This window comes from Emys orbicularis, chromosome 7 (assembly GCF_028017835.1).
Source record: "Emys orbicularis isolate rEmyOrb1 chromosome 7, rEmyOrb1.hap1, whole genome shotgun sequence".
Lineage (NCBI taxonomy): Eukaryota > Metazoa > Chordata > Testudines > Emydidae > Emys > Emys orbicularis.
In genome coordinates, this window is record NC_088689.1 from 102,703,892 (window position 1) to 102,848,070 (window position 144,179).

The following is a 144,179-nucleotide window of genomic DNA, read 5'->3' on the forward strand; positions in this document are numbered from 1 at the left end:
CTCAGATTTTAATAAAGGCAAAATGATATCTTTGCACTTTGGTGCTGATGTGGAGGGCTGATAATTGCCTGCTCATTTAATTGTTATTCTCATTTATCTTTCTTTGAACCAGCATGTAAATAAAGGAAAGATTTGAATTACTATTAGTATGTAATGCAGACAGTTTCTTACTGGTATCATATCCATACCACACAATGTAAAAAAAAAAGTCGTTTTCCTAGTTTATCACTGAACATTAAAAAAAATATGCTCGCCTCATTACCATTATACTAGCAAGTTTTAGCACACCGTTGACATATGTCATACAACCAAATAGAGGAAGCTGATTCTGAGAATTAGTGAACTCTGCTTGACTTAGCTGATTGCAATCTTGGTATATCTATCATCATGCAAAACTAGATACTGTAGTGATTTGTTTTTAATAAAGTCCTCATTTGCACAAGTGTATAAGAGAGAAGACATGGTTTCCTGACACAGCAGGGTATGTGGACTAACCAAGCTGAAAGGAAATATGGAGTAATGTGCGTCTACAAATCTTAATGAAGTACACATTATTAGAGTCAAACCTTTCCCAGTCTCAATCTTTTTAATCACTGGACACTTCCCATATCATGCAGCTTGCATCTCAGTCATGACCTGAGAAGAGGAAAGAAGGACCCAAGGCCTGCATAACACTGGATTTAGGATGAAGATAACTCACCAAATGTGTGTCTACACTTCAGTGTAAGCTCAGGCTTAGTGGGACTCGAGTCAGCTGACTCGCGTTAGGGAACCCTGGGCTTGAGCATCTATATTGTATTTTAACCCTAAGTTAGGAATTTTCTGACCTGTTCTCAAACCTAGGGCTCAGTGCCCAGACCTGAGTCAAAGTAACCATGCCACAAAGTCCCTAGCACACCCCCCCCCCCCCGAAATGTGGCCACTCTAGTTCTAGGATCACAGTACACTGTGGGAAAACTTTTACTGCCTCTTCTGCACGTTACCAGGAAGCAGCTTGCTTTGCAAAAGGCTTGATCAGTTTGCTCTCTATTTCAAACCCAGGAGGCTCTCTGACAGCGTGCTTGCAGATTGGTGATCAGAACAGAATGGGTTAATGCTGACCTGAGCTGCTGCTGTTTGCCAAGCGGGTAGGGGGCTTCCGTTTTCAATAGAGTGCACGGCACACTGTTGGGAGAAAGAGGAATAAGAAAGTTGTTCCATGGAATTGTGAGATACTTCCGAATGATTCCCGGGACCGGAGTCAAGTGGGGTTGCGGCTAGACTGCAAAACAGTAGAGCTTGGATCCTGGGTCCCAGCTTGACTCGAGGTCGGACCTCCAGCCCTGCATGTCCTGGGTCACAGCCTTCGGTTAGCACCATTGCAGTGTAGATGCCAGGGGTCTAACATTAAGCACAGGCTTACATTGTAGTGTAGACATACCTTAAGGGTCTTGGGCAACCCTCCCTGTGGTCAGTGGAGAGAGTCCCATTGACTCCAGTGGGAGCGGGATCAGGCTCTAACATTCAGTCCAGACAAGATCAGGAATCCTGTAGACCGAGGAAAGGAACTGCGGGTACATCTACACTGGGGTGGGGGTGGGGAATAAACCCGTGGCAATGAGTCTCAGAGCTTGGCTCAGCTGACTTGGGCATGTGCTACAGGGCTACTATAGCAGTTTAAACATTGCCACTTGGGCTGCAGCCCAGGCTCTAAGACTCTCCCCGCTCGCCGGGTTCAGAGCCCAGACTCCAACCTGAGCAGGAACACCTACGTGGCTCTTTTTAGCCTCCTAGCATGAGCCAGTTGACCCAGGCTCTGAGACTTGCTGCTGCAGTGGCTTTGTTGTTGTTGTTCTTGCATTGTAGACCTACCCTGGCAGACTTATGACAGGTTACTATGGCAGCCCTGACTGATGGAATGAGGCCCCAGTGTAACACAAGTCTGTGATTTCAGGGTCTTGTTAGATTCTAGGCTGTTTCTGGAGGGAAAGGATTTTTATGCGGAGGTCAAATAATACCAGAGCTCTGGAATCTGCACTGGCCTCCTGTTGATTTTCAGGTGGAATTTAAGTTTTTGGCTTCAATCTATAAAGCCCTACATTGTTTGGGGCCTGGTTACATGAAACACCACCTCTCTCGGCAGAGAGTCATGATCGGCAGAGATGCTCCAGGCAAAAACCTGCCCAATCCCATTTTAAATGGGAATAGTTGCTGGTAGGGCATTCTCTGCGAGGGATCCTTGACTCTGGCCACATTTCCCCTTTGGGTCTGCCAGTACCTTCATATGCTGACCTCCCAGATACACTAGAAAATGCTTTCAAAGCATTTGAGGAGGTGCTGAGCTGAGGAATTTAGGATGATTAGATGTGGATTTTGTCACACTTGGACCAGCTCTAAAAAAAAAATTTTTCTATGAGGGGGTTGGGTTTTTTCTTTTTTTTTTAAGATTGTTTTCTTGATAAAACTGGAAAAATTTCACCTTTTCTCTCTTTTGGTTTGTCACCCATCTTTTTCTCCTCCCTCCCTTTTTCAGTGGCAAAAAGAAGGGTGAGCAATGAGCAATATTGCAAAACAAAAAAATGTTCATTAAAAAAATTAAATAAATAAATAATAATTTCTTTTCAAAACCTGCACAACAAAAATAACTTTGAGAACATTTGCAAAAAATGATTTTCCATTTTCTGACCAGCTGTAATCACAGTAATGCTGTGGTGGGCACAACTACATGAAGTTGTATGAGCAGTTCATTACATGTATGTATTTTATTTTTTACTACTGTAGGTCTTGATTACCATTAGAGCTATGGATAGGGATTCATTAATTCAAAGTAAAAAACAACTGAATCCTTTGTCAGCAAAGTGGCTTCTTTTATAAGGGAAATACTCACTGGTGCAGAACCTTAATTTTTGACACTGCTAACAAACTCTGGCATAAGCTTTTGTGGGCTAAAACCCAGTTCATCGGATGCATGCAGTGGAAAATTCAGTAGGAAGATATATATATATATATATATATACACACACACACACACAGAGAACATTCTCTCTCTGTGTGTATATATATATATATATATCTTCCTACTGTAGAAAATACAGTAAGAAGATATATATATATACACACATAGAACATAGAAAATACAGTAGGAAGATATATATATACTCAGAGAACGTTCTCTGTGTATATATATATATCTTCCTACTGTATTTTCCACTGCATGCATCCGATGAAGTGGGTTTTAGCCCACAAAAGCTTATGCTCAAATAAATTTGTTAGTCTCTAAGTTGCCGCAAGTACTCCTGTTCTTTTTGCGGATACAGACTAACACGGGTGCTACTCTGAAACTCTGGCAATGTGGACCAGCTTTCTCCTTTTACAAATGTCAGTTAGAAAATGTAGAAGTCTGAAGAGGAAACAAAAGTTAAATGAAACCATTTAAAATTACAGTAATGTGACACTTTATTTCATTTTTCTCCTTGCATATCAGCACTACACGATTGCTATCACTAGAAATAGACATTACTCTCATACTGTACCTATGTTAAATGTTGATCTAAAGCTTGCAGTATCTTGGAGATCTGGCTCAGGCGTTAACTGCATGGATTTTATTTAAATAGATAAGCACTTAAGTGTGAAAATAAGACAAATACAGGTAAACAGGAAAATTAAATTACAAATTGAATTCATACAAATCTCTTATTCTATTAACTAAATCCGGTTATTACCGCAAAACCTTTAAAATGTTTTAAAATACTTATGTAACATTATTTACAAATTATATAAATAAATCCCAGATTACTTTAAAGGTAACCAATACAACAACAAAAAAGTCACCTTTTTGTACGGTGTGTACTAAAAATGTTCTTGTTTATTGGTCATGTCCCAGTTTGCAGTATAAAATGTTTGTTCACTTACATTAAAATGGATTCATAAAATGAAATAAGGAAGGTGTTTTCAAAAGAGAAAAAAATATACATAAGTGATTAATATTAATCCGGCTTCTCAATGTTCTTTTCTGCATGGTTTGCAGTAGTTATTAGAAGTCTCTTCTACAGTATTCATCTTGTGAACATGTCATCTCAAAATAGCAGAGACAAACACATTTAGCAAAAGAAAAAATTCAGTAAATTGCTTGCATTTCACAAAGACCATTTTATCAGAAGGGAAAGGACAGAGAACGGAATGTCAGTGGCCAGCCACAAGCCTTTACAACATTTACCTTAAAGGCAGCATTTATATAACTAATCACAGACTATACACATCCTGCACGGAACAGCAATCGAAAGGACTGAAAAAATATACATTTAGGAAAACAAGAGACTGATGGTTTTCTGATACCTTTGATCAAATTAATGCTTTTCTCCTTGTCTTTTTACGTAAAACCAGCATAAACACTTTCAACAACTACAACTACTTTTTCCTTTAACATAATATATGACAGACAGCTAGCACTGTACGTGATAAATGTACAATGAAAGCAGAGAAAACACTGAAATTCCTATGCGGACTCATGAAAATATAAAGCCATACAGATTCCAAAGTGCCATGAATACTGAATTCAAGTGATGGTTTATAGCATGTACTAAAGAAACTAAATGGAGCTTGCTCTACAGGTGACCGATTTCTTCAGCTAGATCTTCAGTCTCCCCTTTAGCCGCTTTGGTGAGAATTTCCATCCATTTTGCTTGCTGTTCTTCATCCTCTGCACTGAAATATATAGTTTGCTGGGATTGGCAAAGCTTAAAAACGTGTTTCACTTCAAACTTCTCACCAGAACTTGGTAAACTGACTGCGTATCCAGGCAGAGGTATAGCACGTGGAGCCTGCCCATCCTAAGACATGGGGAGGAAAGGCAAAAGTGAAACCCCACCAGAACATAACATTTGAAATAGAGGGGAAAAAAAGACAATGTACAGAATATAAAGGCTTCCTCTCACCAACATTTAAGAATGATCTGAGGGAACTCATTTTCCAATGGTTTTCCAATTAAGATCTACCTGGAGCAACAGGTAGGGGGACACTTCAGCTCAAAACAGCAAGGAAATACCATCGGTCACAACCTACAGCTAGGGTGCCGTACGGCAATTCAATACACAGTTGTATAAGTGTGTTAGAGTACGTCTGCACGTCGGGGGGGGGGGGGAGAGTTGATTCTCAGCTCGAGGAGACATGCTTGCACCAGCTCTCATTGAGCTGGTGTACTAAAAACAGAATGCAGCTATCGAGGCGGAGGGGCCAGCCACCCCAAGTACACAGCTAGGGTCTTGGATGGAAAGTAGCCCCTCCCAGTGCTGAGGCTGCATTCTATTTTGTGTGCTTGCTCCCTGAGAGCTAGCATGGGCATGTCTCCTCCAGCGGGAATGACACCCTCACTCGAAGTGCAGGCACACCCTTATTGTAGCTAATTAGGTGACAAACCTTTTTTATATTGTGTTTTATAACAAATAATTATATGTATTATACACACACACACGTGTGCACACCGTATATCACCCCAGGCCACGTTCTACGCTGACTTGCGTTGAGCTCCGTGCAATAGCTCAGGGTACAAGCTGACACAGAACTTGACCTGTACAGCAAAAATGGTTTTAAATCTAGATTTCTAGTTTTTTAAACGATTCAATCATTTTTATTTTCATTTAACAGACTCTCCCTCACAGCCATCCACAGCTGGGCTTTGGAGTCCAGAAAAATCAGACCCAGAGATCTTTGGATTTCTGAGAAGACCCTTGAGATGAGTTCGGAGATCTAAGGAATAGCACTGATGTTACCAGGGCTGCCATAAGCTCACTACCAGCCGTGTGCTTGAGGATGAACCAACTCCTCTGCTGAGCCACAAGGGGAGGCACCTCAATAGCATGAGAGGGTTTAGCTAGAGACAGTCCAGTGACATAGGCCAAGAGTGGGATCCTAAAGCCAGATGACTAAATCCACAGATGCTTAGCAACCCCGGGGGCTCAATCTCCAGGAGTTCAGCAGGAGCTATAGCTCAGTGGTTTGAGCATTGGCCTGCTAAACCCAGGGTTGTGAGTTCAATCCTTGAGGGGGCCACTTGGGGATCTGGGGCAAAATCAGTACTTGGTCCTGCTAGTGAAGGCAGGGGGCTGGACTCGATGACCTTTCAAGGTCCCTTCCAGTTCTAGGAGATGGGATACCTCCAAAAAATTTCTATATTCAGCACCTCTGAAAATCAGGACATTTTACTTAGCAGCCTCAATGTTACACACCAAAGTTGGGGCTTGAGCTCTCTCTGTGCCATAGCTTCCACATCTGTGAAATGAGGAGAACGCTAGAGCACGTTATCCTGCCATAAGCATGTTTATAAGGGAATCTCAGCGCTGGAACCAAGGGATGATCATATGCTTTGGGGTGATCTTAAAAGTTTAACAGGAATTCAAATTCCTGTAGCATCTCATGCAGTCAATGTATGTGAGCAATAAATACAGAGTACAACTCATTTTATTAAATTAGCATGTGAAGCCTGATTTGCATACCAATAGTATTATACTAGCAAGATTTCCTTCAACTTGAGTTTGGTTTTGTAAAGCTGAAGTTAACCTCTTCATTGAACATGCCGGCTCAATCCTCTAGGCCAGCCAAGAGGGGGTGGAGAGAAGAACAAAGTGGCTTTGCAGCTTCCAGTTCTCACATGGCTCAGCACTAGGCTGGTCTTCCAAAGCGGATTAGAACAGTGTGAATGCTACTGTAAACTGCACCAACAGGGGATCATCAGAGAATTGGGACACCCCAGCCATGGTTATAACTGCGGAGTGGCAACGAAAGAGCTGTCACAATGGCTCTACGCCACCTAAGAACTCATCTTCATAGTGAGTATCCTCCAATGGGCAGGTCCATCTGCATTAGGGTAGCATTGTACTGGGAGACAGCTGTGAAATGGCCGTAAAAGACCGAAGTATCTGGTTCTGATTTTAGATACAGTGTTATTGTGAAATATCAATCCAGGGAAAATGTCTAGACACTGACACCTAAGCTGTACCTATACAACAATGCACCCGATGCATTTGCATGCACAAACTGAGCATATACATTGGTGCGTATGGGCCTGGTTGAAGCAAGCAAATGCAAGATTTGTGGGTGTAATATAAGCACATTCATTTCCGCAGGAGTGAAGAAGTGCCAAACTCAAGCCCCAGGTCTGCTTCATTGATCTTGTAGTTAACATTTAAGAAAATAAGGATTAAATATTTATCATGATTAAACTGAAGGTCACTGACAGCACTGGAAAATTCTCTCTTTTGCAGTCTGGAAGTACAGTGTAAGAATAAATTGATGTTTGGGCTGTATCTGCTATTCCTGCACAATACTAACAGACACATTTAACGTTAACAGTGCATATATATTTTTTTCTTAATTTGACCAGTTTGTTTCTTCTCAAAGTAGATTTGTTGTGTGTGTGTGTATTTTTGTATATAAACTTCTGTGTGGCTCAAGGTTGTGGACACTATTGAAACAAAAGGAAGGGAATTTGGGTTACCTTTGTGTAGCTGCAACACTAATCTATAAGGGGCTAGTCCTGCCAGTTGACTGCTGGAATGGAAGTCAGTGGAAATGGAGGGCACTCAGCACCTTGTAGAATCAGGCCCTTACCACATATATTCTTCAGGATTCTTGCACTTAGTATTATCCCATCATTTCTAGGTGTGCACCACTTGCATCCTTCCTGTTTAAGTTTTAAATTGAGCGTTAAGTGGAGCCTAGGCCTTGCCATGCTGGCCATCTGCACAGTGATGCATTTCACATTCCATTTGTAAACATCTCCTGGATTTGGCCTGCTGTGTACTGTGACATTTATGTAAGGAATGCTTTGGATTACATGGTAGCAATAAATTATCAGATCGAACTACCCACATGCAAAAGAGAATTCTCTCTCAAGGCTTTACCCTATCAAAATGATAGATAAAGCTGTGTTAAACTAAAATCAAACGGGTATTGAGCATTGTCACTAATCACACGCAGCATGCGCCCTTTTGGTGTTACTGTCTATCATCTGTAGGATTCTAATAATTTGAACATTAACAGTAGGTTTATTTGTTGTTTTTAACATTATGGCATTGGTGATTACAACATGCAGGACTGGGGATTTCAAGCAAATAGCTCAAGTCCAGTTCCTAGTGGGGGTCTCTCAGTGAGTGAGCACCATTTCAGCTCCTCTGAATACACCTGCATAGCTCCCATTAATGATAATAGGAGTTACATATAAATAGAGGGAAAATAAACCATTGGTTGCAATAATGAACAATAATAGATATAAAGATTCCTAATGAGGAGTTTTCTCTATTGGGTCTCCCCCCCCACACACTTTTGTAGAGTCTCAGAGCCGTGAAGATTTCCCTACTTTTCCCCCTACTAGCTCTCTATGCACTTAGGGACTGATCCCAAACCCACGGAAGTGAATGGAAAGACTCCTGTTGGCCTCAGAGGGTTCTGGATCAGACCCTTACTTAGGGCCTTGCACTGTGGCAGCCATGAACAAGGATTGGACGTAATTCTCTCTGGAGCTAGGTAATGGTGCTCCCAACATGACCAGAAAAGTCAGTGATGAGCAGCAAAAGCTGTTTCCCCCCTGAGGGCTCAAGCAACTGCCCCAGCTGCTTCTATCTTATTTTCTAGGTGCAGTCAGTGTTTATTTTCATGCTGGATGAAAGAGTCATGGTAGGAATTTTTGAAAAAAGGTTTATTTCTAGCCCAGGCCTGATGTAAACAGTCACACCAGTTCTCACTATCCTGGAATTATCCTCAGTATCCCAACTTCTTCAGCTGTCAGAGCTGAATCAAGCTCAGTGTCACCTCAACCCTCTCCTTCCCATGTAGTTAAGTTAGAGTACCTCATACTTTGGGGTCAGTTCTGTTGACTACAGTCCAACAGAGCCTGCATGAGCAGCCCCAAGCTCATTCAGCATCTCTCCAGAAGCTTAGAAAGGAGACATACACACTCATAAAACTTGTTTTAGTTCTCTGAAGCTTGAAGTAGTGTCTTTGCTTAAAAGGCTCCCCCAAACTACCCTATGCCTCTTCCAAACCTTACACACTTCCACTCAGATAAAAATGGTTTGTACTACGTGGACTTCAATGCCAGAACAGATACACTTTGCCTGATATTCATGCACCAAACAAACGATGTGATATTCACCCCCATGCAGAGATCCCTACTTTGATAGCTTAAAAGTGGGACTTAAATGGTGCACAGGCCCGCCTTTGGCCTTCCACACAGGTGTGAATTACACCCTCATTGAACAAACAACAGAAGCAAAGGAGCAGTTTTCCTGAATCTCACATTATTCCGGACTAAAAATTTTATTTTTATTTGTATCTGGATTTTCGTCTCAGCTGTATAAGGTGGAGGCCACAAGATAAAAACACTCAGACACCAGAAAGGAGTTTACTTTGTGGATATCTGCCAAGAGTTCCAGACTGTCAGCACTTGGAATTATTCCTCCTTCCCCAAGAGTTAATTTTTCATTGTTTTAAATGATCCTGCAGCTTCCACACAGGCATATCTCGTATGCACTGACCATGGTTTCCCCTGGTCTCTGTTACAGGAGTTTTAATGCCAATGTAGGCAATGTCATCCCAGTAAGGCACCCGCCTCTTTAGATGCTGAAATGCCTCCTTGACATACCTGGAACAAAATTATTTTCAATGGAGATTCTGCTCGTTCTCTTCACTAATGATAAACTCTATATTTAGAATCTCCATAAGAATACTTTGCTGACACAAATTCTAACCAGGACAAGTCTTGCTTTCCTAGATAGCCAAGGTTTCTCTCTGGAGGGCTATATATCTTATTCAGCAGCTAGGGCCAAGGATACTATATATCAGGAATTTGAGGGGGTGCCTCCTATAGTCCTAAATGTTTAAAAGGCACTTACAAACTGTGAAGTCATTTAATTTGGGGGGCACCACTGCTAATCTCATGCCTTGTTATTTCTGTATACTATAAGCAGCAATACCACAAAGGAGATTTATGAGGTATGGGATGGGAGTGTTATACAAAATGGATTGATATCTAAAACTCTAGTGATGCCCAGGAAAATAACATTTAAGAATGGAATCTATTAATCTGAATTGGAGAGCTTTTATTTATTTATTATTATTATTATCAGAAAGTGTAAGTACATGGTATTATATGTCAATTGGAATTATACTGAACATTTGGATTATATGAGGGAATGCGGAATAGATTGCTCTGTAATTGTTTCCCTTCAGTTTGCCATACATGGTGGGAAGCACATGAAGGGGTGGGTGGGGGGGAATGCTATCTTGAAATAAGGGCTCATTTTCATTGTTATGGTTCCAGCCAGCAATTTGATTTCTGATAGTAAATCTGCAGTTCTTGTTACTGAATGTGAGCTGGATTAACCTTGCCCTGTATGGGATTTGCTGGGAGGTGATTTATCCTATATTTGGAATAGTCAGAAGTACTAGCCTTTGGATTTAATGAATGTTCTATAAAGTCATCCAACTAATGCTTAGTGTCAAAGGTACCCCCTCTTCCCCAGAATAGGCTCAAGTTCAAGTGTGGCAGGGCAACGAGGAAAGAATATAATGCCTTTGATTGTGTAGAAATTCCCCCAGTCTCCAGGCATTGGTTTCATTTCCCCAACCCATGTATGTTGAAAAGTTTTGCATGTTACAGCTGTTTCTCTTCTGCTGTGCAGCCAATGGAACTGGTTTGTCTTATGTGAGTTATTAGTGCTGTGCTGAGACACTGGATTGTGTGATCAGAGTTGGGTACGTCTACACTTACCTCCGGGTCCGACGGCAGGCAATCGATGTTCTGGGATCGATTTATCACGTCTTGTCTAGACGCGATAAATCGATCCCAGATCGATCCCGGAAGTGCTCGCCGTCGACGCCGGTACTCCAGCTCGGCGAGAGGAGTACGCGGCATCGACGGGGGAGCCTGCCTGCAGCGTCTGGACCCGCGGTAAGTTCGGACTAAGGTACTTCGAATTCAGCTACGTTATTAACGTAGCTGAATTTGCGTACCTTAGTCCGAAGTGGGGGGGTAGTGTGGACCAGGCAGAGAGAGAAATCCTCTTCCCAAGTCACATTGTGGGAGTGGAGCTGCTCTGCAGCAAATGCTGCAGCCTCCGGTTTGCAGTATGCCCTGGAAATGATGTACCCTGCCTCTGAGCAGAAAAGGTCAATAGATCTGCAGCTCTGCCCCCAAGCCCCTCTGTGCACTGGGGTACATGCAGATACCGAAGACAACAGAGTTATGCAGCACACAGGGACTTTTTGTGGGAGGTCCCTGCATCCCACTCAATCTTGCAGAGGGGAAATACATTCATTCTGCTGCGGTCAGGGCACCCTACACCTGCAAAGGGAAGGGGGCAATACCTGTCCCAAATAGGGGATTTAGTTCATATTGAACACTATATCATATGATGTCCCCTGAGGGTGAAATTCACTCTGTGGAGAGAAATTCATCACATAAGGCCTATGTTCCACTTAAACTGAGTTTAAATGGGACTCAAGTGATGCACAGGAATCGTGCTGGTCTCTGCACTGGATGAATTTCACCTCAATTGTCTCATTTTTATGGAAAACAATATTTTCTACACTATTTTAAAACAAACTTCTACCCGAAACAGACTCCAGGTGAGATCTAAAGATTAGGTTTTGCTGTATTCATTTAAGTCTCATGTCCAAGGTGATTTCTTTTTTCAAACTGATAATTTCAGCCATGCAGGCCCTAGTGCTAGAATGGAAATATGGCAACTGGGTGCCTGTAAAATGGTTTGGAAGGCTACCCTGTTCCATAGTTTGAGTTCCAGCTGAAGCAAAGCCAATATCATATACACATATCCTTCAATTCGTTTCCAGCTTCCTAAATTTTACACATAAAACCACTACAAAAAGTGAGCTTAAAAATCTATTCTAATAGGACCTGAATAGAATGCATGTCTTTGAGGGTGAGGTACACATATTTACACTTGTTACATGGAAGCTTTATTTTCCTATAGTTCTACAACACATGGATAACACAGAGTCACAATAACTAAGGAAAATAAAGCACTCACAGTACATCACCCATAAAAGATACGTTCTCATTTACTGTCTGATAAATTGGTGCCAATCAAAAGTAAATCCACTGACATCTCTGGAGTTGCATGGTGGTAACAAAGAGCTGAATTTGGCCCAAATTCTCCCCCCAAACACAGATTAAAACAAGACCACTGGCACATAACAATAAATGAGATGTGGAGCTGTGGTACTACAGCTAAATCTGAAGGACCTCTACTTTCCACATGGTCATTCTACTTTTCCAGCAATAATGGAGGGTTTGATTTCATCATCTTACATTTAGTCTGAGTACCTTTTCAAACAAATTTTAACTTTTGTTTTAAAAAATGTATATTGTATAAGCAAGCACCTAACTTACCACAGTGTATTCCCCCAATCATTTTCAAAGAAACAATTTAAAAAAAATAACATCAGCCCTAGAGCAGATGCTGTTAAGACGTATGGCTTTCATTTCACAGAGTTCACTTCACCCACCCTTCAGAACATCTGAATTTGTGTAAATCCATCTAACTTTAACCCAGCATTGGAATAGCATTAATCAAAAAAGGATTAAAGCAACACCAACCTATCAGAACCACTTTGCTGTATTTTCTAGGTCCAGATAACAGGTCATTAACTCTTTGAGTATTTATTTTGAAAATATGCCTTTCTGAAACCTTAGGAAAATAAATATTAACTGATATAATTATCATTGATTTATCCTTCTTTTGTGCTACATTTTTTAGAAAGAGATATGAGGCTAGACATTTTGCTTAAAATCTCATAAGCTCCATCTCCAGATAAGAAGGAAATTTGAAATCTCTGAGGCTTTGTGCTAAATTCAGCCTGCCAAGTTAATTTCTGTGGTTGAAAGTAAGCCAAATCCTTTGTCCTATTTCTCAGATTGACATACTTAAACTTATGCTTCTAGCTGCGGATATCACTCAGCAATAATGTCACTTTTACCTGACTTCCTCCATGCAGATACAAGACAAGAGGTTCAGTCTTGGGGATGGTGACACACATTTTGCACCAAGTCTTCCCTTTGTCTAGGAACAGGAGGCGGCTGCTGAAAAGGCTGTTTTCAGCGGCCAAAAAGTTTGGTTTCTGTAAAAAGAAAGTAGGAGTTGCTTAGATGGATGCTTATGTGGTCAGGATACTTACAATTATACATTAAGTACAATATTTAGTCATACACAGCCAAGTGATTCAGACGGGCAAATGCTGAGTAGTTCATACCTGTACAAGAGTTTAATTATCATAATGTATCATCAAGATATAGTATGCTCCTAGGTACTTAGAGGTAGGTGCTGAACTATTGTTCTCAATGACTGGGGAGTTAAAATTCCACCTCCACAGTGTAATTTGAGAAAGGCAATTAAGATGACACAGCTTGTTTCTTGCTTAGCACAAGTAGGCTGGGAGGAGATTTAAAATTAATGAAAAAGATGTCTCGGCACAAGTGAACTCCATCAGAAAGGCACAGAGCAGCTGCAAGGATGTGTAAGAGCTCTGGGTTTACTATCAAGTACACCTCTACCCGGATATAATGCGACCCGATATAACACGAATTCGGATATAACGCGGTAAAGCAGTGCTCCGGGGTGGGGTGGGGTGGGGGAGCGGGGCTGCGCACTCCGGCGGATCAAAGCAAGATCGATATAATGCGGTTTCACCTATAACGCAGTAAGATGTTTTGGCTCCCGAGGACAGCGTTATATCGAGGTAGAGGTGTAGTTCCTTTTACACCAGTGTTAAGACAGTACGATACTATGACTGAGGCATATGTGGACCCAGGGACCTCTTACTGCCAAGTAGCAGAGGGCATAAGGGATACACACTATGGTTTACAGCAATCACCTGGGTCAGGTATCTACATACTGGTTTGCCAAAGGGTGGCACATAAGGTCTCTTCCAAGAGCCAGAAGTTTACTGGTCATCATAATCATAGTGAAATGTATGGATGGATGATATTTATGGAGTTATGTACCTGCACTGAAAACTATGTTCTTAAGGTACAAGAGTTAAGACAGGTCACCAAAAGGTGGTAACCAATTCTGTTCAGGCAGGGGGTAGTAGACACTTCTCTCTCTGGCTGGTCACTGTGTGTCTCACAATGTAAGTCTATTTGCATTACTGAGCAATGAAGAGAATTTAATTCACATGAGAGAAGAACTGCAGAAAAAACCCCAGCAGGGGGTGGCATCCTGTTTATGAGTGAAGAGGATGGATTTGGGGGGTATAACTGGGGGTCCTGAGGTACACCCGGGATCCTTCATCAAGGAGATGAACTGTCAGCATGTTCTGTCTTATGAAAGGAGGGTCACAGCCAACCTGCCTGGAAAATACTGCAGAGACTTTGGGTGAGCTACATTTCATTCAGCAAGACAGTATCTCGTTAATTAAGATTAGGTTATAAAAGGCATGTTACAATTTTATTTTACATGTAACCATTTGTTTCAAATACTTTTACTTGCTATCACTTGAATCTCTATTATCTTGTTCTTCTTTTCACTGTAAACATATCTAAGTGCTGTGTGTTAAGTGGGCCAGTGATCCTGAGGTGAAATTGGTAAGCTGGTGTGTACTGTTCCTTTGGGAGCAACAAGTCTGAATTCTGCGAGTGTTTAGTGGACCAGGGGCTGGACATTCCAGCAGGATGCTAGGAAGGCTTGAGGGTTGGAACACACCTATATCACCAAGCTGTAGAGAGACTGAGGCCTGCACAGGCCTGGAGAGGTGTGCTTATGTTGCCTGTGGAGCTGGGGAGCTGACCCCTGGTAGGAACAGACAGAACTTCCCTCATGTTAAGGGCAAGTGGTAACAAGGTGCCTCACAGCCCTGGGTACCCCCCAAGGAGTGTCACAGCATACTGATCATTAACACGCAAAAATTCTGCTGCCCCCTCCCCCACCCCCAGGCATAATGGCTTTCCAGTACCTGTACTTCAGGATACCATCCTTCCATACCCCTCAAACTCAGAAATCCATCAGCCTTCCCTTCTGCACCAGCCTTGTTCACCACACTATTAGTTGTGGTTCTTTTTCGACTGATGGTCCCTATGTATATTCCACATGTGAATGCACATGCACACCATGCGCCTGAGTCCAGAAGCATTTCTTAGCAGTGTCCGTTGACCCGCACGTGTGTAGTGCATCCCTTCATGCTCCTAGCTGAGGGTATAACAGGTAGTGTGGATCGACGCCTCCCCAGTTCCCTCTTACCGCTGCATGGACTGAGTCAGAACTCCTATTCCTTCGCACTCTTCGTTTTCTAAGAGAGTGATCTACCTTTCATTTGGTGTAGATAGTTGTAGATTGTCTTTCTAGTGTAGGCAGATAAGTTAGTTTAGTTAGTGTAGTTTCTTTCCCTGTTTGGGGACTGTCCAACCTCCCCCAGGGGACTATGCCCGAGATTCTGGGATTTAAAAACTGCGTTTCCTGCCCATGCTCATTCTTGGTGAGTGACAAGCACCAGTGGTGCCTCTGCTGCCTGGACCAGGCACACATCACAGTGCGCTGCTCCATTTGCAAGTCCTTCCTGTCCTGAACCCGGGAAGCTCAAGAGCTCTGCTTCCTGAAGAACTTGATGGAGGAATCTCTGAGAATAAGGGCGCACTCGGATCTGGGACCAGCGGACCCCCCTGTACAGTGACTGTCACTGATGCTGAGTGCCCCTCACAGCACCTTGCACGCCCCAGAACCATCAGTATCGAAAGCCAAGGACAAGTCCCGGCATGAGAGTAAAAAACATTCTCACGGGCACAAAAGCAGATCCCTGCTGTGGACTGCTCCCAAGTGCAGCATTTCCTCCTCAAGCTGGGCCGGGTCAAGTAACATGTCACGAGCGGATCTGGCTGGACCAGTGCCCAAGCTTCCCCGTGAGGAGGGTAAGACCAGACGACCATCGCCAGTTCCAGGACTTGCTCCAGGGGATAGAGGCAGACCTGGTTATCCCATTGGAGGAGGTTCAGGACCCCTAACACCAGCTCCTGGACATCCTCCAACCCCATGGGCCCTCTTGGGGTAGCTCTACCCATTAACATGCCATCCTCCAACCAGTGTGGGCAGGATGGCACAGTTCTGCTTCCTGTGCCCCCAAACCTAAGAGGGCAGAGAAGAGGCATTTCGTACCTGCTAAAGGGCGGATTTTCTTTTTACACATCCACCCCCCAGCTCCCTGGTTGTCCATGTGGCAGCATAGCAGGCATGCCAGCACTCGCAGAAGTCTACTCCTCTGGACAGGGTGGCAACGAGGATGGACCTGCTAGGCAGGAAGGCATATTCTTCGGTGGGAGTACAGTTCCAGATTGCAAACTATCAGGCTCTGCTAGCCAACTACACCAGGCTAGCAGAGTTCAGGGACAAGCTGCTGCCAGAGCAACAGCAACAATTTCAGGCACTGGTAGACGAAGGACGACTGGTCGCCAAGGTGGGCCTCCAGGCCGCTGTGGACGCGGCCGACATGTCCTGTCACTCTCTATCGACTGGTGTTATGCGCTGGGACTTGTGGCTACACAATCATCCCGCTTCCCCAGGGAGATCCAAATCGAGAACCTGCCCTTTGACAAGAACAAATTGTTCCACAAGAAGATGGACGATTCCCTCCACTGAAGGTCTCCAGAGCCATGCTACGGTCCCTCGTTATATATACCCCATCCCCAAGATGTAGGCATCAGAGGCAAACATTCTGCCCGTGCCCCTACACTCCTTATCCGGCTACCTACCAATGTCAGCAGGAACCCCCATGTCAGCGACCTGGATCTCAACGACCACGCTTCCCACCACAACCATATCCTCAACCGTCTCCCAGCAACAGACAAAACCTCAGTTTTGACATGCAGGTTGAGACCCACCAACCTTCCCCGATGCCACCTGAGGCGCTCCATATCGTTTTGGGGGAGCCATCTTGCCCTGTTTGCCCACAATTGAGGCAAGACCACCACGGATACCCCTATGGGACCTTAATCTTGTTCTCTCTGCCTTCACGAAGCCACCCTTTGAATTGCTGGCAACACGCTCCCTCTCCCACCTCTCAATGAAAGTGACATTCTTGGCAGCCATTACCTCATCCAGACTGGGCAACGAATAGAAGCCACAATGGTGGACCACCCTCTCCCCAGATATCACACAAGCACAAAGTATCCTTGTGGCTCCACCCCAAATTCATCCCAAAAGTGGTGTCGGAATTCCAACTAAATTAGAGCATCGACCCGCTGGTTTTCCACCCCAAACCACATGCTTCCCCACTAACAGAGCCTTGCATGCCCCTCGACATCTGCCATGCACTGGCATTCTGCCTACACAGGACTTCACCCTTTTACACATCGCTTTAATTATTTGTGACCGTCGCCGAACAGTCCTTTTGTCCGAACGCATCTCCAAACGGGTATCAGGGTGCAGCTATGAATGCTACACCAATCCAATGCACCACCACCTGATAAAGCCACGGCGCACTCTACGCAAGCAAAAGCTGTCACATTGGCCTAACGGATGCGTCCTGGCAAGACATCTGTCGCGCGGCAACGTAGCTTTCCATCCGCACGTTCACGATGCGCTATGCCATTGCGCAAGTGGCTGCTACAGAAGCCACTGTAGGCCAGGCTGTACTGCAAATTGCACTTCCATTGGCATTCTTGCACCCACCTCCACACTGACCACTGCGTGCGAGTCACCCACCCACGTGTGGAATACACACAGGGGCCCATCACTCAAAGAAGAAGAGGTTACTTACCTGTAACTGGAGATGCTTCGAGATGTATTCAACTACCCGCCCTCCATACCCTCTGCTTCAGACTGGATTCCATGATGGTAAGAGGGAGACTGGAGAGGTATCGACCTGCACTACTTATTATACCCTCAACTGGGATTACAAGGGGATGCACTACACATGTGCGGGTCAACGGACACTGCTAAGAAACACTTCTGGACTCAGAGGCATAGCGCGCATGCGCACCCATATGTGGAATACAGATAGGGATCACACATCTCAGAGAACCTCCAGTTACAGGTAAGTAATGTGGAGGAAAAATAGTCTAAGGCCTAAACTTTGGTCAATGAACTGTATGTAGGGTCAGATGAACTGTATCTGTGGACTGGAGGAAGGAGAAAAGGGTGGGGGGAAGTAAAAGGAGAAGGGTAGACAGAAATCATAAAAGCAGAACTAACTGTAGACATTATAAAAGTAGAATTAACCTTTGTAACAGATTATGATTAATAGATGTCAGGTGACAGAGCAAGAAACTGCAAAGGGCAAAACTAAGAAAAAACAGGAAAACTTGTTTTGCTTTATTCCTTATATGGATGTAAAACTTTAAGGAAGTATATGTAATTTTTGTGGTTTTATCCTATATAATCTCTCGTATTTTATCTGTCGGGGGGGTTCGGCTGCGTTGGCTGACTCCCCCATGCATGCATGTTTGATTGTCAATAAAGGAGCCTCAGGCTGTCTGATCCAAAATCAACAGTGTGGATAATTTTCCACAACAGTAACCTCTTCCTGTTTGGTTTGTTTGTAGGAGGTCATTTGGTAAAGGAGGGCTGGAAAGCTGACACCATTCCATGGTTCACCACTTAGCCTGCTTCACCATAGGTTGGCACCAAGATGCACAATCTTCCCTCTTGTAGGAAGTGCACAAGACATTCTATCCACCGCATACATCCTTTACTCTAGTGTAGACTAGGCAAATGTCTTGATTTGAGTGGGGGAAAAAAATCAACCAACAAGAACATCCAGAAGGATAGAGTTAAGAAAATGCAGTATTTTTACTGCTGCTCTTTGGACTGCATTATAGCCTGTGTTTAGAAACCCATTTTTTTCCAACATTATAATTAGCAGAATAGTATATGAATGGGAGGAAATATGATGAACCATACCCCAAGGCCGTGTGACAAAAGGAAGAAAAAAAGCTTTTTGTGACTGAAAAAATGTCTATACTGTATTGGCCTTTCCAGCGGAAAAAATCTCTAGAGGATTTTTGGCATCTGTAATAGCACTTGTGAAGTGGCAAGCTCTCAAGTTGTTATTAAGCTCATTAACAAAGTTTTATGTAAAAAAGGAAGGGAAGAAACAGACTTGCTCAAATATTTCTCTTTTGTGCACTTACCACCTTTCTTGCATTTTACCTGATCCTTTGAAGACTTAGCACAGAGCTAAAAGTCTGAGCATGTGAATGAAAACTACTCCATTTCTTGGATTTTTACAGGAAGTAATCTGTTCTCTGAAGTAAAGCCTTGGGTCACATTTCACTGGCTTTTAAATAGCTTCCTGACTTTTAGGATTAGCAGAATTCTCTGCTGTTTAGGTGCAGGCTTTAACTTTCTTGGCAGATAGTTCTGCTGAAATGGCGTTGATAGGTTATTGTGACATACTGCATGCAATACTGGGACATACTCAGTTTTATTCTTGGGCTGTAATCACAGGTGCATGGTATAAGAGAGACTTTGCAGCTTGAAGATATCAAGCCACAGGGCCAGATACTTCATTGTGCCTTGCAGAAGACACAGTTCAGGAAGGGAGCGTGCACCTATGACTTTACCCCACTTTGCACCTCTAGGATTTGGGACCAAGCTGGGAGTACAAAGTTGAGGTCAAGCACCTAGACAACAGAGAATTCCATTAATCAGAAAAGTCAAGAAACTGCTCTCACTTCTGGGAGCTGCCCCCAGCAGTCAAAGGGCTGCTTTGCAGCCAGAACAGCCAAAGCTCAAAGCACTGAGATCATGTTTCCTCCCATCCCCACCACACACCTAAGCACACCTCTGTGCTACGGCATATGGTCATTTGCACCAGCTCCAGGTCATCCAATGCAGGCAGTATTCCTTGAGGGACAGTTAAACACAAATGACACCTCCACTCCCAGCACCATGCCTTAAGCACAAGGTCATCCTTATGTCTTGGTGGAGCATGAAGTAGAGCACAGCTCTGGGCAAGTGCTGTGTGCGCGCTCTTCTCACTCAGTCTGCCCCAAAGAGAAAGGTTGCAAAGACAGTGGCCATCCCACTCTACTACTGCTTGATGTGTCACACACAAGATTATTCATTCAAAAATGGCTTGGCGTGCCCTTGCATGAATCACTGTGAAAAATGGTCAGTTGCACTGGCATTTTGTAGGAAAGTGAAATTTCAAGAGCACAAAGCTTTCCAGAATGGGAACAAGAGACGTTACATGGAAACAGATCTGATGTCTGTACAGGTACACCTAGAGAAAGCTGGATAAGGTGCCACTCGTTTGAATGGAATGGAATGTCCCAGCAGGGCAATTATTTAAAACCTGGGGGCTGAAATTTCCCTGCAAAACCGGTGTATCCCTGCATGAAAAGTACAAAACTCATGTTTGAAAATAGGATTCACAGTGTATGTCCATACAGCTCTACAAGCGCCAGTTTGTCAGGTGTATGTTGTGAGTGATAGCCTACTAAAAGGGTATAAGATCATGGAGAAAAGCATGCCACAAGGGATTTAACAACAAATAAAATAACCAGCCTCTTCAGGCATCAAGCATGTTAAAAGCTTATTAGCAAGATAACTGTACCTCGACTGCAGTTTTTTTCTTTTGTTCTCCCATAGATTCAGCTCCTGTATTGCACGGGACTGCTGATGATAGCAGAAAACAGTCTTTACACACTCGATTGTGACGGCTGTTATCTGCAAGTGGCTTAAATTCAGAGCATTTTGCACAAATAACCTGTATCAGAAAGATAATACTTCATTCTTCAGCTACTATTAAAACAAAATCCCTGTTATTTACAACCACTTTGCTGCAGGTAAATTGCTGAAATAAAATCCTGCAAACTAATGCAAGGATGAGACAGATTGACAGACGTCCTGTAACTTACATAGGTCAAGGTCTGAGATGGGACACCTCCCTTCCCTCAGTCAGAAATGAAGGATTTTTTTGTCCTGTATTGTGTTTCCAACCATTCAGAAAGTGACTGACAGGTATCTGCTTTTCTGTTCCCATATAAAAGGTCTGAGTTATAATAGTCTTAAGTTTTCAGTGCCTAATGATCATGAGTGCCCAGCTTGAGATACCTTAAAGAGGCCTGATTTTCACAGTGGGTGGGAGGTGGTGCTTGGTGCTTAGCACTGTCTGAAAAATCAGGCCCCTTTGAGTTGTTTGGAGCTCAGCATCCAAAAATTGAGTCACTTTTGAGAATTTAGGCCAATAAACTGTCCACTACATATAATGATCTGCCTGATGCCACGTTGGGTTGGGAGGCAGTGATTTTATGGCTTTCAATTCTTTTTTCTGGTTTGGCACAAATAAGCAATTAAACTTGACATGAAATCAGCGCTTGCGAAAAGTGCTGGATTTACAGCGCTGGAGACTCAACTCGTCTGTTTATCTGCACCACTCCCCTGTACAACCCCAAGCAACGAACCTAACCATTCAACTCAAGGTACTCTCCTCCTCAAGAGGAAGAGGATAGTTCAGTCTATTGGAACTATGCACAGGAATACGGTGAGCACAGCTGTGTTTATGTGCCCATCCCTCCAGCAGGAGCAAAAAGCACCGACTTATTTCACGTAGCCCACTGAACAGCAAATGGCAGCAACTGTCATTCACTACTAATCTTGGCTGGGTTTGAATTCATGAGCTGTGACCACCACTGTCCCAAGCTCCCAGGGAGGCCAGTTAGGGGTTCTCTCAGTTGCTTGGCCATGGAGGACAGCTTTAATTATGCTGCTGGCATAAGGTCCCTTAGAGACCGAACACCAGTGGTGAATGGAGCATAATGGAGCCTTGCTCCATCGAACCGCCTTTCCTTCTCTTTCCTCCTAACACAACTTCTTCCCTTCCCACCCCTAATATGCCCCCTGCCTCCCCTCACCCCGGGCAGTGGAATTTCCAGCACAGGCGGTGGTGGAGTTGGGCAACAGGGCTGGTAAAGGAGATGGCACAGCCAGCTTTGTGTCAGCAGAGATTCCCCCTGCAGAGTGAGGATACTTGTACAAACCTCTAGCTGCTTTTAGTTTTGGTGCAAGGTGAACCTGGCAAAGTGGAGGATATGGCCCCTTGTCTCCATATCCCATTACAGAGCAGTGAAGTCGGTTTTCAAATTTGCAGTCTCATGGTACTAACTGCAGTAGCAGAGCCACTATGGGGAAGGAGATCCACCCCTTATGTGCATTATAAGAGCAGTCAGCAGGATTTAACTTCAAATCCCATTTTATTACACAACAAGAGTCTGAATGCTCTTCAGTCGCAATAGTACGCTCTCATATGTATGCCCACAAGATATGAATTACTACACAAAGCGTTGCATTGCTCCAGTTCAGTGCACCGTATGCAAAGTATTGCATTGCTCCAGTTCAGTGCACTGAAATGCACAAACAAAAGCAAACTAACATTTTTTTAAATAGTCTTTGCTAGAGGCAAATTAACTCCTTTCATTTGCATTCTACTACCCGCACCAGAAAACACTGCACAACCAACAACTGTTTATTTAACATTAAATTATTAATAACTTAATTCTCATTATTTTTTTTGTCCATGGGGAGTTTTTTGTTTGATTTATTTTAAAACTGAGCTTTGATGTAACAGTTTAAATACCAAAGAAAGTGTATCTATTTTAATAATTATTTTAAAAAACTCCAAAGATTCAAGATAGCTGACTCCAGAATAATAGTCTCTCTTCCACTGTAATAGTATTTGGATTCCTGAGATGAATGTTTTAGAAAGGATGGCTTTTAATATTCTTAGCTACACATTTTACCTGACTGTCTGTTCAGATCCAAATTTATCTCCATTCTACAAAAACTTGATATTATTTCACTAACTATTCTAAACTAGTTACACCAGGAACATGAAACCCTGAAACTGATATCACAGAAGGAAAGTTTCAAGCCACAATAAGGCAGTCAACCTCAAGTAATTTTGGGCTGGGATTTTCAGAAGAGCCTCAGAGAATCAGGTATCCAAAACCCACTGAGATTCAATTGGAGATGGGCACCTAATTCCCTTTGGCTCCTTTAAAATCCAGGCCTTAGGCTTTTAGCACCTGGATTTTTCATGTGCTGGATTCTCCAGGCTTTTCAAGCACAGAAGAACACCCTCTTTGGCCAAAAGCACCCTGATTTAGTTTTGCCACTGGGGGAAATGCAACCCCTCACTTTAGCACTGAATATTGAGGGCCCCTGTAGCCTTCTGGTTGATCAAATCAATCAGGACAGCTGGAACTCATTACCCTAGCTACAAAATGGATGGTTTCCTCTCAGAAAAGGAGGAGGAAGAAGGCACTTGGAAGCCTGCAGCAAGAGGCTGCTGACAAAGATCTAGATGAGCTGTGTTCCAGACTATTTATTCTGCTGTTGGTTAGTGGTAAGGGGTGCTAGTCATGTGAAGGAAACCCTGGTCAATGAGGTTGTTTTTTGGAACACTACATACAGAACAAACCCAGGTACAGAGGCAGCTTTCCTTTCAGCCACAGAAGTGTGACATTTGTCTCCTCAACCACTCACTCATGGCCTTTTACACCGCCATAACTTTGCTTTGTTTTGCCAGATCCCCAATGGACAAGGCAAGTTGAAAGGTCTGTTCTATCACAGCCCTGCTGCGAACTCCAGTGCCTATCCTACTGGAAACTGAAAAGCTCCCTCAGAATGAAACAAACTCAGAATTTGATTTAAAAAGTCATCTGTTGCAGACAGACTAATTAAATGGACAGAAAATGAAACACTGCTACAATTTCATTCTGATACTCACTGCCCCACATTGTTTGCAATGGTGCCGCCTTTTAGTGATGGAGTTAAAGCTTTCGTTGCAGCTTTTGCAAGCTTGCTTTTCCTTGTCTCGCTTGGTTTTAGAAGATGATTTTCTGCAGGAATCAGGCTGAAATGAAACATACAGTTAGGTGACATTATACAACATAATTATTGCAAAACAATTTCCTGCCACTCAATTTCTACCATGCTTACGAAGCTCTTTCCCAGATTTATTCCCCCCACAGACAATTTTAGGGAAAATTTCCTCTTACCAAACCGGTTGGGGTTGAGGCTGCAGTAGGGATGTGCTGATTTTTAATTATAAGGCTCTCAGCTGTTTGGGCCCTACTCCTCAGAGTCCACCTCTTCCATTGTGCATCACCGGAGCCAGAGAGTCACTCCATCTGACATCCTATTGGTTTAAAGGGGATGGGTCTGGAGGAAGGGCATTCTCAGTGAGGGGTCTTCACTCTGGAACTCACTCTTTCTCTGGTTATCCAACAGAGCCTGAATTTGATTATCCTTCAGGGCATGGGTTCAAACTATAGCATAGTGGCTGGATAGCCAAATGTCTTGGACAGTTTAGACACAACAAATCCTTCATCTTGGCAGGTGGTTGGACTAGATGACCTTTGTGGTCCTTTCTAACCCTATGGTTCTATGATTCTATGTTGCAAAACTTATCTATTCTCTGTGGGGTGAGGGAGATTTCTGCAAGGGTGGCTTGGATGGGAAGAGCAGTCTTGTGCTCTGATATGCTGATTAGTTTTGAAGAGGCCATTGTTTGGAACTGCCTTCCAAAGGGAGTAGTGGGAGCTAACTTGTTTTAAGACTGAGTTTGATAAGTTTATGGAGGGGTGGCATGATAAGATTGCATATTACGACATATAGCCCATCTGCAACTGCTATTAGAAAACATCTCCAATGGCCAGAGATGGGACACTAGATGGGGAGGGCTCTGAGTTACTACAGAGAATTTTTCTTGGATGTCTGGATGGTGGGTCTCACCCAGATGCTTAGGGTGTAACTGATCACCATATTTGAGGTTGGCAAGGAATTTTCTCCCAGATCAGACTGGCAGAGACCCTAGGTTTTCCCCCCCTTCCTTTGCAGCATGGGGCATGGATTGTTTGTGGGTTTGAACTAGAGTAAATGATGGATTCGCTGTAACTTGAAGTCTTTAAATCAAGATTTGAGGACTTCAGTAACTCAGACAGAGGTTATGGACCAATTACAGGAGTGGGTGGGTGAGGTTCTGTGGCCTGTGATATGCAGGAGGTCCAACTAGATGATCATGCTTGGTCCCTTCTGGCCTTAAAGTCTATGAGCTTGTAAAACTATGGTCCTGAGCTCAGAGCTCTGGATGGACACATGCATTTCCTTATAAGTTTGAATAAATAAATTCCTGTGCCTTCTCCCTGGTCAGCACTGCTTCCTTTGGGGACTCTCCTGGCTGCCTCTGGAGCCTATAGCAGGAGGGAAGATTGTAGGCACCTTGTACTACTCCCACTATGGCAGACTTTCCACACACTTTCTGTGCAAAAAATTATAACCAAATTACTCTGGCACAGTCCCTGGTGTGAATTTCACTTATGTCTATGCAGAAGAAATACATCACACTACGGTAATGTAAGATGGCTTCACTAGCGAAATAACGTCAAACTGAAACTTGCAAGACAAAAGCCTTAATAATTCACTCCCTATTTCTGTGCTTCAGATAATCCACTCACAATCTATTGAGAGAAAAACCTTTCCCTACTAAATTTTTACCAATGTGCCCATAACTAAAGAAGGAGCAGAGATATTTTACTTTTGTTATGGAGTTTATATTGGCACTCCAGCAATCAATTTAAGGGGAAGGTGTAAGCAGTAATTTCACAATAATGCAGCTATGTTTTCAGCTTTCATTATGCCCGGAGCAGTCTGAAGGAACCTATAGTACCAGATAAAGGATGAACACCCTACAGATTACATTTAGAAAGGGATGTGATTGTACATAGAGAAAAACACACATACCCTTCTTCCTCAAACAGCTGTGCACCACCAGAAGAGGTAAGTCACAAGGCCTATGTGAGAGAGCCATCTACCCAAATAATTCCATCTGCAGAAAGCTGAAGTCGTTCATAAGAGGAGAGGGATTCCAGAGGCTTGGGAATTCAGAGATGGGAGCCAGTATATAAAATCAGAGGTGGCAGCCCACTCATTCCCATGCTGGAGATACTAGCCCTGAGGGAAGCCTGTAGCCTTCTAAAGGACCCCCTCTCCTCAGCACAGTGAAAGCCAACCCAGTGAGTGATGCCTCTCTAGTAAGTCAACATGTTGTGGCTGCCCCTGTGGAAGCCACTTAAGCAACTGTTTCTAAGACTTGATTCTGAGATGTGTTGAATGTTTGTAACTCTCACTGATTTCAATGCAACCCGTGAAAAGGCCATGAGTAGCCAGCAGTTTGAACCCTGGGCACTCAATCTCAGCAAAATGAAGGGGGCGAGGGAGGGAGCTGTGTTCCATTTCTCAGTAGCAATTTCTGGAGAGAGAAAATAGACCATGATTCTGCTTCTGCTACGAACAAAGTCACTTTAGGAAGATGATTTGCTACATTTAATATTTTTATCTCATGGGAAAATCTGCATGTCAGAAAGCAACATGATCACCACATGATATACTTCGTGGCTCTACCAGCTAACCTCTGTATCCTCCTCCTTGTGACCTTGTTTACTATCTGTCCCATCTACCACCACTTTCTTCCATGCTCCAGGCCACAGCCTCCCCTCCCCAACCAGCCAATGTCCCTCTTCCTCTTTCCCTTTGCTCTGGGCTCTCTTGCTTTCTTCTGCTCTTCTTAGCCTTTATCTATCTCTCAGTCTCATATACTGTCTCCAGCACACACACTTGGTTCCCACTTGCCCTAACTGCACCCTTCACCCTGCTCCTCCCAGGCCCTACTCCTTTTCCTGGAGCAGGACAGAGTGATGCAAAGGGGCCAAGATGCTACATTAATGACTCTACTCCTAAGTTTTCTAACGCCTCTAACTGACCCTCTGTTCCGATAGTCTCTGGGAACAGTGGAAAGCAGAATGCTAGTCAACAATGCTACAGGACTACCCTGATTGCAACCTCAGTTTTAAATGAATTTGTTCTCTTTAATTTTGTTTGCTTCCTTCCTGATTCAAGGGCAAAACTGCAAACCTTTACATAGGTACTGATGATGTTTTGCGTTAAACTTTATGGAGTGCAATGATACAGCTTTGCTCATTTAAGGAAAATGACTAGAGCTCTCTTTACATGCACATTTACAGCTGCCCAAAACAGAGAGAGTTCCTATGGATCCATGTCCTCTCACACACACAGCTCAAATGGTGGTGCTGCACTTCACTTGTAAAGAGTTCACTGCAGCTAACCTGACATTATCACAACTAAATCATTTACAGATGTCTTAGACGATGCACTATCACTGAGTTTCATTTCACACTATATCAAACCTTCTCAAAGTAAGGCATACAATTAAGGAGACTTGGAATACTTTCCCTAATCAGCATGAGTCTAAAGAGCATCCATTTTTTCCAGCATTTCTACTGGCTAAAAGAACAGGAGTACTTGTGGCACCTTAGAGACTAACAAATTTATTTGAGCATAAGCTTTCGTGGGCTACAGCCCACTTCATTGGATGCATGTAGTGGAAAATACAGTAGGAAGATATATATATACACAGAGAACATGAAACAATGGGTGTTACCATCAGGGCTGCCCAGAGGATTCGGGGGCCTGGGGCAAAGCGGGGGAGCTGCGGCGCTTGTACTCACCAGGCGGCGGTCTGGGTCTTTGGCGGCATTTCGGCGGCGGGGGGCCCTTCAGTCGCTCCGTGTCTTCGGCAGCACTGAAGGGCCCCCCGCCGCCGAAATGCCACCGAAGACCCGGACTGCTGCCAGGCCAGGGCTTGCGGGGCCCCTGTGGGGCCCGGGGCAAATTGCCCCACTTGCCCCCTCCCTCCCCGGGCGGCCCTGGTTACCATACACACTATAAGGAGAGTGATCAGTTAAGGTGAGCTATTATCAGCAGGAGAGAAAAAGAACTGTTTGTAGTGGTAATGAAAATGGCCCATTTCCAGCAATTGACAAGGAGATGTGAGGAACTGGGGGGGGGGGGGGGGGAGGGCGGGGGGAGGGAATAAGCAGGGGGAAATAGTTTTACTTTGTGTAATGGCCCATCCACTCCCAGTCTTTATTCAAGCCTAATTTAATGGTGTCCAATTTGCAAATTAATTCCAATTCAGCAGTCTCTCGTTGGAGTCTGTTTTTGAAGTTTTTTGTTGTAATATTGTGACTTCATTCATTTCTGATGGATGTCTTTTACAGCTTTAATTCTGGTGTTAATACTAATTAAATGTTTAGGAGACTGCATTTCCTTTCAACTGTAGAGGAATGAACCCTTTTAAATGGTTACAGCAAAGCACTTCATCACCGGCTAATTAAACTTTGAAAAGTTTTATATTGTTACAATTTGCACTAAAACATTTTGGTGCTCATATATACCCACGCGGCTTCATTGCTGTTAATGGGGTTGTATGGGTGTAACTGAGGGGAAAATTTGGCCTTGTGAGTTAAGTTGCTGGAAGGTAATCTTAAAGAATAGTGTAAGACCAATGCCATGTCTACCTGATGCACAATATCCATTACTGTTGATACATACTAACGACTGCTGTGAGGAGAAACAACTGTTTAAAATTCCCCACTATACACTGGCTTACTTTAGCGGGAAGTCAGCTGATTGATTTGGAATGCACTGGGTAGCTCCCTAATAAATGAGATAATAATAATAATATGCATTTCCATAGCATAAAAAAAAGGAAGCTGCCAGTAAGGTATTTTCCATGAGAGACCTCAGCTTTGAAACCTACTTCCCTCTTCATCTAAAATAGCCAGAATCAGTTGACCTTCATGACTGCAAGGCCCATGTATTTACCAAGGCTTTGGGGAAGGGGGATAGTGAGGGACGGAAGAGTAAGATAAAGGCTGGGATTGTGAGTGAGGGAGATATTGACTGGGTTTCGGGTGAGCTGATTTTTATTTATGATTGCATTTTAATGTATGGCAAAGGGACCTAGAGCCCATGACAAGAACTTGACTTTGTATTATTTTTAATAAACCTAAAAAAAAAATTTGAAGAAGTCTTTCATTCAAAGATCTAAACACTTGACAAACATTAATTAAGCTTCATAATGCCCCTCTAATGGTCCATATTTAAAATGAGCTAACTGAGGTACAGAAATGTCAAGTGACTTAATGTCATATAGTTATTCAGTGGCAGTAATGGGGACAGAAGAGATTTTGCTTTCAGATCTCTGTTTTAAGCACTGAATTACATTAAACAAGACAGTCTATCCATTCCACGGAGCACAGGTCACATAGTAAGCAGTGCCATCTACTGCTAATTACACATCGCCTGAAGAGAGTTCCTTGCAAGTCAAAAGAGTGCTTTGAATAACGCATGTGTTCTGGAGGCCAGATCAGATCCTAAGTGTCATAGCTCCATTTACCAGCTGAGCATCTCTCTCTCTTGTTTGGCCAACTGAATTAATTATATATGTTCAAAAAGGACCTACCAAAAAGAGGGCCTGACCTCACCTGAGGCCTTTTGATCTTACTGCGAGTAAACAATAAATACTAATAATAATGCTCAATTTTCCTCATATAACTAATCCTATTGAGGTTAGTGAGACTACTTACAGACAAAGTTAACCGCATGTGAAACTCTTTGCAGGAACGAGGCCTAAAAGTTGCTTTCACAAACAGGGAAGTTTTGACCACTAATCTGCTTTTATTCTACAGTTATCTCCCATTTTCAAAACTTTGATTTCCAGTTAAACTATTCATTGAAGTTTTGAATTTTGATCAAAAAATTGGAAGACCATTTCAATGACTACACTTTGGAACTATTCATGCCTTAAATCTAAGCATGTGCACAAGTATTTGCTAGATCAGTGCTTCAGCCAGTGAAAAATGAGAAAAGCAGGCATCGTTAGTGAACTGTTATAGCCTCCTTCACTTCAGAGGGAGGAAGGAAAGCCAAGAGAGTTCACCGTAACATTAAGGAATGAAAAGGGTTTGGGGGATTGTCTGTTTTGTAATTTCATTGTTTTCTTGTTATTTTTTTCCTCATTTTTCTCTTTCACCTTATGTCTAGTCCAGTATTTAAAATCAGGGCTGTCAAGTGATTAAAAAAATTAATCGTGATTAATTGCACTGTTAAACAATAATAGAATACCATTTATTTAAATATTTTTGGATGTTTTCTACATTTTTCAAATATACTGATTTCAATTACAACACAGAATACAAAGTGTACAGTGCTCACTTGATATTTATTTTTGATTACAAGTGTTTGCACTGTAAAAAGACAAAAGAAATAGTATTTTTCAATTCAGGTGAATTGAACTATAGTGCACTCTTTATCATGTAAGTTGAACTTACAAATATAGAATTATGTACAAAAAAACTGCATTCAAAAATAAAACTATGTACCATTTTAGAGCTTGCAAGTCCACTCAGTCCTACTTCTTGTTCAGCCCATCACTCAGACAAACAAGTTTGTTTACATTTGCAGGAGATAATGCTGCCCGCTTCTTGTTTACTATGTCAGCTGAAAGTGAGAACAGGCATTCTCAGGGCTCTGTTGTAGCCAGCGTCGCAAGATATTTACGTGCCAGATGCGCTAAAGATTCATATGTCCCTTCATGCTTCAACAACCATTCCAGGGGACACGTGTCCATGCTGATGGTGGGTTCTGCTCGATAACAATCCAAAGCAGTGCAGACCAAAGCATGTTCATTTTCATTATCTGAGTCAGATGCCACCAACAGAAGGTTGATTTTCTTTTTTCGTGGTTCAGGTTCTGTAGTTCTGCATGCTCCCTACCTCGTCCCTCTCAGATTTTGGAAGGCACTTCAGATGCTTAAACCTTGGGTCCAGTGCTATAGCTATCTTTAGAAATCTCACATTGGTACCTTCTTCGCATTTTGTCAGATCTGCAGTGAAAGTGTTCTTAAAACGAACAACACGTGCTGGGTCATCATCCGAGACTGCTATAACATGAAATATGTGTCAGAATGCGGGTAAAACAGAGCCGGAGATGTACAATTCTCCCCCAAGACATTCAGTCACAAATTTAATTAATCCATTATTTTTTTAACAAGCGTCATCAGCATGGAAGCATGTCCTCTGGAATGGTGGCTGAAGCATGAAGGGGCATACGAATGTTTAGCATATCTGGCACATAAATACCTTGCAATGCTGGCTACAAAAGTGCCATGCAAATGCCTGTTCTCACTGTCTGGTGACATTATAAATAAGAAGAGGACAGCATTATCTCCCGTAAATGTAAACAAACTTGTTTGTCTTGGCAATTGGCTGAACAAGAAGTAGGACTGAGTAGATTTGTAGGCTCTGAAGTTTTACATTGTTTTGTTTTTGAGTGCAGTTATGTAACAACAACAAAATCTACATCTGTAAGTTGCACTTTCAGGACAAAGATTGCACTACAGTACTTGTATGAGGTGAATTGAAAAATACTATTTCTTCTGTTTATCATTTTTACAGTGCAAATATTTGTAATCAAAATATACACTTTGATTTCAGTTACAACACAGAATATAAGATATATATGAAAATGTAGAAAAACATCCAAAATATTTAATAAATTTAAATTGGTATTCTCTTGTTTAACAGTGAGATTAATATTGTGATTAATCGTGATTAATTTTTTAATTGTGATTAATTTTTTTGAGTTAATTGCATGAGTTAACTTGATTAATCGACAGCCCTATTTAAAATATAAGCCCCTAAATTGCACATGCATGTTATATGCAGGAGTTCAAACTGATAATCAGGTGCTCATATAGACAGGTGCATGAACAACAGAGGTATTTCCAAGCTCACTTCCCATTTTATGGGGTTACATATTTTCCATGTGAAAACTACCTGTTCATCAACACACACACACACACACACACACCCTTTCAGCATGAGTCTTTGAAAATGTGCTGAATTAAGTGAAATGGAGTTAACCCATATTAAAAATAGTATGTTTTACACTTTGTAATACTGCAGGGTTTTTTTTAAGTTATATGGTCAAGAATTCTTGACCATATACCAATTTCTGTATGTGTAAGACATTTATACTGAATATTAGGAACTGTAGGTTGGGTTTGAATTTAAGTATACAAAAGTATAATGAGCACTGTATGTTGGCTGTAAGCAGTTACCATAATGCAGTGTTCGTACGCTTGTTGCATTTCTTCCATTATTTCTTTATTATCTGGCTATGCTAATATGTAATAAACTTCAAATAAGTCTTATTCTTCTTCGTATTTCTTCATTAAACTGAGCCAAACATAGAAGGGAGCTACTAGTTTGCTGACCACCACTACCACCAAGTGGTTTACATGGATAAGATTAAAGTAGAATCAGTGCACTTCCACTTACACGAATACTGAGATGGTTCTTAACAGATGTGACAATTAAAATCAAATCTGACTTAAGGCTGTGACATGCAACACAGTTCAGGCTGATGTTACTCTTCCGTCACACAACTGTGTTAAAATATAGCACAATGAGAAACAATCATTGGTAGGTAGGCAGGGGAACATAACCCTTATTAGCCTGAGGAACAATGAATTATTTTTTAATCAGCTAAAATGTGTTATATAAATTCAGGGTTATTTAAAATTTATTTTTCTTTAAAATATAATTTTATGGAAGATTATTAAATAAACCAAGACATACCATTCAAATCCATTGTTACACAAATATGTATTAAAAGTAATCGGACTCAAATATGTATTGGGACTTTGAACAAAAGTTAGATCTAGTTAAAACATTTTGTTATGAAACACGAGACCAAGAGAAATGTTTCCATTTTTTTAAAATTACAAATGAAACAATTATTTTAAAACAAATATTTTTCTGTAATATTTGCAACCCAAACATTGCAGCACTGAATGTATGACTAACTACAAAGAAAAACAGAAGTGACATGTGATTTTCATTGTTTATCAGGGAAGTGCAAAATATTAATAAACATAAATAACGAGAACTATGCTAGTTTTCAAAAAGTCTTTCATTTTTAATAGATTACATGCTGTTAGTGGTACAGGTAAGGAATTGTACACTTAAATTAATTACTTTTAATTGAATCATAACTGTCTATATCAACTCCCCTTATCTGGTATTATACATCAACACACTGACTTATACAAAACTGTTAACCCTCTGCTTACTGATTTCTGAAGTAGGATGTGTCTCCTGGGCAGAGCTTTAACACTGTGCCAATCCCAACAAAGATACTTGGGGAATCATCCTATTAAATGCATTCCTGGGCTGATTCTGTACATATGTGGTAGCTGGACCACAAAAGGCAACCTACTAGTGAGAGGGAGTAAATGGGGGGAAGGAGGAGGAGAGCTGCCATGCAGCATCGCTCATCTGCTTCCAGAAAGAGACAAGGACACTTAAGGTTCTACTACCAAAACCTATCTACTATTACACAAGTGGATGGAAGGAGACAGGGACAGAATGTGAGGCTGTCTGGAGACTGCAGTCCATGCACTGGGCAAATAATGCTATTAAAGACCACTTCTGACCGTTCCACAATAAACTGGGATAAGTTTTGGCGAGGATCCTTGCTGTTGAAGGCGGTCATGCAGTATCTAAGACCCTTCCTGAAGACCTGGGATTCTGGTAGACTGTCTTAGATGGGAGGGAAGAGTGTACTAAAGATAGAAGATAATGAGCGCACAAACCTATTAGAGTAGGAGTGGTGAAATGACTCAGCAGCTGACATCAAAGGGCTATGAGGACTGTGTTGAAATTGTTATGAAAAATAACTGGCTTGCACAGTAGCCAATCTTCCAGGGTGTTAAAGAACTGACCTTTTCACCACCCGACGCTCTCAGCAGAAATAAATGAGAAACATACTATGGACTAATTATTTCTCAAATTCTACTTCTAAGCTGACGTTCAATTATACAATTGCAAACACATATACCTGAAACCAGTCAATGACTGGATAACAACACTGAATGGGGAAAATAACCAGAGTTCTAAAAAACCTGAGAAAAATAATGTCCTTCAGTTTAGGTTCACACGGCATATGGTGAGTTTAGCCAGAACTAGAGGGTCAAATTCAGAGATGATATAAATGTTGGTGTAAATTCTACATCAGCAAATGAGCGCTTGTGGGTGTAATTTACACACACGTGGTGGAGGAGGGGCAGGGTTGGAGGAGGAAAAGCAACGAGCAGCAGAGCTTGAGAGGGTGCAGAACTCTCTCCTGTTTGTTTTAAAGTCTGCCTAAACAAAAACGTTAATCTCACGATTACTTACCCCTCCAGATCCACTGATGCCATCTGCTCCTGGCATAGATTCTACAGAGCTGGTGCTTACTATCTAAAGGAAAAGAAAATCACAAAGAACATTTCAATATGGAGATTGCTCTTAAATTATGTTAAACATTAAAATCAAAACATGGAATAATGCATTTCTAACCCCTCATTTGTTTTGGTTATGAATATATGTTAATTGCACGTGTATTCAACTACTCTGGAATATTCAGCTGGCAATAAAGTGGGTGACTTTGCAAATGGCATTGAATTACAAAGGTCTGTTTACACATTCAGAAATGTGCATGCACACAATAAATACCTATGACAGACACCTTAAACAGAAGAGAAGTTTTGGGTTACACATATAAAACAAAAAGGGGCAGTTTTTCAATTTCACAGCTACATTGATTCTTATAATACAAACCAAAAAAGCAAAGTAGTTTGTGTAGTCATCAGCGTGACGTTGCACCCCATAAGGCTTTATGGAAATATGCTTAAGAATGTATATATGACATAACTGGAATATGTTTTATGCTACATATGCCATGTAACATATCTCTGTAAAGGTTATGCTCTACTGAATATATTCATTCTATTTGTATGCATGTATCATTTTTGTATTCAAAGTTATGAATATTGGCTGTGTACTTGTTTGATTTTAAGTAGCCTTAGTAAGGCATTTGGTCAGCTTCTTTAGAACGGAATTTGCAAGTTAAGTGCCCAATCAAGAAACACTTAAGCTAACAATGAACGTTGAGACGCCAATCCACATCTGAGCTTTCCTGGGAATGTGGCCTGGTTTGTAAGGACTGAGTCATGCATGGACATGTGACTTGCCCATGTGACTCCAAAACTCCATCTTGGAGCTGGATTTTGCATAGGAGAGAGGAGGGGGTCTCCACCCACAAGAGAAAGTCTATTTAAGCCCCTGGGAGACCCCTCCATTTTGTCTTCAGCTGGCTCAAGAGATAGCCTCTCCGCCCCCAAAGGATACCTGAAAGAAACTGGAACAAAGGACAGTAACCACAGGGGTGTGAGTGTTTGCTGGACCCAGACTAGAAGAAGGCTAGTCTGTAAAAGAAGCTTACTGGAACATCTCTGAGGGTGAGATTTCATCTATAATCATTTTCTTACTGTATTAGGTTTAGATTTGCGTCTTTTATTTGATTTTGCCTGGAAATTCACTTTGTTCTGTCTGTTATTACTTGGAACCACTTAAATCCTACTTTTTGTATTTAATAAAATCACTTTTTACTTATTAATTAACCCAGAGTATATAATAATACCGGGGGGGAGGGGGCAAACAGCTGTGCATATCACTCTATCAGTGTTATAGAGGGCGAACAATTTATGAGTTTATCCTATATACATTTTATACAGGGTAAAACGGATTTATTTGGGGTTTGGACCCCATTGGGAGTTGGGCATCTGAGTGCTGGAGACAAGAACACTTCTTAAGCTGTTTTCAGTTAAGCCTGCAGCTTTTAGGGGACGTGGTTCAGACCTGGGTCTGTGTTTGCAGCAGGCAAGTGTGTCTGGCTCAAACAAGGCAAGGTTCTGGAGTCCCAGGGAAAACAGGCTCAGAGGTAGTCTCGGCACATCAGTTAGCAGCCCCAAGCGGTTTTCTGTGATCCAACCCATCACAATCAGAACCCTAAGATGGAAGTGTAGCTCCTTGGTACAGATTTCACACATTTAAGTAGCTGATTCGTGTTAAGACATTCCAAGAATGTAAACATATGTACACAGTTTATTTAATTAAGCTAAAAATATCAAATCAAAAACACCAAGGACATAACTTGTAGGAACACTCCATAATACTCTAGTTTGTAGCAAAGGAGATTTAGGTTAGATATTAGATGGAAAAAGACAAAAACAAAACAAAAAACCTAACTAAGGTTAGTTAAGCTCTGGAATAGGCTTCCAGGGGAGGCTCTGGAATCCCTATCATGGGAGGCTTAAGAACAGGTTAGACAAATACCTGCCAAGGATTGTTTAGGTATACCTACTCCTACTTCAGGGTGGGTGGATGGACCAGAGATGACCTATTGAGGTCCCTTTCCAGCCCTACATTTCTATAAACACAGGCCTGATGCTGAGAGATGCAGAGTACCTGTATCCGTTGTTACCTTAAACTGCAGTAGAAGATGCTCTGCATCTCGAAGGATTAGGCCCTATTTATCATTAAGTCCCCTACCTATTACACCCATATGCCATCCACATTACTCACTTTAACACATGTAATATAATGCATAGATCTGGGACCAAATCTATAGGCTCAGAGAAATCCATTAGTTACACTACATCTTCCAACTTTAATTAGAAGAAGTACGTTTTTATTTTTGTTGTAAAAACAATTTGTGCTGTAGAATTCTTGACTCAGCTACTGGACTAAAATACTAGCACTGAAAGAGCTGCTAAATTTGAAGTCTAGTTGTAACCCTTTATATGCTAACACAATCGAACAACTGCTCAGAACAAACACTGTAAGGCAAACAGGAGCCAAATTCGTACAAATGTGGTTTAGAACAATGCAAACCCAGAATGGTAGATTGGCACTACCCCAGAAAGAGCTGAGAGAGGGATTACACCTATTTAGGACAATGCAACGTATGCTGACCTCTCTGTACCCAACCAGCTGCACTGTCTTCTGCGGAGAGAGGCAACAGTACTGTCTTTGGAGACAACATACTTACTTAGTACTGCAAGAAGGGAAAGCAGCAAAACTGGGTCTTACAGGAACTCTATCAAATCAGTTAAGGAGCAGCACTGGTGAGTCTCAATTAATCCTTGATGGCAAGGAGGATGAAGCCTGTGACACAAGGCCTCGAGAGAGTATATATACCATGGGGTGGGAGGGAAGTGAGCTTTGACAGAGATGTGGAGAATGCCCTCCAGGTGGGGGGAAATCATCTAAAGCACTTCAACGGTCTCAAGCAAAAATTTGTATATGTAAAACATACACTAAGAAACTGATCACCTCCCATAGGCGCACTCTAGCCTTAAACTACAGAAGATCTCAAAAGAGCTTTACCAACATTAATACACTAAGTCCTAAATCCCCTGGGAGGTAGGTACAGTATCCATGCAGTTTCCAGTACAATGTCATTTGGCAACTGATATTTGCTGGTCACATAGGTTCCCCATCAGTATTTTAACTGCAACTTCTAAGATTCTATCAAGATGTCTCCATCCCAGCATGCATCTCACATTTTCTCTGGAGAGAAAGCCTCTATGGAAAAAATGTTCTCTCTCCAGAGAAAAATATTTTTATCTTCCTTCCTACTGGAAAATGTACATGTACTCCTGCCAATTTGGAATCCCTAGTTATGGCCCTTAAGTTACTTCTAAAATGTTACTTTCAACATTTATAAAATGTGTCCTATGAGGATGATCATTTTTCATTCATTTGTCTAAACAACTCCACCAGAGAATCATTATTTTAATAGGATCCAGAAGGTACTAAGTAATTGCAGTACACAGCCAGTGCTGGAATTCAGCGTCTAGACCTCGGGAGGCCCACACGTACGGAGTTTAGCCTCTCAGCATAAGAGGAACCAAGTCTCTTCCTTAGCTTACTTCCACCATTGTGTTCTGTCACTAGCCTTGTGATTACACACACATTGTGGGTCACTAGCCTTTTGTGAATTAATGGGGAAAAGTCATTTTGCGTGGGAACACTTTTATATTATTTAATAAGAGGAGACATTTACGTAGCCTTAACCATGGCAAATGGGGACTGAAAAAAACCCATGTATGTCCTCTGTCTAAAGGAGTGGTGCTGCAATGGAATCTCAAGTGACTCAAAAGAGACTCCTTCTAAACTGATGCTGCTCTGATCCTGGGGTTGATGGGGAGGAAGAAAAACAACTGGCCAATAACCAGGATCAATCTTCGCCCACTCAACAAATCTTTCCTAAGGTGTGAATTAATGATTACTCTGTTATTTATATTGCAGTGGTGCCCGGGATCACGGCCCCACTGTGCTAGGTGCTATGCAAGCATACTAAGAGACACAACAAGTGGGTGTTAAAACCAATGGCAATACCAGTTAAGAGAGAGGCTCAGGAACTGTTTTTCAGGTTTGGAACCCTTTTTTTAGTTATCAGAAATTGCTGAGTAAGCAATACCTATGTGCATTCATCTATTTCGTGGCAGAAAAGAGGCACTTGGAGCTCCTGGGGGTTGATGCCCACACTGTCTGATTTGAACGTGTAAATGCCTTTTTGCATCTGCAGAACACTAGCATACAGATTCTTGTCAGTGAACAATTACAGACTCAGTGCGACATATTGGCCTGATTTTTAAAATTAGTAAGAGGAATATAAATTTTATAATCAAGTCTTTAAACCTCAGTTTAAAATACTAGTACAGTCAGAGGGGAACTCAATTCACTGCCATGCTGGGATCCAACTTCAGGATTGAACTTGGTCTCTCTCTCCTAAACGTAGAAGGGGCTAAACACTTTACTAGATCTACAGGTTGGGAGCACTTGAGTCACTCCTCAGAAGCCCTCCAAGCTGGCATCGGAAGAGCACTGACAAGCTCTGGTGGAAGCTGCACTCAGTCCTAGTTCAGTTATTCCTCAGCATCCCTACTGCATAACTGAAATGTTCAGACTAATGTATATTATAGTAAGTAAAAACCTACACTTTAGTCGTGTCGTTGACCTTTGATTATGGGAATTCAGTTAACCAAAGTGTTAGGAGTCATCTATGAATTTAAACCAAAGACTGACTCTTGGGCCTTGCAGCAGCCACTAATGACTACCAATTCAGCACAAATACTGGATGCCAAGATCATAGGGTGGGGAGTCCCAACATATTTCAGATCTTCCCCTGAGCTTGCTAGATCCAGGGCCCATTCTGCCCTGACAGATGAGCAAACGACTTGCTCCAATGTACTGCATTGAACATGGATCACAACAGAAGTCAAATCATTTGTAGGAGCCGATATAAACGTAAAATTATAGCCAGTCAGAATGCAGTCATTCTTGTCATACAAGAGAAAATGAGGATAATACATCATCTATTTTTCACTCTAATGTGTCCTGATCTGTCTAATACCTCATGATGATAGCAAACTTACTTGATATACCTACAATGTGATAAAATTGCTGCTCTGAGATTGCTCTTGGTATTTGTCCAGTTTTCCATATTTACAGTATCAATTTCAGCTCTTTTTAACTGATAGTAATTTATTGCACGTTCGGCTTGACATCAAATCTCAAAGTCGATCATACTGATAATTTACTCTTCTGAAAATATAGATGAGCAATCTGGTACAGAGGAAATTAACATGTATATTGCATTCACATCACAGCGGAGAAATAAATAATTTATTTCCTGTTTGTCTTTTTACAAACTACTAGTGTGTGAACACTTGGCTACCTCGTGTTCACAATCTCAAAGTAAACTGGAGGTTAAGACGCAAGATATAATTATGAAGAAATCAGACAGTCAGTCCTATTTGGATAGGGAAAGTCTGCTAGTTAATTTCGCCATTAACAAGAAGATGCTCTATCTGAACACTTCTGCTTTGAAAGCAGCCCATGGAACCTAAATATTAGCTTATGGAGTTCAGGTTTTTCCCCTAGTTAATTCTGATTTTAAATAGGGTATTATTAAGTGATGAATAATTTGGGACTACTTTGTGTCCCTTGATTGGCACGTGAAAGCAGGGCCGGCTCCAGGGTTTTGGCCGCCCCAAGCAGCCAAACAAACAAACAAAAAGCCGCGATCGCGATCTGCGGCGGCAATTCGGCGGGAGGTCCTTCGCTCCGAGCAGGAGTGAGGGACCATCCACCGAATTACCGCCGAACAGCTGGACCTGCCGCCCCTCTCTGAAGTGGCCGCCCCAAGCACCTGCTTGATAAGCTGGTGCCTGGAGCCAGCCCTGCGTGAAAGGAACTCTCTGCAAAAGGATCCTCCCTGTTCATCAAGGAAGGGAGGGCTCACCCATTCCCACTGCATCATCCACCCACCTCTGGACTTTGTGTAGACCTCTCCGTGCAGTCCAGGGGCCATGCTGGGATGAGATGTATACATAACATCCCTCACTCAGGCTCTGGGGAAGTTACTCCCAGAAGTAATGCTGCATGGAGCTGCACTGCCTCTTCTGCAGAGTGCCCCTCAGGGGCATCAGGGCGGCCTAGGAAAGGTGAGTCCCTGAAAAAGGAGGCTCCAACAGATCTGCACTTCAAGGGAATTGGGAGGGACAGACCTAGACTCTCTGATTTGAGATCTGCCAGTCCTAAGGGCAGGTCACATGACCCCAAGGGTCAGTTCTACTTGGAATACACATGGACATTTCCCTCCCTCAGAGGCCCCTTCTATTGTTTTTTTTTTTTTTTTTAAGTGACCCTGGCCTTGGTCTTTATCATCATCCATTTCAAGTGACTGCCTGAAACCAAGTACCAGAGGGACCACCTCCCTTATGGAAAAGACCTACAGAATTTTAAAGTGATGAACCCCTATAAAAATTAATACAGACACTGCTCTTAAAATGTGCAGAATTTAATAAAGGTGGCTCTCTACAGGTGTTTTTGAACAATTGCATAGAAGTCTATTGCTAGGATCTACATATCATTCTCTATTAAATTTTTTAAGATGGTACCTTTAAAAAACTCTCCAAAAGTTACCTTTTTCTATTCAATTCCATAGGTATGCAGCTGGGAAGAAACTCGTAACAAAATGCATCTCTCAAAAAAGGTAGTGTGCAAAACCACTCAGTTGCACAAACTTCATTCCAGACAGCCAACCACTCAGAACACTGAAGAATTACACCTGTTATGCCAGATGAGCTACTAGTCTGGAAAACATGACTGATAAGTCACTGCACTGAATTACCCTGGGTAATTTTATTCTCATAGACTTTAAAGTCAGAAGGGACCATTATGATCATCTAGTCTGACCTCCTGCACAACGCAGGCCACAGAATCTCACCCACACACTCCTGTAACAACCCCCTAACCTATGTCTGAGTTACTGAAGTCCTCAAATCAAGGTTTAAAGACCTCAAGGTGCAAAGAATCCTCCAGCAAGTGACCCGTGCCCCACGCTGCAGAGGAAGGTGAAAAACCTCAAGGGCCTCTGCCAATCTGCCCTGGAGGAAAATTCCTCCCCGACCCCAAATATGGCGATCAGCTAAACCCTGAGCATGTGGGCAAGACTCACCAGCCAGCACCCAGGAAAGAATTCTCTGTGGTAACTCAGATCCCACCCCATATTGGGCATATTTACCGCTAATAATCAAAGATCAATTAATTGCCAAATTAGGCTATCCCATCATACCATCTCCTCCATAAACTTATCAAGCTTAGTCTTGAAGCCAGATATGTCTTTTGACCCCACTACTCCCCTTGGAAGGCTGTTCCAGAACTTCACTCCTCTAATGGACAGAAAGTTTTGTCTAATTTCAAGTCTAAACTTCCTAATGTCGTTTATATCCATTTGTTCTTGTGTCCACATTGGTACTGATCTTAAATAATTCCTCTCCCTCCCTGATATTTATCCCTCTGATATATTTATAAAGAGCAATCATATCTCCCCATAGCCTTCTTTTGGTTAGGCTAAACAAGCCAAGCTCTTTGAGTCTCCTTTCATAAGACAGGTTTTCCATTCCTCGGATCATCCTAGTAGCCCTTCTCTGTATCTGTTCCAGTTTGAATTCATCCTTCTTAAACATGGGAGACCAGAACTGCACACAATATTCCAGATGAGGTCTCACCAGTGCCTTGTATAACGGTACTAACACCTCCTTATCTTTACTGGAAATACCTTGCCTGATGCATCCCAAGACTGCATTAGCTTTTTTAACGGCCATATCACATTGGCGGCTCATAGTCATCTTGTGATCAACCAATACTCCGAGGTCCTTCTCCTTCTCTGTTACTTCCAACTGATGCGTCCCCAATTTATAACAAAAATTCTTGTAATTAATCGATAAATGCATGACCTTGCACTTTTCACTATTAAATTTCATCCTATTACTATTACTCCTGTTTACAAGGTCATCCAGATCTTCCTGTATGATATCCCGGCCCTTCTCTGTATTAGCAATATCTCCCAGCTTCGTGTCATCCGCAAACTTTATTAGCACATTCCCACTTTTTGTGCCAAGGTCAGTAATAAAAAGATTAAACAAGATTGGTCCCAAGACCTTGCATACTACAGATGTCAAACTAACAGGCCTATAGTTACCCGAACCACTTTTTTTTCCTTTCTTAAAAATAGGAACTATGTTAGCAATTTTCCAGTCATACGGTACAACCCCTGAGTTTACAGATTCATTAAAAATTCTTGCTAATGGGCTTGCAATTTCATGTGCCAGTTCCTTTAATATTCTTGGATGAAGATTATCTGGGCCCCCCGATTTAGTCCCACTAGGCTGTTCGAGTTTGGCTTCTACCTCGGATGTGGTAATATCTACCTCCATATCCTCATTCCCATTTGTCATTCTACCATTATCCCTAAGCTCCTCATTAGCCTCATTAAAGACTGAGGCAGGTTTAGATATTGGGCCATGCCTAGATTATCCTTAACCTCCACTCCATCCTCAGTGCTTAGCGATCCCACTTCTTCTTTCTTTGTTTTCTTCTTATATTTATATGGCTATAGAACCTTTTACTATTGGTTTTAATTCCCTTTGCAAGGTCCAACCTGCATGGCTGGATAATCATGACTGACATAAATTTTAGAGTCAGAAAAATGGGTCTGCACTGCATAACAATGTAATATAAAAATCAAGACTAGGACTATAGTGTTAAAAAAGAAAGTTAGTTGTATATGAGTCCAGGAAAAAGTCTGTGGAAAATACTTACAAAAAATAAGGACAGGCAGAATTATCATTCATGCTTACCGAAGAGTCTGGAAGATGCTCATCTTCTTGAGAAAAGGAGCTATTAAAAGCCCTAAATGTTTCACTGTTCTGTTTATGTTTTTCAATTGTTGCTTGAATGACCTGAAAAAAAAAAGCCAGGGGAAGACAGAAGTATGGGTCACAAAGCATGTCCTGGAAAAATTCTGGTTCAGGAAAACTGGCAGAATCTTTGCTCTAGTGGAAAACTGAGAGGCGGATAAACTAACTGTCACAATTCTTTGTTCTTACAAGATTTTTAGTCTTCTATCAGTCTTCCACTTGCAAGGTACGTACTAACTAATCTCAGAAACCAGGGTCTTCTCTTGCAGCTGGTGGAGCTGATCCTAACTGCACTTAGGGATTGCTGTCCTCGTTTTAGAGATGGGGTGACTGTGGCAGAGAGACAAAGTGGATTACACAAAGATAGACAGCAAAGTCAGTGGCAGAGCCATGATTAGAATGCAGGACTTCCTACTCCATACTAAGTCCTCCAGGTCACCCTGCCTTATTTCTTACATACAACTTCCATTTGTTCATAATCCAAATGTGAGAATGTTATCAATGAAATGAGCTGGATACATGGGGATTTCCATCAGTATAATAATGTTTTTTAATTAACCTGAATCCATTCTCTCTTCTCCTCTTCTGTCCTGTAAAAAGAAAAGACAAGACACATTTGCTCTAAATTTAGTATTTTCAGTAAGTCAAAATATTGATATTCTCACAGTTTTATTTCCAGAAACAATTTTAACTTTTACACCAGCTACCTAATAAACATTCATAATGTTGACCTTAAATAATAATTACCAAAATTCATGACATGGTGCTGGAATTCAATCTACCAGCCCATTATAAGCTGTTTGTTTAATAATGAATGCAAATCAATGTTGTATTTTAATATGCTTTTACTTAACAGCAGAAAATTACCTGTAGTGTAATTAATCATGTTTGTTATTGATCTCATGGTCTGAAACGAGGTCATTCTAGCATAGTCATGTCCCTGTCTCAGAAATAAAGTGTGCCTATTCCCAGACTTTGGAAGTCAGAAGAAACATTGTACCTAGCTTGGAGTTCCAAGGATCTCTTTTTTCCTGTGATCGAAAATGTATGAGTCACATTTTGCTTGACAATTTCCTGGACCTGGAAAAAGCAAGTTGATAGTTTATATTCTTCATTATAACTATTCCCAAACACTACATTCAACCCTCTAAATATCCAAGCTGGGGTGACTACCAAAAATAATACAGCAGAAAGCTTAAAATGATGGAGGGATTCTTTTCATTATTATTATGTATTATTTGTATTGTGGTAGTGCCTAGACGAGACGCAATCATGGAACCTGACCCCATTGTGTGAGGCATTGTACAAACACAGGACAGGATCTGGTCCCATACCTCAAAAAGTTTACATTGTAAGTTGGGTGCAGTCAAAATTTCGCCTATTCCCTGCCCCTTCCCATTCATCCCACAGCAATCTGTGCAGGAGGGGAAGCAGCAGCCAGGGACCTTACTTGCCTACCTATGCTCAAAGTCACACATACTCAGTAAGAGCTTCCAATTTAGGTAAGTGTAATGAGCTGCTATATCGTCTCCCAGGTTTGAACGGCAGTGTGGTAAACCTGGGTCTGAAGGAGTCGTATCACGTATTTTACAATGATGTATAATTGAGAGAGATGCCCCTGTTCCCACTTTATACTAGCCACAGTTATTGGCAGTTCTATTGTATGCAATTCTCACACTCAGAACTTTTGACCACTTGATGAAGTGTGTCAAGAGGTCAGCATAGAAAATATGCAGCACAATATTTCTATTTATGAGGTAACAGAGGAAATATACCTGACTGTTAAATTCCACAGTACATCTGACAGGAGTGTAGGAAACTAGTGCATTAGCTCACAGATGTCTGAACCAGCCATGGACACCAGCGTTTATTGGTACATCTCTTGAGGATACTGAACTAATTTTGGTTTCCTGACAACATTCTACCAGCCCTTAGGTCTTGAAGTTTGAGCTCATTTCCAAACCAAACCCCAAGCTGAAGAGTGAAAAAGCTGACTGCTGTGACACCATCAACTTAATCGGAGTGGCACTGTTGCTGACATCCTAGCTACCCAGGGTGACAGAATTAGCTAATGGACTAGCACAGGCAGATAATTCTGTGATGAAGTCTAGCTGCCTTATAGTCAGGAGTATTATCAACTTCCAGCCATGGATTGGCATCAGCCCCAAAGCCAATGCATCACTGCCCTTTTGGCTATAGAGAAGAACTGCGATTAAACACAAAAAGTAGATACCAACCTGCAAGCCCGCAATGTCCATCTTTTCTCGAACACTGAACTTCTGGCCTATCAGCCTCAGTTTTGGCACACAGTATAACACCATGCTGTTAAACTGTAGTGGAGAAAAGATATGTACTAGATCAGGGGTAGGCAACCTGAGCAGGAGCCAGAATTTATCAACGTACATTGCCAAAGAGCCACAGTAATACGTCAGCAGCCCCCTGCCCCTGCTTCCAGTGCATTACACCCACCGGCAGCCCCACCGATCAGCACCTCCCCCTCCCTCCCCGCACCTCCCAATCAGCTGTTTCGTGGCATGCAGGAGGCTCTGTTGGGGGGAGGAAGGAGCAAGGCACGGCAGGTTCAGGGGAGGGGTGGGAAGGGGTGGAGTGGGGGCAGGGCCTGTGGCAAAGCCAGGGGTTGAGCAGTGAGCACCCCCCCGCACATTGGAAAGTTGGCGCCTGTAGCTCTAGCCGCAGAGTCGGTGCCTATACAAGGAGCCGCATATTAACTTCTGAAGAGCCTCTGGAGCCACAGGTTGGCCACCCCTGGGCTAGATGATACAGATAGGAAGGGATCCACATTTTGATTGCAAAGCATCATGACTCAGGGTCAGGGCTCTGGTGTCTCATAACAAAATGCCACTATTATAAATAATCTAACGCAGTTCATTTTTACACAACGTGTTTCAGAGAGTTAACCCCAAATCAAACAGGAAAGAAAAGTGAAAGGAGAAGAGAGGGTGGAGGGGCATCTGGGCAGAGCTGGCCACTGCATTTCGGACTGTGATCAGAGAGAGGAAAGGAGAGAATGTTTCATAGCAGTAACACTGAATACATGAGTGTGAATAAATTGGCAAGAAACTCACCAGATACAAGTACCTATCCTGAGCTGTGCCGTTCTTAGCTGAGAGTTTCTGGATATGGCCTTCTTTAATGAGTTCATTGGCTGGGTTAACGATATCCTCTTCACCCCCAAGTCGCTCATATACTTCTAACAGCTTGTGCATCTTTTCCTGTAAGTGCAGAACGTAATTTCTACCCAAACAGCAATTTTTTTTAAAGTTACTTCACTTCTCTGCTATCCAAAATATCATTTTTTGTGAGTACTATCCAAATAAGCTTGGAAACAAATATATTATGGAGGAGGATGAAAGATCTACCTTCAAAAATATATTGCTGTTCCATACCCTTCAACAGTCTCACTTCTCTACTGTGATCACTTTTGTCTCACTCTTTGCTTGAAATAGAACAACTGCATGTTTTGGTCAGTCTATTTGAAATTATCTGGATGTTTTTGGATCTTTCCTATCCAATATTAAACACGTATCAATGAAAGCAAGGATGTTAAGTCCAGTATAGTCAATGAATGAGCCAGTAGCACACTGTGAGCAGCTGGAGTTCCTACCCTGCTCCAAACAGAGCTCGCACACACTGAGTGTAGTTTACACTTAACTCTTTCTTGGAGTTTGGATTTAATGGTAACCCAACAGTAACACAATATAAATCTCAGCCTATGCTTTCTCCCAAAGTTTGGCGATTCCTGTGTTTCCATGTGTGATCTCTTCTATTCCAGCTCCCAGTCTCAGATCAATACCACAGCCTCTCTTGTATTCTCATCCGTGCTAACGAGATCCACCTGCCAGCACCATACACATAATTACTCTGCATTGGTTGCAAGATTCTAGCACCTGAGCTTATGGTGGCTCAATAGAGGAACTCTGCAGTCCTATGCAGAGTCTGAAGAACTGCCCCCTTAGGGTAAAATTTACCCTATGAGGGCCAGCACAAAGCCTATGCAGCACTTAAGTCCTACATAAGTTCTCAAAATATGGTTTTAGGGTAACTTAACTGTTGCATAAACACTGGCCAGGATCTTTGCACAGGAGTGAATTTCAACTCTACAGCACAACCACCACCATATGCCTGCTTTATATTCAACCCTATAAAAATTCTTAGCTTCCTTGCTCATTGACCAGTCTTGTAAAGTTGTCTAGTTCATCCACCGGCATTTACTACTATCAGTTTTTCAATAGCCGTAACAAATTGAAACAGGAAAGATTCTTAAATCTCCAAACAGTTGCAAAATCAGCCAAACAATTGTGTTTGGGGAGTTTCAGTTCATTTAAACTGCAAGCTGGTAGATATGCTCCATCAAAGTCTTTTACAGATGATTTTTAAAAAAAAGTCACATACGAGCCCCTGTGCACTGAAATCTGAATTTGCTCATGCATATGCAACTGGGGTTTTGGAAGTGCTTAATAAAGTTTGGTACAGTGTTCTCTCATTCAATTAAGGCACTCTGCCATAGATGGCAGACATCCCCCTCCGCACTCCAAAAATAAATCACATTTATAAACAGCAAAGCAAAAACAAAAACAATAAGACCCGAAACAAACAAGTCAACCAAACAAACAAAAGGCCGTAGTCCAAGCAGAGTTTTTAATGTTCCAAAAAGAGAGACGAGCCCCAGACTCCTTGAAATCCACTATTACCACTCCATTTTGTGTAGGAGGAGCTCAGACAATCTTGTGGTAGTTGGCAGTACAAAATCCTAAGAGATATCTGTATGCTAGGTAAGATAGATTATTTTAATCAAATTTTGAAGCAATGGTTATAATTTCTTCCATTGCTACAAAAGTTGTGAACCTATGGAAGGGAAATCGATGGGATTTTTTAAATCCAGGTCTAGGAATTAGAGCATTTTGCTAGAGTTCTTGCCCTCCTTTTGGTTGTATTATGTTTAAGGCCTGATCTTGTCTGCTGATCCATACATTAGCAGCAGGCTTGCATGCTACTTCCAGTGCACATATAGTATACAGCCTTTAGCAGTGGGTATTCCACCATATGCTACACTGCCCTGCATGAACCCTATCTTCCCCCTCTGCATTCCAAAAGCACTTCTTGTGTCTCAATCCCTGCAGAGCAATAAAAGAGGGCATGCTGGAGATAACAAGTTTACGTGTTAGGGGACAAAACAAATTCATGAGCCACTGGGCCAAACCCTGAGCTCCTCATTTAGTTTTTCCTAGGTGTTAGCTCAGGCAAATCCCATTAACTGTAGAGGAACTCACTGCCTGGTTTAAAACTGAGTAAAGACCTCAGGGTCTGGCCAGCTATACTTAGGTGGAATAAAGTAAATGATCTTCACCCCAGATCTCTTTGCAGACCACTCAGAGTTGAGAAGAATATCTTGGAAAGCTCTATTTCCATACATCCCCCTGATAGTTGCATTATTCCTTTATATTTCTATATAGTACCCACCACTGTGGTAATGGGGTGGTTGCTCCACATACGGGATGTAATGAAGATCTATAAAATATGCTACTCCACTATAAGCACAAATACCTGGGTGTTTGTGGCCCTAGAGCTAGTGAAATAATTGCTACCAGCAGTAGAGAAGTTAGACACAAAGTTGAAAACATTTATACCAAAAGCTATAGGAGAGAAAAGCTAGGAAAGAACAGAATTCAAACAGAAATAGATGGTTCCTAAACCCTTTTACATGTGAAAGGATTCGGACATCAGCTGGTTACCAGCAAGAGGAAAAGTGGTCTGATGATGTCTCGGGGATGGAGGAAGTAGAAATTTCATAATGTGTCTGCCAGCCATGCTGACAAGAGGAAGCCACAACTAATTCCTCTAGTTTGGACAGCATGAGGTGCAAGTGTGTTATTCAATACATTGTCTAGAATTATTTTACTCAAAGTAACAAGAGCATGAGAAAAACGCAGAGAATGCCCGATATATAGATGGGGGAAAATAGAAACCATATTATAAGGCAATCTGAAATGAAAAATATAATACAAATTATGTAGGGTGAAAATGTATGGCGGTAATTTTGAGTGTTTTTCCAGACATTTTTGTGCAAAAACAACCTTTAAAAGAGAGGATAGTATGCCCTTTATAGAATAAAGGGTGTTTTCTTGAGATCATCTTACTGTTACGTAGAATACTACAGGCCTGATTTTGAAAACAACAATGATGCTGCATCCACAAATAATCCATGGGCATGAACAGTAGCATTTAGTATTTTAGACCTCTTATACATCCACGTGCACACACACAAGTGATACGATCTGCAAGTACAAACTGCCCCCCTCCCTTATTTTAACTGTGCAGAATTGTAGTGCACAAACAGGTCTGTGGAGGCCAGCTTGAAGTCTCACTGAAAATGTGACCCTATGTTTTAAGAGGTAGATTTTACAAAGTCATCTCTAATTCTGGCTGCCCAACTTTAGATACGAAGGACCAAATTTTCAAAAGTGATGTCTGCAACTTTGAACACGCACACTAGATGTTGTTACGCATATAAAGACTAGGCACAAATAAAGATTCTTTGTATGCCCAAAAAATTACATGTGAAAAATTGCAGGCACACTTTGAGTAGAACTGGTCCAAAAAATTTCTAGTTTCAAAATTTTTCAGTGCAAAACAAAGACCATTTTTTGCAAATATTTCTTCCTCATCTCTCCCACGTTCCTTAACTGCCTCTGTTTTGAGACTGGTGTGAGGTGTATGAAATCTTGGCACACAAAAACTTCAGTGTGTGGTAACAATGGCAGGAGCATTTATGGAACACAGGTATAAGGCTCCTCAATTTCTATTTAAGTCTGATATAACGTATTTGAAAAATTTCCCCAGAACTAAAGCCTTTCTTTAATGGAAGATGTGGCAATAAGAGAATAATTGACTGAACCAAGGATCTTAGTTAATGGGTCACATCATGATCCATTACACAATTTCTACTCACCATCTTTCGGATGGCTGCATTTGAATGGTTTGCTGCTGTAGAAATGAGCTCCAGCGATTCTGCAATAAAGGTAGCAGCAGTTATACATTCTTAAGTCTATCAGTTAATAGCACAATTTTTATTTTCCTCATATGTAAGTTTCCGCTGCAAAAGACCTGCTGAATTCTGCGCTTCCCTGAATTAAATGGAACATTTGTAAGCCTTGATACATAGAATCGCATTTGCATGCTTAGCAGGCATGTAAATGATATTTCATTTTATCCTGTTCTATTTACAAGTCCAGACAAGAAGCAAAACAGCACATAAAGGGGAAAACTGACAATTTAGGAACCATTTCCCTTTCATAAAACTGTAATTTAAGTCCCAATTAAGACGTTTTACACATCTGCTGAAGTGCTTTGCTGAAGCAGGGCCTACATGCGTTGCATTTCTTGAGACAATTCCAAGCTGTTGTAAATCAATAAAGGAATATTCTTCTTCCCTCCCAGTCTTAATGTCATGTGGCCCGAATCCCTAGAAAATACTCACATTTCAGACAATTTCTGTTTTCCTCCACCAAGCCATCATAAAGGTAATTGAATGTCCTGTGTCTCTGGTATAGACTACAGTATTATGTCATTGCTTATTTGGTAAAGTTGTCCTGATTTCTAGAACTGTGATGTCCATCTAGCATAGCTTCTCTGCCACGTTCAAACAGTTAATTCAGTCTATGCATCTACAATTGTCTCATTTACTGTTAACAACATTTGAACTTTGAAGTCAAGGCTACACAAGAACATGATTCCTCCCAACAACATGGTTCACATTCATGATGCAGATCATGGAAACTACACTTACTTTCAGCATCCTTCCTGTCTGGAGACTCTTCTGGAAGTTTCTTTAGATAATCCTTTAGAAGAAGCTCATAGCGAGGAATTCTCTGCACAGGCTCAAGCATGTGATGCTGCAATGTCAGGTTCCCACACACATCCTGTTTCTGTAACTCAGAGAAAACAATTATGCAAGGATTATGTTGTTTCTTTGTATGTTTTTTTTTTCAACTCAAACTGCAATAAAAAAAAAATCACATTTGCACCCACACAAATAAAGGGACACTGTCAATCTAAAATCTAGTCAGTTTTTAAGAAGTGTTTAATGTAGACAGTTGGCCCTTACTTCTCTACCAATTGTTATAAATTTACAGTCATTCTCTTGTTTTTTATTAAAAATTTCTCCTGTGTTGGTGTGTACAAGCCTTTGTGTGAGTCCCTTGTTAGAACTTGGCCCTAGGAGACCAAGTGGCATATGACTAATGCAATAAACACAGGGGCACAAAAATACTACTTCTCCCTCATTAGCATTTATTGTACCAACAGCACAGAGACTGAAAATAAAAGTCATTTGTATAAGCTTCTAAAGCATGACACTGCATCCCTGTTTCACTTGACCAATCTGGGGTTGGTTTAAAGACTGAGCATGCATATTACTTTATTAAATGGTTACCTATCAAGGCACTCATCAGGCCCCAATCATCATGGTACTTATACTATGCCAAGTATTTATATTCACGGTAAGGAAGTAATATGCCTGTTTTACAGGTGGGCAAAGTGAGGCAGAGAAAGATGAAGTAATTTGTTCCACGGCACATGGGAAGTCTCTGGAAGAGCCATGAACTGAACCCACAACTCCTCAATCCCAGTTCAGTGTCATAACTACAAACACATCCTTCCTCTATGGAATTAATACTTCAGCCTATCTAGTAAAATAAATCCTTTGGACCAAGTTTTGGTCAAGTCACATATTTCTGTTTGAATACTAGCATCCCCTCAACCCACCACATTAATTTCTGTATTCTATTCCTCAGCCAAAAGTTGTTTGTGTAAAGTATTTCCAATATTTCCCATAAATATTACAGCTGAAGACATAATGCTGACTTGCCTGATTCTGGGAGATAATGAGACAAATGCCTGACAGAAAAATATTAGCCATCTTTCCAGTAATTCAAAGATGTAAATTTACTTTAAAAATAATCTGTCACCATGTACTGAACACTATTGCTGTTTATAGTGGCTGAGCTAAATTTATTATCTTTCAGAGTTCTACAGCATAACATTTCTCAGATGCCACAATTGGGAGGGAAAGAATTAAAGATTCCAGGAAGAGAGAATTATACTACTCCCTTATTCGCTTTTGTATCGTACTGCATCATGCATTCCCCCACAAGGATGACATCCTCTGTTGCCCTTTTGCCCAATTCCCCAACAAGCATCTTCACACCTTCTTCTATCATGCCTCCAACAGCAGTCTTCAAACTAGCCCTCAAAGCCAATACCCGGTCATCCTTCTAATCCTTCATTAAAATTCACTTCTACTAGGACGCCCACAGAAAACTGCCAGCTGATCATGGCTAAACAGGGGGGTATTTTATATAACTGTTTTATTTGTGCAAGTGTATGTGTGATAGTACATTTACACACACGGTTTGCTAACTCCTGTAAGCTCAGGCACAGCTGATGGAATCTGTAGTCACAAAAACTTAATTGCTTCCATTACATGTAGACTCATTAGTGCACCAAAATGAGCATATACAGGTCTCAGTATATAAGAGGAAGTCAAACTTAGACTCCAGTGAAAATCAGGTGCTTTGTTTTCTCTTAATGCATATACAATTCATTAATCCATACAATCACTTCTTATGTCGTCACTTTTCCTTCTCACTGATACCCACACAGACACACCATTTCTTCTATGTTCATTTCTTTGGGGAGGCTCAGTGGTTTGAGCATTGGCCTGCTAAACCCAGGGTTGTGAGTTCAATCCTTGAGAGGACCACTTAGGGAGCTGGGGCAAAAATCACTACTTGGTCCTGCTAGTGAAGGCAGGGGGCTGGACTCGATGACTTTTCGAGGTCCCTTCCAGCTCTAGGTATATCTCCATATATTATTATTATATTATGTGTTTGTTGCAACAAGAGGGTGAGTTGTATCTTGTTTTAGTTAGATTGTAAACTCTTAAGGGCAGGGATCATTTCTTACAATCTATTTGTATGACCCCTATTCGGGGTCAGTGGGCGTTACTTTTAGACAAATCAATAATTAACGTTGATGTGAAAATTTGAAAAATTCAAAATTTGGACAAAGAATGGGGTGGGGAAGAAATAAGTGAGATTTTACATGGAAGTGTTTTGCCCAGCTCTACTGCTACAATTAAGAATAAAGCACCATGTCTCTCATCTTCAGAATCCATTTAATCTAAAAGGAAGCAACAGGCATTTCAAAGTTTGGCGTTAAACAAGTTCAAGTGAGAGCCGGGCTGCACAATGGTGTGAAACCTGTAAATACTAAAAAACCTCGGCAAGGGTACCAGATGTGCATGAAAAGCGAGTTCTCACAAAGCAAACAGTCTCTCTGTTAAGACAGGAGATTGTACAAATCTCCTATGACTTCAGAAAAATCATTGTATCATTTTGGTCAGCAATGTAAAGTTTGAGCCTGTAATAAGCATTGGGGGCACTCAACACCTAGCAGGTCTGAGCCCCAGAAGTTGGATATAATGGTAACATCAGGATGTATTTATCTTTAAGGTTGCCTAAAGTAAACAATCAATAGCTTGTGATCAGTTATGGCTTTTTGCAGTAAAAAATGTCAGGTGTTTATGAGCTCAATTTAATTATTGCTAATTCCTCAACCTGAAAAATTATGCCATTCAACAATCCCTAGAGTGTTATTAATAACCTGCATGGAATTTCATAATTAAGCAATAAAACATGAGCGACAGTGCATTTCTGACGGATTACAACACATTTCAAGTGATGTTTTGCAAAGCAAGGTCACAGGACGAACCAACAGAAATCACATTAAACCACTGGACATTCTCTATCTGTAATTGAAGTCCCCCCCCCCATCCCACCCCCATGGCCTCCATGGAAAGGTGGAGCTAATTCTCTGTAGCAAGGTTCCTGGGTTCTTTGATGTGCTGGCATCAGAGACAAGAAATCCTATGGCAGCTTCATTTAAAATGAAAATGTCAGGTTTGAAATTAATTAAATATGAAAATAAATACAATCAGTTCGGTAGCTCATATGCTGACATTAAATCCAATTTGTTTTACGCTGTGCTGCATTTTCCATTTGTGAGAGGCTACAGGCTTTTGTATTGTCCATGACAATGCGTGTCACAACAGCTGTGGGGGCAAAGATAAAGGAAAAGCTGGTAAGAGGGCACCAGAAAGGCAGCTGAGATTTGCGGAACACACACGCTGGGTAAATCCTCAGGCAATAGACCAGGGCCTATTGACATACCAGTTGGAGATCTAGCCAGCAAGCTGCACATCTCTGCTAAAATAATCAGCAGTGAAATAGTTAACAGTGTTGCCATTTTAGATTACCACCACTGGGCTTCAGAACTGGAAGCTCTAGATATAACCCCTGTGTTAAACTTACTTGTCAAGAACTCTTTTCATGGGGCAGCAGAGGACACTCATGATCGCAGATAGCTGCAGGCCTTTTTTGGGGGGGGGGCTCTGACAGCTAATGTGAACCATTTGTGTGGTTAGCCTGTTTGGTGATGTGACAGAGGAGACATAGCAGAAAAAACGGTTACTTACCTTCTGTAACTGTTGTTCTTCGAGATGTGTTGTTCACGTCCATTACACATTAGGTGTGCGCGCGCCGCGTGCACGAACGTCGGAAACTTTTTCCCTCAGCGGCTCCCGTCGGGCCTGCAGGTTCTCCCCTCCCGCCAGAGCGGCGCCCCGCTCTAGCGTATATATATCCCTGCCGGCCCGACCCTCCCTCGGTTCCTTCTTGCCGGTGACTCCGACAGAGGGGAAGGAGGGTGGGAAGTGTAATGGACGTGAACAACACATCTCGAAGAACAACAGTTACAGAAGGTAAGTAACCGTTTTTTCTTCTTCGAGTGATTGTTCACGTCCATTACACATTAGGTGACTCACAAGCTTACCATTGGAGGAGGGTAGGAGTCAAGGAATAATCGACTGAAGCACAGCTCTACCGACCGCCGCGTCCTCTCTGGTCTGATGATGGATCGCGTAGTGGGCTGTGAACGTATGCACCGACGACCAGGTGGCCGCTTTACAGATTTCCTGGAGTGGAACCTGCGCCAAGAACGCCGCCGAGGACGCTTGGGCCCTAGTAGAGTGAGCCCTGATCTTCAGGGCTGGTACGTTAGCGAGCCCATAGCACGTGCGTATGCAAAGCACAATCCATGCCGACAAGCGTTGCGTCGAGATAGGTTGGCCTCTCATTCGCTCCACAATGGCAACGAACAGTTGAGTCGACTTGCGGAATGGCCTGGTCCGTTCTAGATAGAAAGCTAATGCCCTGCGGACATCGAGGGTATGCAAGCTGCGTTGGCTTGGGTCCGAGTGTGGCTTAGGGAAGAACACCGGTAAACAAACGTCCTGTCCCGTATGAAACTGCGTGACCACTTTCGGGAGGAATTTCGGGTGCGGTCTGAGCTGCACCTTATCTTTATAGAAAACTGTATAGGGAGGTTCCGAAGTGAGGGCCCTCAACTCCGAGACCCTCCTAGCCGATGTGATGGCCACGAGAAATGCTACCTTCCATGAGAGGTGCATGAGGGAGCGAGAGGCCAGGGGTTTGAAGGGCGGCCCCATGAGCTTAGTGAGGACCAGGTTGAGATTCCACGCAGGGACCGGCGGGCGCGAGTAGGGAAACACCTTGTCCAGCCCCTTGAGGAATCGGGCTACTGTGGGGTTAGAGAACACCGAAGCCCCCAACTCCCCAGGGTGGAACGCCGATATGGCAGCCAGATGCACCTTAATTGAGGCGGGGGCGAGCCCCTGATGCTTGAGGTGCAGCAAGTAGTCCAGAATCGATGGGACTGAGGCCTGCAGAGGCTGGATGTGATGAGGCTCACACCAGTGGGAGAACCGTTTCCATTTGGCGAGGTAGGTCGCTCTTGTGGAGGGCTTCCTACTACCAAGGAGGACCTGCTGGACCTGATGGGAGCACCTGTGCTCCATATCGTTTAGCCAGAGAGAAACCATGCCGCGAGATGTAGCGACGGTAGGTTCGGGTGGAGTAGGCGACCTCGGTCTTGCGTGATGAGGTCGTGATGGAGGGGGAGGGCGATCGGAGTGGTCACGGACAGTTCCAACAGGGTCGTGAACCAGTGTTGGCGTGGCCACGCCGGGGCGATGAGGATGACTGTCGCCTTGTCCCTGCGGGTTTTGAGGAGGACCCTGTGGATGAGCGGGAATGGGGGGAAGGCATACATCAGGCTCCCGCCCCACGGAATTGCGAAGGCATCTGCCAATGAGCCCGGACTGAGGTTCTGGAATGAACAAAATTGAGGGCATTGGCTGTTGTCCTTGGTGGCAAAGAGATCCACCTGGGGAAACCCCCACCTCCGGAAGATTAAATGCAGGACGTCCTGTCTCAACGTCCACTTGTGCATGTGATAGGACCGGCTGAGGCGGTCCGCTAACCCGTTTTGGGCCCCCGGAAGATATGTCGCTAGTAGGTGGACTGAATGGGCTATGCAGAAGTCCCAGAGGAGGAGCGCCTCGTGACAGAGGGGAGAGGACCGGGACCCGCCCTGCTTGTTTATGTAGAACATGGTGGTAGTGTTGTCCGTCAGAACTGACACGCTGTGGCCTTCTATGGTAGCGTGAAAGGTCTGGCAGGCGAGGCGAACCGCCCTCAACTCCTTCAGGTTGATATGAAGCAACTTTTCTTCCCTGGACCATAAGCCCTGAGTCCGCAGGTCCCCCAGGTGCGCCCCCCAACCCAGGTCCGACGCGTCTGTTACTAACGTCAGAATGGGTTGCGGGGTGGCGAAAGGGACCCCTGCGCAAACTTGCTGCCGATCGAGCCACCAACGGAGAGAGTTTGACACCCGAGCCGGGATCGTCACGACCAGGTCTAAGGGGTCTCTGTTGGGGCGATATGTTTGGCCCAGCCACAACTGCAATGGCTTGAGTCTTAGGCGGGCGTGTCCGACTACATGAGTGCAGGCCGCCATGTGCCCCAAAAGCTGCAAGCAGCATCTGGCCGTGGTCGTGGGGAATTGCTGGATGGAGCTCACGACCTTCTGAATGGCCAAGAACCGTGATACGGGAAGACTCGCCCGTGCCTCCACTGAGTCCAGGACTGCCCCTATGAAGTCCAGTCTCTGCGTGGGGACCAGCGATGACTTGGGTACATTGACCAGTAGACCGAGCTTGCGGAACACCTGTAGTGCCAATGTCACATGGGAGCGAACCTCGGCCTCCGACCGGTCCGCAAGGAGCCAGTCGTCCAAGTATGGATAGACGCGCATCTGTCTTTTTCGAAGAAAAGCTGCCACCACGGACATGCATTTTGTGAATACGCGCGGGGCCGTTGCCAGGCCGAAGGGCAAGACCGTAAATTGAAAATGGCGCTGGTTGATAGTGAAGCGCAGGAACCGCCGGTGGGCCGGGCGGATGGCGATGTGAAAGTAGGCATCTTTCATATCGAGGGCAGCGTACCAATCTCCCGGATCCAGGGACGGGATAATAGCCCCAAGGGAGACCATACGGAAATGTGTTTTGAGCAAGTATTTGTTCAGTTTGCGTAGGTCCAAAATAGGACGGAGGCCCCCTTTTGCTTTGGGAATGAGGAAGTATCTGGAATAGAACCCTTTCCCCCTGAGGTCCGGAGGAACCTCTTCCACCGCTCCTACTGTGAGGAGGGTCTGTACCTCCTGCATGAGGAGTTGCTCGTGAGAGGGGTCCCTGAAGAGGGACGGGGATGGGGGGTGGGAGGGAGGGGGTGAGGAGAACTGAAGGGTGTAGCCCGCCTCCACCATGCGCAGGACCCAGCGGTCCGATGTTATATGTGACCAAGCACGGTAAAAATGGGACAGGCGGTCCCTGAAACACAGAGGGGGATCCGGAATAGAGGTTGGTACTCTGTCCTCGATCGCAGCTTCAAAACCCTTGCTTGTTTCCCGGCTGCGGCTTGCTTTGGCCATGATTCTGGCCCTGGTTAGGCGTGTTGTTGCGTCTACGCCTGTTATCCCTGCCCCTCCTGCAGTACGGTTCCTGTCTAGGACGAGGGTGGTACTGCCTCTGCGGAGGTTGGGGCTTAAAGGGCTTCCTCTGCGTCACTGGGGTGTGCATCCCCAACGACTTGAGGGTAGCTCGAGAGTCCTTGAGGCTATGCAGTCTGGCGTCCGTCTGGTCCGAGAACAAGCCTGATCCCTCGAATGGAAGGTCTTGTAGGGTGTTTTGCACCTCTGGGGGAAGGCCGGAAGCCTGTAGCCACGCCGAGCGCCTCATTACCACTCCTGACGCGATTGTCCTGGCGTCTACGTCCGCGGAGTCAAGGGAGGCCTGTAGAGAGGTCTTGGCTACTGCCTTCCCTTCGTCTACTATGGCCGCAAATTCGGGTTGCGAGCCCTGAGGCAAGGCTTCCTTGAACTTGGAGACCGATGCCCAGGAATTGAAGTTGTGTCTGTTCAGAATCACTTGTTGGTTTGCGATCCTCAACTGGAGGCCTCTGGATGAGTAGACCTTTCTCCCAAATAAGTCCAAGCGTTTAGCCTCCTTGGCCTTGGGGGCCGGAGCTTGCTGGCCATGTCGCTCCCGTTCGTTGACCGCAGAGACGACCAGCGAACATGGTGTTGGATGAGAGAATAGGAAATCAAACCCTTTAGATGGGGCGAAGTATTTCCTCTCTACGCCCTTTGCAGTAGGCGCACTGGAGGCTGGTGTTTGCCATACTGTCTTATAATTAGACTGGACCGTTTTTATGAGCGGGAGCGCGATCCTGGAGGGGCCCTCCGGGCTTAGAATGTCGACCATAGGGTCCTCCTGCTCAACAGTCTCCTCTGCCTGCAACCCCAAATTGAGGGCTACTCGGCGGAGCAGGTCCTGGTGCGCCCGATGGTCAATCGGGGGAGGACCGGACACGGTTGTGCCCGCCACGGCTTCGTCTGGCGAGGAGGAGGAGGTCATGGCCTTTTGCGCGTCTTCCTCCTCCTGCAACTCCTCATCGGCTGGGTGCTCCTCCGGAGTGCGTTCCCTGACGTGGGTCTGGGACGGTGCCGGGCTCGGTGCCGAGTCAGCCCTTACCCTCTCTGGCGGCCTGGAGACCGTGGCCTCTTTGCGAGAGGGTGGGCGCCACTGTGGAGAGCGGGACCGGTGTCCTGAGGGGCCAGATCTCGAGGTCCTGGACGGGGGGCCTTGTTGGTGGTAGGCCCAAGGGGTCCAGAATGGCCATTGTCCTGGGTGGCCCCACTGTGGGTGCCAAGTGGCTTCGTGCTCCCTACTGGTCTGTGCTCTGTGGGCATATCTGGTGGAATGGCCCGAGTCTACCTCCGAAACTACGGACGGTGATCTAGAGGGCCACGGCGGTGCCGTGGAACGGTGCCGGTCCGGGGTCGGAGAGCGGTGCTTTCGTGACCGGGACCGGGAGTAGCGCCTTGCTGACCTGGACCTGGATCGGTACCGGTGACCCCGGGACCGGGAACGACTGCGGGAGGACGGTCTCGGGGATCGCGCAACCGATACGTCCCGGTGCCTACTCGAGCAGGGCTGCTGGGCCAGTGCCTTGCGCTTGTTGGGGCCCGACGGTTGTGTGGCCCTCTGCGCGGAGGGAAGCCGGGAGTCCACCGAGGCGGAGCTCGACCAGGACCGGCGCCGTGAACGGTGCCGAGATGGCGACCGTGATGGGCGCATCATCGCCGGCTTGCCTTTGGATGGCAGTCTCGGCGGAATGTCCTTAGCGCGGAGGGTGCCCTCAGCGGACAATTCAATGAGGTCCTTTGCTGCCTCAAATGTGTCCGGGGTGAAGGGCTGTTCCAAAAGTTCCTCCAGCCCTTCCTCCTCACTTGACGCGCCTATCCCGGGGCTCGACGGGCCTTTTGGCGCCGGAGCCACTAGCACCGGGATCTGTGCTGGGGCCGCAACGGCCTTAGGAGCACTTGCGGTCTTCGCAGGCGCTACCCTTCTGTCCGGGGAACGTCCTCGGGCCTTGGGTTGGCCCTTCGATTTAGCCGGTGAAGACGACCGGTGCCGGAGGTGTTCCCGCTGATTCGGTGCCGTGGGCTTAGGTTGCCCCGCCGGCGTCGGATCACGCACCGATGCCGGGGCACTCCGCACCGAGGTTGACGGTGCCGTTGAAGTGGAGGGCTGTAACGCCGTCTCCATGAGCAGCTGCTTCAAGCGAAAGTCTCTCTCTTTTTTAGTCCTAGGCTTGAAAGCCTTGCAGATCTTGCAGCGCTCCTTTTGATGTGCTTCCCCCAGACAACGGAGACACGAGTCATGTGGGTCGCTTACTGGCATGGGCTTGCGGCACGTGGCACAAGCCTTAAAGCCTTGGGCGTGCGGCATGCCCCGCCGCCCAGGGCCGGTGCCGGGGTTGGTCAAACACCCGACACAACAGAAGTTTAAGTCTTTCTAAATAGCCAGGGGCTTAACACTAACTACTGAAGAACTGATAACTGAAGATAACACTGAGTACTATGCTAAGGGACACTCTCAGACGAGAGATAGAGTTGTTCCAACGTCGCCACGGGCGGTAAGAAGGAACTGAGGGAGGGTCGGGCCGGCAGGGATATATATACGCTAGAGCGGGGCGCCGCTCTGGCGGGAGGGGAGACCCTGCAGGCCCGACGGGAGCCGCTGAGGGAAAAAGTTTCCGACGTTCGTGCACGCAGCGCGCGCACACCTAATGTGTAATGGACGTGAACAATCACTCGAAGAAGAATTTTAGGGAAATATACATCTCCTTGCTGCAGGAAGTAAGACAAATAATGAGTTACAGTGGGGCTTCCATATTCTTGAGAAAGAAACCTTCACCAAGGGGCCGGATGCAAACTGAAGTCAGTGGGACTGTGTCTTGGACAACACTGCTCTGTTTTAAAGGGACAACAGATTTTTAGATCAAAATGTAAAGACCAGTTGTGTGTTGTTCTGGAGAACTGGGCTAGGAAGGTTTGGAGCGTTAAGAGCAAAGTGGAAGTGAGCCGAGACAGTCTGCTGGCATAAGCAGAAAGAATCAGGGAGCCCTGCAGGGAGTACACTCCAGACCTCTCAGACAAATCACACAAGCAATGCTCCATTTGGGGCCCATGTTCCAGGGTCTCAAATTTCAACCAAAAGGAGCACTTAGCTTTTCAGACCCCAGTCAGAATAATCAAAACCTCACTTAGTCCAAGATTAGCCAGACGATTGAGGTAAAAAAGGGCATTTGTAGTACAAGTCTGGTAGAAGGACAACTTTCCCAATTAATATTCTCCCCTCTTTTCTTCCTCTCCACCGGCTCCAGGAAGGAGCTTCTGACTCACATTGGTAGCCAGCCCTGGCACATTTCTCCTCTTGCAGGTGGGGGGAGGGGGGAAGAATCATGACAGCTGGCCCAGCCCTACCACCAGGACAATCCCTGCATTTCAGGCATGTCGCTGTGGTCTCTCCTCTGTGCACAGAGAGAAAGCATTAACCCTCTCCCTGCTAATCGCTGTTCTTTGCAAAGAACAGTGGATGCTCTCCCTGCACCTGCAAATATGCTGAGCCTCAACTACATTCCTAACTTGGCTGGCTCCAGACTCATGCAAAGAAAGCAACAGGGAAAAAATTTACAAAGCATATTGATGTGAGCAGAAAGGATTTCATTGTTTATTTTTCATTACAACTGAAAGTTTTAGGTAAGTCATTCTCCTGAAAAATCGTTAGCCCAAACAAGAGATCTGTGCTACAGCATAAACACCAGAAAATTAAATTGACTAGAAATAAAAATGAAACTGAATGCTCTACTTTCATCATCCAAGGAGAATGAGGTGCCCACTGCAAACAAGCAAAGAAAAGCAAGATATGTATTAGGCTTTAAATTTTTCACTTTAAAATTAGCGTTTTATTAGTAAGAAGGGAAAGGAATTTTAAAAAGATTAATTTACAATGTGTATATCGACAGTATCCCTCTCCAATTCCTTTTTTGCCTTAGGGACGAACTCACTGTTAAGTTTTTACAATAATGAAGGAGATACGTTCAGTGTTTTTAAAAACTCTGTAAACAAAGGGAATAAAACTGACCAAAATTAGAGTAACTTGGCATTATTGCTTTGGCTTACAGGGAGTCCCCAAATCCTGTTGGAGAAATACTCCACCTGTGTAGTGATGTATGTCACGTGCAGAAGAAGAAGAAAGGATTTTTACTATATTTATATTTCAGCACTATAGGAACATTATCCGGCAACCCACTGTGGAGTGCTAGAACTGGAAAGGCAAAAAGAATTAAAATCCCATCAATCTGGAGATGCACTAAAAGGAATGACTTTATACCTGTACATTTTGAACAACGTCTTTAAATGGAGATGATCGCTGCATCCATGTGTTCACCATGTCCATTGCTCTGTCAAAGTTCTTTACATATTCTCCATACATCTTCAGAAAGGGAGCCAGTTTTTGAAGGATGTCTCCCAGCCGTGGGGTTGCATTCCTATTGCAAAGAAGGCAGATAAACGTGTCTTGAAACCCACGCTATTGCAGGAGCGCGCGCACACACACACACACACACACACACACACACACACACACACACTCCGACCCAATTGTAGCAAGGGGCAATTCCTTTTTGACATCACTAAGAGCGCACCCAGACTTACATTAAGGCCGAATGCAGCTCTGTGAAATTTTATTAAGAGAATAATCTAGATCTTTGTCTAATAAGAAAAGTAATTTACTGAAAAGAGCCTGTGATGTTTCACAGTGATTTTTTTCCATATAGCCAAAGAACTGAAGATGCAAAGAGGCCATGTAGTTACCTCTAGGCACTCCACCTGGGGGTTACATGTTAGCACATAGGGAGGACACAGAAACTCAGTAATACATGAAGAACTTCCCCACAAATTCACTTTCCTCACAAGTACAATCAACAATATAGGAAACAGAATATCCTGAATAAATGCTCCCTCCATATTTTGGGCCCCTCAGGAGACAGAGCCCAGGAAGTGGGGGCTGGGAGCAAAGTTGGATCTAGACTTTCATATCTCCTAAGTTTAAGGCTTGACGGGGGCCTGCCCAGCCCACAGAAAGAGTCAGAGCAGCCATAGGGTTACTCTAACTTACAGAAGTTTTCCATACTCATTTATGGGCTGCTCTGCAGCCCAGAATAACTTGAGCACAGAGAGCTGCCAACCTGGTCACACTCCCTTCATCCTACTACATGCCCTTTAAACTGGGGTCACAAAGGAGCAAAGCATTTCTCAGGATCCCTCCTGGGCTGGGGAAGTTTTCAGCTACTTTCTATCCCCCTTATGCCACTGGAGCAGCATGAGAGGGCCAGAATTCAGACAAGAATGGAGGCCTAGGAGAGACAAGACCTCAGGATGTACATAGGGCTTGTTAGAAAAGATTTTATTCAGGATCCCGGAGATGGTGTTATCCCTTATCTGTGCATTTGCATTCCTATTTCTGACTGGACACACAAGGGAAGGAATAATTACAATAATGGTTAACTGGCCCGACCATCACAATATTGGAATAAGGCTGGATTGGAAACCAGCAGATTTGGGTTCTATTTCAGTCCTGTGTGACCAGGGCATGTCACACTTCCTGAGCTTTAGTTTTCCTGTCTATGACAACTCTCACCAATCTCATACGGGTATTGTAAGGCTTAAGCACAGTGACATCTTTAGATAGCTATGTGCTAATATTAGCAATCCTAGGTGGCAATCCTAGAACTAATAGATGTAGGCTGGGATTTTCCAAGGAGCCCAAAGGAAGTTCAGTGCACAAGTTTCTATGGAGATGGGTGTCTAACTCTCTTAGCCCTGGTCTACACTGGGGGGAGAGAATCAATCTAAGTTACGCAACTTCAGCTACGTGAATAACGTAGCTGAAGTCGACGTACTTAGATCGACTTACCGTGGTGTCTTCACCGCGGTGAGTCGACTGCTGCCGCTCCCCCATCGACTCTGCCTGTGCCACTCACGGTGCTGGAGTACAGGAGTCGACGGGAGACGGTTCGGAGGTCGATTTATCGCATCTAGACTAGATGCGATAAATCGATCCCCGCTGGATCGATCGCTGCCCGCCAATCCGGCGGGTAGTGTAAACATACCCTGAGACTTTTTGCAAATGCCAGCTCTAAGTTTCTATTCACTCTCAAAGCAGGACCTTTCTCCCAGTGGCTGTCTTGCAGGTCATGGCCATTAGGAGACAATGCCTTCTTGTCGTTTCACCCCAACACTAAGCTCATAACTTTAATTTTAATCTACATTAAACTGTACTAGTCATTTAATCGCCCATGCATGCGTCTGACTTCCCAGCACCCTTCTGGTGTCTAGTCTTCCTCACAGTAATGGCTGCCCCCCTAGTTTCTAGTCATGTTCAAATGTGGCAATCTTTTTGCTTATTCCCTCTGGTCACTGATGTACGAAAAAGTATGAAAAAGAGTGGGCTCAGCAGAGTAAGATGTGAACTCTGATCTTGTCTCCATCATTTCAGAGTAGATAAGCAGGTTAAATTTCAGTTGACTTTATAGTTTAATATAAAAACACTGTGTCAGAACACACTATGCTTTCTACAGGAAGAAAAGTCTTTACAGCCAACTTGTCATCTCAAATTTAATTTTCTAGGTCTATCTTACAAATAGCCTGTCTTTCTTGCATTCCATATCTTCCGTATTTACAACTTGGTGCAATTTTCAGGGTCTAACTAAAGCATAAACATTATAAAACATTCAACAAAAACAACTGCTTATGCTTAAAGAAATACTTACGTGTGTACAATGTGGATGTTAATATAATTATGATTATAGCAGTTTATCTTGCAGGAGACAATGCATTTGAATTTCAGAGTCAAATAGACGGATGTAAGGTGTAAAACACTAATGGAACAGATTTGACAAGAGACTAACAGATTTACAGATCTACGTAACTTGTCTAGATGGCTTCATACATTGTGTGAAACTATTTCTAGTAAAAATTATATTTACAGTTAATCGTAACATAGTCACAACTTAGTTCTTAAAGAAATGGACTGATCAAATCAAGCCTTAGATATAGCACACAAAACTCTATTCCATTATAGGAGCGTGCTAGCATCCTTGTATATGTATATATGTTGATGTTTGCCACTGCCTTTCTGATTGCCTCACAGAACCACTTGTGGGGCCAAAGTAATAAAAAATAGTAAGTGATCTGGCTGTCTTATGGTATTGTAATACTGAAATGGTGGAAATACTGTCCAGGAGGACAGCTCTTAAGAACATAAGAAAGGCCATACTGGGTCAGACCAAAGGTCCATCAATCCCAGTATCCTGTCCTCTGACAGTGGCCAATGGCAGGTGCCCCAAAGGTAATGAACAGATAAGGTTTGATTGGATGCCTTGTCAAGAAACTCCTTGCAATGTTTTGGACCCATAAAGCACTCTGAGACAATATTTTTTTTATTTAGGTTTGCCTTTGTATCTTGGCATGTATTAAAAAAAGGTATGATGGCCTACTGTATTATATGGGAAATAGTATGTTCTTGTGTAATTAAAACCTATGTTGTAAGACTAGGCTTTCTGATCACTAGAACGCCTGCAAACTGAATGTTTATTTGTAATACATTGGTTTACCCACCACTCTTGTGTAATTCTTTTTTGGAGCTCAGGCAGGAGAAATTGTCCATGGAAGCAATAGATGGAGGAAATATTTGAAAAGATGCCAGTTATCACTTCAGCTGGAACACCTGCTTCTGACAATTTAGTGCAAAACACCTGCATGGGAAAAAACAAGATATTACCAATTACTTAATATACATTTAAAACCTGACATTATGTTATGAACCATATTATTTAAAAGATGACTAATGTGCTTTAGTATAGGATCACATGTTCTGTATTTTGGAGTGTGGGGTTTTTTTTGTTTATTTCTTTGAAGCTACATTGTATGTCACACAGAATAATCTGTTAAACAAGACTCATTCTCATTCAGATGGGGAGGTTAAACCCATTTAGGTTTAAAACTAGATTAGTCATTTTTTGATGTGAAAGCAAGTTGAAGAAAAGCAGATTTTTTTTTCCTATCTGTCTTTACTAGGTCCAGGACAAAAGTACTCTGTACATGAATGAAAGTGAAAAGCACTCCCTAGATTTTCCTAAAGTCCCTGGAAATATATCTCTGCTCATCCAAACCCAACCTACCCCAAATTTCCAAAGAAATCTTTAGTCCAGGGGGCAGAGTGGAAAGGGATCTATACAAATAATGGCTTCCCTAACTGCATTCGTAGCAAGAGGACAGATTTCATTGTTAAGAAATCCAGCACATCTGACTTACCAAAGTGATTCGCCATTTTTATTCCTTCTTTCTCCCACATTCATAAATTGCACAATTGCCTGGGTGACAGTCATCGTCCAGACCCCGCAGTGGGAGAAGAGAAGGTTTAAACCCCAAAAATGAGCAGTCGAACCAATTGACTGCATACTGTATTACTGTGGTATTAAAAAAAAGAATCGAGCCTGGTCTTTTATGAAAGTTTGTAGTGTTCAGAAATTGCTGCTCATTACGAGACGTATACAGATTGTGGTGATGAATTTACGTATTTGTGTATATAGGAAACTGTGCACATAATCTGCGGTGCAGTTTCACCTCCACCTCACAATGGGGTGGTGGGCAGCCAGGCAGGGAGGGGCTGCTTCCCCAATCAGATGGGACTCGCTCCATGCACCTAGCAATTGTTCAGCCCAGGAAAAAAACATTGAGGAAAAATCTAAGTAAACGGGAACAACTTGAAACTGAAAAGAAAACCCCAGGCTTTGAAAACTAAGAAAGGAGGGAGTTCCCCCCACTTTGAATATCTATAGTGACTGATGGGGGGAGGGAGGGGAAGTCCCACAAAACCAAACCTGCAAGCCCTTTTAAAATGGAAGGGGGCTAAAGTGCAATCTATTCAGAAACAGAGAGACAGCTTCTAAGTAGGAAGCGGTCTGTGAAATGCTGGATTCCCCCTAGGGTTAGGGGATAGCCTGGGAAACTGTTCAAAGGCAATAGGTCATCTGTATTCAAAAAGGGACTTTATCTAATATAGAAGTTTTACATCTGAGTTGGTGCCTTTATGTTTATTTTCTGTGTAACCTGTGTATGTTGGCTTCCCTTACTATTTCATCTTTAAGTCTGTGGTTTTTCTACTAAACAACCCTTTTGTTTATTTTTACCCCAAGCAGGTCTCTGTTGTGCAAACTGTGTGGAGTGTGTGGGGTGGGACGACTGGTTTCATGCCTTTGGAGGTGACGGACAGGAAGAGAAAAGTCAGTGTGTCTGGGAATTAAGAACTCGTGAAGCATTTGGAGACTCAGAACTGGAAGGACTCCTGAAATCAACCTGCAAGGAGTAACTAGGCTGGTGGAAGCCAGGATGAGACCTTGGACAGGCTACTGGTATCAGGGATCTGAGCTATAACAGCACAGCATTAAAGCACACGTAGGGATCAGCGGGTAGTGATCAATCTATCGCATCAAGTGTAGACACGATAAAATCGATCCCCGATCGCACTCCCCATCGACTCTGGAACTCCAGCTCGCGAGAGGTGGAAGCGGAGTCGATGGGGGAACGACAGCGGTCAACTCGCCGCCGTCCTCACGGCCAGGTAAGTTGACCTAAGATATGCCGACTTCAGCTACACTATTCATGTAGCTGAAGTTGCGTATCGTAGGTCGACCCCCCCGCTAGTGTAGACCTGGGCTAAGGTTACAGGGCTGGAAGTAACAGAACATCTTACTGATATTAGGTTGGATATTAGGAAAAACTTTTTCACTAGGCGGGTGGTGAAGCACTGGAATGGGTTACCTAGGGAGGTGGTGGAATCTCCTTCCTTAGAGGTTTTTAAGGTCAGGCTTGACAAAGCCCTGGCTGGGATGATTTAGTTGGGGATTGGTCCTGCTGTGAGCAGGGGGTTGGACTAGATGACCTCCTGAGGTCCCTTCCAACCCTGATATTCTATGATCTGGGTGATCCCCAAAACATCACAGTACTACAGACACTAGAGTCAACTTTTCTAAACAATTCTAACCTCTGACCATTTTAAACACACAAATGAAGTTAAAAACGGCAGTATGGTTGCACCAGTTTTACTTTTACCCCCAACATGAAGGAGGTAAATTAAAGAGTGTGGCTAGATGAAGAATCCAGAGACATAAAGGGCCTGATTCTGCTGAGCTGATGCAGGCCCAACTCCTACTGACAAAAGCCTGTCAGGGGTCACAAAGCTGTCACAGATTCCATCATATCTCAAAGCATTTTACTGTTCCCACGGTTTCCTTTGAGGATCTGTTCAGGAGAGTAACTGTGTGACAGTGTACCCCATAAGGCTTTATGGGGAGGTGTGCTTATAAATGTATGTATGACATAACTGGAATATGTTTTGTGCTGCCTGTGCCATGTAACATATCTCCGTAAAGGTTATGGTCTACTATATCTATTCATCCTATTTGTACACATATATCATTTTCTACTTGAAGTTAAGAATATGGGCTGTATACTTGCTTGGTTTCTAAGTAAGCTTTGTGAGGCATTTGGTCAGTTTCTCTAGGAAGGAATTCACAAGGTTAAGTACCTGATCAGGAAGCACGTGGGGAACAATGCATCTTGGAATGCTCCAATCCACATAAGAAGTCTTCCTGGAGACATACAAGATATCATGTGGACAATGGCTTCAGCCTGTAAAGACTGAGTCATGCAGGGACATGTGACTTGCCCAGGTGACTCCAAAACTCCATCTTGGAGTTGGACTTTGCATAGGAGTGAGGAGGGGGGTCTCCACCCACAAGAGAAAGTTTATTTAAACCCGTGGGAGACCCCTCCATTTTGTCTTCAGCTGGCTAAAGAAGGAGCCTCTCCACCCCCCAGAATACTGGAAGGAAACTGGAACAAAGGACAGTAACTACAAGGGGTGTGAGTGATTGCTGGACCCAGGCTAAAAGGAGATTAGCCTGTAAAAGGGAGCATTCTGGAACTGGTGAGGATCTTATCTGTATTGTTTGATTAGACATAGATTTGCGCATTTTATTTTATTTTGCTTGGTGACTTACTTTGTTCTGTCTGTTACCACTTGGGACCACTTAAATCCTACTTTCTGTATTTAATAAAATCACTTTCTACTTAGTAATTAACTCAGAGTATGTATTAATACCTGGGGGAGCAAACAACTGTGCATATCTTTCTATCAGTGTTATAGAGGGCGAACAATTTATGAGTTTACCCTGCATAAGCTTTATACAGGGTAAAATGGATTTATTTGGGTTTAGACCCCATTGGGAGTTGGGCATCTGAGTGCTATAGACAAGCAAACTTCTGTGAGCTGTTTTCAGGTAAACTTGCAGCTTTGGGGCAAGCAATTCAGACCCTGGGTCTGTGTTGGAGCAGACGGGAGTGTCTGGCTCAGCAAGACAGGGTGCTGGAGTCCTGAGCTGGCAGGGAAAACAGGAATAGAAGTAGTCTTGGTACATTAGGTGGCAGCTCCCAAGGGGGTTTCTGTGATCCAACCCGTCACAGTGGCGTAGTCGAGCAGGATCTGTGCACAGCTGATTGCTTTGAGATACTGGTAGTGATTTTAAGTGAGTTTTAAGTGTGGTGGCTGGGGAACAGACAAAGTGGTTACTGGTTTGTTATTTTCTGTTTGCTTATTTCGGGCAAGGGAAGTAGAGACAGAAAAGGAAGCAAAATAAGTAAGAAGGAAGATCAGAAGAAACTAAAACTGCACAGGGTGCAAATTGCCCAGAAAAGCTGAACACTGGGCACTGTGAAAGTCTCTGTTAACTAAGGCCTGGTCTACACTAGGAGGTTATGTCGAATTTAGCAGCGTTAAATCGAATTAACCCTGCACCCGTCCACACAACGAAGCTATTTAGTTCGACATAGAGGTCTCTTTAAATCGATTTCTGTACTCCTCCCCGACGAGGGGAGTAGCGCTAAATTCGACATGGCCATGTCGAATTAGGGTAGGTGTGGATGGAATTTGACGCTAATAGCTCCTGGAGCTATCCCACAGTGTACCACTCTGTTGACGCTCTGGACAGCAGTCCGAGCTCGGATGCTCTGACCAGCCACACAGGAAATGCCCCGGGAAAATTTGAATTCCTTTTCCTGTCTGGCCAGTTTGAATCTCATTTCCTGTTTGGACATCATGGCGAGCTCAGCAGCACTGGCAACGATGCAGAGCTCTCCAGCAGAGGTGACCATGCAATCCCAGAATAGAAAGAGGGCCCCAGCATGGACTGATCGGGAAGTCTTGGATCTGATCGCTGTGTGGGGCGATGAGTCCGTGCTTTCGGAGCTGCGATCGAAAAAACGGAATGCGAAGATCTACGAGAAGATCTCAAAAGCCATAACGGAGAGAGGATACAGCCGGGATGCAACGCAGTGCCGCGTGAAAATCAAGGACCTGAGACAAGGCTACCAGAAGACCAAAGCGGCAAACGGACGCTCCGGATCCCAGCCCCAGACATGCCGTTTCTACGAGGCACTGCATTCCATTCTAGGTGCGGCCGCCACCACTACCCCACCACTGACCGTGGATTCTGACGATGGGGTATTGTCGACGGCCGCTTTGTCAGAGATGTTCGCGGATGGGGAAGATGAGGAAGGAGATGAGGAGGACGAGGCAGTCGACAGCGCTTACAATGCTGATTTCCCCGACAGCCAGGATCTCTTCGTCACCCTCACGGAGATCCCCTCCCAACCCTCCCAAGGCGTTAACCGTGACCCTGAATCAGGGGAAGCATCAGTCGGTAAGTGTTTTAAACATGTAAACATTTATTTTGAACAGAACAGGAATGGAATATTAACAATGGGTTTTTCATGATTAGTTTGCCCTAGGCGCTTAACTTTTTAGTCCTTGCCAGTGCAACTACTGCAAAAGTATCTCAAAATGTCCGGTTTTTCATGATTAGTTTGCCCTGGGCGCTCTACTTTTTAGTCCTTGCCAGTGCAGCTACTGGAAAATTATGTCAATATGTCCGAGGATAGAGCAGAAATCCTCCTGGGACATCTCCACGAAGCTCTCCTGGAGGTAATTTGAAAGCCTTTGCATCAGGTTCCTGGGGACAGCGGCCTTATTGCATCCTCCATGGTAGGAAACTTTTCCGCGCCAGGCTATCAGCAAATACTCCGGGATCAGTGCCTCGCACAGCATGGCCGCATACGGCCCTGGTTTTTGCTGGCATTCACGCAGCATGCGGTCTTTCTCAGTGTCCGAAATCCTCATCAGAGTGATATCACTCATGGTGACCTGCTTTAAATTAGGGGAATGTTAGTATTGGGACTGATTGCCTGTTCCTTTACATAACTGTAACCGGCGGTTTACAGCCACGCGGTGGAGGCGGGACAGGGGCAGCATACAGGGATCTTTCCCAGGGACAGCCGCGAGGGGGGTGGGACAGGGGCAGAGTTCATGCTGGCCGGATTGCCGGCAGCAGGAACTGGCCAACGCTAGGGGCATTGCTTTGAATGTGAAAGGAGGGCACTGCTATAAATTAAGCTTTCAGCAGCCAAAAGTCTACGGCTTACCATGTCCGCCTGCTACCCGAATTCCGCTGTCCTGCCCCGCTTGTGTGATCTGTACTCCAAGACCCCAGGCACTGAATGGGAAGGCCGAAAATTCGACCTTGTCCTGAGTGCGCATGTGATAGGTGCTGTGCATGGTCTTGTTCACAGAGAAAGACTATGTTCATTGTTCACAAAAATGTATCTTTGTGAGGAATTCACTCCCTTTTTCCCATCCCACAGCTGCGACTGTCTCCCACCTACCCCGGCATCCCCCTCCCAGAGGCTGGTGCAGATTAGGCGCCGAAAGAGAAGGACACGGGACGAGATGTTCTCCGAACTTATGGGCTGCTCCCGAGCCGAGACGGCACAGCAGACCCAGTGGAGGGAGAACATGTCGCAATACCAGTGATCACACAGCGAACGGGAGGACAGGTGGCGGCAGGAAGACCAGCAGGCGACTCAAACACTGCTTGGACTAATGAGGGAGCAAACGGACACGCTCCGGCGCCTTGTGGATGTTCTGCAGGACCGGAGGCAGGAGGACAGAGCCCCGCTGCAGTCTATCTCTAACCGCCCTCCCCCGCCACAAAGTCCCAACCCCCCTCACCCAAAGTCCCAAGAAGGAGGGGCGGCAGGGGCCGTGAAAACAGTCACTCCACCCCTGCAGACTGCTCAAGTACCAGACGGCTCTCATTCCCAAAGTTTTGATAAGTCCTTTCCTTCACTCCGAAAGCACCTCACCCAAGCCCCCGTCCCAGTGTCATCCCCTAACTGTGTAGTTGTTAATAAAAAATACGTTTCTTTTAATTACTGTTTCTGTCAGGTTCTTTTAGAGGAAAGTGTGTTTGAAGAGGGGAAAGGGGGTTGGTAATTGGAGAAGACAGTCACCTTTACCAGGGTACAGACACGGGGGCAGGTTCAGCAGCAGGCCACACACACATTGCAGTCACTAGGCACCCTGGTCAGTCTGGGAGCTGGTTTTCATGTTCTGTGTGTGGGGGGCTCTGTGAGTTTGTGGTGGGGGAGGGCGGTTACAGATCTTATGCAGCGGTCCTTAGCCTGGATGATAGAGCCACGCAGCAGGGGATCTGTAACCGTCCTCCCCCGCCACAAAGTCACATAGCCCCCACACACACAGTCCCGAAAAGGAGGGGTGGCAGGCTCCGTTGAAACAACCAGTCCACCACTGCGAACCGCTCTAGGAGCAGGAGCCTGTCATTCCTCGAGTTTAGAAGCGTCCTTTCCATCACTACACCCGCTCCCCACCACAGTCTGCGTCCCAGTTTCAACCCTTTACCACGAAACCCTTAATAAAGAAAACGGTGTTAATGAACAAAGTTCCATTTATTTTATTTTTAAAGGTGTGTTGGAAGGGGGGAAACGGGGTGAAGGGGGTATGTAACTGGAGAGGATAGTCAACATTAACTGGGTAAAGAAACGGTGGCCTGTTCAGCTTCTCTTTAAACAAACTTAATAGTCACAGGTTACCCTGCTCACTGTGGAACCTAGCTTTCAAAGCCTCCCGGATGCACAGCGCGTCCCGCTGGGCTCTTCTAATCGCCCGGCTGTCTGGCTGGGCGTAATCAGCAGCCAGGCGATGTGCCTCAACCTCCCACCCCGCCATAAACATCTCTCCCTTGCTCTCACAGAGATTGTGCAGCACACAGCAAGCTGCAATAACAATGGGGATATTGGTTTCGCTGAGATCAGAGCGAGTCAGTAAGCTTCTCCATCTCCCCTTGAGACGTCCAAAAGCACACTCCACTACCATTCTGCACTTGCTCAGCCGGTAGTTGAAGAGTTCTTTTTCACTGTCCAGGGCACCGGTATAGGGCTTCATGAGCCAGGGCATTAGCGGGTAGGCTGGGTCCCCGAGGATCACTATAGGCATCTCCACATCCCCAACAGTTATTTTGTGGTCCGGGAAGTAAATACCTTCCTGCAGCCGTCTAAACAGACCAGAGTTCCTGAAAACACGAGCGTCATGAACCTTGCCCGGCCATCCGACGTTGATGTTGGTAAAACGTCCCCTATGGTCCACCAGTGCTTGCAGCACCATTGAAAAGTAGCCCTGTTAATGTACTGGCTGGCCTGGTGCTCCGGTCCCAGGATAGGGATGTGAGTTCCATCTATAGCCCCACCGCAGTTTGGGAATCCCATCGCGGCGAAGCCATCTATGATGACCTGCATGTTTCCCAGGGTCACTACCTTTGAGAGCAGTAGCTCAACGATTGCGTTGGCTACTTGCATCACAGCAACCCCCACGGTAGATTTGCCCACGCCAAATTGGTTCGCAACTGACCGGTAGCTGTCTGGCGTAGCAAGCTTCCAGAGGGCTATAGCCACTCACTTCTGGACAGTCAGGGCTGCTCGCATCCGGGTGTCCTTGCGCTTCAGGGCAGGGGACAGCAACTCACAAACTTCCAGGAAAATTCCCTTACGCATGCGAAAGTTTCGCAGCCACTGTGATTCATCCCAGACCTGCAGCATTATGCGGTCCCACCAGTCCGTGCTTGTTTCCCGGGCCCAGAATCGCCGTTCCACAGCATCAACATGACCCATTGCCACCATGATATCCACGGCGCGGGGTCCCGTGCTTTGTGAGAGGTCTGTGCCACTCTCAGACTTAATGTCCTCACCGCGCTGCCGTAGCCTCCTTGCCCGATTTCTCAGCATCTGCCTCTGAAAAAGGTGGATGATAAGGTGCGAGGTGTTGACAACGGCCATAACTGCAGCGATGGTCGCAGCGGGCTCCATGCTCGCAGTGCTGTGGCGTCCGCGCTGTCACTCACCAGAAAAGTGCGCGAACTGATTGCCCGCCGGCGCTTTCAGGGAGGGAGGGCGGGAGTGACGGTTGAATGACGGCAGTTACCCAAAACCACGCTCGACACATTTTTTTCCCCAGCAGGCATTGGGGGCTCGACCCAGAATTCCAATGGGCAGCGGGGACTGCGGGAACTGTGGGATAGCTGCCCACAGTGCACCGCTTCCAATGTCGACGATTGCCCCGTTAGTGTGGACTCACAAAGTCGAATTACTGTTCTTAGTGTGGATACACACGTTCGACTTTGTAATATCGGTTCCACTAATTCAATTTAAGTAAAATCGAACTACTCTCGTAGTGTAGACATACCCTAAGAATCCCCTGAGCTGAGTGCATCTCAGTTTCAGTGAACTGCAGAAGGGTTGTGGCCCAGCACAAGAAAGCAGGAAAATGAGTACTAGTGATGCTGCTAATAAACTAAAGCTGGCCAAACTGGAAGCAAAAGAGAAAGAAAATGAACATAAGAGACGGCTAGAACTAAGACAATTAGAAATTAGTGCTGTGGAGGCAGAAAATGTGAGGGAAGAGGCTGCCCACAAGAGGGCTATGGAGGCCCAGAGGGAGGCCCAGAAACACGAACTGGCTGTTATGGAGTTGAGGAGACAAACCCCTCCACCTGCTGGCTCCACTTTCCCAAAAATCCACAAATGGGAGCGACTATGTCCACAGTATGACGAGTCCAGCGATATCGCCGAGTATTTAATCACCTTTGAGAGACTGTAAAAAGCAACAGAGGGTCCTGTGGCACCTTTAAGACTAACAGAAGTATTGGGAGCATAAGCTTTCGTGGGTAAGAACCTCGCTTCTTCAGATGCAAGACTGAAAAAGGTGCCACAGGACCCTCTGTTGCTTTTTACAGATTCAGACTAACACGGCTACCCCTCTGATACTTTGAGAGACTGTGCACCCTCCATGCCATCCCTGAAGATCAGAAGATGACCACACTGATAGCAAAATTAACTGGCAGAGCTCTGGACATATTCAATAAGATGCCTATTCATGATGCTTCAAACTATGGTAAATTTAAGGAACTGGTTTTGAAACAGTTTCAGGTTACGCCTGAAACCTATAGGGTTAAATTCAGGAGTCTTAAGAGGGGATCTGGATTAAGTAATGTGGTTTACGCCAATGAAATGAGAGATTTGGTAGATAAATGGGTGCAGGGGAAAGGCATTACAAGCTTTGAAGGGATGTGTGATCTGGTTACTCAGGAACGCTTCCTGAATATGTGCAGTGATGAGGTAAAACAGTATGTGTGGGACAAAAAGGTAAATGCAGTGGGTGAATTAGCTGGGTATGCAGACTCTTAAGAGCAAGCACAAGCTGCAATCAAACACAAACCACTGGCAGAGGGGTATAAGGTTGGGGGAAAGCAGAATCACCGTTTTACCCCTGGGTCTGGGAAAAAAGAGGCTGGGCGGTCACCTCCCCATTCCCCTGGTACTTGTCCCAAATTTCCTGTGCAAGCAGAGGAGCCCAAGAGGTGCTATCATTGTAAGTCCACTGAGCACCTGAGGAATAAGTGTCCCTTGCTGAGTGGAAACAGGCAACAAGTAACACATGAAGCTGCGGCTTCTCAGAGCCAGGCTGTGGCCTCTTTCCACACAGGATTTGTAAAGCTTGCTTCCACACAACCAAGCAGTGAGCATATGCATGCTGTTAAAATTAATGGTGCAGTGCTTCTGGGATTAAGGGACATGGGTGCTGAGATTTCTGTGGTCAGGAGGGACCTGATCCAGGAGAAGGATTTGTTGCCAGGTAAAATGGCAGAATTAGAGCTGGTAGGGGGTTACAAAGTCCTTGCACCTTTAGCTAAAGTACACATGCAAACTCGGGATTTGCAGGCTGAACTGTTGCAACGGTGGCACACAATTTTGCACCGTTTCTACTGGGGAATGATTTCTTTAATGTGGCAGAATCTGTCCCAGGGTTGGTTAGCAGTGAGAAGGAATCTTGTCCTAAAAGCCCGGGGGGGGGGGGGGGAGTCACATGGATGGCTAGGGGAAATGGGAGGGTGTCTCTTAGATTCCTCTGCAGCAGTAAAGGATGCAGCTTCGGGGGCAGGGCTGGTTGTAGCCAGTTCCTGTAGCCCCAGGGCTCAAGGGAAGTTCCAGAGGGAGGGGCTGGACGAAGCCAGCTCCTGTCCTGTAATCGTCTCCCCAGGGGAGGGGGATGTACCACCTTGTAGCAAGGAGGCCACCACAGCTGCTGACTGCCAGGAAGTTGCAGGTCAGCAGAGGGCAGGGCCTGCCCTGGAGTGCACAGAGACATGTGTCCCGAAGGTGGAAGTTGGAGACCTGGTGACCGCTGTGGTGGGAACAGGCCCCAAGAACTCTGTAGCTGGGTGCCAGCCCAACCCGAGTGAAAGGGGAGGGGGGGGGGGATTTTGCTGGCCAGTGAGAGGTCTGTCATAGCTGGTAGCTGTGAGCCCACAGCTGGAGCAGGGTCACCTTCCCTTTTGGAGGACACAAGAGTGTCGGACCCAGAGGGGAGCCCAGAGAGGGAAGCCCAGATGGAAGGTGAGGGGGGGCCAGAGTGTCCACCCACCTTTTGTAGGGAGGGACTTTCCTAAGAGGAGGGTGAAAAGTCTGCATTTAAAATGCCAGCCCCCTCTCCTGTGGATCAGGTTTTAAGGGAAACCTGGGGGTCAGGTCTCCTGGAGGGGGGGTCCATCCAGCTGACCTGTTGGGAACAGAAAGTGGGGTGCCCAAAGGGGTCCAGCGCACCCCATTGAAAAATTTTGTTCTTGCTACATTTGTAAGAGATAAAACGCTCTCTCCAAGATGGGGGGGGGGGGGGAATCTCTGCATGGGTGGAACTTCACAAGGGAGTGGGGCCCAGCCCAGAGAGGGAGGGGACGAGGGCAGGCATGGTTGCAATACACCCTTTCCTGGCCAAAGACCCAAACACATGCCTGAATTAGAAGCTTTCCCCAAAGAGGCAGAAGAATCTGCATCAGAGTGTCTACCAAAGGGCACAGAGAACTGGGAAAATGCAATAGACGCTAAACAAGTCAAATTGAGTGAACGAAGCCTGTCCACCGTAGATTTGCTGTTAACCTTGTGTCTTTTGGTAATTTTTGTGTCTTTTGCTATGGGATAAAACAAAAGAATTCATACTAGTGGTAAACCCTTTAAAGATGTGGGACATACCTGATTTGTGGAAGAAACTGCTGTACATGCTAGGGATGGTGACAAGACAGCCCCACCAGCATGTTATTTTTCAGCCCATACCTGTAAAAAGCAGCAAAAGCATAACGGGCCCATGCTGCTGTGTAGAAGGGGAAACTGAAGCACACTGCCTCATGGCATTGGTGGCTAAATGCCAAGACACCTACACTTTAACAGATATTACTGTCTGCATTCTGTTAGCAATACTACACCCCAACCTGTTTGCAAGCATCTGGGGACCAGGAACCCCAAAACGGGGTAGAACCCCTAGGAATGACATCATATGGTTTCAAGGTACTGAAAAGGAGTGTGACCAAAGACAAACAGAAATTTTACAGGTACTGCCTCCACCATGGACAGTGTCCAAGTCTCTGGCAGTAAGTTCAGGGGGAGGGTGTGACAGTGTACCCCATAAGGCTTTATGGGGGGGGTGTGCTTATAAATATATGTATGACATAACTGGAATATGTTTTGTGCTGCCTGTGCCATGTAACATATCTCCATAAAGGTTATGGTCTACTATATCTATTCATCCTATCTGTACACATATATCATTTTCTACTTGAGGTTAAGAATATGGGCTGTATACTTGCTTGGTTTCCAAGTAAGCTTTGTGAGGCATTTGGTCAGTTTCTCTAGGAAGGAATTCACAAGGTTAAGTACCTGATCCCTACAGTGCTGGTAGCTGAGTTGATTCTTTCCTACTCCTTATGGCCTGTTTTAATGGTACTCAGCACAGATCATGGGATTTTAAAAAAAAATTAGGTGGTTGCTGTTTAGATCCCTTCTCCACCACCACTTTCTTCAACCATAGAATCATAGAATATCAGGGTTGGAAGGGACCTCAGGAGGTCTTCTAGTCCAACCCCCTGCTTAAAGCAGAACCAATCCCCAGACAGATTTTTACCCCAGTTCCCTAAATGGCCCCCTCAAGGATTGAACTCACAACCCTGGGTTTAGCAGGTCAATGCTCAAACCACTGAGCTATCCCTCCCCCGCCAACATCTACTGTCTTGTCTCTAGTAAGCTGAACTCCTCCTCCCATCAGCAAAACCAGTTTTGGCTTTTGGCAGCCAGCTTCTCTACCATTTGCACTTAACCTACTTTGTGCACAGTCACTCTAATGGGGACCAAAGCATGTGCAATACCTGTAGGCTGAGTTGTAAATGGTACAAGAGCTGTCGATCTGGAGCCTGAGCTGGAAATACCAGTCAGTTTAAGAATACTGGAAGCCAGAGAAAAAGGAAGTAGAAATGGAACTGTGGACTGGAGGATGGAGAGGAAGAAATGTTTTGCAGTGAGTAACCTATTAAGAAATGGCAAGATCATGACTGCATTTTAGTAACACTTTCTATGACTCATCCATGATTTTAAGGGGAAATTACCAAGCCAACTCTCAACCCTACCTATAATGTTTATCTAAATTTTACTTTTTCTTACTAATAATCTGATGTCACAGAAAAAGTCTTAAACTATGTACAAAGTAATCACAACATCCACATTTATCTGAAGAAATCTGTTTTGTGTATTGAATATGAAGCACAAGTTGATCAAAGCAGAATTACCTGGTCCAGTAGATGCAGTCTTTTAACATAAGCCTCTTCTGTATGAAGCAGTTCATTGGCAATGTTGAACAGCTTTTGCGGCTCTGTACACTGAAAAAAATATTACAAATGAAGTTATCCAAGAATTAATAGAAACTCTATTTTCATCAAACATTCTATTTCCCAAGACTCACTAATATTAATTCATCCCTGGTGTAGCTATTGAAATGAATTAAGTCATCCCTTGGGAGAAACTACCCCAGCATTTCTAATCAAAGGCTCTGTTTGCTGTTAGTGTATTTTCAAAGTTATTGTCTAAAACCTAATTAACATGTGATGGCTGGCTGTGATAGCACTTCAGTTCTCTATATTTTGCTACAAATGATAGAATACCCAAAACCAGAAAATCTTTAAATTCTGTTTTCAGGCCTTTACAAATATTAGCACACTAATCTGGTGACTAACATGCTAGACACCACTTTACCTGATGTCCATTTTTAAATTCACGAGCTAGGACTACAAACCAGAGTACACTACAGTATATTTCTAATGCCTGGTGTAGTTTTGAATGCATAAGGATGCAGCTTCCACTACCTCCCTTGAGAGGTTCTTCCACTTGCTATTAGGAAGTTCTCTCTGATATTCAGGCTAAATTCACCTTGTCTTATTTTCATCCCATTATTCCTAGTGCTATTCCTTCTACCAAACTATTTTCCCCCAGTTCTGGTTTTTACATAATTCAATCACTTGACATTGACTATAACGTCCCCACTTCAGTCTTAGTTTAGCCTTAGATGTATATAAATTCAGTCCTTTCAGAACTTAAAGTTCATTGAGTCAGCATGTTGCAGACTGAAATACATTTATCCTCTTGACAAATTCTTTAACATCCATCAACAATTTGTAGTATCCAAGATTTTCAGGGCCGCCCGGGGGAGGGGGGCGGTGCAAGTGGGGCAAGTTGCCCCCGGGCCCCGCAGGGGCCCTGCGAGCCCTGGCCAAGAATCCCTTTCCCTTTACTCAGCTGGCGGCAGTCCGGGATTTCGGCGGCATTTCGGCGGCGGGAGGCCCTTCAGTCGCTCCAGGTCTTCGGCGGTGGGTCCTTCAGTGCTGTCGAAGATGCGGAGCAAGTGCAGGACCCGCCACCGCCACCGCAGACTCGGAGCGCCGCCCGGTGAGTACAAGCGCCGCTTTGCCCCAGGCCCCCTGAATCCTCTGGGCAGCCCTGAAGATTTTAAATGCAAACTATATGCTTATGATCAAACAAATATCTCCTCTCTCTCTAGTGGTCCCATTAGAAAATATACAGGTTTTTAAATTGGCAGACGATTACCCTGTAAAGATAGGGAAACGTGAGAAGTTTCTGTACTAGCATCAATATTTAGTATTAAAATGATTAAACTTTTAATAATCTGGAAAAATGGATGAGCAGAAAAAGGGCAAAATATGTACAGATAAATTATTTAGGTTAGTCAAGGTTAGAAGACTGAGAAACTCCAGAGACCTCAATGATTGGGCAATGGCACAGAGATGAGAAATTCAAGGGAATCTAACATATTTTGAAGGAAAATTCTGAACTGCTTATACAAAGTGCTGGATTCTAAATTAATTGTATCCACTGAAGGGAAAAACATGGATTTCACTGTGGGCAACTCAAGGAAAACATCTGCTCAATGTGCAGTGGTGATCAAAAAAGCAAAATAATGGGGTGATTACAAATGAGAGATAAAATAATACTGAAAATATTAGAATGTCATTAATATAAATGGATGGTATAGCCTTACAGAAAATACTTCATCCACTTCTGATCATCCCATCCCCAAAACACATAAAAAACAGAAGGGACCAGAGACAAGTGACAAAAAATAATTAAAAGTATGAAAAGATTTCCGTTAGAGGAGATATGGAAAAGACTGGACTGTTTAGAGAGGAGATAAATAATAGGGGACATGATAGGGGTACTTCTTGCATAGAGAAGGTAAATCAAGTGTTCCTATTAATCCCTGTTTATAATCAAAACCAGGGAACATTCAGTGAAACTTAAAGCCAACAAATTTAAATTAATAAAAGGAAAACACTTAAATTTATCCTGTGGAACTCACTGTCGCAAAATAGAATTGAGATCAAGAACTTAGCAGAATTCAGAAATTAGATATTTATATGGATAAATGAGAACTCTACAGTTACATTAGCTAGGATAAAACATACATGATTCAGAACTTAAGTCAACCACTAACTGATAGAGGATAGGAATCCATTTCCCGGATTGTTCTATAAAGATGTTTCTTTCATCTTACTCTGACGCAATTCCTCAGCTTGCTGTGGGCAATGGGATAATTTATGATATAGCTGTCCTGTGAAATAAGCTCTTATTCCAACCCTCCCAATATTAAAATCATAGTGTGTAAAGTAAACTGAAATAATGTATCATTTTAAACGTATTGCATTGTGTCCTACCTGACTCTACACAGAATAAGTACTGATCTATGTGCCTACTATTTATAGTAAATGATGGGACACCACTGCTTTCATAACCTTTGAATTTGCAAAGGGGAAATAAAAAAACATATTACTTTATACCAAGGTATCTCTCTGGTCGTTCAAGTTGTTAGGAATGGATGGATCTCTTCATGAGGAGAAAGTTAGTTACTTGCCAATTTTGCTGAAAATGAAGGAGTTTCTAAGTGAAAGGCATGAAGTTTAACCTGCTTTAACTTGACCACCATGCCAGCCGCTAAAGCTATCTTTTCAGTTGTTTGAATTCAGAACTTGAAAAGAATTCATTTCGACCAAATACATTACTTTTCAAAAGTAAAGCTTTATATAGCACACAGTTACTTTTAACGTCCTGGGCCTCACCATCTGTAACTCAGTTTACATTTCTGAAAAACGTGTTGACATCTGTTTAAATACCAAACAATGGCTAAAGATAATTTTAGCTCAAACTGGACCTAATACTTTAAAGTGATATTACTCTACAGCAGCAACTGCTGGTGGTGGCAGAGATATGGGCATTTAAGTTGTAGTAAGATGAGGCCCTGAAACAAACTCTTGTGTCAGAGGCCCAGTCTGAGGCCTGAAGCCTGAACCAAAGTACTTCCAGGCATTGCTAAGCAAAAGCTGGGCTGTGAGCCAGAGGCAGGCCTCACTCACAGAAGTTGGCGAGAAGAGGATTGTTAGAAGCAGGTGCATTCACATATAAGTGTTAATAAGAGGAACTTGTGCCAAGATGGCACCTGGACAGCCCGATACAAGGACACTCCATAGACATAACAAGGAACAGGCAGGTGCATCTTAAAGACAGGGTCAAAAGGACAGCATGATGGATAGATCTGTTTGTCTGAAACAACATGATTAAAGGGGGAGACAGCACCCTAATGAGCCAAGGGGCTGTACCTCAATACGTCAGTAGGGATGAGTAATCTGTCCTGTAACTTTATAAAACTAGGTCCCGGAGTGCGCATCTTTGTCTGGCCTACGGGGCAGTGGAGTGTCCCGCCACTGACTGAGCTGTGTCCATTGCCAGGGGGCACATATTCGTAGTATGTCCTTTAGAGTCTATAGGAAACTATTACTGTGCTTCGTTTGACAATAAACCTGGCTCGGGTTCCTTCCTACCTTACTAGAATCTGTGGTCATTGGGGGTTCTCTTGGGGTTTGCTGTGTCAGCTATCTGCGCGGGGCAGCACACAGAGGGAACACGCACGCAGCCGACTGTTATCATCATCGAACAAGAGCAGAACACCACACCGGTAGCTACTGACAACATAAGTGCCTGTATTTTTCAATCATTTCCCTTTATAGTCACCTTGCATGTTTTAAATGAATGCTTGGTTGGTAATTTTCTCACTGGCATAACCTTTAACAAAGTGAATTAATTGTTATAGCCAGGCCTACTCTTGCAGCCTTCTGTAGTTTGAATACCAAGATTGAGCCATACTTAACTCTGCGATTAGTATTCTTGGAGTAAAGTACTGATCAACGTGAGTAAGGTTACAGAATCTGGCCCTAAAGATACTAGGGCAAAAAAAGCATGAAACTTCCAGGTTCTACATTTTATAAAGGTAAAATTAACACAAAGCAAACTGCCATATGGATGAAGACATTATAGGCTAACTTTTGCTCGGTTTACTCATGTATGTAAATAATCCAACTGAAGTCAGTAAGCCTCTTTATCTGAGTAAAGCAAGCAGGTTTTAACCCAATATGAGTTAGACAACAAATGTTGGTGAAAAAGAGTGAGTCAGAAAACACATGCTTGGGAGGCAGCATGTGTAATGATTAGAACACAGGTCTGTGGATCAGGAAACCTAGGTTCTCTTCCAAACCATACCACTGATTTGCTATACACTGTGGCAGAGCTCCTTCTCCACTTCGGTGGGCTCTGTGCTTCCTCTTAGCAGCGGGCTGGGGGAGTCCTGGAGTCCTCTCCCTGGGAATTTCCCACACCCCTGGGTTTACTGACCCCACATTGTCTGGGCAGGGGTTCCTCCTGGGCTCCCTGACAGGAGAGAGGGAGGGGAGCCTTTTAGTCTCTGGTAACTCCTCTGGTGTAGTGGCAGCAGGCCAGGCGCCCAGTTCAGTCTCTCCCCTCTGGCAGAGTCTCTTCTCCCCAAACCTGTGGGGCCTGGAAGGGCTGTACGCCCTGTTGGGCAGGGTTTCCCCTGCTCTTCACCTCTGTACCTGTGAGGTCTGTCTCCAGCGTTTGTCAGTGTCTGCACCGTCCGGCTCTCCAGCAGCACGCCTGCTCCCCACAGCTCCTTTTGCGTGCACCTATCTGACTGGAGGGGAGGCTTTTAACAGGTTTTGGCAGGCCCTTGATTGGCCCCAGCTGTCCTAATTAACCTCGAATAACCCCTGTTCAACTACCAGGGGAAAAGGGACCTGCTTATCCTGGGGCTAATATACCTGCCTTCTATTGGCTAGATTGGCACATGGGGGTCTCCACCCTTTGGACCTCCCGGCGCGTACTTCAGGAGGTTGAAGCCGCCTTACTGACCACTTCTCGGGTCGACCTCGAGCGGGTCCTGCAAGAGGGCGCTCCCCGCGCACCCCTCACCCCAGGCCCTCCGGACCTTTCCATTCGGCCCCTGCCCCATGAGCCCGCCCAGCCCCCTCCACCTCCTACCACAAGCCAGCTGTGTGCTCTGCAGCCGGTTTGTTTCCGAACCGCGCCGAGAGAACAACTGTATACGCTCGTGCTCCACACGCTTCATTTCCCACCCTCGCGTCCCACCCGGACACCAAGTGGCGGGACCTAGTACCAGCTGTGGAGGGTGGGGAACCCCGGTGGGCCAGCTTGTATTCTACCCTAGTTTTGCGGCCCGCCGGGGACGTCGGCTGGCAGCTCTGTCATGGAGTCGTGAGCATGGGCGCGTACCTGGCGCAGTTCACTCCCAACCCTGAAGCCTGTCCTTTCTGTGGTGTGAGGGAGACCCTGGCGCACATGTATCTTCATGGGAAAGTCACTTAATCTCTCATTGCCTACATATAAAATGTAGAAAGTGATGTTTGCCCATTCTGGAAAGTGCTTTGAGATCTTCTGGATGGAAAGAGCTGTATAAGTGCCACTACTGCGGTGTGGAACGAAATCACTAGCTGATTATAATGTAATCATCCAGCCATATCTTTGAGTTCAGCATTATGTGAAAAATATTAAGGCTCTAAGGCTTAACCAAGCATAAACTCAGCACTGAAACAAACTTTTACTCTTGGGAGTAATGGCCAGACAGATTATTTTATTTATTTAGCATAAATGACTAAAGATACCTGTAAACTTAAACTCCAGACTATGTATAAATAAATTCTTGATAATGTACAATGGGCACCAATGAAGTTAGCTTTACTAATAAGCACATATTGTACAGATAACACGAGTGTAATTTTCAGGAAGTTGTCGAATATGTTCCCCTACTGGCTATACACACGCTCAACTTCTGTTCTTCCTCAAATTCTCGCTGGATGATTAGTCAGTATAACCATGTTGTATATTACAGTTGTTAAAAATATTCTGAAGTAGTTTAAGTATTATGCTGGCTGAATGAACAGAAGGACAAGAAAAAGGGAAGCAGTAGGCATTTATTTTGCAGACACGGGAAGCTTATTACAGCGTGTTGAAAGTAATGATTGCACTATGGTCATTCGTTCCTTTTCAAGCAGTCCAATTACTTCTTCCCAACCACAACGCATACGTGGCCATAGTTATTCTCCAACACTAAAAAATGGGGCAAATTCTACTTTTGCAAAAACACTGGACCAAATGTTCCTAAAGTAGAGGCCCAGGTTCACGCATATGCAGCGGGATCTCTGAAACGGTGTGAGCAGTTATCACAGTCACAAAGGCAACTGGGTAATTACACACACAAAGCCTAGTTGTACAGCTTGCCTGCTGTGAGTGTGCACTGCACTTACTCAGAGTTCAATCAAGTGCCCTGCTATGCACCCACTCAAGAGAGTGAAGTGCTCCCTTATTTCCCGGGATAAGCTATCCACATTGCTCCCACACACACATTAGGAAGAGCAGCCACTGCTACTCCTCCTGCAGAAGTGGGTGGAGTGGGAGAAACAGGAGAGGGTTAGTGGGCATAGCCAAGACTCTGCAAAACCCCACCTTACCTCCAATGCAAGAGACAGTGCAGCTGAGCCAGAGCTGAAAGGGAAGTAAGCTGTACCAACATATGGGAGAGTGCAGATTGCTTCTGCCCTAGACCAAGAGGGAAGCAGGGGAGTGGTGAGTAATTCTTTGCTGCTGGAATGGAGCCAGGAGAGGCTAGACATGGCCCCCACTCCAGGTTAAATCCTGGGAACTGTGGAATGCTGGCCAATCAGCACCTCTCCCTCCCAGCTGGCCAGTGGGTCCCAGAGACTCATGAGGGGAGGGGGGAAGCTACTTGGTGTCCTTCATCGAGTGTCCCCTTTCTCACCGCTGGGACTGTCCCCCTTCAGAGACAGCCCCATCAAGCTCCCCCACCCATAGAGGCAAATGGGGGGCATTCTGCCTCATATGCATATTGTATAGAAGTGGGAGGGGACACAAGAAGAGTTGGGTCAGATGAACAATCACCCATAATTCCACATGGGTTCTCCCCCCTAGAAAGCACACGCACTTGCGGAGATGCTCATTAGAGCAGTGATTATGTTAAGAACATACATCACAGCGAAATAACAGGTCAAATCCAAGCCTTGACTTTAAATCTGGGGGAAATTACTGTTCAAGTGACACATGGCACTAACTCCTCATAGACTATGTAGAGCTGCAGGTTAAGTCAACAGGTATACGCAGCTAGTATCTCCAATTGATTATAAGATGGGTGTGTCTTGAATCTTGCCAAACAGACAGACTAGCCAAATATATCTTATGTGAAAAGTAATCCAAAGTCAAATATGATCATGCTCTTTTTAAAATCACAAAAGTTTCTGGCAAATGATGGTTATGGAAAAACTTCCCACTCAAAAAAAAAAAAAAAAAAAACCATGTTGAAAACAGTAGTGAAAGGTTATCTATTTCCTAGGCTACTAAATCCACTTCCTTGTAGCCTGGATGCCTCGCTATCCCAGGGGTTGCCAATAAATTGATTGTGATCAGATAGCAAATCCATTGTTTCTTAACCACCATTAAGACAAAAAGACTGCGCACTTTAGGGAAAATTAGGTGGATATATCTGTGGCATTTAAATGTCACTGACTCAGGAAACAAAGAGGCAACACTCCATTGCACATAAACCACTAAAGAAATAAATTAAGAAACCTGTTTCAACCTTTAGAATGGTGCGACTTTAAAGATTGAATCAGGAAGCAAACAATGATTTCACATCCTCTTTAAAGCAAAAAAAGTTATTTGGAACACACAGAGATAATCTGACCAATAGTTTGACCCAGAAATCCAGGTCAAGTTTCCCAACAGATAAATTATGCCACAAAATTGGAACTGAAACTCCACTTATATGTAGGCTGTCTAGTTCTTCAACCTTGAGACAGACTGAACTTTTCAATAAACTATATAGACAACAAATATGCAGAGTTCTATTCAGATACTTGTCACAGCCAGCAGCAGAATACTGGACTTGATGGAGCAACGAGATTCAATATGGCCAATTCTCTTGAATAAACCCATTTTGTTGCACCCATAATCCAGGATGATATAGGAGCCAACCTCCACACACAGTTACAGCCTATACTTCTGCACTCCCAAGAGGAGGAGGAGGATGGTGGTGGTCGGGGACTCCCTCCTCAGGGGGACTGAGTCATCTATCTGCCGCCCCGACCGGGAAAACCGAGAGGTCTGCTGCTTGCCAGGAGCTAGGATACACGATGTGACGGAGAGACTGCCGAGACTCATCAAGCCCTCGGATCGCTCCCCCTTCCTGCTTCTCCACGTGGGCACCAATGATACTGCCAAGAATGACCTTGAGCGGATCACTGCAGACTACGTGGCTCTGGGAAGAAGGATAAAGGAGTTTGAGGCGCAAGTGGTGTTCTCGTCCATCCTCCCTGTGCAAGGAAAAGGCCTGGGTAGAGACCGACGAATCGTGGAAGTCAACGAATGGCTACGCAGGTGGTGTCGGAGAGAAGGCTTTGGATTCTTCGACCATGGGATGGTGTTCCAAGAAGGAGGAGTGCTGGGCAGGGACGGGCTCCACCTAACGAAGAGAGGGAAGAGCATCTTCGCCAGCAGGCTGGCTAACCTAGTGAGGAGGGCTTTAAACTAGGTTCACCGGGGGAAGGAGACCAAAGCCCTGAGGTAAGTGGGGAAATGGGATCCTGGGAGGAAGCACAAGCAGGAGAGCGCAAGAGGGGAGGACTCCTGTCTCATACTGAGAAAGAGGGACGATCAATGAGTTATCTTAAGTGCCTACACACAAATGCAAGAAGCCTGGGAAACAAGCAGGGAGAACTGGAAGTCCTGGCACAGTCAGGGAACTATGATGCGATTGGAATAACAGAGACTTGGTGGGATAACTCACATGACTGGAGTACTATCATGGATGGATATAAACTGTTCAGGAAGGACAAGCAGGGCAGAAAAGGTGGGGGAGTTGCGTTGTATGTAAGAGAGAAGTATGACTGCTCAGAGCTCCGGTATGAAACTGCAGAAAAACCTGAGTGTCTCTGGATAAAGTTGAGAAGTGTGAGCAACAAGGGTGATGTCGTGGTCGGAGTCTGCTATAGACCACCAGACCAGGGGGATGAGGTGGACGAGGCTTTCTTCTGGCAACTAGCAGAAGTTGCTAGATCGCAGGCCCTGGTTCTCATGGGAGACTTTAATCACCCTGATATCTGCTGGGAGAGCAATACAGCGGTGCACAGACAATCCAGGAAGTTTTTGGAAAGTGTAGGGGACAATTTCCTGGTGCAAGTGCTGGAGGAACCAACTGGGGCAGAGCTTTTCTTGACCTGCTGCTCACAAACAGGGAAGAATTAGTAGGGGAAGCAAAAGTGGATGGGAACCTGGGAGGCAGTGACCATGAGATGGTCGAGTTCAGGATCCTGACACAAGGAAGAAAGGAGAGCAGCAGAATACGGACCCTGGACTTCAGAAAAGCAGACTTTGACTCCCTCAGGGAACAGATGGGCAGGATCCCCTGGGAGAATAACATGAAGGGTAAAGGGGTCCAGGAGAGCTGGCTGTATTTTAAATAATCCTTATTGCGGTTGCAGGAACAAACCATCCCGATGTGTAGAAAGAATAGTAAATATGGCAGGCGACCAGCTTGGCTAAACAGTGAAATCCTTGCTGATCTTAAACGCAAAAAAGAAGCTTACAAGAAGTGGAAGATTGGACAAATGACCAGGGAGGAGTATAAAAATATTGCTCAGGCATGCAGGAGTGAAATCAGGAAGGCCAAATCACACTTGGAGTTGCAGCTAGCAAGAGATGTTAAGAGTAACAAGAAGGGTTTCTTCAGGTATGTTAGCAACAAGAAGAAAGTCAAGGAAAGTGTGGGACCAGTCTGAGGCCAGTCAGCCTCACCTCAGTCCCTGGAAAAATCATGGAGCAGGTCCTCAAGGAATCAATTATGAAACACTTAGAGGAGAGGAAAGTGATCAGGAACAGTCAGCATGGATTCACCAAGGGGAAGTCGTGCCTGACTAACCTAATTGCCTTCTATGATGAGATAACTGGCTCTGTGGATGAGGGGAAAGCAGTGGATGTGTTATTCCTTCACTTTAGCAAAGCTTTTGATACGGTCTCCCACAGTATTCTTGCTGCCAAGTTAAAGAAGTATGGGCTGGATGAATGGACTGTAAGGTGGATAGAAAGCTGGCTAGATCGTCGGGCTCAACGGGTAGTAATCAATGGCTCCATGTCTAGTTGGCAGCCGGTTTCAAGCGGAGTGCCCCAAGGGTCGGTCCTGGGGCCGGTTTTGTTTAATATCTTTATTAATGATCTGGAGGATGGAGTGGACTGCACTCTCAGCAAGTTTGCCGATGACACTAAACTAGGAGGCGTGGTAGATACGCTAGAGGGTAGGGATCGGATACAGAGGGACCTAGACAAATTAGAGGATTGGGCCAAAAGAAACCTGATGAGGTTCAACAAGGACAAGTGCAGAGTCCTGCACTTAGGACGGAAGAATCCCATGCACAGCTACAGACTAGGGACCGAATGGCTAGGTAGCAGTTCTGCAGAAAAGGACCTAGGGGTCACAGTGGACGAGAAGCTGGATATGAGTCAACAGTGTGCTCTTGTTGCCAAGAAGGCTAACGGCATTTTGGGCTGTATAAGTAGGGGCATTGCCAGCAGATCGAGGGACATGATCGTTCCCCTTTATTCGACATTGGTGAGGCCTCATCTGGAGTACTGTGTCCAGTTTTGGGCCCCACACTACAAGAAGGATGTGGAAAAATTGGAAAGAGTCCAGCGGAGGGCAACAAAAATGATTAGGGGTCTGGAGTGCAAGACTTATGAGGAGAGGCTGAGGGAACTGGGATTGTTTAGTCTCCAGAAGAGAAGAATGAGGGGGGATTTGATAGCAGCCTACAACTACCTGAAGGGGGGTTCCAAAGAGGATGGAACTCGGCTGTTCTCAATGGTGGCAGATGACAGAACAAGGAGCAATTGTCTCAAGTTGCAGTGTGGGAGGTCTAGGTTGGATATTAGGAAACACTATTTCACTAGGAGGGTGGTGAAGCACTGGAATGCGTTACCTAGGGAGGTGGTGGAGTCTCCTTCCTTGGAGGTTTTTAAGGCCCGGCTTGACAAAGCCCTGGCTGGGATGATTTAGTTGGGAATTGGTCCTGCTTTGAGCAGGGGGTTGGACTAGATGACCTCCTGAGGTCCCTTCCAACCCTGATATTCTGTGATTCTATGATCTCTCCTCCCCAAGAGGTATTATTGGCCCTAGGTGGTGTTGGGAATAGAAAATAGCAAGAGAACAGGAAGATCTTTCTTTGAGATTGAGGCGTGGTTTTTTGGCCTCTTTGTAAGAAATAATCTATTGTATAGAAGATACATAGCCACAGCAGGACCTATATCTAAGGTAATACAGTACAGCGTGGGGGGCATATAAGTATCTGAGTACCTCAAATCTTTAATGTATTTATCCTCATAATGCCCTTGTGAGGAAGGGAGATATTATTATCTCCATTTTACAGATACAGAACTGTGGCAGAGAGATGCAAAGTGATGACAAAGGTCACACAGGACATCAGTCACAGAGCAGGGAATTGAACATGGGTCTCCCAAGTTCCTGGTTTGCACCCTAACCTCTGGATCAGCCTTCCTCTCTAATCTTACAATATATTCCTTGTGATGTCCTCCACAGTTTAAGCCATTGTGAGCACATCACGTCCATGGTCAAGCCCAACCACCTTGTCAAGTTCTGATGGCTGTTTATGGTCTTGATTCTAATTTTCAATGAAATAAACAGATCAATCCCCAACTACATTATAGACCTAATTACGATCTATGAACTACCAAGACAGTTGTGTGCCCTGAGACAGTGCAGATCACACAGCCCAGGATGAAGTACATGAGAGCTAGGGACAATGAGGGGATCCAGCTATGGAATGAACTTCCAGAGGAATTTAGATGACTCTAGAGCCTGAGTATCTTTAGGAAACATTGCAAAACCTTCCTAGCTGACGACATATTTCCACCACTGTAACGACGAAGTGGGTGAGGTAATATCTTGTATTAGACCAACTTCTGTTGGTGAAGGAGACAAGCTTGTGTCTCATATTCTAGGAACAACACAGCAACAAAAACACTGCAAATACCATAGTAATAACACAACATCGACACCCCTTTCTATCCAAAGACACCCTCCAACAAAAACTGAAAAACAAATCAATGAAAAAACAAAAAACCTGAAATCACTACACCAGAGTTTTCACCCACAAGAGGAGATAAGCTAGAGACTCCATGGAGTCCCCTATAGGCTTTGCTATTGCTATCGTTTTTATGTGAAAGGCACTCAAATAGTACAGTGATAGACAACGGGGAGGGGGGGGGCAGGAGGAGGGGAGTTTCTCTACTTATTTTTCCTTTTACTGCAAACATTTAAATAAAAAAAGACATGAAAAAATGTTCTCACTTTCAGAAGTATTACTCAGTCCATGCCAAGCAGTAGCTCCACCAAAAATCCTGACATTAACAGTCTATAGAACATGATAGTGGCTCCAATCCCACTTTCATTTCATTCCCTCTCTTGTAAGTATATCAAGGCTAACATGTCTCAGTTTTTGCGCTGCTGACGTTTTCTGAGACATTATCAAAACTGATAAGCTCCCCTTGTCCGTTTTCATTTTGACAAAAGACAGATAAAAATCCTAATTACTTAAAAATAATTGTGTGCTGATAGTGAGATGTGTTAGACTCCAAAGGGAAGCTACATGACATAGAATATTTAAAACTAGTCTAAAGAGAACAATACAAGCGTCACAGTAGGGAATAGTACTTCACCAGCAAAGGTTTATTGATTCAAAAGGGGTGGGGGGGGGGGTTTGGGGGGGGGGGAGAAAGTACAGTGGGGGGAGGGAAAGATCAGCGATTATTCATGAGCTCCACTTAACTTGGTGGACTGGGAATCATCAAGTCATTATTAAACCAACCCGCAGCTGTAATTACTATGCACCCTGTTCTGTCTACAAGATACAAAGCTTTCCAGAGACATGGATGTTACTACAGTTACTAGTTACCCCTGCTGAGTGGCTGCAAAGACTGGGGCACTTGTATGGGTGTGAGAGTGTGTGTAGAGAAAAAGCAGGAAGAAACAGGTCCAACCCCTGGCAGGATTTTTTTCCCTAAAAAGTCCTTTTCAGACAGAGAGGATGCACTCTCTCTGCCCCCAATCTCAAAAGCTGATGGTGATTGATGTTTCCTCGTTCCCTTATAACTGTGCAGGAGCTTTTTAATCTCAAGGCCCTACCTTTCTCCAGATGACAGCTCCAGAATGAGCAGTAATGGAACAGTCAATTGAGACAGGACAGCCTAGGAAACCTTCCCAGCTCTCCTCCCCACAAGGGTGTCAGGTAAGGCAATGAGCATGCTCTGGGCTTTCCCCAGTTCATTCCATAGCACCCAACAACCGTAACAGTCAAAGTGAGCAGAATCAAGGAGGCGGAAGGGAGGACAATGTGGCAATGTAATATGGAAATCCTGGTGATAAGGATAATTCCTTCCCCTCAAAAGTTTCTCATTTAAATTGCAAAGTTAAGTCTCTATTTACAGATTCCCTAACCTACTCAAAGCACCAAGCTAAGTAACAATTAGCTTTACTTCAAATACATGGTTTATGTTATTTAAAACTCACAATTAAAACTTTACATATATATTTAATTACATAAATGATCTAAGAGGAGCAAGGTGTATTATTATAAATGCTGCACCCTGGAACTCAAATATCTTATAAAATGTTGGTGTGTCAGTAAAGCACATCTTTAAAATGAACCAAATCCATCCCATTACAATTACACAAGGGATAAATCTGGTTTGGGCCTGCATTCCTTACAAAAACAAATCTTCCTGGGAGTCCACTTTGACTTGAATACATACGGTAGGACTGAGACTGGGTTATTTATTAGCTTTGTAACATTTTACATCTGGTGAGCCTTCAGTCCACAATAGAAACAGTAAATGCATAGATCTCCCTTTTCTGTTTGGCAACCTGAGGTTCAACTAGCTGAATTTAATCTTCAAAGAAACTTTAAATTGGAAAACAAAATGTGTTGGTGACTGCAGGGCTAGTGAGAAAAGTGCCTGATTCACATCTCCTGGTTTTGTGGGGATTTTGCAAAAGTGACACACATCCACTGGGAGATGGACTGAACAATCATTTCTATCACCAGGATTTCCATATTACATTGCCACATTGTCCTCCCTTCCGCCTCCTTGATTCTGCTCACTTTGACTGTTACGGTTCAACAGACCTGCAGTCCACTGGTTCAAGTCAAATTGGTAGTAACAGAAAGTTGTTACAATCTGAGTGCTGTTCAGTGGTCTTTGGTTTTGTGGGGATTTTGCAAAAGTGACCAGTTGTGGTACAGCTGTGGTACAGGTGGGCCGTGGAGTTGTTATAGCATGTTGGGGAAGGGGGGGGGTGTCTCAGAAAGAAGAAGATTGAGAAACCCTGGTATAGAGCCTGAGGAAGCATGGGAAGGCTGGGCGTGGAGGAGAGAGACTGTGCAAAAGCCAGTTGAGAAGCTGGGGATCTAATGAGAGCTTCAGGAACCACAGGTGAAATTCTATGGGGAATTTGAGCTACGGATGGGTCACTTGGGCTGGGGGAGTTTGTCATACTTCCAGGGAACCAATCTGACTCCCTTGGCACACCACAAAGTCTGCAGAATCCTGGCTGGCCATTTGCTGTTGACTTACTTCAAAAGTATGCCTTTATCTGCCTCATAATTGGTCCTGTGCACTAAATCTCCTGTGGAGTTTCTAGATCAAACTTTTTCTGAGATAAACGATGACTAAAAAAGACTTATTCGTGTTTTCTAAATTACACAGATTTTTTTTTCTAAGTCTCAATCTCAAAAATGGCGGGCCTGAATTGCTATACACTAGGCCAAAAGACCGTGCAAGATCAAATAAGAACAATTGTCTGGGTATGGGAAGGGCCTGGAAATTTCTCCATGTAAAAGCCAGGGCCGGCGTTAAGGGGTGGGAAGCAGGGCAATTGCCTAGGGCCCCACGCCACAAGGGGCCCCACGAAGCTAAGTTGCTCAGGCTACGGCTTCAGCCCTGGGTGCTGGAGCTCAGGGCCCAGGGCTGCAGTCCTAAGCGGCGGGGCTTCAGCTTTCTGCCCTGAGCCCTAGCGAGTCTAACGCCGGCCGTGCTTGGCTGACCCCCTGAAACCTGCTCGTGGCCCCTCAGGGGGCCCCGGACCCCGGGTTGAAAACCACTGCCCCCCATTCCTCTTCCCAGCTTTGCCACAGTGCAGCTCTTCTGAAGTCCCCAAGACTTGCTCTAAATCCTGATCAGAACCTGGGCCTCATGAAGATTTTATAAAGTCTGCATGGACTAGTGTGAACTTTTTATAAATCTTACAGAAGCCCACAGTACTGGCAGACTTGAATGCAGACTTTATAAATGAATGGTTCCTGAAGACCTACTAAAAACTGCAACCAGTTTTATGAGGTTTAGAAGGCCTGCTTGGAAGCAAGCTAGGAAAATGAGTAGAAATCGAGGCCTGGGGGAGCCAGAGAGGAAAGGGGAGCTCACTTCTATAGGTCAGGGGACCCACACACTTGAAGAACTTCACTATGTCCCTTTCTCTGAATTCTCTCCCAGCAGTTTCTGATGAATCCTGCACCACTCCGTTTCAAAGGGCTTTCCCTCTAGCCCTCACTCAGAGTCCTCTGCAGATTTCCTTTGGCCTTAAGCAGATCCTGCAGCCTTCCTGGGTGCCCAGATAGCCCCCTGATTCAGCTTCTCAAGCCCCCATACCCTGATTCCTGCACGACTCCATTTTTACCTTCCTGCAGATGTTTAAGTCCACAGCACCTACATCAGACCATAGCAGGTCCACAGTAGCCCTGGACCTGATATAGACTTTATAAAGTCTTCATTGTCCAGTGCAGATGGTATAAAATCTGTGTCAGGTTCATGGTTCTCATGGTCTCTGCAGTTTTTGTGAACTACAGAAAATGCACAGGGAGGCAAATCCAAATACTGTATATCTCCTCTGCTGCGTTACCCTCATTGACCACTGGTGTAGTTCTGTCAAAAGAGCAATCAGGTTTTTCCAAGTAGCTGTAGTTTATCAAACCCACATTAGTTATTGCTCAGGGTTCCGCTATCTGCCAGACAGTGATTCTTTTCTCTCAGTATTTGTTCTGAAATTGGAGCATTGCTGTGCTGCGTATACTCTTGAATGGTTGCTGGTCTCCAGCTCAGGGTTGGTGGACTTATACAGTTGGTGAAGCCATCTTTTAGACAATTACATTTTAGTGTCAGTTGGTTAAGCCTATAATGCACTTTGGGATCCCCCATATGAAAAATTCTAGCTGCATAAATATAAACTATTACAATTACGCGGGAAAGTTTTGTTTGACATTAGAATGGACTGTGTATTCATTCATCACGCTGCTTGGAAAATGTAAACAACCTTCACTTTGAGAAGCAGCATTTGCCAGAATAAACTTTCAAGTTTTGCCATAATGTCAGCTATTTCTCTGAAGTTAATGGTCTCAGTGACACCAAAATCAATGTTTTTGTCCTTCCTTCTGACATGACTCATACTAGTAACACTGAACTAATAACTAGAACACTGTGTTTGATGCATGTGGATTTACAAATATTATTAACAAGTTCTGAGCCCATCACCACAAGATTCACTTGGGTTGCTACATTTGCCTTTGGAAGTGGAGGCCTGTAAATGTTCCTGGATCCAGGGATCTGATTCTCCTCTCACTCACACTGGTATTACAGCTTTGTCTTCAAGTAAATTGCTCCCAATTTACATTAGGGTACTTTGGAGGAGAATCAGGCCTTATATTCTTGCTATATAACAATGATTTTATAATAAAGTCTACACAATGAGCCAGACTTGCTAATATAAGATGGTGTAAGTTGGTCAAGGAAACAGGCGCAACAGCATTTTATCTTTTGCTGGAAAAATTTCCAACCAATTCTACTACTACGTTTGGTAAATACTAGGGCTGCCAATTAATCACAGTTAACTCACACGATTAACTAAAAGAAATTAATTGCGATTAAAAAATTTAACCACGATTAATCTCAGTTTTAATTGCACTGTTAAACAATAGAATACCAATTGAAATGTATTAAATATTTTGGATGTTTTTCTACATTTTCAAATATATTGATTTTAATTACAACACAGAATACAAAGTGTACAGTGCTCACTTGATATTATTTTTATTACAGATATTTGCACTGTAAAAGTGATAAACCAAAGAAATAGTATTTTTCAATTCACCTCATACAAGTACTGTAGTGCAATCTTTTTATCGTGAAAGCACAACTTACAAATGTAGATTTTTTTTTGTTACATAACTGCACTCAAAAACAAAACAATGTAAAACTTTAGAGCCTACAAGTCCACTCAGTCCAATTTCTTGTTCAGTCAATCACTAAAAGAAACAAGTTTGTTTACATTTACAGGAGATAATGCTGCCCGCTTCTTATTTACAATGTCACCTGAAAGTGAGAACAGACATTCACATGGCAGTTTTGTAGCCAGAATTGCAAGGTATTTACGTGCCGGATATGCTAAACATTTCTATGCCCCTTCATGCTTTTGCCCCCAATCCAGAAGACATGCTTCCATGCTGATGATGCTTGTTAAAAAAATAATGTGTTAATTAAACTTGTGACCGAACTCCTTGGGGGAGAATTGTATGTCTCCTGCTCTGTGTTCTACCCGCATTCTGCCATATATTTCATGTTATAGCAGTCTCGGTTGATGACCCAGAATGTTGTTTGTTTTAAGAACACTTTTACTGCAAATTTGACAAAACACAAAGAAGGTACCAATCTAAAGATAGTTACAGCACTCGACCCAAGGTTTAAGAATCTGAAATGCCTTCCAAAATCTGAGAGGGACGGAGTTTGGAGCATGTTCTCAGAACTCTTAAAAGAACAACACTCCAATGCAGAAACTACAGAATCCGAACCACCAAAAAAGAAAATCAACCTTCTGCTGGTGGCATCTGACTCAGATGATGAAAATGAACATGCATCTGTCTGCACTGCTTTGGATCGTTATTAAGCAGAACCCATCATCAGCATGGACGCATGTCCTCTGGAATGATGTTTGAAGCATGAAGGGACATATGAATCTTTTGCACATCTGGCACGTAAATATCTTGCAATGCCGGCTACAACACTGCCATGTGAATGCCTCTTCTCACTTTCAGGTGACATTGTAAACAAGAAGCAGGCAGCACTATCTCCTGCAAATGTAAACACACTTGTTTGTCTGAGCCAGGGGTCCCCAACGCGGTGCCCGTGGGTGCCACGGCGCCTGCTGGGGCATCCATGTGCGCCCGCCTACTGGCCGCCGGACAAGCAGCCGCCGAAATGCTGCCAAGAAGTGCTACCGCCGAAAAGCCGCCGAATTTCGGCGGCATTTCAGCGTTGCCGCCTCTTGATGACGCTGCTTCACGGCAGCATTTTGGCGGCGACGCCTCTTGACGTTGCCACTTCACGAATTTTGGCGGCATTTTGGCGGCGACACCTCTTGACGTTGCTGCTTCACGGCGGCATTTCGGCGGCTGCTTGTCTGGCTGCCATGGTCCTCGGCGGCTAGTCGTCTGGAGCTCGCCCCACGGAAAAGGTTGGGGACCACTGGTCTGAGCGATTGGCTGAAGAAGAAGTAAGTCTGAGTGGCCTTGTAGGCTCTAAAGTTTTACATTGTTTTATTTTTGAATGCAGTTACTTTTTGTACATAATTCTACATTTGTAAGTTCAACTTTCATGATAAACAGACTGCACTAAAGTACTTGTATTAAGTGAATTGAAAAATACTATTTCTTTTATTTTTACAGTGCAAATATTTATAATAAAAAATAAATATAAAGTAAGCACTGTACACTTTGTACTCTATGTTGTCATTGAAATCAATATATTTGAAAATGTGGAAAACATCCACAAATATTTGTATAAATGGTATTCTATTATTGTTTAACAGCGCGATTAATTGCCGTTAATTTTTTTAATTGCGCAATTAAGCACAATTAAATTTTTCATCGCGTGACAGCCCTAGTAAATACAGTTAATTACACATTCCTTTAATATAAAATTACAGACTGCTGTGTATATTGTTGCAGCTGTGAGCTACAGTACTCTGTATTCCAGGATATTGTCTTCTAGGTGCAAAGAACTGCTTGAACAGTGAACAAGTATTGCTCCTTGCTTCTCATAAGTTACGTAATACTGCTCTGGGACTGGACCCTTTGCACACCGTATTCAAATCTATTACTGACTTGAAACAATGTAATTTACAGAGACCTCAGCCTTAATAAGAAACTTTTCCACCCACAATATATAAAAGAGAAAAAGGCATAAGCGCCTTTATAAAAAATACAACAAAGGCTTCAAATGACATGCAAGTACTTCCATAAGGCTATGATTTCAAATATGAATATGTGAGGCCCCGATCCTGCCTGGAGCTCCACACATGGTAGACTCCTGCACCCAGGGATCCAACAGCTGAAGCTAGACAAATTCAAACCAGAACTAAGGTGCACTTTTTTAGCTTTGAGTGCAATTGGAACAACTTACCAACAGATGTGGTGGATTCTCCATCACTTGAAGTCAAGTGATAATCAAGACTGGAGGTCTTTCTAAAAGAGATATTCTAACTCTGTGTATAATCTGTGGTATACACTGCAACAGACTACATGATCATAATGGTCCTTCTGGCTTTAAATTCCGTGAATATGGATGCAACGGTGTCTCCCCAGCACAAGGCCAGTTGCAGAATCAGGATTTAAGGTTTGAAAGCGATGAACAAATAAGTATCTTACCTTGTTTACATCTAAATCTTCTAACTTTGGCACTTCTGCTGTCTCTTGTTCCTCGCTACTTCCCTCATCTAGGTCACTGTCTTCATCCTGGGTTGAGTCTCTCTTCTGCTCTACAGGTGAAGACTTGTTACCCTTGCTGTCAGTTTCCATCTCTGTTGGATTCCCAGAGGCAGTGGACTTCTTCTGGTCTGTGCCTTCTTCGTTTGGGAAAGTCTCTCCCGCCACACTACAAGAAGGGCTGTCAATTCCACTGTCTCTGTTGGGAATTTTACCATTACCATTCAGCTCTGAGGTTGAGTCCTTACTTTCCAGCTCTCCAGAGGGCTCTTTGCTCACATTCACACCAGTACAGTCCTCATAGCTTTTGTTTTCCCCGATGCTTAGCTCTTTAATTTTCATTATGTCTGGATTAGACAGTTCTGCACTGCACAGGACGTCTGGCTCATTTTCATCTGGCTCACTTTTTTTATTTGTAGAACTGCCACAGGAAGCTACCACTTCACAGTCACTTGAGCTTGGCTGTTTGGAAGAGTCCAATCCAGATTCCATCTTAAAAGTTAAATTTAATTGGTTTCTTTGAAGAACGTGGGTAGGTTGCCTACAAATGAAGAGGAAGCACCTTGATCATTTGAATTGGCGGCTGGGATTTTCCAAGGTGTTTAAGGGAGTTAGGAGCCCAGATTCCATTTATTTGCAATGGCAGCGGGGCCCTAACTCCCTTAAGAACCTTTGAAAATTCCAGTCAGAATGACGGAAACAAATACTCATTCAAAAGTTGCACACACAGCCATGTCACTTGCTATCCCTTTAAAAATTCCTCCTGTCCTACAGGGAGGAAGTGTCTTTTCCCCTCCCTTAAAGACAGGAACTCATTGCTCTTCAATGGATTATCCCGTCAGGGCAGGGGATCTCCTTACAAGAGAGATGAAATTTTAAAGGGATAGCAATGCAGTATTTTCCTATATCAAAGCATGACTTTCAAAATTCATGTGACCAGTTTAAATATCATAACTAGTGGAAAAAACTTTTTTTTTTTTTTTTTTAAACTCCACACCCTGTCCTGCAGGCTTGGCCTTTAATGGGAATTTCCTCTGAATAGGGTTTGCAAGTTCAGCCAATTTTACAGTAAAACTGACCAACCAAATTCAACAAATGCAGTTTCTGTAGAAACTAGCTTGTACATTAGCCTGATCTATAATATGCTGTGATCTGCTGTGATCTGTTTTCCTTCCCCATGAACTGTAAACTGTTTGCCTGACATTTATGGAATGTTATAAAGTTTTTAATCAATAAAATCAGAAGTCTCATTCATTGTAACTACAATAATCAAGATCTTGTAATAGCTAAACAATTCCGACCCAAACTTTGCCTACTAAAAGCAGACATTGGGTTATTTTTAGGCACAACTCTTCACTGATTTTAGTGGAGACTCCTATTTGGAGATTGATGGCATGATATAGACCAATACGTTTTTTGGCAACATTGTTTTTTGTATAAAGTCCCCATATGTACACTGTTAAGTTTAGAGTTTATGATTAGACAAATTGCTCTATATGAATTTGTACACAATAGTTATAATAAATATTTCTTGATTTTTTTCCTCCCATTGAGACGAAGTTTCAAACCGAATGCAAAAAATGACACAGGTAGAAATAGACAAATATAAATATTTACCTAATACTTTCAAACTTTTCAATGAGGATGTTGACTCCTGATGATGTCTGTGTTTCTTCCTCTTCAGGCACTAAGCTTCTTGATGACTTGGGATCAGCTGGTAAAGGCCGAGAAGGTGCTGGAGGAATTCTTTCCTGCCCAGGTTTGAGATGGACAGGTTTAGGAGGTACTAATAAAATTAAGAGGAAAAAGAGAGGATAAAGTTCTGGCTTCTTTATAACAACAAAGACAACAGATCCTCACTCTGAAGAAAGAGCGAGAAGCACCCATTGTTTTACTGCTGTTTATTAATTACATCAGAACCACTGCCGTCACAAGATATTTTCACACAAAAACACTTTGATATGTTCTAAAGAAATAGACTAGCTACTCTTTTGCATTTCTACAGTTTTGTCAGATCTGTCAAAGCACTGAGTAGCTGACAGAACATCACCGCTTCCTTGTTGCCAAACAGGATGCACAACGCACACACCAAGACTTAGTTGTGCAAGCACTCTCTTCATCTCCACCATAGTGCTCAATTTCCCGTATGGTGACTTTTCAAAACTTAGAATTCTTATTGCTCTAATACACTTAACTAGATACCGTAAGAAAAATATGGATTTGGACAGCTCATTCATTCTACTGGAAGCACTGCAAGAAAATGTAAAAAACTGTATTTCCTTCTCCCTCCCCCAGCTTCTCTGTGGTATATTCTTCACAAATTTCCTTCCTCTTTTGGTACCGCATTGAACAAGATACTGTATAAATAAGTGCTTACTTTAAACATGTCTCCAATCTGTTGAAAAAGAAAGTCAACGTTGTACCTTAGCCTCTTAATTAGTCCTTTGCAGTCCCTTCTAATTAATGTAATTTAGCAAAACATATGCAGTCAGTTCTTCATTTTTTTGCAGAGTAAATGGTTTTATAAATACGTAAGCAGTAACCCATGGCAACAGTTTCACATGCTTTTACTATTTTATGCAGTGAAAGCAACTTCACATAAGTGGACCTTAAACTAGAAGCTAAGAAAAACTGACAGTGAAATTAATCCAGAAGTGTGCATTTCTTTGAGCAGTGCTGCCAAATATTCACTCAGCTCTAAATTGTCTAATAGGAAATATACTAAAAGTTCAATACACAAGTGTTTTCCTAAATAACTTTTCAAGAACAGCAGCTGAATTCAAGTTTTTCATGTTAGCCAGAGCAGTTATGTTACAATGGTCCATATGGAACATGTTTGCATAATGCGCTTAATGTTGTAAAATCTCTTTAATTATCAACAGTTCTGAATGACTGATTTTAGGGCTTTGTTTTCTTTTTTAAATTATATGGTAACAAATGTAGAGTGCCAATTCCTGAGGTCTTTACTCAGGCAAAGCTCTGGATGAGAGTTTCAGACGCTAGAGCTGAATGAGCCTAAATGTCCTTTCTTCTTGGAGCAGATCTTTAGCTGCTGTCAGTTGTCACAGCTCCACTGAAGTTGATGACTAAGGATGATTTAATGTGTTTGAGTACAACATGCAGGAGGATTTATAACCATTTAAACTGCACAGCTTGTTTGACCAATACTAGTTAAACACAAAGTACATCTTGTGAAGGATTTGGTCTTTACTGTACATTTAGAGCGGTAGGATTAAACTCCTGGATTGGCCTAGTGTCCAAGGCCACCTTGAATTCCCTATCAAAAATAAGAGGGTTGCTATTGGTTTTTTTTCTAGAAAACCATAAGTGCACAGGAGGAGTGGGGTGATGTAATATAAAGGAAATGTTCTTGCATGTGAAAGGGTGGCTGTGACGCTGGCAGACCAGGTGCCAGCTCTGGCCAAGGCTGTTGGCATCAGCTCACCACTGACAAATTCATAGCTGGAAGCCAGACCAGCTTGCCTATATATTAATATTGTTCAAGATAGGTGTTAGACTGGTAAGAATGTGTTTAGATTCTATAAAATGTTTGTAAATTGCTGCATGCATTAATCCAGGGGTTCTCAAACTGGGGGTCAAAAGGTTATTATCTGGGGGGTCACAAGGCCTCCTCTTACTTTGTGGGAGAGAGAACAGAGGAGCGTGAAACTACATCTTCAGTTCAGCCAATTCTGAACAAACTTGGATTGATTTAGCAATCCGATTTCCACTAATGATATTGGTGGTTGCACATTTAAATCTCCTCAGACTTAGCTGAAGATCGATCACTGTAGGCTTTGTTAAGTAACCTTCAAACAGAACATTTTATACAGTGAGGAAATGTGGATACACACGTGTGCAAAAGAACATGCAGACCTTTTCCCAGGGAAACCAAACCAGCAATGGAAATTTGGAATGATCTAGAGGCTTCATTTGGTTCTTACAGAAGAAGAGTAGATCTGAGTCCAGGAGGGGAAGCAGATGCAAGTCACAGATCATTACTCCAAAGAGTAATGACTCCATGGCTGCATGCACACAGATATGTTTGTCAGCTAATGCACACATGTGGCAATAGGGCTAGAAAACCAGACCTCTACAACTTAAGCTAAAGGATAACCAGAATTAGGTGTAGTAATATTTTTAAAGTATTGTAGGAATTATGAAGTTAACAATTGAACCTCTCCTGAGATTCCCACTGGGTGACTATCAGGAGTGGTGGGACTGTCAGGAAATGGAGATTGATTTGCAGAAGGTGGCTACTTGGCAACAGCTACTTTTGAAAATCTTCGCTTACATTCTTATTTTTCCTATTTGAATATATTTCATCTACTTTTGGGGACTAGTGTCAAATTGGTTTGCAACAGGAGTGTAGGGAGTACTAGCAAGAGAAACTATTCAAACTTATGTCTTCCTTTATGTGTGTCCGTTTTATCTTAATAACTTTTTATTACTCAGGGTGTTAAACTGAATCTCAGCAAGACAGAAAGAGAGTTACTCCTTTTAGTCTAAATTCCTTGCTCTATATGGGGGAGAGAGGGAAGGCTTGGATATATCATTTCAGGAATGTTGATATTTGACTAATGGAGATGAGGCTGACCAATGTTAATGCAATTTGGGGCACTTTTAAACATGATCTGAATCAAATGGAGCAAGCTGATGAAGATACAGATAATGGGCCAGATCAGCTATTATAAATAGGTGCAGTTCCACTAATTCCAGAGCAGTTTCACTGATATACACCAGCTGATGATCTAGTTTTAGCTATTCCTATTTATCATAATACCTTATAAGCATTATTAATAATGTTAATGGACTGTTCAATAATGAAATCTGAAAGAGAAAGAACTCTAGATGAAAACTAAGTGTGTGTGTATACACACACACACACAGAACATCACCTACAGGGAGGGAAGTATTGAATAGTATACCAATATTACACTTTAAGACTGTCCTTTCAGTTTCAAAAGTGTCAACAGTTTTTCTTTATGGATACCAATTGTTAAAGGCAAGGCAGAAAGTTGCTTTTTCTACAGGCATTCAGGACGATAACATAGGAGTCTCATTTTGTACAGTATATTTAAATATTTTTGATAGTGACCAAAATGGTTGTTTCCTGTTGTCACATAATGATGATACCTACCTACTTATGCGACTGCTTTTTATAAGCTTTGTTTAAATCAAGACCTTTGGGATATTCTCACCTGCACTTGTCAAAAAACAAAAAGGCCTTTCAAATTACTTTCAGATAAATGAAGCATGTATCTTAGTTGAGAAGACAAACCTCTAGTACGCACAGTATTCTAAGCAATTTCTAAAGAGCTAGTAAGAAAAACAATAATTGGTACTACAAAGAGACTAACACTTCACTGTACAGACTGCAACATGTGGAAATAATTTCTCCCCATACAAGGGACTGGGCCTTAGTCTCCTCAAGCAGTTAGCACTTCCATGCATATAGGGAAAAAACAGCCTGGGGATTTTAAATGCTCAAACTCTGCACTTCTGGGGCCCACTCCTCAGCTGGTGTCAATCAGAGTAGCTACACTGGCTTCGACAGAACTACATGCATTTACACCAGCTGAGGAGCTGGCTCGTTGTGTCTTGTATCATCCTGTGTCTGGAAGTAAGGTGGAGGCGCTTGTTTCACTGTGATTATTCTTGAATTGATGGGGTTGCACAGTTATTACATCTAATAATGGTATGCTTGGCTGTACACATTGGTTTGGTTACTGTTTCCTTTTTAAAAAATAAATTCGTAATTTTTCAGGCATTTCTTTTTGCTAGGTGTAGTGCAGCTGTTTTCAATACAACACAAAGGAGTTCTAGATTTGAGTGCTAAGCTGTTCTTATAATAAAAATGAATAAAGAATTTAAACAGTATTTTTAAGTAAATCCTAATCTTTACTGTTACATGTGATATGCACACTGAAAATGTATAAGGTCACATTTTTGAAAAGTTAATTAATCTATGTCATTCGTGAGTCCATTTTTTCCCCCAAAGCTTTTTCAACTGAATTTTTAACACTGGAAAAATGAAAACGAAGTCATGCTAATTGTACTTTCCCTGTATCCAATGAGACAACAGCTCTAATTTTCAAATTAAAACAATCTTTTTTAAAACATTATACCTGCAGCACAATAGAAAATTGTATGAATATTGGAGGAACAAAACCACTTGCCTTGGGGTTTCTGCAGAAGATGTGTTTTGGCCAATGGAGATTTGGTTTTGGGCTTCCTTCCAGTTTGATGGATACATTGTACAGGGCCGATGTGCTGCAACTCGCCACATGCTTCCAATGTCGGATTTGAGTCAATATGACATTTGATTTGAAAAGGAGCACAAGGGCAACCTGGAAAAAGAAATGGGTCAATGTTTATTTCCTCTTTTTTTCCCCTTGAAAAGCAGTTTGTCCTGGCTCTGGTAGCTTAGCTTGTATCAGTTATCTGAAGGAAAGAAAAGTCATTAACTTAGAAGTTATCACTTCAGAAACATCCACTTTTTTGACAGTCACTTTAAACTGGATGGTTGAAAGAGGTCATGAACCTCGGTATTCATTTCTCCAAACAACTAGTAATTTCTTCACTAAAAAGCTAAATAGATCGAACAGTGAATGATTATGGGAGTATGTATATATAAAATCCTTTTCGATAGGCTTCCTCTAAGTAGAGATACAGGTGCACAGGCACTGCATTCTACTTGGTAAATCAGCATCTAGATTCAAGAATGGATGAATCACAAATGCCTGTGATAGACCAGACAGATGATAAACATGCCTCAATCCTTTGCAAGAATTAGATTAATAATTTAAATGACATAATATTGCTGTTTATTATTTGTTAAATGCCAATAAATTCAAGACATCGTACAAACACGGTCTTCCCCAGAGGGCTGATAGTCTGAAAGACAGATGAGACATGATGCATTGACAAGTCCAGAGAAGGGAATGACTAAGATGTTTTGTTTCTTTTAAAAAAATTATTATTGATTCATTTCCTAAGGGGTTTGGAGAAATAAAACAACCCACCCAATTTAATATATTGGGGGTAGGTTTGTTTGCTTTTTGTTTTGGCTTTCACTGATACGGTCTCAACAGGTACCAAAGAAAGTTGATACAGTATGTGGTTGTGATGTCATCAAAAATGGCCCAACCAGCCAATCAGAATGTGCTTTTGGACAATCAGTGTACATTGTCCCAGTCTAATACTAATTCTGATTAAAACTGCTGCAGATAAACACATTGGGCCAAGTTCATACCTGATGCATATGCACTGAAGTTAATCGAGTTGCACCTATTCACAATAGGTCTTAATTTGGTCTTTAGTATTACATGGTCATTGTCAACTTAAGTAATACTTTCTGAAATTTTTCAGCCTACTATTGACCCTGATTCAGGAAAGCATCCATCGCTGTTCAGGAAAAGCAATTAAGCATTAAGTTCCACTGGGTGAAATCCTGGCCCCACTGAAGTCAATAGAATTTTTGCGATTGACTTCAAAGGGATCAGAATTTAAACCATGAAACGTGTTTAAGTGCCCTTCCTGAACAAGGGCTGCTTTCCTGAATCAAGCCCATTGTTACAAGTAACATCTCTAACTAGTATAAATGACAGATTAGAGAGAAAAAGTCTCTTTTTTCAGTTTGTTTTGGGAATTTAACAGTATTTGTGGGTATTTCTTCTCTATTGTCAGTCTGTGTGGGTGTTAACATGGTAACTGGAGAGTTTTTTCTTTGAATGAAATACTGTAATGTGAATTTAAATGCAAAAAAATTGGCAGGGGACTCTGGAGCAGAGGTAGCCCCTGAAACTATTATTAATTTCATGTTTTAAAATGGACTATTTTAAATTGCCTCTTCCCCTTTAAAATGATAAGATGATCTCAAACACTTGAGAAGGAGGATCTGTCTAAACATTAAAGTAATCTTCAGCCTTTTTTGTGAATTATTCAGGAACATGAGCTGAACTTCACACATGCAGCCTACTCAGGGCTAGCTTTACACTGAGATCAGACTCTGAAGTCAGTGGAGTTACACTGGATTTACATGTGTTACCGACCTCAGAACACTAACCTGTGGATCTAGATTGAGTTTGAGTGAGTTAAAGGTATACAGTATTGCAAATGTTTCACGGGACTATTCTCAAAAGGTAGACGGTCACACAGGAGCATTAAGGATTTTTTCAAACTGATGTGGAATATTCCAAAGTTATAATTGTTTGCTGACAAAAATCAATTCAAAGCCATCAAATAAATATGAATTAGCACAAGTCTATCCACTTCTGTCACCCTAATGCATAATCTCTGAATTCTTCAACACTGCTTCCTGGTACTGCTGTGTAAAAGTTCATTAGTGCATCTGCTATCAAATCTACATTTCAGGGGATTTATTTGAGCTCAGCTACTCAAAATTGCTTCAGGCTTAAACTCAGAATTTTATAAACACGGAATTTTAATCATTTGAAGATACAAAAGGATCTCGCATAACTGGGTGACTGGGCAACAAAATGGCAATGAAATTCATTGTTGATAAATGCAAAGTAATACACATTGGAAAACATAATCCCAACTATACATATAAAATGATAGGGTCTAAATTAGCTCTTACCACTCAAGAACGAGAACTTGGAGTCATTGTGGATAGTTCTCTGAAAACATCCACTCAATGTGCAGCAGTAGCCAAGAATGTTGGGAATCAGTAGGAAAGGGACAGAAAATAAGACAGAAAGTATTGTATTGCCCACATCTTGAATGCTCCATGCATATGTGGTCGCCCCAAAAAAGATATACTGGAATTGGAAAAGGTACAGAAAAGGGCAACAAAAATGATTAGTGGTATGGAACAGCTTCCATATGAGGAGAGATTAATAAGACTGGGACTTTTCAGCTTGGAAAAGAGACGACTAAGAAGGGATATGATAGAGGTCTATAAAATTATGACTGGTGTAGAGAAAGCAAATTAAATAAGTAAAGTAAATAAAGTAAATAAGTTATTTACTCCTCCTCATAACACAAGAACTGGGGGTCACCCAATTAAATTAATAGGCAGCACATTTAAAACAAGCAAAAGGAAGTATTTCTTCACACAACACACCATCAACCTGTGGAACTCTTTGCCAGATGTTGTTGTGAAGGCAAAGACTATAACGGGGTTCAAAAAAGGGTTCATGAAGGATAGGTCCATCAATGGCTATTAGCCAGGATGGACAGGGATGCAAAACCATGCTCTGAAATGTCCCTAGCGTCTGTTTGCCAGAAGCTGGGAATGGGTGACAACGGATGGATCACTTGATGATTACCAGTTTTGTTCATTCCCTCTGAATTTGGCCGAAAGCGTCTAATGATTTGTTCCCTGATATGTCTGTGCACCAAACACTTAGGTAAGTTTCAAACCACTTCCTTTTAAAAGCCGCTGCCTAGCTCAAAAGAACAAACAAAAAAAGTCACTGCCTTAGAACAAAATTTGACATCTTGTGCCTCGCACACTATATACATGTTATTGTTGACAATATTACTCACCAACTCTCTGCACTTAACATACAAACACTTATTAACATTGTGTCAAAAGAGCAAGCAGGCACAGAAAAGAATTGATAAGCAATTACAACCAATGTTCATCCCTGAAATCCACAAGAGCTTTAAACAGCAAATGCAGACTCTTGGCCATGTAACAAGAAAAATATGCTTATGTGAAACCACACAAGTGGTGGGGTTCTTTTTTTTAATTTTTAATTTAAGCCATTCCCTATGCATTTGTGAATGTGACCCTAAAAGTTACTTCTCACATGTAGTATAACTACAACTTTTTTTAATTTATTTTACTTTCTTACTTATTTTTCCAACACTATAAAATGCCTTGATAAAAAGAGTTACTAATTTCTAGATTATTATCTGCTGAATTCTTCTCAAAGTAAGATACTTATGGGCTGCTATGAGTGCTACACTGTGCTTCTAGGGACAGAACTGAGAAAGAGGTGGTGTAAACTGCACCACCCAGGAAGTTGTCCCAGTAAGGGATAGCCCCTCTGAGACACATCCATGAAGTACAATTCCCTGGCCAAAGCTCCTCCTACTCCAGGCCTTGCCTTATCCCACTGCTCCAGAAGAGGAGCAGACTTCCCCTTACTCCTCTGTGCAGGGGCATCACCCTAATCACAAGCAAGCCCAGAATGGATTGGCCATAACTATTCCTATTAATTGGAAGTCAGTAAAATGTAGAAAGCGAAGTCATTTTGTAGTAACTGCATACAAACTTTTCTAACAACACATTGCCATTTCCAGGGTCTGGTTGTCTCTTGTTATGTGCTTTACACCTAGTCACAGAGTAGCTAGAGGAATATTATGGTGTGAATAAGCTGTGAAATACACAGGCAATGCCAAAAGGAAATCGGAGACAAACGCTTCTCTTTCAGACTCTGAGGTTAATTTGCATGAGCACCGGTTCTATTTGCAAAGACCAGTTCAATTCAAATTTTAAAAAATAATCTGCAAAAAGAGTCAGTGCATTCTACTGTCCAAGCCTGATTACCACATACACGAGTCAACGACAAACGCCACATAACTGAAGCTCAGCTTCATTACGTCCAACTTTGCAGTCACTGATTCACTCCTATAGGCCATGCACATGAGTAAAATTACTTACAAGAGTAGTTTCAATGACTTCCCTGGAACTAACATATTCACATGAGTAAAGTTACTCATAAGCATAAAAGTTTGCATGACCAGCCCACAGCGAGCACAGGACACTGCTGTCCATAACTTTTCACATATGAGTTACATAGTACAATTGATATTTAAGGTTTCCTGTAATATTTATTTAACTTCAACTGAATACAGGATAAACTAGACTCCTAAAGAAACCTAAAACCTGCAACAACTTTTGCAAAAATACCCACTTTAATCTTTGCTGAAGACTTCAGAACTTCATCAGGAAGACTATTTTTCACAGAACAGAGCAATTTCTCAAGGGTGTTGTTCATCCTCTGAATCATACCCATGTCAGACAGTTTCCTCACTGAGCTGGCTAAGCTTAAGATAAAACCAACATTTTTGTAGAAGCTGTTTCAGGTTTGAGATTCTTGAAGCCTATAATGTATTTCTATTAAATTAAGATAAACAGAATATAAAGGGCCAAAAATTACAGGTATTGTAAATCATAGTAGCACCAGCTGAGGCTCTAGACCAGTAACCCAGCGGCAGTTCTGTCACTGATCCATATTAAATTCCCAAGCCCAGTCTCTCATTCACCTGGCTACCAGGGTCTGGGAACACTGCTGGGCTGACATGCTGAGCACCTAAGAGGAGTCTCTCACACCATAGCACACTACCAGGAATATTAGGGCCAAATGATTTTCCCCAGCTTCTGATTTTGTAGGCCCATATTTGCAGACCCCCTTGTTTGTGCCACCACAAAACTGGGGTTTTGCACCTGTTTTGCATGCATAAGCCACCACCTATGCACGCAGATTGGTCAATTGGGCTCCTAGACCTGCATGTTCAAATGTGGATGTGTAACTTTTTTTTTTATGAGAACCATCAATCATGTATGCAAAAGTGGGTGTACAAAAAAAAAAAAAACCCAAAAAACACAAATCAGAAGATGGCTGAAAACGTACTCCTAATAGGCACTGACTGCTCTGAAGGATTTTCATCCAATCCTTTTGACTAGAAGGATGGTGTTTGCGAAGTGTGTCCTGAAAGCTGGGGTGGGGTAAAGTGGATGAAAATGAAGCTAGCCTCTGGATTGGCAGCAGAGATATGGGTTTCAAAGGGGTGGCAAACACCGAACTGGTGGGAAGGGGACATACAGATAAAGCATACCCGTCCAATGAGAGGTGCTGATAAATAGTATACCATTTTAAAAGTTTGCTTTAGCAGATTTAATACCACTGGGAGATTTTTACAAACTAAAATATTCTACACTTAACGGTGTAACAAATACCTGTTAGAGATAGCATCTCCTAGTGGCAACTATTGGTCCCTATCCAAAGCCAAAGTACAGAAGCTTGGGGAAGGAGGTCCTATGGGTGACAGCAGGAAAGGAATCCTACCCCAAATGCTACAGGGCTGGCAAATGGAGCCATTCTAAAGCTGCTATTGATTGACCAATAACCACCCCCTGTTGCTCCATCAGGGATTGGGCTGGTGGATCTGTACACAAAATCTTCCTGCTCGTGAGCGTGCTGGGCACCTCTGTAGAGTTGCGTTCCCTGGCATGAAGGTGTGGTCCCCCTCCACAATTCCCCATTGTATCTCTTCAAGGGCTCCCCAAGCAGCATGACCTTAGCAGTAAAGCTGGATTCAGAACCTTCTAAGCACATGATTGGAGAGAAGATGGGAGAGGACATGTCCACCATGAGTAAAGAAAAACAAGGATGCCAAGTGGAGAAAATGGTCCTTAACAAGCTTTTAAGGAGTACTCTCTCTCCTCTGTTCTCAGTTAGCAGCATCATATGCGTAGCCAGAAGAGATCACTTGCAAGATTGGTGTTTTGAGCTTAAAATGCCAGTGTCCAAATTTTGTGCTGATTTACACCCTGTGCAACCTCAGCGTAATCAATGGGACTGAACAGCATGTCCATTCGCATGGAATAGGTCACTGTGAATGTCTGCCAGGACAGAGAGAGATCATGATTCTCACTCCTTATATTAGTCTTCTAAAAAATAAAATAACATAACACACAGCTGGCTTTTAACATCAAAAGATGGACCTTGTTGTGGCTTCTCTATTCCTGGCCTCATTTTAGTACAACATACAGCATGTGCCCTGTTCCCTAAACACAGGCAATACATCAAAGCATAAGCAGAGGAAAACACTCCCTGTTTCTGATCAGCAGACCAACATATCAACACAGCAAAGTACTTTTATTGTGGTTGCTTGACTCTGCCTTTTGATTTCTATTGTGCACTGAAAGTGGATACACAGTGACGGATACATGTTTTGTGCACTTATCTAGGGGTGGGCACGAAACACTGAAAACATAAGATAAGATGCTTGGTTGAAACCTATAAACAGATTTGTGGTGCTGACAGATATTAAGACTCTTCATGTGTGGGTTTTTAAAAGTTGTTTGTAAGCAGACAACACTTGCAGCTGCTGAACTGGACATTTTGTAGCTAGTTTGGAGCTAGAGAAGTACAATATAGGGCAGCTCTCTGTATGCACATTATTAGACAGCTTTTCTAGAGAGTTCCACCTCTAACATGTCGAGCTATTTTGAAAAGCTGGTCCCTATTTAGGTGCCTGAATGGAAGCTGAGGTCTTGAAAATCTGCCTCCAAATTTTTTGATGATACACGTCCAATAGGTTGTAAGAAGTAACTGACTGCACATTTTCAGCTAAAACATCCATTTGATGCATTATGTAACGGTACTGTCCAACAAATATCATATATCCAAGAGCTAGGATTAGTCCTTCATTGAGATATACACAACTTTACTCAGCCCTTGGTTACAACTTCCATGTCACTCAAGCCTGCAGGTCCCCATAGACAGGAAATCATCCAGGAAGAGCAAATTGTGCTAGTGTTACCCTCAAGCACTAGTCCACAGGGTGCCCACAGCTGAACAGTACAGCACCAAGAAGCGCAGAGCTGGGTAAGGGGAAGGACGTAGCCAGGACATTGGAAGATGTGCCGATTCAGTATGTCCACAGGCAAAAAACTCTTGCGAGAGACCCAGTCACAAAGTAAAGGTGCTGCCCCTTGGTAGAACCTCCTCTCCTGAAACTGACTCCTCTTTGGGAGAACAATTCACACCCCCTGTGCCAGCAGGGGTGAAACAAATGCACAATGTGGCACAGTATCGTGAGAAATGCCTGTGCTCTATACAATTGCACAAAAACCTCCGTGCGTAGCTAAAAGCATTCAGTAGGCAGAAAATCCTAGTGTCACAAGGGTTAAGGACCAAGCACAATGTACTCTGATTAAATTAATCCTGATGCCTTTCATTTACTTGCAAATTTTATAACTGCATATCATCATCCTGCCCGTTACCGAACCTTCTACAATATAACCCTATACTAGCTTCACATGTTTCATGGACTTGTGATTCCCTGAATCTCCCATTCTCTTCTGTTCTCTCCCATTCCATGTGCTCCTCACTCACCAGAATTTTTTTGTCTCTCCCCTTTCTTGTCCAGACAGAGTGAGCAATAGATCTCCAGGGCCATCTGGAACCTCCTTCTCACTCTACTTCTGGTGCCTAATTGACTCCAGGAGTGTTTTAAAACTCCATTTAAAAACACCTCTTCTTTCTGACCTATGACCCCTAAACATCTCTAATAAAACAATCAAGTCCTACTTTCTATGTTTCCCTGTGCTCAAATCATTCCCCCTAAAACTTGACCACAGCAAGCTCCTCTTACCTTGCTTTAACGTAGCTGCAGATGGTGCTGGTATGCAACAGACTTTGAATCTACCCACATGTCAAGCAGCATGTGAGTGCCTTTTTACTAAGCTGAATTACATTAGTAACAGATATTTAAAACTGCATCCTCTCTTTTGGCATTGCAGCAATTACAGAAGACAATTTCAGTAACAATAGCATTCTCTTTAGAAAGTAAGCTAGAATCCAGCATTGATTGCATTTGCAGTTTTATATCAAAAGTATTACTTACTTGTGCTTTGGCTGACAGACCCACATTTTTCTTATTTCTTCTAACAATAAGATATCCAAAAATAAAAAGCACAAGTTCCGGCTTCAGACTCTCAGAGCATTGGTCCTAAAATGACAGTGCATTTACATTTCTGGCTTATTACGTGTAAAGCCTCACATTCACAGGAACTGAATTTTTTTTAAAAAACAATGTGGTTGTTTGAGCAGCAGATGATAAAACCTACCAAACTTGATCTCTGAAGAATGTTGCTAGATAGCCATTAGTGGATGTTGCTTCAAGTTAGCAAAAAAGGTTGTTTGGTTTTACAAAGATCAAGTTTAATGGTCCTTTGAGATGTGCTAAATAGGAAGGAGAGGTTTCTGTAAGGCAATTATTGCAAGTTTCAAAAGTAGCAAGAGGATGATAAAAACAGATCTCTACGTCTGTAAAAACCAAAAAAGCAGATTTCTCTTTAGATACAATTCCATACTGCAGAACAAATGCTTTCCCATAATGATAGTGCATGGTTGAAAAATGACCACCAGCAGCAGAGGCACAAAACTGACAATCTCAATTTTGGCCACCTTGAAACTTCATGGGGATACCACTTCACAACAGGAGTGGCACCGGGTCATGGCCCATGTGCTAATGTGCCTATCACATGATTCCCAGCTGTGTGTGGAGATCCCTTTTGATCTCAGCAGAAGGAAACGGAGTGAGGGGACTGTACAGGGAGCTCCCGAAAGCTAGAATAAGGACACACATAAATGCTGCTGTGATACTGTCTCTCACAAGGGGCTATTTGGTAAATTAAGTCATTGTGTGGTACAGCTTGTCAGAAAAATTTCCAGCAAGACAAAATTTCTACAAAAAAACAGGAAGTGATTTTTCACAGAGAGTTTTCCTCATTTACAGGGCAGGTCTAGTCAATCATGAATTAGGAACTGGTAAAAGCATAAAACTTAGGAACTGGTAAAAGCGTAAAACTAAACGGACAATTTTCAGCACAAGATCTGAATAGTGGGGGTCGCCAACATCCCATAAGAGAACCATTATTTTCAATAGTGGGGGGGTTTCACAGAGCTCTGTCCCTCTTCTCCCTCTATACTTTATCCCTACTAACCCTCATCAGCAACCACACATTCAACTACCCTCTCTATGCTGCTGACTCTCAGATATCTCTCTCTGCTCCAGACCAGTCTCCTCCTGTCCAAACTAAAATCTCGTCCTGTCTCTTTAACATCTCCTTGTGGATGTCTAGCCATCAGCTCAACTATGCATGGTCAAAACAGAGCTCCTTCTATTCCACCCCCACCCTGCCACATCCTTCCCGCTATCTCCTTTCTCAATCACCATGGTCAGGACCACCATCCATCCTGTCACTCAGGCATCATCTTCAACTTGGACCATCCTAGGTCCTTACATCCAGAATACATCTAAATCCCATATATTCCTTCTGCATAACATCTCTAACATGCAGCCTTTCATACCCAGCCACTCAGCTAAAATTCTCATCCAGGCCTCATCATCTCGTGTCTGGATTACTGAAACAACCTTTTCTCTGACTTTGTGTGACACTCAAAACCCCTCAATGCCAGCTAGCAAAGAGTTCACTGTTCTGGAACAGCAACTCCTATCAGGCCTGACAAACTCACTGCACCTAACAAACCACTTTCATGGTATTTATCCACAAACTTTGCCATGTAAAGTATCAAATGAAAGCCAGTAACAAACTGGTCATAGGCATTGCAAAATGTTTGTACGAATGGCATGAAAGGAGTTATGCGTACCTACTAAAAATATATTTGAAACTATGTAACCAGGCAGAGTTAACAAACAGGCTTTCTGCCAGACAAGGCATGTCTAATCGGAAAGCATCCCCTGCAGTGTTGAGCCCTTGTCACTGGACACTCACGGAAATAACTAGGCTTGCTGTCCCCAAAGAGCACAATATACACATTCGCCTGTTTGATTCAACTGGGGAAAACAACACAGCACTGAGATGTATTTATAACGTAAATGAGAATAAGTTTATTAACGAACAACAGAGATTCAAAGATTCAAATGAATAGCAAGTAAGAATATTGGAAACAGAATGTTTACATATGAAACAAAAATATAACACTTCTTAGAGTCTAAAAACTTAACTTTAACAGGCTAACCGTTGTCTAAAATTTACAATGGCTCTGTTCTGTGCTTTCCTTGTTCTTGGATCCACAGTTCTAAAACACCATGACCACTACCTAGATTCAGAAAATTAGTGCAATCAAATATTGATTGCTCAATGTTTCAGGTATGGACTCAGCCCACATGCCCCTTTTGCGGCGGTGGTGGTGGCTGGCTGCAGCAGCATGGTTGAGAGGAAGATAAATGAGTTAGCGGCAGCAACGAACTTAACATTAGCAGCACACATGATATAAAGCTCCTTTGGGACATTTGGTAGACTTGTATATCTTACCATAGAGTGGAGGTAATTAATTACTTTTTGTCAAGATCCAAATGTCTTGGTCAAGGTATAGTCAAGGTCCAGACCCCAGAGAAAATAATAAAAAATAATAATGATGATGATAATGAATAAATAAAAAGATTTCACGGTCTGTTCAAAAGCATCTGGTGGTCTGAATTTGGTCCGTGGTCCACCTATTGACTACGCCTGCCCGAGATCTTGAGGAACACACAGAGCCTTGGGCTGCACAGATGGGGCAATGTGATCTTCAAAATTTCTCGTCTGCCAACAGAGTCCCTACTGCAGCTCAGGAGGGACCTGTGGCCTGTGCTATCATAAGTAACTGTACCCTATGTAAGCTGTTCTCCTTCCAGTGTTTATTCTGAGTGAGTGTTTAGTACAGCAGGCACACTTGTGTCTGATGTGTAAACTCACCTTCTGACAGGGACTAGAGAAGTAACTCACCTATATAAAATGAAAAAGTACCTGCTGCCACAAGGTGATTGTGTGGGATAGCGTGTCCTGTGAAGGACAGGGAGGATGAGGCATCTTCACTCAAGTCACTGTCCATGGTGCCCCTCAAACTATACACAAGGCCCTTACTGTATACTGCTACGCCTGTTATGGTGTACGCTGCCCTTTTGTGTTCTTTGCTCATTATTGCAACTGTTAGTTATCAAGTCAGAGGCTACAGAGAGAGGAAGAGTAACTTCGGTCTTCAGCTGACAGCACATTTACTAGTTATAGTGCAAATTACTACACCAGGTTTGTCTGGCTGTCGAACATATCTGTTTTATTACCCTCTGGCACTTGCAACATGGACTTGGGCAGCTAGGCACAGGGCACTCCTGTGAAGGCTTCTGGGGCTCCAACCACAAAATCCAGAGCTCCTCAGGCCTTGTTTACATGGAGATTATACTCAGCTGACCTAACCAGTTTCCCCCATTCCTCAACAACAGCCAGTGCATCCACAGCTGCTTCTTCCCCATCACCTCTTTCTCTTTCATGCTTCTTCACCATGATAAAGAAAGCACCTGTGTAGAGACTTAAATTCTCTCTCTCCCCCTTGCCTATCAATCCTAAAAAAATCCCCTCTATCCTGTTATGCTTTTTTTTAAGTCATGATCCCATAGCCACTAAAAAAACAAATAGCACATCTCCCAAGTTGACTTGAAAACCAAGGGACCCCAAACACACACTCAATGTTTCTAGTGATAAATTTTGTGGAAGTCTCACAGCAAGAAGTTGGAAGTTTTCATGCAGCCCCTGTTCTTTGTTTCCTTTTCCCCCCCCCTTGAAGTGTCATCATGCACTACTATTGTGCTGTATAAATAGCAAATAATGCTAATAGTACACCTCTCAGGACTGGTATTTCAGCCATGTCTATCAGAGGAGGGGGGAAAGACTTACTTTATTGGACTCTGGAGCCTTAGGTTTACATCTATATTAAACAGAAACAACTCATGCTATATATCATCTTCTGTAAGGGGTTATAAATTATTAATAGAAAACCCACAGAGCAGTTGTAACTCATGAAAAGTGTATAGCATTCTTACTGCTTTCATCATTTTTGTGAAACAGTTGAGATACATATTAGTGGAGTGGTGCTACCTTTTCTTTGTATGCAACTTTATCATCGGAATAGCTTTCCCCTTTTAAAAAATACATGTTATGATAAAGTGATAAAGTTTAAAATGATAAAGTTGTGTTTGCTACCTTCCATGGTGTGGAGTAGTGGCATGTGTTCATAAAACAGAAAAGCTGGATCTCCACTGAAGATGTAGCTGCATCTGGAGAGCCAGATTCTCCAGTCCATTTTGTGCCACCTAGGCAGCACAAAGAGGATGGATACCAGCTGGAGCTGGTTAGTGGAAAATGTCTCTTGTGTAAGGGAAATCACCATTGGTGTAAGGCTAGCAGTGTTGGCTCTTATCCCAGTCTCCCTACTCCCCTTTTCCTCCCACCTCTGGTATAGTTATTCTGTTGGGGGGGGGGGTGTCAGAGCAGAATTATACTTTGCCTGCCCTCCACTGGCAAGGGTCCCTTAGGGCACAGGCTCCAGCTGCTCTAACATCTTCTGGGTCACAGGGTCAGGTAGCTGCAACCCCACATCTCCACTGCAACCCTGGAGAGCCTGGTTGCAGAGGAGAAGTGAACTCAGAGCCTGTATTTTATGTAGTATTTAAAGATGTTATTTAACAGGCAGTGGCTAATATATTGGTGTAATAAAACTAAATTAACATTTTGAGCTTTTAAAACATCCTGCTAATTGGGCAAGCCTCATAAGATACAACACTGCATTTTCATTAAATCTTAAGCAATGGATAATTTATACTATGTACATTTGCTAAATGAGAGTTTACAAATGCTAATACACGTAATTAAAAGCTTCAGATGTAGATCACCTATACAATGTGAAGGATTAATTGAGGGCTGCATGTTGTTTGAAACTCACTTATCTCATTAGCAAAAACGGATAAAGCAATAGTAAAATGGTAAATTATGAAGTTACCAAAGTATTTGAAACATTTTTGGTGTCCCTTAGTTTGTGGTGTTTCTAGTCATATTCATTAGTATGACTATTAGTCACTTTCTAACCTTCACATTAATCTTGTAAATAACTAGAGGGTGGTCAACATGATGCTCATGTTAAGAAAGAACGAACGGTAATCCTGGGAATTACAGATTTATGAGTCTCGTCACAGTTCCAGGAACAGCAGCCCAGCATGCAATAAATCATCCAGATAGATATAATCTGATGGGCCAATTCAGAATAGCTTTGATAAACTTTGTGTGTTTCTAACCTGTATATAATTTGTGACTTGAAGCTAATGGACTGGTCTGGTATTGCAATTCTTATGTTGTTAAAACAGTACAGACACATAGTCTCGAGGGAATTGTTAACTTGAAATATGTTCCTTGGTTAGCATAATCAGTGTAATATAAATCAGGACTCATTCATCATAATAAAAGCCTGCTATCTGTTAAGAAAATATATTCTGTGTTCATCTGTGAAAGGACTTACAAAAGAGTGCTCTGTGGCTATTTTGCCCATTCTCCTGGAGTTTAGTCAATTATCTTCCTGGGAAAGGAAGGGCTCATGTTTTGGATGTTGAGGTGCAGAGACTGAAGGCTCAAATGGTCAGACAGACTAAATTATAGCTTTAAATAAAACTCAAAACCCAGCAATTCTCCCACTGAAAGAAGTTTACAGTTATAAACTCACATACTGCCATGCCTCCTTGGTGGAGTTTCAGCTGACAGAGGAAGTTGTGGTCATGAATCCAGGGCATCTGATGAGGTACAGGGAAACCCCGCTATAACGCGCCCCGCGATAGCGTGAATTTGGATATAACGCGATCAGAAGATGGCTCCGGCCGCCCCAAGCGGGGGGGGAAAAAAAAAAGGGGGCCGGAGCGCCACGGAAACGCAAAAAAGAAAAAAAAACAAAGAAAAAACGGCCAGAGCGCAAAAAAGCGGCCAGAGCGCCGCGGAAGAAAAAAAAACAAAAAATGGAATGTGCCTTCCCCACTGCCTCTTCCCCCCACCCCTGCTTCTCCTTTTGGCGAGAAGAGCCATTCTCCTCCCCAGCTGCTCCTCGCTCTTCCTCTGCCCCGTGCACGTCTCCCCTGCTCTCCCCAAGCAGGGCCGGCTCTAACTTTTTTGCCGCCCCAAGCAGCAAAAAAAAGCGCCGCCCTGCCGTAACACCCCCCCCCCAGTGCCGCCCCGCCGAAACACGCCCCCACTGAGTGTCGCGCCGCCGAAACCCCCCCCCGCCGAGCGCCGTGCCGCCGAACAGCCTCCACCCCCCGCCTCTGCCAAGCTGCTGAACCCCCCGCGTGGAGCGCCGCCAAACACCCCCCGCCGAGTGCTGCGCTGCCGAAGCCCCCCGCCCCCCACGGAGCCCCGCGCCGCCGACCCCCCCCCCGAGCGCCGCGCTGCCAAACACCCCCGCCCGTCGCGGAGCGCCGCACTGCTGAAGCCCCCCCCTCGCGGAACGCCCCCTAGACCCCCGCCTAGCGCCGCGCCGTCGAACACCCCTCTGCCCCCCATGGAGCGCCGCGCTACCGAAACCACCCCCGCGCGGAGCACCGCCAAACACCCCCCGCCGAGTGCCGCACTGCCGAACCCCTCCCCGCAGAGCGCCGCCGAACACTCCCTGCCGAGCGCTGCGCCGCCAGAAACCCCCCCGCCGAGTGCCACGCCACGCTGCCCCCCACCACCCCAAGATTGGCCGCCCCTTACCAGGGGCCGCCCCAAGCACATGCTTGGTTGGCTGGTGCCTGGAGCCGGCCCTGTCCCCAAGTGTTTCCCTTTCTCGCTGCATGGCTGAGAGCCCCCGCTGCAGGAGCTGCACCCTTTCAGTTACTGTTATGGGCAGTTCGCAAACGCAAGTCGTTTTCTGCCCAAGAGAAATTGACCAGCTTGAAACTGACCGGCTTGAAATGGTAAACCTCGCTGTATCGCGACCCTGCATTTATCGCGATCGAATTTTTTGGACCCCAATCATCGCGTTATAGCGGGGTTTCACTGTATATTACCTGGGGCTTCCAGAAAGAGATCTTAGGTTGCCCCGCGGTTCCATGTTAGGTTAATTTCACGTAGGTGAATTAGTGTTGATGGGAGGGGATCAAAAGAAATGGAACCCATTAGCTTCCGAGGAAACCAATGTGGAACTTAGAAGAGGAGGAAGAAGGGGAAGCCAAAGATCCTGGCTGGAGATGACAAAGCAGCTACTTTGGGGAAAGATAACCCTAGGAAAAACCTGTCACTGACTCGTAATAAGGTTAATGACTGGAAAAAGGTTATATCCTAATACCGCTACAGGAGACCCTGGTAATGGGACAGTTAACATACAGTATTCTAGACTACAGAAACTAGAGAAATATGGCTCCTATTTATCATAATTTTTTTTTAAATAATCTCAGATCGTAAAACTGCAAACCAGAAACTCCGGTCTATAGGCAGTGAAACATCCACCTCAAGAATTACCGCTGTTCAATACCACGTACCTAAGGTATATGGAAGGAAGGGAATGATGAGTCCAAAGATCCATAAACAGGTGCTAAACCTTTTATTTTTCATTCGTAAGAGACCAAAAATAAATGTAAAATGTAAACAAAATGCCAACAACTCCTACCCCCAAACACACTGGGAATGATGCATTTTATTTTATTCATTTGAACATCATAAAATAGTATTGCCAAAAAGTCAATTACTTTCTCTCGAGTTAAGCACTGTTTATAATATTTGAGTTAGTTTGTTTACTATCTGGAGATGGGCCCTTCTGACTGGTATCTGGAATTGAAGTAGAACTTATTGCTTTGCAACTTCAGTAGATAATAAATAAATAAACTTTGTAGACTGCAGAGAGGATACTGGCTGATCTAATATTACAGTCTACCTTTCTTTTGTAGAAGAATGTTATTCTAGTTCCCTGTTCGGCTGCTTTTTATGATGCACGTTGTGAGCAGCATTGCTCGTTCTGCTACTCGGCTATTTCTGTCACATATGATGTCAACCTAGCTCAGGGGTTCACACAACAGATTTTTTGGTGGCCTCAGAGTGCGGCCACCAACTCTTGCTGGTGGCCGCACTGACACTTTTTCCTAAAATTATTTATTTTTTCCTAAAGTTAATGAAGTAATATGCACATATATACATCCAAATCATTGTAATTTATTTATGTCAGGTTTTGGGGTTTTTTTTTGCAGACTCAATAAAAAAAATCATGCACAGTTATCTCTATTCTTTACTGGACCTAACAGAATAGAAACACAAATAAGTTGCTTTGCACGTTCTTGTCTTTTTTATTATTGTTTCTTTTGCTTTTTTGGTAAAAGTGGTTGTCTGTATAACAATTCTGAAGTAAATTTAAAAATGCTTTGACATAACAGAAGTCCAAATAATAATGAAAAACATATCTGGTTGGCTTGGGTTTGGGGAGGGAAGGGGAAGGGAGGCATAGCTGCAGCTGGCCTGGGGCTCCTCTGGGCAGGTGGGGGGGGAGGGGTCAGGGTTTTGGCCAGACTGGAGCTCCTCTAGACGGGGCGGGGGGGGCACGCTCCAGGCTTTGGCCAGCCCGGGACTCCTCCAGCTGCGGCAGGGGGGGGAGGGAAGCACTCGGGGCTTTTCCCAGTGGGGGGAGTCTTGGGGTTCCAGCTGCAAGGGGGGAGCGCGGGCAGAAGGGGGCTCCACCTGCTGTCCATGTGCCCGCCGCTCACCTCCCCCTCGCCTCCTGTGTCCCTCCTCACTCCCCCACCTGCCACTCGCCTCCTCACTCCCTTGCTACAGACACCCCCCGTTCCCACTGTGAGAACTCCTACTCGCTGGTGGCTCACCACTCACCTCCTCACTCCCCCGCTCGCAGCCAGACCCCCCTCCCCGCTTTAACCCCTGCTCGCCGCCTCACCCCCCTGCTCGCCACTCACCTCCCCACTCCCCAAGTCGCAGCCAGACACCCTCCCCGCCTCATCACCCTGCTGCTGGCTCGGCGCTCGCCTCCTTTCTCCCCCACCACTCACCTCTTGCCTCCTCACCCCCCCATCTGCCCGTCTGCCGCTCGCATCCTCACCCCCCCACCCCACCGTCTGCCCACCCGCCGCTCGCCTCCTCACCCCACCGTCTGCCCACCCGCCGCTCGCCTCCTCACCCCACCTTCTGCCCACCCGCCGCTCGCCTCCTCACCCCACCGTCTGCCCACCCGCCGCTCGCCTCCTCACCCCACCGTCTGCCCACCCGCCGCTCACCTCCTCACCTCCCTGCTCGCCTCCTCACCCCCACACTCGCAGCCAGACCCCCACCCGCCCTCCTCACCCTGCTGCTGGATTGCCACTCACCTCCTTACTCCCTGCCCGCGGCTCACCTCACCGCTTGCCTCCTCACCCCCTGTCCGCCTACTGCTCGCCGCCTCACCCCGCCGCCTGCCGCCTCACCCCGCCACCCGCCGCTCATCTCACCACTCACCTCCTCCTTGCTGCCTCACCTTGCTCCTTAAGCGTTGCAGGAGCAACGGGGGGAAAGGGAGGGGCTGATGCTCCCCCCGCCACTGCCCATGGTGGCCACATTTGAGAAACAGTGATCTAGCGGACATGTATCCCAGGGCCCCTTCCTCCTCCCCCCCGCCCCTCCCTTTTCTCACTGTCTTTTTATTGTTTATCATTGTTTATCATACTTCACTCGGTACATGGAGAAATGTGTTTTCTTCTCTATCTCTTGTCTTGAAGTCATGAAGATTATTATGCATGGTTTTTTATCCAGAGAAACATAATTACTCTTCCCATGGAAAAAGTCAACTAAATGTTTTGAACAGAAGCATGAATTTGTCTTGCTCTATCTGCCTCTCTCTCTTTCCTTTGGTAAATCTAAAATTATTGTTGATTTCCAGTTATGGGAAATGAATATGCAATACCCAACAGTGTTTACTTCAGATACGGTTGGATTTCTCTCTCTACAAACTGAGTGTACATTTTGAAAAACTTGAGAACTACCCTTGTTAAGAAAAATATCTCATAGCTGGCTAATTATATCCCGTGATAGGTTTCCAGCACCATGTTGCAGGAATTTTAAATAATCTTATTGTAAACCTATTTTCCATGTCCGTATGTATATTTCATTCCAGCCTTGAAGAGTGCTTAATATTATTGTGTACGTTTTATTTCTACAGTCAAAATAGCAGGTATGTTAAGGTATTACACAAATTCTGGGGGTTCACAGAAGAACTATTAAACTAATTAAAGTGACAGAATGTTTTAGCTACGAGGATAAGAACAACTATTTAAGCCTATGCAATCTGAAGCAGATGCAGCTATCTGCATGCAGGTACGAATATTTAAAGAGAAATCACTAACTTGGGTACAGTTTGGTCATATGATAACAGTTTCAGATTGGCATGTGGGAAATACAGAAACATCAGTTACACATAAAACTTTAATTTTGGCATCAATCTGAAGTCACTGACTATGTAGATCTAGTAGTTCCAGATTGCTATTAGAGATATAGAAACATAATTTAAAGGTAAAAATTCTAACATTTGAACTAAGTAACAACAGGACAAATACATGGACATTCTTGGAAATTAAAAATAAAAAAGAAGCTAAGTTTAGTTTTAAAAACACTTAAGAGCTTATTACCCAAGAGATAATGTTTGTAACATGAATGTTGGTAGCAGAATCTACGTTTTAAGAATGTGGGCAATTATTTGGGTATCAATGATGTCTCGGGGTAAAGGAGTGGTTAGTAGCTGTTTTAACCTTTGTGATTCTTGCTCACTTAGAGAAATGACTGCCAGCTTGAGATCCAGGTAGGAATGTCTCCCTGTGGAATGTGGACAAAGGGGCCTTAGGAAAGATAGGTTGCCTTCCTTTGGAGAATGGAGCCTTCTCAAGGAATAAGCATGTGGGCCTCACATTTGAGACGGCAGGGATGTTGGCATTAATGGAACATGGCCACTTTTGTCTTGACTTCCTGTGCTTCCGTAAATACACAGTTTGCTCAAGCATTGCAATGGCTTTGTGTATTCTTGTCACTTATCTCCTCAACAGAACTGTATGTGGCCTCCTCTTGATCAAGGAAAAGGTAACTAGTGACTAGCTGTGATACCACATCCTGATTTATAAATGAAGTGAAAGCATTTCTGCTCTCTGGCCTTGTATAAGTCTGTCGCTAGTTTGACCTGAGAACACACTAATTTTTTTTTCCATTTTAGCTCTCCTGTTTCCTTCTAATTTCCCTTCTAAATGAGGCTTCTTTTTTCTATGTAGGCCTAATCCCTGTTGCATGTGGCACTGTACACAGTTTAACATGCCTATAGCATCTTTCTAATCTTCTCTTGTATCATGAATGTAATCTTGGCTCTCTTTTACTCCAGTAGCTTCCTGCCTTACCGTTCAGCTTCAGTTAGTGTGCTTACCAGCATAATTTCCTTTTTGTAGAGCAAAGCTTCTATTTCTTTTTGTCAGGGAAAAATGACCTTCTACAAAACCAACAGTAAATTATGTTTTTTGTTGTGAAGTGTGGTTTAAAGATTCTCTGTAGATAATGAATTGATTTGATCTTGTATTTCACCTAGAAAGATACTGATACGTTTCTCTTTTGGTGTGTAGGTGGAGTGCAGTGCCAAGGACCTATAACCTTTATTAGTTTGTATGTGTGTCATAACTGCTTATGGTAGCTAGCTGGAGCAATATAGATAGCTATCCATGCCTTTCTGGTTTTTACAATGACCTTCTTCTGTTCCTATGTTCTCTAGCAGCTGGACATCTCTAAAGATGTGAATATTTTTCAGTCTTGTTTTTCCCCTATAACTTAATGTATACATCAGTAGAGAATGAAAGTTAGTATTGCAAAATTGTTTAGAGTAGTGCTGTCATAAAGAGTTATACGTATAGCTCAAGATTTTTCATCAATCATACAATTGTTTCTTCAGTTATCTAAATATAGTATATAGCAAATATCTCTGAAGGAAACCCTCATAATAAATGTTTAAATAATAGTTTGTTCAGCTAACCATAGTTATTTGAGAAAACTCTTTTTTTTTTTCTTTTAAATCACTTTGTTCCCTTAGAGCATGGCTGCTGTTTGACAACAGGAGCAAATCAGTCTATGCAAGATAGTTCTTAATTGTTTCTCTATTTAGTCTCTGCATCTATATAGAGCAATAAATAGCATGCATTTATAGAGACTGTCTCTTGCTAGACAAGTGTAATTTGTTGTGTTTGTTAGTGATAGAATTTTTAAAATGGGGTAACGGTATAGTTCTGTAAAGAACAACACAGGGAACGTAGTACACATGTTGTTGTTGTAAAGCATTTGTTAGACGATGTCATGAAATGTTTGCTGAAAAGTTAATTCTGGTTAATTTGCATTAGGAAAACTTGCCATGTGGATAGAAAACTGGTTAAATGACCATAAAGTAAATGTAACAATAAACCATCTGTCAAAGGAAGGGGTGCATAGGGGAGTTCTAGTGGTGGTCTACAGTTGTTTGTTAGGTCTGGTCCTGTTTAATATTTTAGTTAATAATTGGGAAGTAAATGTGAACAGCACTTCAGTGAAATTTCAGATATGATACTGAAATGAGAGAAGCTGCAAATAATTGTCAAGAGAGAGAAACAAAACAAAAGGATCTAAAGAGTTTAGAGGTAAAATCTTGGTCCCATTAAGTCAGTGGCAAAACTCCTGTTGACATCAGTAGGGCAAGGATTTCACCCTAGAAATATAAGCAGAGAAAAGGAGATTACTCACCTTGTGCAGTAACTAACGTTTTTCGAGATGAGCATCCCTGTATGTGCTCCACTCCAGGTTAAGGTGCGTCCCTGTGCCTTTGCTTGGAGAGTTTTACAGCAGTGCCTGTATGGGCCTCACACGCCGCTGGTGTCTCAATAGCACGTGCGTGGCTCACACTCCTCAGTTCGTTCTCTACAACGGAGCCTGCTCCAAACTCCAAAGTAGAGGGGAGGAGGGTGGGTAGTGGAGCACCCACAGGGACACTCATCTCGAAGAACGTCGGTTACTGCACCTGGTGAGTAACCTCCTCTTCTTGTTCGAGAGATGTCCCTGTGGGTGCTCCACTCCAGGTGACTTAAAAGAGTATCTCTTAGGATGGTAGGGACTTCAGATCTGTTAAGAAAGCTGTTGACAGCACAGGTCAGCCCACTCAAGTATCTTTTAATGGTCCTTGTATGAGAGCGTAACGTTTGGCAAACGTGTGCTCCGGAGCCCAGGTGGCAGCCTTGCAGATGTCTGTGAGTGGAATGTTAGGTAGAAATGCAACAGATGTTGACACGGATCTAGTAGGTGTGTTTTGATTGAAGTTGGAGGTTGTATTTGCTTTAATTGGTAGCATAAGCGGATGCAGTCTGATATCCATTTAGATATTCTTTGGGTGGATATCCATTTGCCCTTAGATCATTCAGCTATTGAAATAAAAAGTTTAGGGGAAGCCCTAAACTAGCGGTTCTCAGGGAAACTGCAGAGCCCCGCGGCTGAAACCCGATGCCCTGAGCCCCAGCGCTGAAGCTGGAGGGTCCCCCCACCCCAGCCGGGAGTGGCACGGGGCTGAAGCCAGCGCCCCTCCCCCCCACTGAAGCTGGGAGCTGCACTGTGAGCCCCCCTCCCCGCCTGTACACAGCCACTAGCTATCCCCTGCCCGCACCCTGAGCTATCCCCCATCCGCACACAGCCCCCAGCTACTTCCTGCCTTCACCCTGAACTACTCCCCTCACTTCACACAGCCCCTAGCTACGCCCTCCCTGCACTGTGAGCAGTTTTCAAACTTTTTGAACTGAGTCCCCCCTTTGAGTTATATTTTTTGGTTGTGTGCCCCACACAGCCTGGGTGGCCTCCTGAGTGAGTCAGGGGGTGGAGTTGGCACTCCCACCCTGGACCCTGCTGTGCCCGTACCCCCCCAAAATAGAAGGAAAACTATGCCTATGCCCAAGGGTCCCCCCCCGGCCCAGAGCCCCATGCTCCCCCTCCCCACCCCCCACTAGGCCCTGGCGTTTTTATAGCACGTTGAGGGGGGCCTCAAAGAAAAAAGTTGAGAATCTCTTCCCTAAACGGCTTAGTCCTATGCAAATAAAAGGATAACGCCTGTGAACTTCAAGGGTGTGCATTGCCACTTCAAATGTATTCGCATGTAGTTTAGGAAAGAATGTTGGTAGATGAACAGGTTCGTTGAGGTGGAAGGACGAAGGCACCTCAGGGAGAAATTTAGGATGCGTTCGAAGTGTGAGTTTATTTTTTAAATAGGTAGTTATGGAGGTTCAGCCATGAGCGCTTCAAGCTCTCCACGTCCGGCACTAGTAATTGCCACTAAAAACGCAGTTTTCATGGATAGGTGCAGGAGGGAGCAGATCGCTAACAGTTCATAAGGTTTGTGCATCAAGGCTGTGAGGACCAAGTGTAGGTCCTATGGTTGAGTGAGTGGTCAGATGTCTGGGTACAGTGTTTGGATTCCCTTGAGGAATCACTTTGTGACAGGGTGGGCAAAGATGGAAGGGTTATCGATCTTTTGGTGAAATGCTGTGATTGCCGCTAGATGTGCTTTTATTGAGCTAAAAGGAAGCCCAGATAATTTAAGTTCTAGAAGATAGTCTAGTTTAAGTGGAAGAGGGGTGGAAGCAGAAGAGGTCTGTCTGGTGGAACACCACGTTGTGAACCTAGTCCATTTACGAAGATTGTCTATAATGTGTCCTGCTGTGTAATAATACTGTTTGGACCTGTTCGGAACAGCCTAGTTCTTCATTAGAGAACCATTGAGGAGCCATGCTTTGAGGTGGAGCATCGCTATGTTGGGGTGGTGTTACTGGCCCCTGCTTTTGGATGATAGGTCTGGAACGGGGGGGGGGGGAGAGCGAGATCAGGGCACAAGCAGACATTCATGTTACAAATGGATACCACGCCTGTCTGGGCCATGCAGGAGCTATTAGGATGATCCTGGCCCTGTCCGTCCATATCTTCTGTACCACCCTGTGTAGAAATGGTATCGGTGGGAATGCATATAACAGATTGTCAGTCCACGTGATCATGAATGCGTCTCCCATGGAGTGCTTTCCCAGACCCGCTCTGGAGCAGAATCTGGGGCATTTCGTGTTGGTCACAGTTACAAAAAGAGATTTAGTTGTGGATAACCCCAACTGTGGAAGATGCCATGTAAGATGTTATTGTTTAGCTCCCACTCGTGATCGAGGGGGAAAAATTGACTGAGCTTGTACGCCGGGGTGTTCTGTGACCCGGGTAGGTATGAGGCTGAGATGTGGATATTGTGTTGGAGGCACCAATTCCAAAGTTTCATAGCCTTGGTGCATAGTGAATGGGATCAAGCTCTCCCTTGTCTGTTTATGTAAAACATACATGTGATGTTGTCTGTCATGACCCTGATCTTGTGGTTCTTGATGAGTGGGAGAATGGAGCTCTAGAAGATTTATATGAAGCGTCATATGAGTCATATGATGTCCCATGTGTGCCCCCCCAGCCAATGTGGGATGCCTCTGTCATGATTATAAGCGAGGGAGGATCCTGCAAGAATGGAACTCCGGAGCACAGGTTGTGGGGTAGAGTCTACCATATTAGCGAGTCCTTGACCTTGGGAGGCATAGTTAGTACTCTGTTTAGTCTGTGCACATTTGGTTTGTAGACAGTGGCCAACCAGCTTTGTAGGCATTGCATGTACAGGCATGCATTGTTGACTACGAAAGTGCACGCGGCCATGTGGCCTAGAAGTTGCAGGCACTCGTGTACGGTGACCTGTGGACTGTTCCGCACCCTGGCAACAAGAGTCTTTATGGTGTGGAAGCTGTCCTTTGGGAGTGATGCAAGCCGCATTGTCAAATCGAGGTGGGCGCCTAGGTACTCTAGTTGCTGGGTAGGCTGTAGTGTCGATTTGTTTATGTTTATTTGTAGGCCAAGACCTGAAAGCAATCTGTGGTCATCTGAGCAGCTCGAATGGCTTCTGAATGGGTTGGAGACTTCAGGAGACAATCGTCCAGGTAAGGAAAAATGATTATTCCCTTTTTTCTGAAGTGTGCAATTACTACCGCGAGAATTTTTGAGAAAACGTGGGGTGCTGTTGAAAGGCCAAAGGGTAAAACCTTGTACTGGTAATGATCTGTGCCCAAAGCAAATCTGAGAAAACGTCTGTGGGAAGGGTGTATAGTGACATGAAAATAAATCCTGGAGGTTGAAGGCTGAAAACAAATCTCCCTGCTCCAGCGCCAGAATTATTGTTGTTAGGGTGACCTAAATCCTAATGTCTGCTTCTTGACTAACTTGTTTAGTCGTCGGAGATCGAGAATGGGTCGTCACCCCACACTTTTCTTTTGTGTTAAATAGTGGGAGTAAAACCCCTTCCCTCTGTGTTGAGTGGGTACCATCTCCACTGCTCCTAGTTGTAGATGATGTTGTACCGCTTGATGGAGCAAGTGGTCATGAGAGGGGTCCCTGAAGAGGGACAGGGACGAGGGGGGGAGATGGACAGGAACAGGATGGTATAGCCCGATCAGATGACTTCTAGTGCCCATCTGTCCATAGTGATAGCTAGCCAGTTGGTAAGGAATGGGAGCAGACAGTGTCCAAAATGGTGGATGGTTGAAGTGAGCGCTGGAGTAGGTGGGGGGTCTTCTATACACTCGACCAAGGCTTCAAAATCTGCTTGTTAGATGGAGGAGGTTGAGATGCTGCTAGTGCTGGGTGGTGGTGCTGTTGAGGTCTATTTCTCTGGCGTTGGTGCTGCTGCTGGTCATACGGTCTTTGATGTTGTTGTGTGTACGCCAGATACCTAGAGAGTTTGTTAAGGCTGATATCTGTATTGTCTTCTTCTTGTGGCAGGTATGTGGATGCCGAGGGACCTGAGCGTAGCCCATGAGTCTTTCATGGTGTGCCACACCTCATTAGTTTTTGCTTCAAACAGCTTCTCCCTTTCGATGACAAGATCTTCGATGGTGTTCCGTATCTCCCATGGGAATGAGGAGATGAACCATTTGGCTCGGCACATGACCATGGCCATAGCGTTGGACGTGGTGGCTGTGTCAATAGCAGCAAGGGCGGCCTGAAGAGCTGTGTGAGATATCATCTGCCCATCAGAGACCACAGCTTTGAATTGTCATTTATGTTCAGAAATGTCATTAATAAATTCCATGAATTTACCGTAGTTCTTATGGTCATACTTCGCTAATAGGACCGCATAGGTTGCCACTCTAAATTGTAAAGTAGAAGACGAGTAAACTTTGCAGCCAAATAAGTCCATCTTCTTACTCTCCCTATCAGATAGAGTGAACCGAAAGTGTTGCTCTTTGTTTCTTTGATTGGTCGCTTCAACTACCAGCAAGTTGGGTGCTGGGTGAGTAAAGAGAAATTCGGAATCCTTGGAAGGGGCATAATATTTGCGGTCCGCTCTCTTGTGGGTTGGGGGTATCATGGCTGGGGTCTGCCATATGGTCTTGGCGGGTTCCAGGATAGCCCCATTGTTAGGCAGTGCAATCTTGGAAGAAGCAGAGGTTTGTAAAATGTCGGTTAGCTCATGCTGATTCTCCGACATCTCCTCGAGAGGAATCTTTAGATCGTCAGCAACTCTTTTAAACAAGTCCTGGAAGTGTGTGAAATCGTCAGCCACCGTTGGTGGCGGAGGCATAATAGCCTCGTCTGGTGACGAAGATAAGTTGTTATTGGTTGGAGAGGTGTCAGGTGCGACATCCTCTGCCTGTTGAACCATTGGCTCCTCTTGTAGCTTGGCAGCAGTGTTTGAGGGTGGAGGAGGAGATCTGACGTCCTCCCTGCGTGGGCTAGGATGAGTGCTGTAATGTCTTCTGTAAGACCCCCAGGCACTCCAATAGGGCCATTGACCTGGGAAGGGCATAGGTGGCCATACTAAGGTGGTAAGTCTCTGGAATATGAGGACCATGATCTAAAGGGTCCAGCACTAATAGGCGCCTTGACTGAAAGGTGTGAGGAAAAAAACCCTTCAACATCATCATTTTCAACACTGGAGAAGTGTAAAGGGATCAGGGATAGCTGTTAATATGGTGCCGATGGTCCCGATGAAACATCAGTGCCTAGTACAGGAGATTCTGGGGTAAGAGAAACAGGCAGATCTCTCTGGTGTAGAAACTGGGGACAGCGGGGTGGAAATTGACGGTGCTGACTGGTGAAGCACTACATGCATCAGAGGTGCCGGTACCTGGGTTGGTACCGATGGGTGAGGCACAAAGTGCACAGGCAGCGCCGCATGCTGGGTCGGTGCTGGAGGAATCTGCGTCGACACCGCGGGACCAGTCATGGGCAGCTGTGGCACAGGTGTGGGAGTAGTTGCCAGCACCGCATCCTTTGCGGTGACTGATGGTGCCGCAGTGGAGGCAGGCAACTTAGAGCCATCAGCCTCGGCACCGGAATGGTGGGTGTTTGCGGCCGCTGATGCACGGACTGTGCCGGAGATGCCAGGAGCATCGCATGTGCTGAGCTGCGGAGCGGCAGGCACCAATGAGACCAACCTGGTCAGCAACTGTTTCGAGGCTATGTGCTCCCTATGAGCGATGAAGCCAGGCGCTTTTTTCTGTTTATCATCTTTTGAAGATTTCAGCAGTGGGCTCTGCTGCAAGGCGGACTGATGGCCTGGGTCAGAGGTGGGCCTAAGGGACTTTTCCATGAGGAAGAGCTTCAGCCTCAGGTGTCTGTCCTTGTGTGCCCTGGTCTTCAGTTTATTAAAGTGGGCACATTTGTGGGGTACATGGGATTCCTCCAAACACTGAATACATTCAGAATGGCTGTCCAAGATGGGGATGGCCTCTCTGCATGTTGTGCATCTTTTGAAACCTGGTGAACCAGGCATTTTATGGGGTCACTAAATCTGAGCTAAAAAGGGGGGGGATTTTTTATTTATTTTTTAAACAGGGAAGGTCAGTCTAAGAATTAAAACTTATCTAACTAAGAAAACTAAACTAACTACTACAAATTTGCCTAAAGTAACTATGAAGAAGTGAAAAACTAGTGGGACTGCTGAGCTTCATCTCAAGCAGGAGAATGGTAGAGAAGGAACTGAGGAGTCTGGGCCACGCACGCGCTATTGAGACACCAGCAGCGTGCGCGGCCCGTACGGGCACTGCTGTAAAACTCTCCGAGCGAAGGCGCAGGGACGCACCTTAACCTGGAGTGGAGCACCCACAGGGACATCTCTCGAAGAACAACAACAAAATGAGATTCATCTAGGAAAAAAGCAAGTGAATATGTCTGGGGGAAAGAATAATCCAAAACACAAGTTAAATGGGGGGGGGTCAGGGTGGGGGGAAAATCCTTGGAAAGCAGAGATACCAAAGGAGATCAAGATGTGATGGTAAAATATGCTTGGCACTTAGCAATTCCAAAAATATATGTAGAGCCCTGCATGGATACAAAATTTGTATCCACATCCGATCTGCAAACATGGTCCATGGATATAAAACATATCTGCAGATTTGCAGGTCTATAAATATATGTACAGATAATATTTCTTAGACAGAACACATCTGAATACTTGCATTTCAAATTGTATTGAATAAATCATATTTGCTGTACAGCCCTCCAGCTCTACCAATAACTAATTTTCATAAAGTTTTCACCTCATTATTCCATATTGTCCTTTTATTGATGGAAAATACTTAATATGTAAGATGCTGTGCATATTGGCAAAGCTGTATTATCAAGGAGAAAGGACAACTGGAAATAATGGAGGGAGATAAGAATAAAAGTGATTATAACAAATGTAGAGGCTATTAAGAAAAATACAAAACACATTCATTGCAAAAGAAAAAGAGAGGGGGAAAAGGTTATTTCTGATTCTGAATGCCTCTTGTAATTAATTCAGATTTTTGGATCTTTTAAATTCATCTACAATTAAAGTTAAAACATTATTTCTACTAGCACAATTGTAGATATGATAAAAGAAAATGGTAAAAATCAAATGAATTAAATTTGAATTATAAAAGAATTTAATGATGAAGTTTAATTTTTATGAAGGCCAGTCCCTCAAAATGTTTAAAGAGTAAGTGTTAGATTAAATTTACCATACAATGAAGTCAATTAGCTCTAACGGATATCTTCCCACTGATTTAAAAAAAATTCAAGAACAAAAATGAAAGAAGCGCTTTAAAATTGAAAGTGTACAAATGAGAGTAATAATCAAGAAACGTTATAAAAATAACTAGTACGTCTGTCACTCTCTTAGTAGAATAATGTTAAATCTTAGTCTTCATATATCTACTGCAACCCAACCAAAGCCTTTCAAGAAAAACAAGGATTGCAGTGAATTTTGATTACGTGGTCTGTAAGCCATATCCAGTTTTCAGGGTGAAACGATGTAATAAAAACGGCTTAACCTGCAGTCATTTTATAACGTCCATTCATGAACAGCTGCCTGCATACATTATACTTTACAAAAGCCACTATAACACAAGAACAGCAACAGTACTTCACATTAGGCAAGCCAGTCCCTCGCTTTTCCTCCTCACTTCTCTAAAAAACAGAGCGAATGGAAGGTACATTGCACACCAAACACTTGTCAGATTATTGACATGCATAAAAATGTTGCACAGTTGCAGCTCCTCAGGACTACACGGGAATACTGGGGGGTGGGTTTCTGATCTTGACATTTTTAGGATCATCACCAAACAAGCTGGGACTCAGAACAGCCTTAGTCTAAGTTATCCTGCTCATAAACGACCTGGAGCAAATTAGCGAAAATCCACAGCTCAGCCCTGGGACTAAAACCTGACATCCATAAATAAATTCCAAGTCTATATATTAGTTATGCCATTGAGCCTCGCACTTTAGGCAAAGCTGACAAAGCAGCAAACTCAGAAAAGGAGGACCTACAGCCCTTGGCAACTTATTGACGAAGCTAAGGCTCTGATGCTCTGTGTGGTCAATCTACTTTCTTTCTCCAGCTATACATCCACAGAGACATCAGAATAATAGTACCCACCTACTAGCATATCTTCTGCAGTTATGCCCAAGCCCAGAGACAGCCCAGCAATCAGAGTAAATAATAGTGACTAACAGTGATCTCTGGGTTCATTGAACTGAAACTGAAGTCTCAAAAAGGGACAACTTTCCTACTGCTGCTCTTCAGCTTTGTGGTGGCCAGCTATAGAGGAGAAACTAACGGCATAAGAAGAAAATGTTTTGGTAGAGTTTTAATTTTTTTTAAAAATATCATTTGCCCAACACTTATGCTGTAGTCATTAAATATCTTAATTGTCCACCGTCTGATATCTGGTTCAGTGGGAGATCTGAAGCCAGTGACAAAGCAACTAAAGTGACACTGGAAATTACAAAAGACACCCTCATTGCCTATCTTGCTGTGCACATACTTGCCTATTACACCTTCATTTTTGGCTTTGCTGATGCTGTTACAGAGACCGGGGGCGGGTGGGGAGAGAGGCATGATCAACAAAGGAGTACAACTGACTAGACACAAGCTGCTGTTGAATGCACAAAGAAAAACTGAAAATACAGGGAATTATTTTTCTCTGGTATTTCTCAGTTACAGTAATCTTAAGGGTTGCTTATAACAATAAGTACAGAATTCTCATATGGAAATCTGGTTTATTATTCATGATTATTATGGTAGTGCCTCCAGACTGACCATGAGCAGGGTTCCATTGTCCTGGGCACTGTGCAGAGAAGTAGATGGTCCCTGCCCTAGACAGCCTACAAGCTAAATAGACATGTGGGAGAGGGGTATAATACACAGACAAAGTGAACAACGTAGTGGAAGCAAATGTCACATTAAGTGCCATGATTTTAGAGGTGTGGCTAGTGAGGAAGGGTATCAACTAAAAGGAAAGAAAAGTGAAGGGAGAGGGGACACTGAAGGGAAGGGGTGTCCCTTTAAATATCCCTCCTGATGGTGGGGTTAATGCATCAATTTCCTCTCCTTTCTCTTCCCAGCAATGGCAGAGTGCTGAGAAAGACAAAAGTTCAAGTGGGACTCTGACAGCTTTACTGCAGGGATTAAGCCCCTTCTCAGAAGTGGGGAGACTAACAGAAGCCCATTGTTACTGGTACTTTGACGCTTTATCTCTTGGTCCTTATCAAAACCAATGGGCAAAAATCCAATTAATTAAAAATAAAAATTCTGTAGCCAAAATGTTTTCAAATCGTCACTAAAAAGTTCATCTGAAAGCTGAAGAAGGTATAAGTTGGTTCTTATTTATCCCAGCCACTACTACGTAACAAGCTGCTATAAAGTATATACTGGTAGCATCTAGCATAATGGCAATTTGACATTTTCAGACAGCGCCATTTTGTTTCAAACTAAATTCAACATCTGGAAGATTCAGTAGAAGCATGACTCCAAGACACTGAAATTCTGAACCTACTGAAGTTAAAGGGAGTTTTGCAATTTATTTCAATGGGGCCAGGATTTAACCCTACACTTGCCAAACAGCTTGGTCATATAAGCTTCTTCTGCATCCAACAACAGAACTTTCTTCCTTCTCATGGTCAAGCTAAAGCCTTTGGATATCTCTCATAGTCCCATAGTCCCACATTTTGGGAAGTGGAATGGAACCAAAACATCTAGAGACATCTACTATAGGTAAATCTGGTAGTGCCACCTATACTTGAGGTTGAATAAAACTTTCCACCTTAAGACCTCAGTTGTATATAACTTCAGCCACGACAATCTTAAACTTATCATGCCACGCTAAAGGATTTTCTGTTTTTTTTTTTAATTTAATCTAAAATGGTGACAACTTTGGCTTTAATCTCCCTGCCTCTCAGTTCCTAATCTATAGGATGGGGATATTACCACTTAAATTCATTAATGTTTGTGAAGCACTCAAATGTTATGGTAATAGCATCACAGAAGTGCCACTGAGGAAATTAGTAATTTTGTATTCAGTGAGGTGTTTAGATGGCATGCATTAAACAAGACCTGGGATTACACACTGAATGTGGAGGATAAAGAGAAATATTCAGCAACTACTCATTCACTGAACGAGACAGGAGTCCCGGGAAAAAATATTATTATGTGATCATGTAATTAAACACTATCTTAATGCATAGGCAACCTCAATTCTGAAATTTTTAACTTTTGAGTGTTTAATTATGCAACCTTAGCATTCTTTTAATGTAGTTTTTGGAACACAACTGTACATACTTAAGTCCAGAATACAAAATATGAGCACTGCTCATGCAATTTGCAAAGAATGACCCAACCAGAAATATTCCAAAACTGTATATGTACAGTTATATGAAATGTTAATGGAATCATATGTAGATTCAATTAAGTTTAAATGATACAATTCATTCCAGCTATGAAAACTATATGAAATAATATCAGCATTAACTTCTCAAGCAACAATTATAATTCAGGGCACCAAATAATGTCTTAGATTACCCTATAATAAATGCTTCTGACTCTTACGGAGCAGTGGAAGTAAAGCGTGTTTTATGTCAGAGCATTTTCAGAGTTACAACTGTGGGGAAATAGAGCAGGGGGGCCTTCTTTTTAATAGCCAGAGCTGTGAATCTGAAGGCCCCAAAATAAACCCTCCAACAGAGATCTGTTATGCTGACTGCCCTTAAACAGAAAGCAGTACAGGCCAGGGCCCGAACTAGACTAGACTGCACAATTCCCTGCCAAACTCGGTCAGGGGTCATGACCAGAGGAGGGGGGGGGCAAGGAGGGAAAGAATAAAAAAAAGCCCCAGCAGCAGCACTAATGAAATATGTTCATGACTAATGAAATATAATAACCACTTGTGTGAAGCAATAGGTAACTTTAGCTAAATGCAATTTCTTAACTCAGGCAGCTTCTCCTTTGGGTGATCTGTGACCCACTCCGTGATTCCAGCTATCTGCAAAAATAGCCAATTATAGATCCTCTTTAGGCGTCCCATAGAAACCCCCCCCTAATCTTTAACCAAAAGACCCCGGAAAATAACGTGTCTTGAGAAATGTACCCAAACTGGTGCCAAGTACCACCCCTGGGGAAAACCACCAAGCGCCCCTCTACCCAAATAAACACCCAATTCTCGGAAAATAATGAGGAAGGTACCAGGGGAGAAGGGGGAGGGGGGACTGACCCCGACCCTAGTTTCTTAACTCGCGGTTTAGGGGAGGGACTGACCCCGACCCTAGTTTCTTAACTCGCGGTTTAGGGGAGGGACTGACCCCGACCCTAGTTTCTTAACTCATAACGTATTGTTTGTACTTTGCTTGCGGTTTAATGCAATAAAGTCACCTGCAAGCGGTACTCGGGGTGTCAGTCTTCGGACTGCACCCCAGTGCACTGGTATGTATGTCAATAAACTGGCCTCAGGCTTGAGTCTTTGAACTAAAATCACTGTGTGGGTGTCTTTGACCACGACACAACTATAAAAAGACAATTGGCTGTAACAAGGCCTTGATATCTATGAACACAGATTTTAAACAAACATAACTACATTTATGTTTAATATAAAAACATAACCTTCTGGGCACAACAGTGAAGCATGTCAGAAATGTAAAGACTAATTTACCTGTTGTATAGTTTCCACACAACTCTCACCAAAAAAGGTATTAGATTGCAGTATTAGAAAGACTCACTGCCCAAAGAAAAGAAAAAACTTTTTTTTATTTATAGTATAGCTTAGGACCAGAACCTGATGTTCTCATTTACATTGAGTAGCATCTTATTCCTCCAAGAGTCCCAGTGACATCTTATGGAATACAGTTTTACTCAATGTAAGTAAGAGTATCAGAATCCAGCCCTTTATACGTCCCATATATCGCACCATTCACCATGGTTCTTTGGTAAGGACATCCATCAGTTGTGCTGTTGAAGCCATTGCAGGATAGAGACCTAGCACACACAGCCTTTCTAATGCCAAGATATGACTTATCACCAATTTCAGGGAGTGTTCCTTGCTCTGCACTGACTGTACAGATAATTTTTACTTGCTCTGTCCCTCTGCTCTCTATGGAAAAGGAAATGGTGGACCATAAAGATGGACAATAAAGATAAAGGAAAGGTGATTCTTGTGCTCAGCCATATACAGTAATGACAGAAAATTTAGCTTTATTACCAGTAAAAACATTAAAAGACCTGAGTGGTATAAATGAGAATCAGATCCTAATTTTCGAAGAACAAGGTTATTTGTAGATTTGCTAAGTTATGACTTTGTTGGCTAGTAATGAACCAACCTTTTTCTTTCCGCTATAAAAATCTGATACTGACATCATTTGCTTGGGCAGCAGGAGAAAGATGTACAGGAGGCCTTGGTTCCAGGGATTCATAAGTGTGTCCACATGAGCTGCCTACGGCTGCAAAAGCAAGTGACTATGGTGTTCAAAGAGGATGAAAACAAGTCTATTAAGAGTCACCACCATCTGGGTATCAGGAACCGGAATAGCGAAGGAAGGAATCTCTGCTCTCTCAGGAAAACTAATGCATCATGAGATTATCACTGTTATTAATACAGCATCATAGATGTTTATAGCATTTTATGGATAGCTACAAGACAGCATTATTACCCTGGGGAGTTTACAATCTATTAAGTCAGACAAGGAATACTGAATATCCAGAACCAGCATAAATATTTTGGATAGGCCTACAAAACAAAATGTAACCTACTCCTCTAAAGCATGATCTTAACAGGAGGCAGGTGGCCAACATAAGGACATGAGAACAGTCTCTCCAAACATAACTGACTCATTTTGCAGTACATAAGAAATGTGTGCTGTGGGGGAGAAGGGGAACTTCTGATCCACACTCAGCCTGCTGCTGCAGAAGTGGAGCCCAGCCACATGCTCCCTTCAACCCTAGCCACCAGTGTACCGGAGGAAGGTTTTTGTTCACTAGGAAGAGAGTCATGGAAAACAAAAAGTAGGTTTCTAGCAAAGCCAGAGGTTTCCTTTACAGTTGTAGCTATCCCAGATCTGGTTGGGGAAGGAAGGGGTCTGCAGCAGGGAGTTTTTTGGGACAAAATAGGCAACAACCACGTTGTACTGACTTATTAGCAGTACGAGTTCATGTTTGCCCTCCCCCATGTTCATCAGATATCAAGTACTGGCAATCAGTAGCCATCCAACACTGCATCATGACTCGCATACGGATAATACTCAGGAAGGCAACAAACAGTGGGAGAGCAGGTGCAGGGAGCTATGGCGATCGGTTATAGCTACATATATTGCTTTGTCTTGGGGAGAAAGAGCCACCTTTATAAACTGATTTAAACAGGTACAAACCCTTATTTCAGTTTAAGAGTGGTTTATTTTGACTTAGTTTAAACCTGTTCCCAGTCAACTTAAGCTAAATTGAAAATGAAATGAGTGTGTCCACACAAGGGTTTGCACCGGTTTAACTGAGGGCATGTCTATACTGCAGTCATGGGATGTGACTGCAGCTCGAGTAGAGAAACCCAAGCTAGCTTTAAATTTTGCTAGCTTAGGTACCAAAGCAACAAAACTGTGGCAGTGCCTGAGCTTCAGCACGGACTGTACAAGCTCACCCAGAGCCCTGGGTAATTACTCAGTACACACTGCCAAGACTTCACTGCTCCAGTACTCAAGTTAACTAGATTTAAGCTAGTTCAAATATGTTCACTCAAGCTGCAAATCACATCCCAGGATTCCAGACATACCTAAGGTGGAAATTCTACTGAGTTAGGGTTAAACTACTAAACTTTCTCATGTAGACAATTCAGAAAGGTACCACATCCAGCTTTACTGAAGCATTTTGTTTCCTTTTCACGGATTGCTGCTTTACTCTGAAATTAATTAAAACTAATTTAAATGAGAGAATTCCCATTTCCAGAACAAATTTTCCTCTTTACACTCAAAAGGAGAGCTAAAAAAGAACTAAACTGAAAACATAGACAAAATACAACTTTTGGATAGGGTTTTTATACCCCAAAAAGAGAAGAGTGCCAGAATCTCCATGAAGTCCACTAGAGACCTTGCTATTGCTAACAATTTTACATGGAAAATGCTGGGACACAGTGGCGATGGATGGCAGGATAAAATGGAGAGAGTGAAAGATTGATCATTCTAGTAGCAAAAAGGTTGGATGGAAAAACATTCGTAAATTATCGGGGCCATAACCCTGATCTTCATGTCCAGCCAAGCTGTGCTTACCAAGTTAACAACTATAAAGGATGGGGTTAGAATGGATTTTTAAAACCCTAACATATCAATACTGTTTCAACATTTATTTCTTAGACAAGCTTCAAATCCTATCATGTTAAGGAAAAGTCTTAAACAAGAACCAGGGCACAGAATCTCCCGATTCTCTAGAAAACTGAACTATCTGGATACCAGAACACTAAAATCTACTGTCCCATTAATTTATTCTGCCACCCAGAACTCATTTTCCAGTGGAGAATGAATTTATACTTTTTATGAAGCATGACAAAAGATACAACTATGTGTAGAGTAACCGGATGTCCCATTTTAACGGGACAGTCCTATATTTAAGCCTTCTTCCAGGTGCCCCGACTTTTTGTTAAATATGGGCAAACTGTCCTGTATTTTCTGGGATTACAGCACAGAGCCAGCAGTGGGGGGGCAGCAAGCAGCCATACCCCACCCCCTTTGTTCTCCCCAGCGCACGCCCATACCAGAGTCTCCCTTGCCGCCGCCTCCTCCAGCAGCACTGGTGGTAGCAGCAGTGCCGGGGATGGGCAGCAAGAGCACACCCAGGAGCAGCCTGGGCTCCGCCACTTCCCCCCGCTCCCACTACTGCTCCAGCCCCACCACCCCGCTGTGCCTCCTGGGAAGCACCCCCGCCACGCCGCCATCAGCTCCCACCTTACACGGGTGAGTAGCCGGGGTAGGTCGTGTCCCCCCTCCTCCATGCACCTGCTATGCCCCCTGCCCGGCACTTGGGGAAGCCCACGGGGATGAGGGTCCCTGCTCAGCCCTGGCAGAAGGAGAGGGGCTCCACTGGCTCCCTGGTAGGGGGAGCAAGCTCCGAGCACTGTTTCACCTCGCTGCCAACCCCTTCCCCCCCTGCACATGGGACCCGTAGTGTGACATGGAGGAATGTGGGCAGGGGGAGTAGCAACACCAGCCCGGCGCTGGAGGGAGGGCTAGGAAGAGCGGCTCGGGCTGGCCAGCCCACCTCACACGCAGGAGGGCAAGGGGGACCTCGGGGGGCCCGGCTCATGGTGGGGAGGGGGGGGCTTGGACCACCAATCCCACGGGCAGGCATGAGGTGGGGTGGGGGGGTTGGACCAGGCCAATCCTAGGCGCCAGTAGGGAGGAGGACCTCAGGCCTCCTGAGGTCCTCCTCCCTACTGTGGGAGGATTGGGAAGAAGGGAGGGCTTGGACTGGCCCAAGTGCAGGGGGCGAGGGTGGCCTGGGGCAGCCCCACGCGCAAGGAGATTGGGGGACCTCAGGGAGGGCTCAGGCCAGCCCGGAAGTGTCCAGTTTTCCATTTGGGAAAGTATGGTCACCCTAACGATGTGATGAAAATCAACTCGCAAATTTATTTTAACATCCTGTTTACTTACATGCAATTCCAAAAAAATGACTCTGGATCAAACACTTAACAGGCATAACTTTATGCATATGAGTAAAGAAATCAATTGGACTACTCAAGCATATAGCTGTTTGCAGGATTGGGGCCAATATCAATTGATTTGCTTCTCCGCCCCCCTGCAAGTGTGAGGAGTAATTTTCTTTTGTCTTTTAATTTCCAGAAGAAATAAATTAGTATCCACTGTGGATGGTTATCTTAAAGAGCTGAGCTCATCTTTGTGTATAATGCTTTCAAACAGTAGACAGACAAATTACATCAGATAAATAGTAAGAGCAGCTTCCACACTACCAGGTTTTGTACAAGCTATTTATTCTCCTTAACAATGCTTTAAACCAATTGCTGATATGTAGGGTAATTAACATCCAAAATCAAATTCTTCACAGATGAATTGAAGCAAGTTGGAATAGTTCAGAATTCAGCTACTCATCAATAGACAGTCCTCAGCCTCGGACAATGATTTAAATTTTACTGCATATTGCAGACTGTAATTACAAAACCTGAAATGAATGTAATCCATACCACCAGAGAAAGTGTTAGTACTTGTTTTAGTGAAGGATAAACAAGGCAGTAATATTTTATCAAGGAAAGAAAAGAATTACTAACTTCAAAACTAAATGCCATAACTTTTCCAAAACCACATGCTCATCAGATTTTCACATTCAAATGTTATGCACAGTTATACTGAGAAACAATATACATAAATTAAGTGAAAAAATTATTTAAGACAAAGAGAGATAGTATATCTAGTGCTTAGAGAAGAGATTGGGAGGCAGGAGTCCGTCACTGACTCACCACATTGCCTTGAATTCTCTGTGCCTCTCATTTTATATACTACTACTACTACTTCTACTTCCCTAGCTTAAAAAAGTATTTGTAAGGCTTAATTAAATGTTTTCCAACGTGCTATGAGATCCTTGGATGAAACTTCTCATTCCCCATACAAAGCCTGAGTAGACAGGCTTTGCACGTGGGATCAATGTGAGGACTGGAAGGATGAAATACCATTTCCTCAACCAGCACTCAGGAGCCAGACACCCATGCTATTGACCTACAGTCAATACTACAGCCCTTGAAAGTTCAAAAGGAGAATGGAAAGAAGAGGAAGAAGCTCCTTAACGTCTGGACCAGATTGTGGTTGGGGACAGGTATAGAGAGTTCACTGTAAACTACACAATGTAGATTACTGGAAAATTTTCAAAAGCACCTAAGTCCCTCTTTAAAAAGTGATTTCCCAAGGTATTTAGGAGCTTAAAATACATCGGTTATGGGCTTAACTTCCATTGAAACTAACCTGCGTAGGTGCTTCTGAAAATCCCACAAGGTGCTTTTTCTAGCCCTTGGGCACTTACGAGCCTAAGTCCCATTGGCATTCAATGAAATGTAGGCTCCTACATCACTTAGGCACTTTTCAAAAATTTTACCCTGTTTTGCAGCTCTACAATCATTAGTATAATTATTCTAAATGAAAAACATAACTACTACTACAATTATGTTATTTTTCAAATTTCTTATTTGCTAAGAGAAAATCATTCTACGAAGCATTTGAAATATTAAATCAACAATTGGTTAACATTTGTATATAGTCCTACACAGATGTTTGCATCAGTCCTGGAAAAGTAAGTTACAGACACTAGGCAGTTTACAAAACGTTGCTTTTAATATGTGCCATTATCTAAAAAAATATATTTGTATAAATAGTAGAGAGTTAATAGTCCCTTTTCCAGTCATTTATGGGTCAGGCATCATTTATTCACATTTACCAGGTTACACGGGGAATTTTCAGATAGGTTTCTTGGCAAAAATGTAAATAAAAACAAACATTTTACCATATATTTTGCTAAGAAATCTATTACTCCCACTGAGCTCAACAAAGATGTTTGTGATTTGAAATTTTCAGATGCGTTAATCTATTTGAGATGGTTTTAAAAAGGAAATTGATCTATTTTGCTATGCAATCCCATTTTCAATATTTCAATTTCATTCACAAATATGCTCACCTACATTTATACTCATATAACCATTCTTAATTTTTCTTAAGGCAGATAGTTAGCTAGAAGAGAGAAAAAAACACTACCAGTAGCAAATAGCCATTCAGTTATGGACCTGAAGGCAATATATCTGACAAAAAAAATTCCCCAAATATTTGGGCATATAAAAAAGAGACCCACGGCATGTTGAGAATTGCAG

The 144,179-nt window shown here is 43.6% G+C and overlaps 1 protein-coding gene across 1 annotated transcript; it reads right to left on the bottom strand.

Annotated features, from left to right (window-relative positions):
* Positions 1-4,552: 4,552 nt before the first annotated feature.
* Positions 4,553-99,090, bottom strand: FGD3 (FYVE, RhoGEF and PH domain containing 3). The gene is made up of 17 exons (XM_065407622.1): positions 98,904-99,090; positions 78,990-79,079; positions 65,530-65,666; positions 62,243-62,399; positions 50,813-50,951; positions 49,976-50,034; positions 46,092-46,238; positions 45,243-45,335; positions 44,006-44,085; positions 43,565-43,595; positions 42,946-43,047; positions 34,088-34,150; positions 24,728-24,738; positions 23,713-23,824; positions 20,539-20,691; positions 12,973-13,113; positions 4,553-4,808 (listed from the first exon to the last, which is right to left on the bottom strand). The coding sequence occupies exons 1-17, from the start codon at positions 99,051-99,053 to the stop codon at positions 4,584-4,586; spliced, it is 1,890 nt and encodes a 629-aa protein (XP_065263694.1). The 5' UTR covers positions 99,054-99,090; the 3' UTR covers positions 4,553-4,583.
* Between the last annotated feature and the right edge of the window lie 45,089 nt (positions 99,091-144,179).

Coding starts and splice junctions, on each gene's coding strand:
- FGD3 (XM_065407622.1), bottom strand. CDS start 99,053: ATGGAAACTGACAGCAAGGGTAACAAGTCTTCACCTGTAGAGCAGAAG. Junction 50,952..62,242: donor ACGTTGTTCAAAATGTACAG/GTATAAAGTCAT, acceptor TCTGAGTTACAG/AAACAGGATGTGTGTGGGAA. Junction 50,035..50,812: donor AGACAGGAAGGATGCTGAAA/GTAAGTGTAGTT, acceptor CCTTTATTGCAG/AATCGCTGGAGCTCATTTCT.